General features: G+C 36.6%; 1 protein-coding gene across 2 annotated transcripts; it reads left to right on the top strand.

Annotated features, from left to right (window-relative positions):
• The first annotated feature begins 18,643 nt into the window (after nucleotides 1-18,643).
• Nucleotides 18,644-82,853, top strand: ASZ1 (ankyrin repeat, SAM and basic leucine zipper domain containing 1). Of its 2 annotated transcripts, XM_032753504.2 has the most exons (13): nucleotides 18,644-18,783; nucleotides 19,207-19,306; nucleotides 23,452-23,574; nucleotides 25,551-25,662; nucleotides 60,029-60,140; nucleotides 60,977-61,111; nucleotides 62,735-62,859; nucleotides 63,707-63,782; nucleotides 64,782-64,838; nucleotides 65,799-65,908; nucleotides 77,460-77,565; nucleotides 78,709-78,822; nucleotides 82,413-82,853. In XM_032753504.2, exons 1-13 carry the CDS (start codon nucleotides 18,679-18,681, stop codon nucleotides 82,563-82,565), a joined length of 1,428 nt encoding a protein of 475 aa, XP_032609395.1. In that variant the 5' UTR covers nucleotides 18,644-18,678; the 3' UTR covers nucleotides 82,566-82,853. The 2 variants fall into 2 exon arrangements, with proteins under 2 accessions (XP_032609395.1, XP_058291681.1); XM_058435698.1 differs by lacking the exon at nucleotides 23,452-23,574.
• Nucleotides 82,854-129,047: the final 46,194 nt, after the last annotated feature.

The raw sequence follows: 129,047 nt of genomic DNA, 5'->3' as shown, positions 1-129,047 counted from the left end.
ATTGTTCAATTCCCACCTATGAGTGGGAATTGAACAATGAGAACTCACGGACACAGGAAGGGGAACATCACACTCCGGGGACCATTGTGGGGTGGGGGGAGGGGGAAGGGACACATTAGGAGATATACCTAATGCTAAATGACGAGTTAATGGGTGCAGCAAAACAACATGGCACATGGATACATATTTAACAAACCTGCACACTGTGCACATGTACCCTAAAACCTAAAGTATAATAATAAAATAAAATAAAATGTGTCAGAATTTCTAGTAACCAAGGGAACTAGCTTTCATAAAATATGGTATCTCAGAAAACATTGTTAAGACATTAAGAAGCATTAAATGTTGAATTTTAAAGTTTCAAACCTTTGCCTTGATGAGAAAATTTGTAATGTTAACATTTGTTTCAATTCTTCTGCAGTTTAATTAACATTTATCTTAAAGTAAAGACATCTATACTGGCAGGTATCTAATGAAGTACAAATGGCCTGGCTCTACGTAAATCTAGGTTTAAGTCCCAGAGCTTTTTGACACAAGCTTGATCTCGTATTCCCAATTATCAAATGCAAATAATCACATCTACCTCTCTCTATTTCTCAGAGGATTTAAGAGGAAATCATAAGTATACAATATGTATGAAAATACTTATAATTTTCTGAAAGGATGACTTTACAAATGCGAATTAACCATGTGGTTTATTATTATTGGTATAATTAGAGAGAATAAGAGCAACAGCACACATTTATTTAGTTTTATCATTAGGTAATGTATTGCCTATTATAATAAATGTATCATTCATGAGAATGTAAGGAAGTTATATGGAAGATCACTCACATGAGAAGGCTCAGTGTTAAATCTGTCTGTGGCTTTATTTCTATACTATAGTAGAGTGGCTGAGAAGAGAGTAGATTCTGGAGACAGACCACCTGACTTGATTTCTGGTTCTACATTATTTAGTTGTGTGACCATGGGCAAATTTCTTAACTTCTCACTCTTAGTTCATTTGCAAAATGGTAATAAACAAAAGTACCACTTTGATAGGGTTTTCATAAGAAAGACATGAATTTGTGGCAGTCACTGTTGGCTGCCTAATTCAAAACCCATTCTCAACCTTCTTTTCCTTTCTCCTGTTCCTCTATAAAGGCAGGAAAAAAGTGTCATACCTGATTTCCTAGCCTCCCTTGCAACTAGGGGTGCTAAGTAATAGTGCCAGCAGAGGAGACCTAAGCAGAAATCTGTTGGAGCTTCTAGGAAAGCTTTGGCTTTCCTGATAAAAAGAGACAGATGTACCCAGGTCTATCCTTTCCTTCCTTTTTCTTGTCTTTAACACAAACATGCTTCCTGGACCTGGGAGTGACATCTTGCAACCAAGAGGATGAGGCCAAGAGAGCAATGTAGATGCTATTAGAAACCATTGTGCCACTGAACCAATGCCAGTTTCCAGACTCCTTTTAACATGAAAAGTAATGAACCATAGTTTTTAAGTGACCAATATTAAATACTGTCACTTGTAGCTAAGAGTATTCCTTAACTGAGTTAACATATTTTGTAAAATGCTTGGAATTGTTCTTAGTCATTGTAAATGCTCAATACATTTTAGCTATTAGTATTATTTTCCAATTAATGACATTTTGATATTACAATTGATATTATACTTGAGATTACAATTGAATTTGAATAAGCGATATATATTTGTCTAATTTATGTACTTTCTTATAATTTCAACATAGAGCTATGTTATTCAAAATTCATTGTATTTTATACACATGATAAATGATTCTCTCTTGTAGTGACTAATCTGTCTAAAAGCCCATTTTTTGCTATCTACTTTAATTCAAGAGCCCATTAAATCTGTTGAGTTCTTTTTGGTTTTCATCAATATATTAGAATTTTAAACTGTTCTATAGTGAGGAAAGTTTTGGAAATGATGTTCTAAAATTTCATTAGTTATCTTTTAATCCATTTTTCAAAACTTATAATTTTGCAATGTTTTTAACACTAAAACGTTCACGCATTTATGTGTTATTGTTCTTTCCCAGCAGTCTATTAGGACTACAGTTTACAAAATTATAATGTTTTGTTGGAGTAAAGGTTAGCATAGTCTTAAAACACTCTTCTACCATACCTGTATGCAATGTAGCAGGGTATACATTAAAAATCTAGGCAGAAAAAAAATAAATGAGATAAAAGTAAATAAGTTCCCTAGTTATTCAAACAATAAACAGACATAAAATCAAAGAAAATTATTCCAGGAAAAAAATCATTCAAATTGTGAATCTATATCTCACTCTCTACTTACATTCATTTTAGAGTTTAATTAGCACTCTTTACATTATGAAGTCCAAACTGATACTCTTAATTTCAATATTCGACCTCCTCCCCCACACAGATACTCCCTACTTTTCCACCCACTTTCCCCCAACGAAGTAAATGCAACAATTCACCCAATTGCTCAGGCCTAAAATTTGGATGTCATCCCTGACCCCCTTTCCCTGTCATCCCACTTCCAATCTATCAGTGAATCTTAACTGCTATCTCTACAAAATGTATAAATCCTGAATCTGACATCTAGCCACCTCCATAGATAACTGCCAGAGACCAAGTCTCCTACATCATCCTTTCACAAACATTTTCATCCATGGACTCCATACTAGAATATTTGAAGAAACAAACATGACAAACATTTTCATTTACCACTACTTCCTTGTAGTATATTAGTTAATGCTTCTTAGCCAAAATCCACGTTCATCATTTTCTGATAAATTTTTTCCTCTTTAAGAATTTGCTTTGTTCTCTGACCTAACCATATTCCTTAAAGAAGAAAATAAATCCAGAAAAGAAGTCAGTCCTGTTTTAACAGCTTCCGTGTTCCTACTAGATTTAGAAAACTGCCCTAGACTTGTTGTCTGATATCTTTCTTCCACAACCTTTTCCAACCTTGGCTATATATTAAAATCATCACAGGAACCTTGAGAAATATCAACTCCTGGACTCTACTCTCAAAGATTTTGACATACAGTAACTGGTTTCAACTGGGGCTGGCTAAAATTATCTCCAGGGAATTCTAAGCAGCAGACAAGGTTGAGAACCTAGACTATTATAATAGACTCTTAACTGGTGTTCCTGATTCTACACTTGCTCCCATAAATACAGTCTTTTCTCCTTGTAGCTAGAGTTATCTTTTAAAATGGTAAAATCAGAGCCATGAAACTTTCTATCACAATAACAATAAAACCTCAAAGAGGCCTTCTCTGAAATTCCTATTTTAATTCTGATTTGCTTCCATTATTCTCTATCCCCTTCACCTGGTTAATTATTCTTTATAGAATTTATCATTACCCAGTATTTAATTATATATTTATTAATTTATCTTGCTAGTGGAGGTCAAGGATCTTGCCTTGTCTTCCTCACAACTCTATCCCTGATGCCTAAAAAATATAGTAGCAGCATAGTAACTATTTGTGAAATCAATTAATGCTGTATTAAAAAAGCAGTTGCTAATCTTTCCCCTTGACTATTTTGTGCACATGGTTTCTAATAATTGAAAAAAAATTGATTTACCATTTTTATGCCTCTAAAATTATCTCCAAAACAGACAACTAATCTCACTAGATCTCAGTCAAAATTAAGAATTCAGGATCCCAACAGAACTTTTTCAAACTATTGAAAATAAGAATTGTAAAAATATGATAACATTAACTTTAAAACAAATTCCCCGCAAAATCCGCCGGCATCATTTGTAATATTAAAACAAACTGTATTAGCTAATCATTGCATATTGTCTGAGTGAAAGCTTGAAAGCTAAAAAAAACTCAGGAACTAGGAAGAAGAGGCTAAATCTGAGTAATATTTATTACTGTGATACAGCTGGTTTCTCATCCTCTTTGTTTTACCAGTTTCCTGTCATCAGTGAACCAAGCAGAACACTGAAGTCATTAACCCAGTGTGTAGGTGGCATTCTGACCCACTCCAGGAAATCATCTTGGGGGAATTCCCAAGTCTCTTCAGACAAAACCAGATTACTGATTTCTTATCTGGCCAGGAATAAAGCTTGTGACTTACCTGTAAATGAATCATAGCTCATTCTGAGTCTGATTTACTAATCAGAAGATGAAATCTCCTTTGGAAAGGAATGTTTCCCTCTACAGAGAGTAAAACAAATGGTGGAAACAAGTATTCCCCTAGAGAGAGAGTGCTTCTGTGAGTATTATACTTTCCAAGTAACATCTGAGCACCACTATAGGGCCCAATAGTCTGGTGTTAGTTTAGAATGTTCCACATCTATGACCTTGGGCAGTTTATATGATCTTCCTGTTCCTCAGTTTCCTCATCTATAAAATGGAGATAACGATAGTATTTACCTTAAAAAGCTATAGTGAGAATTATATGAATTAGTGAATACAAAGTGTTTAGAAAAGTATCAAGGCACATGGAAGTGCTATTTAAGTGTTAGTAATCACTAGCCTGGTGCAGTGGCTTATGCCTATAATCCCACCACTTCGGGAGGCTGAGGCAGGAGGTTCATTTTAGGCCAGAAGTTTGAGATCAGCCTGGGCAATGCAACGAGACTCCATCTCAATAAATTTCAAAATTAGCCTGCATAGTGGCATGCATCTGTAGTCCCAGCTACTCAGGAGGCTGAGGTGGGAGGATTGCTTGAACTCAGGAGGTCGAGGCTGCAGTGAACAGCGTTCATGCCACTGCATTCCAGCCTGGGCAGCAGAGTGAGACCCTGTCAAAAAAAAAAACAAAAATTACTAAGAGCATGGACTGCAGAGCCAGCTGTTTCCTGCCCTCCTGGATAGATAACATTGGGCAGATAACATTACCTTTCTGTGCCTATAATTCCTTCTGTAAAATTGAGATAGCATATACCTAAATAGGATTGTGTATTACGTGACTTAATATAAGAAAAGCCCACAAAATGAATTTATTATCATTATTATTGCTGTGATTGTTATGGTCTTAGATTATAATTCAGTGAAAGATTTTTGAAGCATTGATCTCTTCCATGTCTCCTGCTTCTTTGGTTACTATTTCTTAGGCCCCTGAAGTGATCCCTTTCCTTTGGTGGCTTCCTAAAGAAATAGTCAATCCCTAAGAATATATTCTTGGCCCTCTCATCTCATCCTATCCCTTCTCCTTTGATAACATTATTACTTTAATATGTCCATTATTACTTCTTAGGAAGATGACTTCTAAAGCTGGATAGCCCAGGCCTCTCTGGGGAACTTTGGACCTCAACTGGACATAGATGTTCCTTAGCTTTTTAGATGTGTCTCTGCAGAACAAAATTTGCCTGTTTCCTCAAAAACTTTTCCTCCTTCTTGTTCTTGTCTTACCAGCTTTGACTCCTCTCTCCCGCTCATCCTTTATATCCAGTCACCAAATCCTATTTTTTTTCAGCTTAAAATTTTAATTTATTCAGTTCATTCAAGAGTAAGTGTACCCTTGGGGTTAGATTACATCACTGTAACATGGAAATGAGAAATGTTGGCTGGTCTTTTGAACACACAATATATAAACTTGAGAGTAGTTAATTGCTTAGTATTATCCACTATTTGGATTTGGAAACAGAGAAAATAAGTATTCAGCAAGAGGGCAAGGCATGTAAAAAGCCAAAGAGAGACAAAATATATTTTTGAGTTCAATAATGCATGCTAGTCCAGGCTTGTTCCTGGAGGCTTGCTGAATGTTGAATCCTTTCCTTGGTGCCTAGAAATTTTTTTTTTATTTATAACTTTTATTTTAAGTCCAGGGCTACATGTGCAAGATGTGCAGGTTACAGAGGTAAACATGTGCCATAGTGGTTTGCTACACAGATCATCTCATCACCTAGGTATTAAGCTCAGCATCCATTAGCTAGTCTTCCTGATGCTTTCCCTCCTCCCAACCCCCACGCTCTTGACAGGACCCAGTGTTTGTTGTTCCCCACCTTGTGTCCATGTATTCTCATCATTCGGCTCCCACTTATAAGTAAGAATATGCAGTATTTGGTTTCCTGTTTTTGTATTAGTTTGCTGAGGATAATGGCTTCCATCTCCATCCATGTCCCTGAAAAGGACATGATCTCATTCCTTTTTATGACTGCATAATACTCCATGGTATATATGTACCACATTTTCTTTATCCAGTCTATCATTGATGGGCATTTAGGTTGATTCCATGTCTTTGCTATTGTGAACACTGCTGCAATGAACATACACGTGCCCATATCTTTATAACAGAATGATTTATGCTCCTTTGGGTGTATATCCAGTAATGGGATTGCTGGGTCAAATCATATTTCTGCCTCTAGATATTTGAGGATTCACCATAGTGTCTTCCACAATGGTCAAACTAATTTACACTCCCACCAACAGTGTAAAAGCATTTATTTTTCCCCATAACCTCACCAGCATCTGTTGTTTTTGACTTTTTAATAACTGCCATTCTGACTGGCTGAGATGATATCTCATTGTAGTTTTGATTTGCATTTCTCTAATGGTCAGTGATGAGCTTTTTTCCATCTGTTCGTTGGCCACATGTATGTCTTCTTTTCAGAAGTGTCTGTTTATGTCCTTTGGCCCACTTTTTCATGGGAATTTTTTTCTTGTAAATTTAAATTCCTTGTAGATGCTGAATATTAAGACTTTGGTCAGATGGATAGATTGCAAAAATTGTCTCCCATTTTGTAGGCTGTCTGTTCACTCTGAAGACAGTTTCTCTTGCTGTGCAGAAGCTCTTTAGTTTAATTAGATCCCAGTTGTAAATTTTTTATTGTTGCAATTGCTTTTGGTGTCTTCATCATGAAATATTTGCCCATGCCTATGTCCTGAATGGTATTGCCTAGATTTTCTTCTAGGGTTTTTATAATTTTAGGTTTTACATTTAAGTCAATAATCCATCTTCAGTTGATTTTTGTATGTGATGTAAGCAAATGGTCCAGTTTCAATTTTCATATATGGCTGGCCAGTTCTCCCAGCACCATTTACTAAATAGGGAATCCTTTCCCCATTGCTTGTTTTTCTCAGGATTGTCAAAGATTAGATGGTTGTGGGTGTGCTCTCCAGCAAGGGCTCAGAACTAGGCTGAGGCTGAGATGGCTGAAATGGCAGAAGTAAACTTCAGAAGGTAGGTAATAATGAACTTTGCTGAGCTAAAGGAACATGTTTAACCTAATGCAAAGAAGCTATGAATCATGGCAAAACAAAACAGGAGCTGACAGCCAAAATAACCAGTTTACGCAGGAACACAATCAATCTCTTAGAGATGAAAAACATACTACAAGAACTTTACAATGGAATCATAAGTATTAATAGCAGACTAGACCAAGTGGAGGAAAGAATCTCAGAGCTTGAAGACTATCATTCTGAAATAAGACAGGTAGACATGAATAGAGAAAAAAGAATGAAAAGGAATGAACAAAACCTCTGAGAAGTATGGGATTATGTAAAGCGACAGAATCTATGACTGATTGGGGTACCTGAAAGACATGGTGAGAATGGAACCAAGATGGAAATCATACTTCAGAATATCATGCGGGAGAACCTCCCCAACCTAGCAAGACAGGCCAACATTCAAATTCAGTAAATGCAGAGAACCCCAGTAAGATACTCCACGAGAAGATCATCCCCAAGACACAAAATCATCAGATTCTCCAAGGTCGAAATGAAAGAAAAAAAATTAAGGACAGCCAGAGAGAAAGGCCAGGTCACCAACAAAGGGAAGCCCATCAGACTATTAGTAGACCTCTCACAAAAAAACCCTGCAAGCCAGAAGAGATTGGGGGCCAATATTCAGCATTCTTTTTTTTTATTTTTAATTTTGAAAAATGTTTGTGGGTACCTAGTAGGTATATACATTTGTGGGGTACATAAGATGTTTTGATACAGACATGCACTGTGAAATAAGCACAACCTGGAGAATGGGGTAGTCATCCCCTCAAGCATTTATCCTTTGAGTTACAAATAATTCAGTTACATTCTTTAAATTATTTTAAAATATATAATAAAGTTATTGTTGACTGTAGTCATCCTATTGTGCTATCAAATAGTAGGTCTTATTCATTCTATTTTTTTCTACCCATCATACTACTGTATTTACCAACTATAAAAGCTCACCTGATGTGAAGCCCTTTCAGACACCATTCAGCCTTTCTCAACTCAGGTTTCTTTCTTTCTTTTTTTTTTGTACTTTAAGTTTTAGGGTACATGTGCACAATGTGCCGGTTTATTACATATGTATACAAGTGCCATGTTGGTGTGCTGCACCCATTAACTCATCATTTAGCATTAGGTATATCTCCTAATGCTATCCCTCCCCCTGCCCCCACCCCACAACAGTCCCCGGAGTGTGATGTTCCCCTTCCTGTGTCCATGTGTTCTCATTGTTCAATTCCCACCTATGATTGAGAATATGCGGTGTTTGGTATTTTGTCCTTGCGATAGCTTACTGAGAAGGATGATTTCCAGTTTCATCCATGTCCCTACAAAGGACATGAACTCATCATTTTTTGTGGCTGAATAGTATTCCATGGTGTATATGTGCCACATTTTCTTAATCCAGTCTATCGTTGTTGGACATTTGGGTTGCTTCTGAGTCTTTGCTATTGTGAATAGTGCCACAATAAACATACGTGTGCATGTGTCTTTATAGCAGCATGATTTATAGTCCTTTGGGTATATACCCAGTAATGGGATGGCTGAGTCAAATGGTATTTCTAGTTCTAGATCCCTGAGGAATCACCACACTGACTTCCACAATGGTTGAACTAGTTTACAGTCCCACCAACAGTGTAAAAGTGTTCCTATTTCTCCACATCTTCTCCAGCACCTGTTGTTTCCTGACTTTTTAATGATGGCCATTCTAACTGGTGTGAGATGGTATCTCATTGTGGTTTTGATTTGCATTTCTCTGATGGCCAGTGATGATGAGCAGTTTTTCATGTGTTTTTTGGCTGCATAAATGTCTTCTTTTGAGAAGTGTCTGTTCATGTCCTTCGCCCACTTTTTGATGGGGTTGTTTGTTCTTTTCTTGTAAATTTGTTTGAGTTCATTGTAGATTCTGGATATTAGCCCTTTGTCAGATGAGTAGGTTGCAAAAATTTTCTCCCATTTTGTAGGTTGCCTGTTCACTCTGATGGTAGTTTCTTTTGCTGTGCAGAAGCTCTTTAGTTTCATTAGATCCCATTTGTCAATTTTGGCTTTTGTTGCCATTGCTTTTGGTGTTTTAGACATGAAGTCCTTGCCGATGCCTATGTCCTGAATGGTAATGCCTAGGTTTTCTTCTAGGCTTTTTATGGTTTTAGGTCTAACATGTAAGTCTTTAATCCATCTTGAATTAATTTTTGTATAAGGTGTAAGGAAGGGATCCAGTTTCAGCTTTCTACATATGGCTAGCCAGTTTTCCCAGCACCATTTATTAAATAGGGAATCCTTTCCCCATTGCTTGTTTTTGTCAGGTTTGTCAAAGATCAGACAGTCGTAGATATGCGGCATTATTTCTGGGGGCTCTGTTCTGTTCCATTGATCTATGTCTCTGTTTTGGTACGAGTACCATGCTGTTTTGGTTACTGTAGCCTTGTAGTATAGTTTGAAATCAGGTAGCGTGATGCCTCCAGCTTTGTTCTTTTGGCTTAGGATTGACTTGGCGATGAGGGCTCTTTTTTGGTTCCATATGAACTTTAAAGTAGTTTTTTCCAATTCTGTGAAGAAAGTCATTGGTAGCTTGATGGGGATGGCATTGAATCTATAAATTACCTTGGGCAGTATGGCCATTTTCATGATATTGATTCTTCCAACCCATGAGCATGGAATGTTCTTCCATTTGTTTGTATCCTCTCTTATTTCATTGAGCAGTGGTTTGTAGTTCTCCTTGAAGAGGTCCTTCACATCCCTTGTAAGTTGGATTCCTAGGTATTTTATTCTCTTTGAAGCAATTGTGAATGGGAGTTCACTCATGATTTGGGTCTCTGTCTGTTATTGGTGTACAAGAATGCTTGTGATTTTTGTACATTGATTTTGTATCCTGAGACTTTGCTGAAGTTGCTTATCAGCTTAAGGAAATTTTGGGCTGAGACGATGGGGTTTTCTAGATATACAATCATGTCATCTGCAAACAGGGACAATTTGACTTCCTCTTTTCCTAATTGAATACCCTTTATTTCCTTCTCCTGCCTGATTGCCCTGGCCAGAACTTCCAGCACTATGTTGAACAGGAGTGGTGAGAGAGGGCATCCCTGTCTTGTGCCAGTTTTCAAAGGGAATGCTTCCATTTTTTCCCATTCAGTATGATATTGGCTGTGGGTTTGTCATAGATAGCTCTTATTATTTTGAGATACGTCCCATCAATACCTAATTTATTGAGAGTTTTTAGCATGAAGTGTTGTTGAATTTTGTCAAAGGCCTTTTCTGCATCTATTGAGATAATCGTGGTTTTTGTCTTTGGTTCTGTTTATATGCTGGATTACATTTACTGATTTGCATATGTTGAACCAGCCTTGCATCCCAGGGATGAAGCCCACTTGATCATGGTGGATAAGCTTTTTGATGTGTTGCTGGATTCGGTTTGCCAGTATTTTATTGAGGATTTTTGCATCAATGTTCATCAAGGATATTGGTCTAAAATTCTCTTTTTTGGTTGTATCTCTGCCAGGCTTTGGTATCAGGATGATGCTGGCCTCATAAAATGAGTTAGGGAAGATTCCCTCTTTTTCTATTGATTTGAATAGTTTCAGAAGGAATGGTACCAGCTCCTCCTTGTACCTCTGGTAGAATTCAGCTGGGAATCCATGAGGTTCTGGACTCTTTTTGGTTGGTAAGCTATTGATTATTGACACAATTTCAGAGCCTGTTACTGGTCCATTCAGAGATTCAACTTCTTCCTGGTTTAGTCTTGGGAGGGTGTATTTGTCGAGAAATTTATCCATTTCTTCTAGATTTTCTAGTTTATTTGCGTAGAGGTGTTTGTATTATTCTCTGATGGTAGATTGTATTTCTGTGGGATCGGTGGCGATATCCCCTTTTTCATTTTTTGTTGCGTCTATTTGATTCTTCTCTCTTTTCTTCGTTAGTCTTGCTAGCGGTCTATCAATTTTGTTGATCTTCTCAAAAAACCACTACTTGGATTCATTAATTTTTGAAGGGTTTTTTGTGTCTCTATTTCCTTCAGTTCTGCTCTGATTTTAGTTATTTCTGGCCTTCTGTTAGCTTTTGAATGTGTTTGCTCTTGCTTTTCTAGTTCTTTTAATTGTGATGTTAGGGTGTCAATTTTAGATCTTTCCTGCTTTCTCTTGTGGGCATTTAGTGCTATAAATTTCCCTCTACACACTGCTTTGAATGTGTCCCAGAGATTCTGGTATGTTGTGTCTTTTTTCTCATTGGTTTCAAAGAACATCTTTATTTCTGCCTTCATTTCGTTATGTACCCAGTAGTCATTCAGGAGCAGGTTGTTCAGTTTCCATGTAGTTGAGCAGTTTTGAGTGAGTTTCTTAATCCTGAGTTCTAGTTTGATTGCACTGTGGTCTGAGAGACAGTTTGTTATAATTTCTGTTCTTTTACATTTGCTGAGGAGAGCTTTACTTCCAACTATGTGGTCAATTTTAGAACAGGTGTGGTGTGGTGCTGAAAAAAAATGTATATTCTGTTGATTTGGGGTGGAGAGTTCTGTAGATGTCTATTAGGTCCACTTGGTGCAGAGCTGAGTTCAATTCCTGGGTATCCTTGGTAACTTTCTGTCTCATTGATCTGTCTAATGTTGACAGTGGGTTGTTAAAGTCTCCCATTATTATTGTGTGGGAGTCTAAGTCTCTTTGTAGGTCACTCAGGACTTGCTTTATGAATCTGGGTGCTCCTGTATTGGCTGCATATATATTTAGGACAGTTAGCTCTTCTTGTTTAATTGATCCCTTTACCATTATGTAATGGCCTTGTCTCTTTTGATCTTTGTTGGTTTAAAGTCTGTTTTATCAGAGACTAGGATTGCAACCCCTGCCTTTTTCTGTTTTCCATTTACTTGGTAGATCTTCCTCTATCGTTTTATTTTGAGCCTATGTGTGTCTCTGCATGTGAGATAGGTTTCTTGAATACAGCACACTGATGGGTCTTGAATCTTTATCCAATTTGCCAGTCTGTGTCTTTTAATTGGAGCATTTAGTCCATTTACATATAAAGTTAGTACTGTTATGTGTGAATTTGATCCTGTCATTATGATGTTAGCTGGTTATTTTGCTCATTAATTGATGCAGTTTCTTCCTAGCCTCAATGGTCTTTACAATTTGGCATGATTGTGCAGTGGCTGGTACCGGTTGTTCCTTTCCATGTTTAGTGCTTCCTTCAGGAGCTCTTTTAGGGCAGGCCTGGTGGTGACAAAATCTCTCAGCATTTGCTTGTCTGTAAAGTATTTTATTTCTCCTTCACTTACAAAGCTTTGTTTGGCTAGATATGAAATTCTGGGTTGAAAAATTCTTCTCTTTAAGAATGTTGAATATTGGCCCCCATTCTCTTCTGGTTTGTAGAGTTTCTGCCGAGAGATCCGCTGTTAGTCTAATGGGCTTCCCTTTGTGGGTAACCTGACCTTTCTCTCTGGCTGCTCTTAACATTTTTTCCTTCATTTCAACTTTGGTGAATCTGACAATTATGTGTCTTGGAGTTGCTCTTCTCAAGGAGTATCTTTGAGGCATTCTCTGGATTTCCTGAATCTGAATGTTGGCCTGCCTTGCTAGATTGGGGAAGTTCTCCTGGATAACATCTTGCAGAGTGTTTTCCAACTTGGTTCCATTCTCCCCGTCACTTTCAGGTACACCAATCAGACGTAGGTTTGGTCTTTTCACATAGTCCCATATTTCTTGGAGGCTTTGTTCATTTCTTTTTATTCTTTTTTCTCTAGACTTCCCTTCTCACTTCATTTCATTCATTTCATCTTCCATCGCTGATACCCTTTCTTCCAGTTGATCGCATCAGCTACTGAGGCTTCTGCATTCTTCACGTAGTTCTCGAGCCTTGGCTTTCAGCTCCATCAGCTCCTTTAAGCACTTCTCTGTATTGGTTATTCTAGTTATACATTTGTCTAATTCTTTTTCAAAGTTTTTAACTTCTTTGCCTTTGGCTTAAATTTCCTCCTGTAGCTCGGAGTAGTTTGATTGTCTGAAGCCTTCTTCTCTCAACTCGTCAAAGTCATTCTCCGTCCAGCTTTGTTCCGTTGTTGGTGAGGAACTGCGTTCCTTTGGGGGAGGAGAGGCACTCTGCTTTTTAGAGTTTCCAGTTTTTCTGCTCTGTTTTTTCCCCATCTTTGTGGTTTTATCTACTTTTGGTCTTTGATGATGGTGATGTACAGATGGGTTTTTGGTGTGGATGTCCTTTCTGTTTGTTAGTTTTCCTTCTAACAGACACAGGACTCTCAGCTGCAGGTCAGTTGGAGTTTGCTAGAGGTCCACTCCAGACCCTGTTTGCCTGGGTGTCAGCAGCGGTGGCTGCAGAACAGCGGATTTTCATTAACTGCGAATGCTGCTGCCTGATCGTTCCTCTGGAAGTTTTGTCTCAGAGGAGTACCCGGCCGTGTGAGGTGTCAGTCTGCCCCTTCTAGGGGGTGCCTCCCAGTTAGGCTGCTCGGGGTTCAGGGACCCACTTTCGGAGGCAGTCTGCCTGTTCTCAGATCTCCAGCTGCGTGCTGGGAGAACCACTACTCTCTTCAAAGCTGTCATACAGGGACATTTAACTCTGCGGTGGTTACTGCTCTCTTTTTGTTTGCCTGTGCCCTGCCCCCAGAGGTGGAACCTACAGAGGTATGCAGGCCTCCTTGAGCTGTGGTGGGCTCCACCCAGTTTGAGCTTCCCAGCTGCTTTACCTAATCAAGCCTGGGCAATGGTGGGCGCCCCTCCCACAGCCTCACTGCCACCTTGCAGTTTAATCTCAGACTGCTGTGCTAGCAATCAGTGAGACTCCGTGGGCATAGGACCCTCCGAGCCAGATGTGGGATATAATCTCCTGGTGTGCCGTTTTTAAAGCCCATCAGAAAAGCGCAGTATTAGGGTGGGACTGACCCGATTTTCCAGGTGCCGTCTGTCACCTCTTTCTTTGACTAGGAAAGGGAACTCCCTGACCCCTTGCGCTTCCCGAGTGAGGCAATGCCTCACCCTGCTTCGGCTCGCGCATGGTGCGCTGCACCCACTGTCCTGCGCCCACTGTCTGGCACTCCCTAGTGAGATGAACCTGGTATCTCAGATGGAAATGCAGAAATCACCCGTCTTCTGCATCGCTCACGCTGGGAGCTGTATACCAGAACTGTTCCTATTCGGCCATCTTGACTCGACCCCCTCAACACTCTTAAAGAAAAGAATTTCCAAGCCAGAATTTCATAACTGGCCAAACTGAGCTTCGTAAGTGAAGAAGCAATAATATCCTTTTCAGACAAGCAAATGCTGAGGGTATTTGTTACCACCACACTTGCCTCGCAAGAGCTCCTGAAGAAAGCACTAAATAAGGAAAGGCAAAACCATTACCAATCACTACAAAAACACACTAAAGTGCACAGACCAGTGAAACTATGAAGCAACCACAAAAACAAGTCTGCAAAATAACCAGCTGGGATCATGATGACACGATCAAATCTACACATAACAATACTAACTTTAAATGTAAATGGACTAAATGCCCCAATTAAAAGACACAGAATGGCCAGCTGGATAAAGAACCAAGACCCATCAGTATACTGTCTTCAAGAGAAGCATCTCACATGCAAAGACACACACAGGCTCAAAACAAAGTGATGGAGGAAAATTTACCAAGCAAATGGAAAACAGAAAAAAGCAGGGTTTGCAATTCTGGTTTCTGATTAAACAGACTTTAAACCAACAAAGGTCAAAAAAACAAAAAAAAAGGGCATTACATAATCTTAGTGTTCAATTCAACAAGGAGGCTAACTATCCTAAATATATGCGTACCCAATACCGGAACAATCAGATTCATAAAGTAAATTCTTAAAAGCCTTCAAAAAGACTTAAACTTACACACAATAATAGTGGGAGATTTTAACACCCCACTGACAATATTAGATCATCAAGAAAGAAAATTAACAGATATTCAGGGCCTGAACTCAGCTCTGGATCAAGTGAATCTGATAAATATCTACAGAACTCTCCACCCAAATACAACAGAAGATACATTCTTCTCATCACCACATGTCACTTACTCTAAAATTGATCACATAATCAGAAGTAAAACACTCCTCAGAAAATGTGAAAGAACTGAAATCATAACAGTCTCTCAGACCACAGCACAATCAAATTAGAACTCAAGATTTAAAAATTCACTCAAAACAACAGAACTACATAGAAATTGAACAACCTGCTCCTGAATGACTTTGGATAAATAATGAAATTAAGGCAGAAATCAAGAAGTTCTTTGAAACTAATGAGAACAAAGAGACAATGTACCAGAATTTCTGGGATGCACCTAAAGCAGTGTTAAGAGGGAAATTTATTGATTACAATTCACAATAAATTTTGAAAATATCTCCTCCTCTCCATTTTCCCTGCCACTTCTCTAGTTCACAATTACAGTAACCTCCTAATGGGTCATGCTACCTCCTGAAATTACTGTCTGATATCAATATCACACATTACTTAGGACAAAAAGGAATGAAGTACAAATACATGCTACAATTGGGTGTTGAAAACATCATGCTAAGTGATATATATACAGTGTACTGAGTTGAATGGTGTCCCCCAAAATTTCATGTCCACCTGAACCTGTAAATGTAACCTTATTTAGAAATAAGGTCATGGCATATGTAATCACATTAAGAAGAAGTCATACTGGATTACCATGGACCCTAAATCCAGTATGACTAGTACATTCTACCACCAGCAACTACCAGAAGTTGGGAAGAGGCAAGGAAAGATCTTCCCCTAGAGCCTTCAGAGGAATCATGGTCCTGCTGACAACTCGATGTTAGACTTCTAGCCTCCAGAACCGTGAGAGAAAAAATTTGTTGTTATAAGCCTCCCAATTTGTGGTAATTTGTTTTGGTAGTCCTAGGAAACCAATTCAGATGGTATAGACATACCAATTTTGTTTATCCAATCATCAGTTGATGGATATTTGGGTTGTTTCTACTTTTGGTTAATATGAATAATGCTACTATGGATATTCATGTACAAGTACATTATGTATTTGGAATTAATTTTGTAAAAGGCATGAGGCTTAGGTTGAAGTTCATTTTTTACCTAAAGATATTCACCTGCTTCACAACTATTTGTTGAAAAGACTATCCTTCCTCCATTGAATTGATCTTGCACCTTTATCAAAAATTAATTTGTCATACTTTATGTACTTGTGTGGTGCTATGTCTAGGTTTTCTATTCTGTTCTATTGGTCTATATCACAAAATCCTGAAATCAAGGCTACACGAGTCTTGAAATCGAGAGCAATTCTTCCTTCTTTATTCTTCTTTTTCGGAATTGTTTTAACTATTTTACTTCCTTTGCCTTTCCACATACAATTTGGAATAATCTTATCTATATTTACAAAAAAATTTGTTTGGTAAATCCTAAGGTTTTTAGAAACCAATTGTATGTGGGTAACTCCCACATTTATATATCCAAGACCAGGCTTCCTCAAGGTCCACACATGAATATCCAACTAGCCACTTAACAGCTACACTTGGCTGCTTGGTTTTGAATATGTTAATTTTGGGATGCTTATTAAATCTTCACGTTTATCCACTGGTCTTCCCCCATCTCAGTAAATGCAACGACTACTTAGCCAGTTGCTCAAACCAAAAACCTTCTCTACAATAGACCTAGAGTGTCTTTAAATACACACACACATCAGAACATGTCTTTCATTAGCTTAAAAACATTTCACTGTTCAATTGCTTTCAGTAAAATCCAGATTCCTACTTAAGGCCCACAAGGACCTCTCATCACACACGCCTATCCTTATGAAGCTGTAGCCTCAGGCCTTCTTTCTGGTCCAAGCAGGACAAGAACTAAGGTAAGCAAGGTGACCCAGGAGCAAAATTTAAAAAGGCACTCACTGAATTTGCAGGACCCTGACAGTACTTCCTTAAACTTTGCTTCTTAGGGACCTCACTCGCCCCATCCTGGTCCTGAGTCCTAGCTTTTTTCTTGCCTTAGGACCTTGGTACTATTCCTCTCCACTGCCAGGAAAGCTCTATTCTCCCACTCTTATATGGCTTCTTATTTAGGACTCTGCACAGTTCTGACTATCCTATCTAAAATCTACCTCTTACATTGAGAAAGACCTTATTCCAAGCCTATTACTTCATTTAGTCCTCATAACAATTCTATTTGGTGGGTACTATCATCACCTCCATTCTACAGATAAGTTAGCTGGTACCCAGATAGATGCTAAGTAAATTGCCCAAGGGCACACAGCTACAGCTAATGATTCCCCCAGGAAACAAAAAAGTGGTTTGATTCCAGAAACTGAGCACACTTGTTTTCTTTTGAAGCACTTACAATCTGCAATAGTGTTTTTGTTTCCTTGCATATTGTCTATCTCTACTTATTAAAGTGAGCTCCATGAGGCTCCATGGTTTATCTTTGACGTTGTCTCCCCAAACCTAGTTGCACCTGGCTGTACTAAGTAATCCCTAGCATTTATTGAATGAATGCATTTAGAAAGACAGATGTGGCCCCCAAATAGCTAAACTACTTAAAAATACTTACCTCTGAGCCTCTGAAGTAAATAATTTCAAAATCTTTTATCAAAGAATCTGCAAGAAAAAAACCGCAAAAGCTTTCAAATAATAGTGCATGGCTATTATCTTGAGATACATATAATATGCCCTGTTTCTTGGTGGATCTACTTTTCTGTGGTGGCAAAGAAAATCACTGTGTTACCAACATCTAGAAGTTCTGCCATCTAGAACCATGTAGAAAAGTGAGTTCGAGCTTGGGCCACTTCCACCTGGAGTTGTTTGTATTATTTGCTCTCTGGACGTTTAAGTCATTTCTTTCTTTCTGGCTCTTTGGATCCACTGTACCCGGAAATCCACTCCTTTCATATTTTCCTCTTAAGACATCTACACTTCATAGCAGGGAAGTGTTTTGACGGTCTGAAGCTTCTAAATCTAAGGTGAGATCTAAGATCACATGAAATGTAAAGGAAGAATTCTTTGGGGCAGTATTTTCTCCTGGCTCCTTCGACGGCTCCTATTTGTGTGAGGGCTTCTTGAATGTCTGAGTGGTGCTCCTGAGAGAGGTGTTCCGACGAAGAGTCCGTCTCCCAGGGGATACAGATTTAACAGACGTTTGGCACGGGGCAGATGAAAACGATGGCGGGGAAAGTCTAGTCTTACTTTCCCCGTTAAATCCTAGTGTGCTCCTGCCACAAGTAAGGCATTCCTTGCAGAGCAAGAATTTCATCAAGCAAATACTTTAAAGAGGTCGAAAGGTAACTCCCTGAGAGGAACTGGAAGCGCCAGCAGGAGCCTGGCGCACGATCTTCGTCACCAGTGTTAGACACGCCAGCTTTTCAACTCAGGAAGCCTCAAGGTTAGGGACGCGGCAGTGAGGTGAGCAGCGCGCCGCTGTGCGCCTGCGCTGGAGGGCTCCAGACCGGAGCGCTTCCACGTCGCTCCTTCCCGCGCATCCCTACGCACGCCCCACCCCGTGCGCATGCGCCCGGAGAGCTGAAGGGCGCGCGGTGCTCACAGGGAGCTGCCTTGGCTAGCATGGCGGCGGGCGCGCTACGCGGCCTGCCAGTGGCTGGCGGAGGCGAGAGTAGCGAGAGCGAAGATGACGGCTGGGAGATTGGGTATCTCGACCGGACGTCTCAGGTAGCGGAGGAGGCCTTGTCTTGACCACACCTGGTTTCGGCCTCCCGTGGCCCTCCAAGGCGAGGCCCAGCCTGGTGAAACCTCTCACTTCCTCTCATGTATTTATTTCCCTTTTTCTCCAGTGGAAATACGGTCGTTTGTACTTAAGCAAACCCGCACAAATTTCCTCCTGTTCGCCAACTGTGGTTACCACCAAATACGCTACTTTAGGTCATGGTAGCTCCTCAGTTGGGTTTGGATCCATCATTACCTATTCCCTTGAAAGATAATTTTCGACACGAATTCTTTTCAAACTTTGTATCTCGGTCAAAATAAAGCCAAGAAAAAAAAAACCTGCGTACTTAACCAAACATTATTGTTTCCTGATGAGGTGGAAACAAAAATATATATAACAAGAATTTTTTTAAATGTTTACTTTTCTAGAAATTGAAAGGGCTGTTACCCATTGAAGAAAAGAAAGAAAAATTTAAGAAAGCAATGACCATCGGAGATGTTTCATTGGTCCAGGAGCTCCTAGATTCTGGTGAGAGATAAGGGACAGTTTCATCTGAACACAACTGTCTTAAGTTCGCAAGGATTCCTTACTTTTAAAAGGTTTATGTTGCTTTTCTAATGGAAACGCAACATGTTAATATATCAGTTATCCTGCATAATTTCGTTGACTGAGTCCTGTCTGCCTTATTTTCTTCCTCTCTCCTTAAATTTGGAATGCCACCCTGTTTGTCTTCCATCAGTTCTTCCCCTCCTTCAAGCAAGAGGCCTACTCTAATCCTATCCCACTCTGATCATTCTTAATTTTCTCTTCATTTACTCTGCTGTAATGTTATATGTTTCTTTTTTCTTTTTTTTCTTTTTTTTTTTTTTTTTTTGTTTTTTTGTGTCCTTGTTGGACTGGCTTGGGTCGAGTTTGGCGCTCTTGGCTCACTGCAACCTCCACCTCCCGGATTCAAGCGATTCTCCTGCCTCAGCCTCCTGAGTAGCTGGGACTACAAGCACGTGCCACCACACCCGGCTAATTTTTTTTTTTTTTTGTATTTTTAATAGAGGGTTTCACCGTGTTAGGCAGGATGGTCTCGATCCCCTGACCTCGTGATCTGCCTGCCTCGGCCTCCCAAAGTGCTGGGATTACAGGCATGAGCCCCGTGCCCTGCCTGTTGTATGTTTCTTAAGAATTGGTTCTACTACATTTTAGTTCTTTCTCGTTACAGTTTTTTGTTTTGTACTGGTGGAATGAGGCCTGAGCTAACAATCAGAATAAATATATGGGTAATTTCTTCCAGCTTATTGCCCACTCTGGTTTCTTGGAAGAGGCATTTAAACTTTGAGAGCATCAGATTGCATTTTTGGGGGGTTGAAGGAAGGGGATGGAGTGTCTCTCTATAGCCCTGCTGGAGTGCAGTGGCACCATGTTGGCTCACTGCAACCTCCATCTGGGGGCCGGGATTCAAGTGATTCTCCCACCTCAGCCTCCCGAGTAGCCGGGACTAAAAGCACCGGTCACCAAGCCCAGCTAATTTTGGTAATTTTAGTAGACACGGGGGTTTCACCATGTCGGCCAGGCTGGTCTGAAACTACTGACCTCAAGTAATCAACCACCTCGGCCTCCCAAAGTGCTGAGATTACAGGCAAGAGCCACCACCCCCAGCCAGAAAGCATCAGTTTCTTTATGTAAAGCATCATAATTCTGTCCTGGGCTTCATGACTTTTTTTTGTGGATTAAATGAAAAAAAAAAACTTTAAATTACCTTCACGTAGAAATTAAAGTATTGATTATAATGATTGAAATTACTCAAAGGAATAACAAGCATTTACGTTAGGTTGGTGCAAAAGTAATTGTGGTTTTTGCCATTGTAGATACAAAACATTCACACTCAAGGTAGCTAGATGTGATTATATATAGCATAATGTTTTTCTTCTATGCTAGAATCAATGCATAGTTTACTGAAAAGTAAATAATTTTGAAAACAAGACAGATCTGGGTTTGATTACTAACCGTGCCACTTGATGGCTTTGTAACCTTGACTAAGTTACCAAATCTTTCTAAGCTTCAATTTCTGCCCATTTTAAAATGAGGATTATTATATCAAAGGGTTGTTGGCAAGGGGGAGAATTAAAATACACTTTTAAAGGACTTAGAACACATAGGAATTATGTAAACGTTAGCTGTTATTCTTACAAGAAATGAGAAGGATCTGTATGACTTTTTGGACACTGGAACTTGAGTTTGGAATTGAAAAACGAAATTGAATAAACTCTGAATAAGTAGAGGCCCGAATACCTAATATTAATATATGTATAGTGTACATAGCATGGGGTGGAATAGGCAGAGATTTGTTTTAGAAAAGAAAATTTGCCTTAAGAGTAGTGGGACTAGGTACAGTGAATGTGATAGAGGCTTTTGAAGGATTAAGATTTGATATGATTGATGGGCAGGTGTGAGCTTTTCAGTCTCTTGAACAGAGCCTGCTGCTAAGTATTTAGTCAACCATTTGAAATTTGTTTTTAGTTACAAAAATTTTTAAAGTTCATTTTTAAAAGGCAGTAATAGAGATATAGGTAGAAGTAGAAAGATTTCTTTACCATTGTCCTCACTGTCATTCCCCTTACTGCTGATGCCTCACTTTCACAGGTTAACTCCTGTTTTAGGATATTTCCTTCCAGATGTCATTATGTAACTCTTTTTAAAAATATTGTTAATTTTTTGCCTTTCAAAGTCATTATTGTTCTTGAAACATGCTTCTGCACCAATTGAAACTCTAAAAATAAAAGCACATTTTGAGTCAGCCACTTTTAACCATTTGAAGATGTCTCCAGTTTTTGTTATTCTGTGTACTATCATTTTCAATTTTCTTTAAAGTGTGACATATTTTAGACATTCAGGAAAGTAAGGTACCCCCCTCTGGCGATAACTACTTTTCTATAGTTGATGTTTATCATTCTTATGTGTATCTTTATACTTTTACTATATCCCTAAACAATATAGTATCATTTTGAATGTTTTTGAGCTCTATAAATATACTGTGTTCATCCTTTCGAAACTTACCTTATTTTGCACTATGTCTGGAACATAATATGTGCTTAGTAATTTATGTTAAATATTAAGTTAGAATTTTAGTAAGAATTTTTATACTAAAATGCCACATTTGCTTCTTTTTTTTTTTTTTTTTTTTTGAGTTGGAGTCTCACCCTGTCACCCAGGCTGGAGTGCAGTGGCATGATCTCAGCTCACTGCAAGCTCCGCCTCGCGTGTTCACGCCATTCTCCTGCCTTGGCCTCCTGAGTAGCTGAGACTACAGGCACCCCCCACCACGCCTGGCTAATTTTTTTTTTTTTTTTTTGTATTTTTAGTAGAGACAGGGTTTCACTGTGCTAGCCAAGATGGTCTCGATCACCTGACCTCGTGATCCACCCACCTTGGCATCCCAAAGTGCTGGGATTACAGGCGTGAGCCACTGTGCCCGGCCTTTGCTTCTTTTTCGTCGCATCTTTTCCTTTCTATCTTTGCTATCACAGTTTGAGCAGTACTCTCAATAAATTGAGAAAACAGTGATCTTTTCTCTGATCTCATTGATATGCTTTCAATTGAAGCAGTTTAAAGAGGAAGATTTGTTAGAGAAGACAAGTAGGGCTAGCAGTAGATGTCTATACTAAGATGGTTTAATGTTTTCTCCCAGTGATTATTATGTACCTTATATCAATTAAAATTAGACAGTTAGAAATTAGACATATGTAGTCTTTCAGTGACCCAGTGTTTATACAGCCAAAAAAGTGACAGAGTGAGATCTTGTCTAAAAAAAAAAACAAAAAACAAACAAAAAAAACTTACTTTCAATACCTGATATCTCCCTTTTTTTAGCTCACTGCTTGTCATTCGATTGTCCAAGACAGAACGTGATAGTCATTTTTAATTTGTTCTTTTCCATCATACCTCCTCCTCAAAGTAATTTTAAATTCTGATGACCCTGCCTTTGAAATGTCCTTTTGTTTTCCTTCCTTTCTCTCTCCACTGCTCTTGCTCTGATTTTCGTATAAACTTCCTGTATTGTAACTAGTTTCCTTGCCTCCTGTCCCATTCTCAATAGTGGTATCTGTGTTTTCTTTATAATACGTATGTAATGATGTCAATTCCTGGATCACAAAACAGAGTCTGCATTTCTTAAGGGAGTTTTCATAATCTAACCTTAACCTATCTTTTTAGCTTCATGTTTTATCAGTCACCCATGGGTAAGTTTAGTGTTAGGAATAAAGTTAAAGGTTTTTGAGGGATATATGTGGTATTTTCAGCCATAGAGATAACTGATATTGCCCAGGGATAATATTCTAATTTAAAAGACGTTTTACCTCTGTGAAACCTTTCCAGCTCCCCTAGAGAAAAAGAAGGTAGCATGTAAAAACCTGTTATAATATACATACTCAGTTACATATATGATAAAACATCAGTCAGATCAGTCTCTTGGAACATAGTGCCTGTAGTGAAACTGAAGTTAGCAAATTGTGTTAACGTCCCGATATAACTATTTTCTATTTTTTGGAAGCCATTAAAAACTTCCCATGGTGGAATAAAGTACATGATGTACGTCACTTTACACAGTACTTTAAGCATATAAGGTGACTGATTTTTTTCTTTGGTGGTAGTGTGCTTTTAAAAGCTTGTTTTTATATTGACAGGCATTAGTGTAGATTCCACCTTTCAGTATGGATGGACTCCCCTTATGTATGCTGCTAGTGTTGCCAATGCAGAGCTGGTTCGGGTCCTTTTGGACAGAGGTGCTAATGCAAGCTTTGAGAAGGGTAAGATGTTTCAGATAACTTAAATGATTATGCTTACTGTGATTCCTTGGTTTCCAAGTAGCTATTATATAAAGTGAAAAAAAAAACTAAATCAGTCTGAAGTAACGTTTCTGTTCATTATACTATGTAAATAATATACAAAATCAAATTAGGAACCATACATATTCTGAAAAACTCTCTTTCCAAAAACATAAATTCCAGTTATAGTATCTTTATAACTGGTTGTTATTATGTACCTTTAACTTTAAGGTTTTGGTTGTTTTTAAAGGAAAAATTCTTTGAAAGAAACATTAAAAAGTTTATAATTTAGTGGCAAATTACTTGAAAATCAGTCTGTGGAATTTTAAACTAAACTCCAAATTACATCACTTAAAGTTGTTTCAAAGATAGTTCATGAAATCCATCTTTGTCCTTGTTACTAAATAATTTCCATTCAGAAGTGCTTTGAGTGTAAGAAGAACAAGAGTATATGAGCAAATCCAGTTTAATTATTACATTGAATTCCTGATTACTTATTTTTAACATATTTTCAATAGACAATTAAATTTGCTTCATAATTTCAGGTATAGGTTTCATTTTAGAATGTATTTTTACATTTTATACCTACAATTTTATTCTTTTTTCTCATTTATATATTTTACATAAATTTCTGTCTTAGCAACAGTTTCATGTTTAATCTTTTCTGTTAGGTTTTTCTTTTTATTGTATCATTGAAAAATATCACTTGGCCAGGCATGGTGGCTCATGCTTATAATCCTAGCAATAGCACTTTGGGAGTCTAAGGCAGGAGGATCACTTGAGCCCAGGAGTTCAAGATCAGCCTGGACAACATAGTGAGACTTTGTCTCTACTAACAATAAAAAAATATCAGCCAGGGGTGGTGGCACACACTTATAGTCTCAACTACTCAGAAGGCTGAGGCAGGAGGACTGCTTGAACCCAGGAGTTCAAAGTTGCAGTGAGTTATGATCATGCTACTGCACTCCAGCCTGGACAACAGAGTGAGACACTGTCTCAAAAAAAAAAAATTACTCAATGAAAGCTATGCTTAGGAATGAGGTTTTCAAAAGTGTATAAAATATTCTGCTCAAAAAATTAATTAATAATTATTCTTTTTATACTTCTCCCTCCTTGTAATCAGAGGGATAGTTAGAGCTATAAAATATATTTTTCACAGAATGTACACATAAGTTCTTTTATGTGTCCCACAATAGCCCTGTCACATATGAAGGGCAGGTATTAGGTTCTTATCTGTATGTTAGATCTAATGAGCTATTAAGATATCACAAAAGTTACGGTTTCTCAGTGGCAGGACTGGGACTAGAATATGCTCTGTCAGTATTGACCCACTAATGTGAATCATAGCTGTCGTGACTTATTTTGAAGTCTTAATTCAAAATAGGTGTTTTTTGTGTTTAATTTACTCTGATCTTTGCTGGCACCATGAGAGCCAAGAGAAGAAGAGTTTTAGGAAACAGTGAGTTCAGAAAGATCAAGTACAAAAGGACTGAGAGGAAACCAAACCAATGGATGTGGCAGTTACAGCAATTTCAGTGGGGTAGTTTATAAGCCAGATTTCAGGAGTTTTCAAATGGATAAGAAGTGAAATCAGAGAATATAGATCATTGTTTCCCAAACAGGAGTTTAGCAAGGCAAATTTTAATCAACCAAAAACTATTCAAATCCAGACAATGTGGCTATGTCCATGTCCTTAACCACTTTCTGTTCTCTTGAAGTAATGGGAGTAAGAAGGGAAGGAAGTTAAATGAATTATAGATAAACTTTGGAGACTGAAGGGATTCATGTCTAATCTCATCTTTTAATGAAGGAAGACAAAGTTACCTGCTAAGAGTGGGAGATTTGGGAAGAGGTTATAGAGTTTTAGAGTGCAATAATAGAATGTTTTGAGTGGTAAAGACATCAAATAGATGCTCTTGATGTATGGGGGTTTTTCCTCACTTTTCTATTTACTATAGATAAGCAAAGTATTTTGATAACTGCATGTTCTGCTCATGGCTCAGAGGAACCGATCTTGAAGTGTGTAGAACTACTACTTTCAAGAAATGCTGATCCAAATGTTGCTTGTAGGTAAGAGCCTTTATATCTTTCAAAATTCAAGTCAAATTAGAATTTTTCTTTGGTATCAGCCTTTTAAAAATCATGAACAATGTTTACTTGGCCAAATAGTTGATGAATGAAAATAGTTCATAAGGTCATGGTTCCAATTCTATAAGATTATCAGAGGAAGGGGATATCATGAAAGTAGTCTTTCAACTCTACATTTTGAGAGGAATGTCATAAGAATTTAGAATGAGAGGAAAAGGAGGACAATAAACTATAGTATCTTTTCTTGTGAATCATACTACTCTAAAGAATATGACGATTGACCTGTAAGAGTAAAGCCTCTTAATGTTCTCTCTGTATAACATTAAACAACTAAACAATTTTACAAACATACTAAGAAAATATATCCATTTTCTATTTTCCTAATTGTTTCCATTTTCTTAAGACTTAACGAATTAACTAGGTAATAACATGTGTGTAATAGTGCCTAGATGCATAGAAGACAAGCAGTAAATGTATCTTGCATCTTTTGAAATGTCAGTAATAAAAATGAATCAGATTGCTTAAAATTTCTATCACATTGGCTTCCTTTCTGACTCCATCTTCTATTTCGTCTTCCTATTAAATCTCTCTTTGTGTTTCATTTAATCTTTAAAATGAGTAGGAAGTAGCCCATCTAACAAAAGTGTCTAGCACAAATAGAATTATTATTCATAATTCATTAGTTCAGATAATAATGATCTAGTACCTGATATACAGAAATAATTATGCTTGACTCTGGAAGTTTTTTTTCTAAATTGGTTCAGTTTCTATGATACCTGGACAGCAACCTTGGAAGGTACTTTACAGCTTTAGATAATTCCTAAATCTTTGTTGAGATTAAAAAAATAATATTTTGGTCTGGTTGTAGTGGTTCTCAGGCAAGGTCTATTTGGCCTTTCAGGGGATATTTGGCAATGTCTAGAGACATTTTGATTGTTATACCTGAGAGATACTACTGGTACCTAGTGGATAGAAGCCAGGGATGCTGCTGAACATCCCAAAATGCATAGAACAACCCCTCAAAACAAAGAATTACAAATCCCCAAATGTCAGTGGTGCCATGGTTGAGAAACCCTGATCTAGTGTGAGAAGGGCCAAGATGTATTGAGTGGATAATTAATATTCAAACAAAGATAAAAAAGAACTGGCAGAGAAATTACCTGCAAACTTGTATTTTGTTTAAGACAGGGTCTCGTTCTGTCACCCATGCTGGAGTGCAGTGGCACCATCGTGGCTCGCTGTAACTTCTGCCTCCCAGTCTCAGGTGATCCTCCCACCTCAGCCTCCAGAGTAGCTGGGAGTACAGGCACACACTACCACACATGGCTAATTTTTGTATTCTTTGTAGAGACGGGGTTTCACTACGTTGCCCAGGCTGGTCTTGAACTCCAGGGCTCAAGCAATCTGCCTGCCTCCACCTCCCAAAGTGCTGGGATTAAAAATGTAAGCCACCATAACTGGCCTACCTGCAAACTTTTTTTTTTTTTTTTGAGACAGAGTCGTGCTCTGTCGCTCAGGCTGGAGTGCAGTGGCGCGATCTTGGCTCACTGCAACCTCTGCCTTCTGGGTTCAAATGATTCTCCTGCCTTAGCCTCTTGAGTAGCTAGGATTAGAGACACGCGCCACCATGCCTGGCTGATTTTTTTGTATTTTTAGTAGAGATGGGGTTTCACCATGTTGGCCAGACTGATCTCAAACTCCTGACCTCGTGATCCGCCCACCTCGGCCTCCCAACGTGTTGGGATTAGAGGCATGAGCCACCACACCCAGCCTCAAACTTTTAACAGAAACTTTTATCCTGTCATATATGGTACAATCCTTAGTAAAATGTAACTTTTGGATCTGGTTATACCTTGGAATTAGGACATGTGCTTTAGTACTCCTCGCTGAAGTAAACTTCCATGAGTGTTGTATTTTGATGTATACCTTTAGAAGTGGCATGAGATAAAACTTTTGCTTGGTGCTCTTCACTTTCTTTTTTTCCGACTGCCTCTATGAGATTTTGTAGGTAGTGAAGTCTTTACTCTCCTAATCACCTAAAATGTTGTAAACACACAGAAGTCAGTCAAGCCAGTGTCATAGGTTCTAGACTATTCTTTCTCCTCAAGAACTAGAAGATATCCTTTAGGTACATAAGATGTATTGGGAAAAACAGATTCCATTTGAATTAAAATGACACAAGGTTAGCATCTTATGCTAAAAACTATAAGGCAATCACACTATAAGGCAGTTTCAAAACTGAAAATCCTAAATGAGCAGATGAATTTGAAAGAGTACAAGATTTAGATTGGTATGTGATCAACTCTGTAAAATAATTAGAGAATTTATAGAATGGTTGAAGAAAATAAAGCAATATGCATTTAATTAATAGATGTGAGAAATAACCTGAAGAAAACTATTCAGCTGCTTCTTTTTTAATGCCCAAAGCATAAAGCAATAAAATTGAATTGTGTTTTCTTGATAGAGCTGAAAAGAGGGTAAGTTATGGCAAATAGTGCTTTTAGGCTGCAAATTTTATAAGAAGGATAGCATTAGGGGACATGGGGGGATAGCATGCTGTCAATGTGAAAGACAAAACATATCAGGACATATGGGGAGTACAATGAAATTTGAAGAGAATTTTATAGCTAACTCATTAGCAGTGACAAAAATCAAAACCTCTTAGAAGATTGGGAGCTTTAGATTCTTGTAAAAAGTGCCAGAAGATACCAGCAATACATCTGGGAACCCCTCTTCAGATGTCAAGGAGAAAAACAGATATTCAGATGAATTTACTTTCAAGTTGTTGATGTAGCCTCTTTTGTTGAGCAATGCCATTGCTGAGAAAAATTACCTCTCAAGAAAAAGAGCACAAGGAAAGAGTCAGCCATAAAACATAAATGGCTAGATTTTGCGAAAGCTAGATAGATGGTCACATACTTGATAGGTGCAAAGAAAGTTGGCTTGTAACTTTTTTTTTTTTTTAACTAATATGGGATCAGTAGTCTTGTCTCATGAAGTGAAATTAATAGCAAAGTCTTGGAGATCAGCCTCTAAGCTTGAGACTGAAGTCTTAGTTTCCATGTGAACAGTAGCATGAACTCTTCTCCATTCTGTGGAAATACCTCAAAAGACAGGATCTTAGTTTTTAGATAAAATGGGGAAAAATGAGTTACTGATTTGTATTAGGAGCAGGAAGATAATTTCTGGGGGGTTGCAGATCTTAAAATGAAAGTAAGTCACTTGAATTACTTGGTTCTGTTTGCACTACACTGCGAGTAGATAGAAGAATAAAGATTAAGAAGAAACTGTTGAATTTCCTCTACTTAACTAATTAGAAATCTTGCTGAATGGTACTGAGGGAATTCTGTAATAGTTTAAATTTTTTAACTTGTGTATAACTTACATACACATAATTAAAATACTCAGATTTTCAGTGTACAGTTTGATCAGTTTTGATAAATACATACATTTGTGTAACTTACACCACAAGATGGGATATTTCTATCACTGCAGAAAGTTCCATTGTGTCTCTTGCCAGTCCGGTTCCTTCTCCACCAGAAGCAACCATGTGATCCAGATCTTGTTTGTACCACTATAAATTTTTTCTGTTCTAGAATTATACAGTATTTTTGTGATTAACTGAATATAATAAATTTTAAGACTCATCTATGCTCTGTGTATTAGTAGTTTGCTATTTTCTTTATGGCCTGAGAAAAACAGGTGTTCCAGTAAGGCAGAAAATCAATTGGCTTAGAATTTAAAAGAAAAGACAAAAAAGCCACAAAGTTGTTGACAAGATTTCAGTAGGCAGAATTTTAAAGTATTTAGGCTCTGTGCTAAGGCAGCATGAGTGCTGACAATATAGTACGTTTTTCTAAGTCCCTAAACAGAGACAAGCGCCTTGCATCAATGCTTCAGGTAGCAAGCACTGACTATCCACTCCTTTATTTTTTATTTTATTATTTACTTATTTATTTTGAGATGGAGTCTCGCTCTGTCACTCAGGCTGGAGTGCAGTGGCGGATCTCCGCTCACTGCAACCTGCAGCTGCCGGGTTCAAGTGATTCTTGCCTCAGCCTCCCAAGTAGCTAGGCCTACAGGTATGCCACCACTCCTAGCTAATTTTGGTATTTGTAGTAGAGATGGGGTTTCACCATGTTGGCCAGGCTGGTCTCGAACTTCTAACCTTAAGTGATCCACCTGCCTTGGCTTCCCAAAGTGTTAGGACTACAGGCATGAGTCACTGCGCCTGGCCCACTCCTTTATTTTACCTACTGAATTGCTTACTGGGAATCATGTTTGGTGTATGCTATGGTTGTTTCCATTTGTTTTGCTTCAGCAAGCCATTTGTGTATGTGTACTAAATGTTAATATCACTAAATACCTTTTTTTATTGTTTTATATTTCTTTTTTTTCAGTTTTCATTCCTTAATTTCATTTCATTTTTTTCAGTTTTCTTTCAGAGTTCCCCTTTATGTGCCGGGGATACATTCCAAGACCCCCTAGTAGACGCCTGAAAACATTGATACTACCAAACCCTATAAATACTGTGTTTTTTCCTATGCATACATATATGTGATAATTTATAAATTAGGCATAGTAAGAGACTAACAATAACTAATAATAAAATAGAACAATTATAACGATATACTGTAATAAAAATTATGTGAATATGGTTTCTCTCAAAATATCTTATTGTACTGTACTCACCTTTCTTGGTGACCTGAAATGATCTGAAAAGATCTGTCAATCTGATAATTGAGACAGATCCGTCAATGTGATAATTGGGTGTGTAGTATATATAGCGTGGGTATGCTGGGCAAAAGATGATTCATATCTCAAGTGAGACAGTACAAAATCTCATCACACTATTCAAGACAGTGTGCAATTCAAAAGTTATGAATTCTTTATTTAATATTTTTGGTCCTCAGGTTACTGCAGAAAGCAAAACCACAGATAAAGAGATACCATCTCATGCCAGTTAGACTGGCGATCATTAAAAAGTCAGGAAACAACAGATGCTAGAGAGGATGTGGAGAAATAGGAATGCTTTTACACTGTTGGTGGGAGTGTAAATTAGTTCAGTCATTGTGAAAGACAGTGTGGCGATTCCTCGAGGATCTAGAACTAGAAATATCATTTGACCCAGCAATCCCATTACTAGGTATATACTCAAAGGATTATAAATTATTCTGCCTTAAAGACGTGCACACATATGTTTATTGCGGCACTGTTCACAATAGCAAAGACTTGGAACCAACCCAAATGCCCATCAATGACAGACTAGATAAAGAAAATGTGACACATATACACCATGGAATACTATGCAGCCATAAAAAGGGATGAGTTCATGTCCTTGCAGGGACATGGATGAAACTGGAAACCATCATTCTCAGCAAACTAACACAAGAACAGAAAACCAAACACTGCATGTTCTCACTTATGAGTGGGAGTTGAACAGTGAGAACACATGGACACAGGGAGGGGAACATCATACACCAGGGCCTATCAGGAGCTCGGGGGCTGGGAGAGGGATAGCATTAGGAGAAATACTTAATGTAGGTGACGGGTTTATGGGTGCACAAACCACCATGGCACGTGTATACCAATGGAACAAACCTGCATGCTCTACACATGTATCCCAGAACTTAAAGTATAATAAAAATAAATAAATTTTTATCATTTGATGGTGAACATTTCCAAACTTATTAACTAAATAGACCATTAAAGGAGTAATTCTCATCTGCTTTAAAGTTTATATTGCACCCAAATTTTGTTTTAAGTAAACATTTAAATTTGCTAATACTATTTGGATTCCTGGGTGTCAATGATTTTTGCAAAAATTTTGTAGCTTCTTCCAACATTTCTTCTCTTTCATCTTGAAAGTGGCTTCTTGAAAAGGAAAAAACATCCCTTTAATGTGATATTATTAAGGTATCTCCATCATGATACCATGACAAGCATCTTCTAAATGTTGCAGTTCTAGAAAAATCTCTCATCTATCGTTTCTTCAAATATTACATCCTCCTTCTGAGCCTGTGATTATATATCCGTTAGATCTTCTCACTATATCCTCAATATCTTTCATTTTCCATTTTTCAGTCTCATTGTGCCATATTCTGGGTTATAGCTTCTGATCCTCCCTCTAGGTCACTAAATCTCACTTCACCTTCTAATCTGTTGTTAAAATAATGGATTTAGTTCCTCAGTTTTTAAGAAATTTTTAAAAACTTCTAGATTTCCTCACAATTTTGGTCCAAATTATCTAACTTGCAATTACTAGAAATAGAAATCAGCATCTTCTAGATTTTTAAAGTTTATTTATAACCATTTTTGTGTCAGCTCTGTAATTCTTTCCTTCCCATGCAAACTTCTTTTTTAAAATCTTATTTAAAGTAGCTTTGGAAATAGCATTGATTTAATTCATGGACAGCTTTCCATATGATATGTAGATCCACTTTGTTCTTTTATTATTTTTTTCTTTATTTTCTTTTATTTTTTCATTTTCCATCTGTGGGACTTATGGTAAAAACTGACAACTTGAAAGCCGTTTTTAAAATTAAGCCTCTAAGACACAAATTACATCTTAACGCATCTCTTGGATCTTGATACTGACAATATTTAACACAGTGTACAGTATCTGGCAAATATGGAAATTTAATACTGGTTTATTTTGGCTTTAGAATTTGAGGGCTTTATGATTTGTAAATGAAACATTTTTTGAATATTTGCTGTGTAAAAGGCACTGTGTTAATTGCTTGTCTGTGTTAATACATTGTCTAAATAATCTTTACAACTCACTGATAAATGGTATGTTATTTTTCACAGAACAGAAAATTGGTACTCAAGTATTTAAGTGCCTTTGAATGTAACAGAGGTTTGATAAGGGTATTTACAACAGTTTAATCTGAACAGGATCCACCAGTAGAATGTATTTGTATTCCTCATCTTGTATATATTTAGGATGTTTTCACAACAGTTTAAACAGCATGACTTTTTATATTGTTGCAAAACATATGTTTGTGTTAAACTTCGTGTATCTTTGGATTTGGGTTTTTTCTTTTTTCTATCTTGTTCCCTAAATTATAGTTGAATATTTTCACTTAAAAACTCTACAAACTACAAAAGTATGGGAACAGAACAATGTTATCACTTTAATTTAGCTTAATCACCTGTAGGTCTGAAAACAAGGTGGCCTTCAGTCAAATGAATTGAAACTTGGCATAGTAAATCTTCAATTTAACCTTAAATTTGGAGTTGATATTTTTATTGTTAGAATAAGCCTTTAAAAAATATATGCAATTGACATTTTTGTTTTTAGAAATTGTGCGTTTTCCCCCTAGTTTGCTGAAACCCTTTCTTATCTTAAAAAAAAAAAAAAAAAGATTTTTTTTTTTACATTTAGAAGGCAATTTTTCTATCATACATATTTGTTACATTAAGATTGCTCAGTCATAAGATAAGGCTTTTGTAAAGTGATGTGGCATTTTAATTTAAATAGATGCTTTTATTACCATTGATAAGGCAGAACACATTAATTAATGCCCTAGGTTTTGACGTAGTCATTGTGTAATTGTTAACTTGTTGAATGTTATTGCATGTTTTAATAAACAGAAGATACCTTTGGAAAAAATGTTGCCTACTTTCTCAGAACATAAATTTAGTTGTAAATGTCACAGGAGCAGTTTGGTAGATAAAAATGTAATTTTGGCTTACAATAGTAACTTGTTTTCTAGTTGTAAGTAAATGTGTGACATCTTTGCTCTGAAAGCATAGACTGGAATTACAAAAATATTATTTCATAAAGAATTCTTAGAAATATCTTATTTAGAAAACATTACTATAAATTGTCATTTATGTTGTAGTTTTTCTTTGTAGCCTTTTTAAACCTGTAAATAATCAAGACATTTTGTCATAAGATATTAAAATAATATGGAAGTCCATGTAGTAAATCATGAGTCTTTGTTGACTAAAGAAATTCCTTAAATTCTCTGCCCCAGGATAGCTATTTTAAGTAGTTTGGTAAATGTCCCTAATCCTTTTTAAAAATATACATTTTCATACAAATGCACACACACACACACACACACACACACACACACTTCTTTTCACTTGTTTGGGATCTTTCCTTGTCAGTACATAATAAGTTTACCTCTCGTTTTTTAGCTGCTTAATATTCCTTATTATTAATGTACTGTAATTTATTGAACCATTATCATGTTGACAGCATTTAAGTTGTTTATAATTTTTATTCTTATGTTATATGGTGGTTAAGAGTACTGTCTTATGAACCAGACTGCCAAGGTTTGAATCCCAACTTTGTCATTTACTAGCTCTGTAACTGGGCAAGTTATTCATCTTTTCAGTTTCATTCTTATAGTAGGGGATAAAAATACCACTCACATCATAAAGTTGCTTTGTGTTTAGAACAGTGCCTAGCCACAGAGTAAGCATCAGATGTTTGTTTGCCATAACAATGATGATAATATCCTTGGTACGCATTAATTCTGTAGAAGACTTCCAGAAGTAGAATTGCTCAAAAGGTTTGCACATTTAAAATCTTGCAAGTTATATACAAACTGTCCGCCAAAAAGTTTTTTCCACTTTACATTTGTAAACCATGTGAAAGTATCCATTTTGTTTTTGGCATTCTTGCTAACATATTGTTGGGCTTTGTGGTTTGAACAATATCATGGATAAAAGTGAGCATGTTATAGTTTTGTTATTTTTCTGATTTTTAATTAGTTTGAACATCATTTCTTATGTTTTTAGCCTTTTATATATTTTTAATAAATTGCCCCATTATCATTTTAAAATTTATCTCTTATCTACATATAGGAGCTGATTTTACCTTTGTTAGCAGTTTTACCTGTATGCAAACAGTGATAGATATCTTAGGGTTATCTTGCATATTTAAGGCATATGTTAATATTCCTACTCAGATACCTGGAAATCTACTTGGACCTTTTGAAAGCAAAAATAGGATAGAGGTGAAGAAAGCTAGTTGATGAAAAGCTCTTGGCACTAATTTTTCAAAACACATGCACAGAAACCAAGATCACACACAAACACCTTTCAAATTGACTTGACTTTTATCTTATTAGTGTCTGGCACGTGGTAGGAAATTACTATTTCTAAATTGAACTCAATTCTCCATCAAATAGACTACCCTTTGATAAGTCTTATTGATTATAATAATGTTAATACACACTGATTAGTAGTGTATAATAAATTATACACTACAAAAATAAAGTAGGTATAATAAAATTATACCACTACCTCCTTATAAAATTAGTTTGCTTGAGAATTTAGCTTTTTTGTCTTTTCCTATACTTTAAATTCTAAATTTGAAATGACAGCTTAATTGCTTTCATTTAAAAATGTGATTTTTTTTCCTCTTACATCTTTTAGGAATAAAGCTTTCCATACCCTGTCCTGAAGTACTAATAGCGATATCGGGGAACTAGTGTATGAGTTTATAATTTATTGTTTATAAATTGTCTAATTTTAGTGTATTGGTTTTCAACAGTATAATGATGACTAGAAATTCTCAACAAGAGTCCCTCCAAAAAAAACCCTGCTATGCTTGAGTAAAAACCCTGCTATCCTTCTTTGTAATTTTTGACATTGTTTCATCTGCCATTTTATTGTAAAATTGTATTATAATGGCAAAATAGTCATAATTTTCATTGTTAAAATTAAGCAAAAATGTAGTTTGAGTTATGCTAGTAAGAAAAATTGAAAATTACTTATTTGTGAATGATCTTGGACTCAGAATTTATGTCTCAAGTCCTGTTATTATAAGCTTCATGACCTTGCTAACTTTTGAAACTGAACTTTTATTTTTCATTTATGGAATAAGATAAGAAAATTTGTTTCACTGATTTTGCTGGATTCTTGTGACAGTCAGATGCAATATCGTGTAAAATTGTTTTGTAAAAAGTGTCGCATATAAATATAACAAGTTTCTAAAAAAATGGCTGATGCCATTAAAGAATCACACTTTAGTTATGACTGTACTACTAAGCAGATACCAGGAGTACCTATTAATAATTAGGAATAGTATGTTTTCAAGGAAATAGTAAAAAATAAATTATCTACATAAAAAGTTTATGCATAAGGGATATGTTACACAAAATTATGGAAGTATTTATAATAAATGTGTAATCCCAAAAGAATTAATGAAAATTTTGCATGTTCGTAAAACAAGCAGTAGGATGATTAACAAGCAAAGTCATAAATATGGTCCTCATCCATTCCTTAATTGTAAGCTAGTTAAACATACATTTTCTAGGTGAGAGAGAACAATATTTTTCTTTCTTGGAAGCCTTACTTGGATTTGTTTAACTCTTCTTTTTAATCTTTTATGGAGAGGAGGTAGTGAAGTTTCTTCTTTCACATAATAAAAATATGTTTTCATATGAGTGTTTTAGCTTGTATACATAATTTGTTTTCAAATTTTGCTAAATTTTATGCATCCTGGTAGTTTTTCAAATAACTGACAGGGTCCCCCTTAATTTGTATGTTATTCATTTTTATTAAACAGATAACAGTGTCATTAAATCTTGGAGTATCTTATAACTAACATTCCATGTTTGAATGTGTTCTTCCTGAACATATAGTTGAATTCATTTTTCTTTATCCCCTTTTGGCTGGCTAAAATATTTTATTTAAAATAAAGCAAGGGACTTTTCTGACACCTTATTTATATTTCCAGTGACAGACTGTAAAGGAACACTGACTTAAAGCAGATTTCTTTTTTGCTAATATGTTTAACTTTTAACTATTAGAATTCTGAATAATTTTTTAAAATAAATTCTTTCCTTGTTTTACCTGTTCTTATTAGAGCTGTTAGCATATCAAAACTGTGGTTCATACAGTCTTTGAAAAGCCATGTTTTGTCTAATTATTGTAATTTTGCTTTAAATATGTTTTAAATAAAATAATATAATGTGGTTAAAGGACCCTTTGTATCCTCCCCAATCATATTCCCTTTCCTTCTTTCTTTCTTATAGAAGCAACCACAGTCTTGTAATTTGTGTGTATTTTTTCTGCCCAAGTTAAATTACACATATGATCATCCATCTGTGCGTGTATATATAATCATCCATAAACATTATATAATGCCACTTGACCTACTTTTTATTCCACTTTCTTATTGAGATCTAATTTACAAAATGAAATGCACAGATCTTCAGTGTAGAGTTTTTATTGTGACAAATACATATACCCATGTAACCCACATCTCTTTCAAAATATAGAACATTCTTCCTTACCCTAGGAAGCTCCCTTAGGCCCCTTCCAAGATAATCCCCTGAAACCAGAAGACAACCACTCATTTTCTTTTCCTACCCTGCATTAGTGCTGTTTACTACATTATGCAGTATTGTACTTCTTAATGTCTAAATTCTTTTGCTCAGCATGTTTTTGAGAACGTATGTTTTGTGTATCCGTAGTTCATTTCTTTTTATTGCTGAGAAATGTTCTAATGTTTGGATATATTACAGTTTGTTTATTCTCCTACTTTGCTTTTCATTATTAATATCTAGCTGAATTCCACTATGGTGAAGGAACATAATCTATATTATTTCAGATCTTTGAAATTTGTTGAGATGTTCTTTATAACCCAACCTATGGTCAATTTTTGCACTATAAAATAATGTGATTTGGCAATGGTTGGGTGTAATGGTCTACTGTGATATAATAAATATATATTTGGTCTTTGTCCCCTGGTTCCTGGCACAGCTCCTTCATGCCTTGTAATTTATTGAATGACAAGGGTGATCTTTTGAATGATATAGAGCATGTTTGGTTAAAATATTTGGTTTTAACCACTGGTTCCTGACACTAGAACTTCTGAAACCCTTGGAATCTCCCAAATAAGAGTCTTTAGACATCTCATACTAATGAGATGACTGGTTGTGGGGGTGGGAGGCAGAAAGACCAAGACATGATTAAAGGGTAGAAATTTTTAACACTACCCCCTGACCTCCACAGAGAGAGGAGAGAGGCCGGAGATTGAGCTAATTACCAATGGCCAATGATTTAACTATCCCTTCATAAAAAAACCCTAAACTTTAGGATTTGTAGAGAGCTTTTGAGTTAGTGAATATGAGAAAGTACTGGCAGAGTAGCATGGTGAAATCTCACACCATCCCTCTCCTTCCCACCTGGGAGGTAAATTATCTCTTTGTCCAGTGTATCTGGACGAAGACTCTATACACACTACCTGCCCGTTAGTCATCTACATTATCTTCTGACATCCAACCATGGACATTGTCATGGCTTGATAATGCAGGATCACCAGAAGCAGATGATCCTCCTTCTAATGTATTGTGTATACATTACAGAAGGTCAAAGTAGCTTAACACTACATCACGATGCCTGTCATTCATTCACCCTGCTTCATCTCTTCACATAGGCATTTTATCATTACATATCATCACAAGAAGAAAAAGGGTGAATATAGTACAATAAGATATTTTGAGAGAAAGATCACATTTACATAACTTTTATTGAGTATATTATTGCAATTGTTTTATTCTTAGTTCCTGTTATCTCTTACTGCTCCTGATTTGTAAATTAAATTTTTTCATAGGCACATATGTGTAGGAAAAAAACATAGTATTTAAAGGGTTCACTACTATCTGTGGCCTCAGGCATCCACTGGGGGTATTGGAGCGTATCCCCCATGGATAAAGCAGGAGGGACTACTGTCCTGATTTTTTTTTTTTTTTTTACTTCCGTGTTCTATCAGTTACTGAGATTTGCATTTTGGTCAACTTTTCCTTACATCTTTTAAGCCTACCATATCCCTAATGCATTGACCTTTTACTTTTATGAAGTGTACCCGTTTGTATGTAGTAATTCTTACTTCATTATAATATACTTAATCTAATATTGGTGTAGGTATATCAGCTTTCTTGAGCATGTGTATAGTGTTTTTCCATATTTTTGCTTTCAGCCTTTCTATGTGCTTTTATTTAAAGTAAGTAATATATAGTTCTCCTTTTTTAATCCAGATTGATTGACAGTAGTTTTCTTTTCATTGAAGTATTTAGTCTACCTGCCTTTAATGTGCACACTGATCAGTGTTTCATTAGTCAGTGCCCTTTTTTCCCAATTCTGATTATTTTTTGATTAATCAAACATTATTTTTTATTATTCCATTTTCTATCTTGCTATAGTTATTCATTCTTTTATTATTCTTTGAGTGGCTACCCTAGAGATTATAACATACATTCTTTACTTAGTAGAGTCTACTCCAAATTAGTACTTTTAACAATTCCTGGACAATGCAGGAATCTTAGAATATTTTAACCTCAGTTGTGCCCATTCCACCCCTGTATTTGTGCTATTGTTGTCATATGTTTTAAATCTATCTCTTTTTTTTTTTTTTTTTTTGAGATGGAGTTTCGCTCTTTGTTGCCCGGGCTGGAGTGCAGTGGCGCAATCTTGGCTCACCACAACCTCCGCCTCCCGGGTTCAAGAGATTCTCCTACCTCAACCTCCCAAGTTGCTGGGATTATAGGCATGCACCACCACACCTGGCTAATTGTGTATTTTTAGTAGAGACGGGGTTTCACCATGTTGGTCAGGCTGGTCTTGAACTGCCAGGCTTAGGTGATCTGCCCGCCTTGGCCTCCCAAAGTGCTGGGATTATAGAAATCTATCTCTATTTAAACCTCACAATTTATTATTAGCATTTTAGTATTGCTATCAATTATGTTATTATTACCAACTTTTATTTGGATTTACCCACATACTCATCCTTTATGGCTCTCTTCATTCCATCCTCTATTTTTATATTTTAAACAGGGATTTAATCAGGGATCAATTTCCTTCTGAAAACCTTTTTTAAATACATCTGCTGGTGACTGTGTTTTTGTTTCAAGGCATTTTTATTTTGAATGTATTTTTATTTTGCTTTTCATTTTTGAAAGTTATTTTCACTGGGTATAGAATTCTAGGTTAGCGTTACTTTCTTTTGGTACTTTAAAGCTATCATTTTGTTGTCTCTTATTTTTACTGAAAGCTTGTATGCCCGACAGCATTAACTCAAGCATACTCTTATAATGAACCTATGGTCTAAGGAGAGTATGTGTTTGGAGTTCTGAGCTAAAGAATCTGGGAGTAACCGACCTAGAGATTCACTTCTTATCTAAGAAGGGCATCTGAACCTCTGGCCCATTCCTTGGAATACAGGCCATACAGGGGATTGAGACCCTTTGTTTTGGGTTAAATGGAGGTTGCTAGGTGGAGATTGATATGTAAAAATGCTATGTAACTTGTACACTTTTTAGAAATAGTTGCAGTTTTCCTAATCAGCCCATTGCTCCAGGACCACCTTATGTATGTCTTTAATAAACCCTATGGCTCGTTCACTGGCTTGGGGTTTTCTCTTCAGCCTTTCAAACATGGTGCTATCCCTATTTGAGTCAGTAGAGGTCCCACACAACAATTGGCAATCCAGCCAGGAAGTTGGAAAGAATCCTGTGAGCACCAAGACGATGCGATCAGGGAAAAGGAAATCCACAAGGGAAACGCTGGGATGGCCATCCACATCTATGTAGGGCCCAATGACTGCTATCCTTGATGGATGAGGCCCACTGCATGAGTATGGGGATGCCCTCATAACACCAAAAGGTTTGGAAGAGCTGGTGCAAGGGGTAGATCCAACTAAGTGAAAGTCACATGCCCAAGCTATGACAGCCATAGTTCATTGGCAGCTCCTGTGTGTTGAGGAGCCACGGCACTGCACTGCACAGGCAAGGGTGCATCAGTTACAAGACGAGCTGTGATTAGAAAGAAATGCTTAGTTAGCTCAGACTAAAATGTTGGAGACCTAACTGTTCTGCCTATGCAAACAGAATGACAGAATGGACACTCTGGCTTGCCACATAACTCATTTGAAGAGTCATCAACTGTCAGGCCGACAAGTTAGGGCTGTCATGAATAAATCATCCTGGAACGCTAAGTCCTGGGACCCCATGGAGAGCTCTAGTGGGAAGGAGGAAGAGGACTGGGATGAGTCCATAGAGGTTCCCATACTGTCTGCATGTACATTGGCCACCACCAAGGTGAAAGTGGACCCCACAAAAGGAAGCCCCTCAAGACTTGCCCTGCCTGAAAGAGGGCAGCACACCACAATGTGGGATTATACCACCGTGGAACTGGGAAATAGGTTCAAACAGAAGGGGAGAGAGTCAATCATAGGGTGGTTTCTCTGTCCATGGGATGTAGGGGAAGAGAATACTATACTCTCTAGATTTGAGATGAATAAAATGGCATCCATCACAAAGCACCTTGTCCTGAGGCAGCATTTCTATGGCACCAATAATGGGGATGAGACCATCCCCCTCCTTAGCTGAGTGGTTGTGGGCTTCAAGGGGCCCTGGCCAAATGAGGGAGACATCTCCACATCTCCTTTGCAATGGCAGACTATGAACAAGTTGCATGACGTCCTCTGGGAGTTGGGGCTGAAACATGCTATTAATATTTATGCTAAAAATCATCACGATCCCAACAGTGAATTGGTTACTGCCAGAATAAAAGAGATAATTCTGCAATTGACAGACCTAAGTAGTGATATAGGATGCCGGTTTCCGTCTTAAGCACCCTAATATGGCAGCCAGTATCCTGGGCAGCCCAAGTGGCCACTGACTTAAGGGAAACAGAAAAACTGCATAAGTAAGAGGTATGCAGTGCTGGATGAAAGACAAAGGAGCCAAAAAAAAAAAAAAAAGGAAACAGTCAAGGGGCTTGTCAGAGTGATTTGCCGATAGATGTAGGCAACCTGTTAATGGCAGGAATACCTACTGAAAAAAAAAAAAAAAAGACAAAAAGCCTAATACTGTTTTGGTTAGACTGTAATAAAATCTCAAGCCGGAACAGCACTTCACTAAGGAGCCTCAGGCTCAGCCCACCAGCCCTCCCACAGAGAGATGGCAGGCACTAACCCCTTTAGCCTAAGATAAAGGCCAAGGCCTCAGAATCCCAATAAAAACAATGATGGCCAGGGACCAGAGGCCTCACGTAAAACTATATATAGGTCACCTAAAAATAAACGGACTGTGCTTGCTCTAGTGCAGTGGTCCCTCACCTTTTTTGGCACCAGGGACCAGTTTTGTGGAAGACAGTTTTTCCTAAGGGGTGGGGGGATGTTTCGGGATGAAACTGTTCCACCTCAGATCGTCAGGCGTTAGATTCTCATCAGGAGCATGCAATGTAGATCTCTTGCATGCGCAGTTTACAATAGGGTTCGTACTCCTATGAGAATCTAATGCCACCACTGATCTGACAGGAGGTGGAGCTCAGATGGTAATGCTCGCTCACCTGCCACTCACCTCCTGCTCTGCGGCTCAGTTGCTAACAGGCCACAGACCAGTGCCAGTCTGCTGCCCGGGGGTTGGGGACCCCTGCTATAGTGGATACTGGAGCCAAATGCACTCATGTATGGTAACGCCTATCAGTTCCAAGGGCCTGTAACAGCAATAGATAGTAAAGGGCGATGGGGAATGAGGTATAAAAGTTGAACTAGTATTACAAGTTGGAAGACTGTCACGATGACCTTATTTAGTATATATAGCTCCTATCCCAAAATACATCTTGGGAATGGGTATCTTGTCAGGCTTGACCCTCCAGACTGCCAAAAAATTCCAACTGAGAGTTAGGATGACAAAACATAATCACGGTAACACAAAATGGACACCAATACAGTTGCCCAGCCCCATAGCAAATAGTAGTGCTGAAGCAAGCAATACCACTTGTGAGTGGGGAGTGGGGGCATGATAAAATCACACGAACTATTAAGGAGTTAGCCCAGGTGGGCATTATAAGGCCAGTAGTGCACAGCCCACAAAACAACCCTGTATGGCCTGTGCAAAAACCTGACAGGACTTGGAAAATAACACTACATTACCAGAAATTAAAATATCACTTCCTTTCTGATGAAAATAGGACAGGTGCTTGGCATGTAACGTTTTCTTATTAATTTAACCAAGCCTTCTTCAGCATCCCCATTGCCCCAAAGACAAGACCAATTTACATTCACCTAGAAAGGAGAACAATGGGCCTTTACCATCTTGCCCCAAGGATATTTACATAGCCCCACTATCTGTGAGGGTCTAATGACCACAGACATCAATTGTCAATCGATGGACTACCCTGGAGAGGGTACGTTTTCTATTAAATTGATGATATCATGCTAACTAAGTCTTTTTCTACCTTACAAACTGCAGCCCCACCTTTGGGTTAGTAATGGAGGTTGCTAGTCCCTACCTTGCCGTCTCGCTTGGCAAATGGAGTATGGGCAGCACAGACAGTTAAGGGTCCAGGCTTATCAAATATTCAGTGTCATCTGGTTGGGTAAGACTAAAGTCAAGTCGTTCTTTCTGCCATTATAGATAAGGTGTAGGACTACCCGCATCCTACCACACCAAAGCAGTTGCAGACCTTCTTAAGCTTTATAGGGTATTAGTCCTTTTATTCCCCATTTGGCCCAACTTCTCAGGCCCTATACCACTTAGTCAAGATGGGGGCTCACTGGAACTGGTCCACAGAGAAAGATGAGGCCTTTAAACAAACTAAAGTCATAATGAAACAAATAAAATTCTGGAAACTCTAGTACAGGGACAACCTTGTGAATTGGACATAGCCAGTTACCCTGAGGGGTGTGCCATCGGGGTTCTAGTCCCAACTATGGAAGGGGGTTGAAGCTAAATATATCATCATGGAGCAACAACTCAATGCTAAATATCATCTCTTACAACATGACAACATGACAAAGGGGCTCCCAGTGCTGGTATGCACTCAGTATCCCATAGCAGTTTGGTTAAAGGATACCTTCCGGAAACCAAAGTCTGGGAATTCCCGGAGACAGATGTGGCCAAATAGCATACATACTTGCAACATTAGGCTCCAAACAAAGGGAGCACATCAATAGTTCCTTAAGTGCAGAGTTCCATTTGGTGCTCAGCCCTGTCACCTGTTTGACAACTGAAGGACAGTCTTTGATTGAGGTCACTGAGCCTGGTTTAATCAACTCTCAAGTGCTTAGAAAAACCTTCAGTACAGTATGATTTCTATTGCGTTCGTTATTCTCTTTTGTTATAGTTTGTATTGCTGCCACAGCATTTGGCTGCACATACTGCTCTTCCACATACCTGGCCCCCAAAAATCACACACAAAAAAAACATGATAAAAATATGAGGGCCATTCAAGAATATGCTGAGATGGAGTGTATGGCAGATGCACTTTACAGCAGTAACTCCAGCAAACACTAAGAATGGCCATATGGTCTAAGTAGAATGTGTGTTTGTGTTCGAGCTTCCAAGCTAAGGAATCCGGGAGTGGCCAACCCGAAGATTCACTCCTTATCTATGAAGGACATCTGAACCCCTGGCCCATTTCTTGGAATGCAGGCTGTACAGGGGATTAGAGACCCTTTGTTTGGGGTTAAGTGGAGGTTGCTAGGTGAAGGTTGCTAGGTGGAAATTACAAAGTAAAAATGCTATGTAACATAAATGCTTTTTACAAATGGTAGCAATTTTCCTGTCCAGCCTGTCACTCATGGACTGCCCTGTAAGTTCTCAGTAAACTCTATGTCTCATTTGTTGATTCTGGGTCTCTCCTTCAACCCCTTAAACACAGTGCCATCCCTATTGGAGCCAGTAGGGGTCCAGCACAACAAAAGTCAGCTGTTACTCTTACTGTTGATTCTTTGAAGGTATTAGATTTTATCCTCTGCTTGTTTTTAATATTTTCTGTTGGTCTTTTTTTTTTAAAAAAAAAAAACAGCTTTGCTATGATATCCCTACGTATAGTGGGGTTTTGTTTTTGTCCCACAGGAATTCTTAAATCTGTTGTTTGATGTATTTCATTAGTTTGGGAAATTTTTCAGGCAGTATGTCTTAAGATACTGCTTTTTCTTCATTCTCTCTCCTCTCCAATTGAGATTTAAACCATTGCATCTATATCCCATTTGTTTCTTAACACTCTTTTCTTCCCTTCTCTTCTCCATATTCACACTGGGTATTTTCTTTTGGTCTATCTTCTGTAGCTAATCTACTATTAAACCCATCTGTTAGCTTTTTGATTTCATTAATCTTGTTTCTTAGTTATACAACTTACGATGCCTGGTAACTTTTGGTTGAATGCTGGATATTATATAAAACTTTGGTACAGGTCTGTTTGCTTCCAGAAAATATTTAATTTTCTTCTGATTGATAGTTGGAATAAGGGCAGATCACCTCAATTAAATCAGGGATTAAGATAGTTCAAGGCTGGATTTCAGGATCAGTTATTTCCCATATTTTCCACAGTCTCAATTCAAACTTGGGGTGTTTATCTGAGCCACTCTCCCTTTGAGGATCATGAATGACAATTTTTATTTCCTCTGCTCTTTGTGGGAATGCTCAAAGCCCTCTTAGCATCTAGTTTTAGCTTGGTGGTTGTAGTCTTCTTCAGCCCCTGAAAATACTTTGAAGGCAGAAGTCCAAGAGAAGATCACTTCTCTGCAGGGTCACCTCTCTGTTACTCCCCCTTTTCCAGATTCTTGATTCTTGAAGTTCTCAGTGCTTTAGTAGACCTGAACTCCAGTTTTTGTGTTGGAGTTCCCCATCACCATAAGAAGGTCTAAAGGTACTGCTTTCTGCTAATGCTACCCATTAGCATTTGCCAATGCTAATTGGCAAGTGTCTAAAGGGAAAAAGTGGAAGAGGATATAAAACTCAATTCACCAAATGCTGCTTTTCTCTCCAGAAGCCTGGCTTCTCCCGTTCTGGCAGCCTTAGTTTTTCTACTGTGTCTCCAGGCATATTTGTATTTTATCAGCTTTTACAGTCTTTTTCAGTGGGAGGTTTGAGCTAACAAAACTCTTCTGATAGCTGGAAATGGATATGTAATTCCTAGCATTTTATCATTGTCAAAATTTCCTTTATCATAGTTGTTTCATTAATCTCTCAAGTATAGACTGTTTTAAGCAGATTAAAAAGATCAGATAACACCGAACTATATGCAAAAATATGACATGAAGACCAACCATTTTACCCTTAGTACAGAGAAGTGACAAATACATCACTGTGAAAATATATTATTTTTCTGTCAGATTGAGTTTTGCTTTCTGCTTTTCTTTGAATGCCCTCTAGTGGAAATTTTATTGAAATGAAATAGCCAGAAATTGAGACTAACAAAAGGGTTCTGTATCATCCAGAAATAAAGTTTAATTATGGTTACATAATGTACGTAAACTTTATTCTTTTTAACCAACTCTTATTTTTTTAAGTTTTATTAAAATACAGTTACATATTGTAAAGCTTAAAGTGTAGAATTCGATGGTTGAAATATATTTACGGCATTCTGAAACCATCACCATTATCTAATTTTGGAACAATTTTATCATTCCCAAAAGAAACTTAATATGCATTGGCTGTCATTGATTCCCACCCAAACCTCCCAACCCCCACCCCTTAGCAACCACTAATCTAGTTTATAACTCTATAGATTCGCCTGTTCTGGACACTTTACATGTAGCCAACTCTTGACTATAAAAAATTTTGAGGAAGCCTGGTAGATGAAGAAAAAAAATCACTTAATGTCATTGGTTTTTAAAATTGGTTTCTGTTACACAATTAATACATGCTAAACGTTAAGAGTTAGGAGATGAAAGATCCAGTCCTTGCCTCAAGAATTTGACAGTACAGAAGAGATTCCAAGGCTATAGGCATTTACAATATAGGAAGATTAGAGGTAGTAGAAAGTGTCTCTAGGAACAAAAACTGGGAAAACTTAACTGAGATGCAGATGACAAGTGAAACCTTCCGAGAGGTTCGTTCCTCAAACTTAGTTGTTTTTTATTGTTTGGTTTTTGGGGGTTTTGTTTTGTTTTGTATTTTTTTAGCATTTAGTTTCAGCTTCGTTCAGTTTTGAGACACAGTCTTGCTCTGCGCCCAGGGTGGAGTGCAATGGTGTGATCCTGGCTCACTGCAGCCTCGACCTCCTGGGCTCAGGCCATCCTCCTGCCTCAGCCTCCTAAGGAGGTTGGACTACAGGTGCATACCACCATGCCTGGCTAATTTTTTAAATTTTTTGTAAAGACAGAGTCTCACTATGTTGCCCAGTCTGGTCTCAAACTCCTGGGCTCAAATGATCCTCCTGCCTTGACCTCCCAAAATGCTGATATTACAGGTTTGAGCCACTGCGCCCAGCCTCAAACTTTGTTTTGAAGGATAAGTAGGAGTTAGCCAACTGAAGATCGTAAAAATGAATATTCAGTTTAGAGGTAGGTGCATGTGTAAGTGGAGAAGGATGAAAGAGCCTGTTTCATTTAGGCAGTTGTAAATAGTGTATCTAGAAATATTTTAACCAGCTCATGAGATATTAAAGTAGAAAGTGGGTCAGAATTGACCCACTTTGGCAGAGGCTAGATAATAACGTGTAATCCTACTGAGAGATATGAATTTTATCATGAAAGCTATTGAATAAGAAGAATGAACATACTAAGGTTATTCTGACAGCAGATTGAGGATAAATTGGAATCAAGAAATCCAGTTAAAAGATTATTGCAAGAGCAACTAAACAGTGTTTCATCAGCACTATACCTGCCAGTATGTATAGAGATACTTCTGTCTTTATAGTGGCTGTACAATATTCCACTGTATGGATGTGATACCTTAATCCAGTATTTCATTGAAGAACACTTGGATTGTTTCCATGTTTTTAGTTTCACAAAAAAATACTACAGTGAACATCTTTGGCAATTTGAATAGATTTTTTGATAGAACACATTCCTAAAGTGGAGTTGCTGAGACAAAGGTAGATGTGTATTTAGAATTGTGATAGTGTTATGGGAAGGTAGGCCTTGAGCGTGAGACGTCCAGGTTCTTGGCATGTTGAACAGAGTTGAGTAAAATGCACAAAGTAAGAAAGGTACGACAAAACAGCGAAAGTAGGGATATATTGAAGCGAGATAACACTCCATAGGATGGGAGTGTTTTAAGCAGATTAAAAAAGATCAGATAATACTGAACTGCATATAAAAATATGACATGAAGACCAACCATTTTACCTTTAGTACAGAGAAACGACAATACATCATTTGTGGTTCAGGGGCCCTGCTCACAAGGTTTTCTGGGGTTTAAGTACCCTTTTTGAGGTCTCTATTGGCTACCCACTATGTGAATGAAGGATTTGGCCTGTGGCCGATTAATAGCTGAGATGAGTTCGCCTGTAGCCAACCAGAGGCCAGAGTGGACTGGTGTCCTGTGCAGATAAAGGGATAGCCCACGCTTGGCCCACGGCCAATCCGTGGCACTTTCCCTTTCCATCTGAGACTTAGTGGAATGGAGAGGCTTATAGAGGGAGTAGCCTCTGATCCTTTGTTACTAGGCTGTGGAGAGATGGGGATTTTTCTTTTGATCCAGCTTTAGGAAGTTAGCATGAATTGGCCTTATGTTCTCTGCCTTCAGACCCAAGTGTTTTCCTCCAGCTTCAGGAAATTAGCACGAATTGGCCTTAAATTCCCTGCCTTCAGACCCTATTCTCCTGCCTCAATAGGTGATACCAAATCATCTTCTGAAAAAATTGAAAACCTTTACACTATCTCCAACAGTACTTGAGAGGACATACATAGTGACAGCACTAGATATTTTTTGTGTTCTCAGCTTTACAGTTTGATTTGCAAGTAATGACGCCTCGTTTTAGTTTGCATGCTTTTTAATAATACTCAATTGATTAGTCTTGCACATTTTTGTAAGTTGTTGTTTGTATTTCTTTGTCTACTAATTGCCTGTGTACTTTGTAGTTTTGCTGTTTGGTGGTTCACATGTTTCTTACTGATTAAGAAGAATCTTTTGTATATTGGATCTTTTACTTTGGTTTTTTATTGCGTTTGGTTTGGTTTGGTTTGGTTTGGTTCGGTTCGGTTCGGTTTGGTTTGGTTCGGTTCGGTTCGGTTTGGTTTGGTTCTGTTCGGTTCGGTTCTGTTCGGTTCGGTTTGGTTTGGTTTGTTTGGAGACAGAGTCTCACTATGTTGCCCAGGCTGGTTTTGAACTCCTGGGCTCAAGAGATCCTCCTGCCTCAGCATCCCAAGAAGTTGGACTATAGGTGTGTGCCACCATGTCTGGTAGGTATTTTTTAATTCTTTTAGGTCTTTTAATTATTTTATTAAATTAAATAATTTTGTTTTTAATTTAATTATTTTAATACATGTAGATGCTATTTCTAGTTTGGCTTTTGTTTATGCTTTAAAATTTTTTATGTTTTGATTTTGAATGCATTTTTGGAGAAAAAATGTCAGAAAGATAACTTCCAAAAAAAGTGTTAGGCTCAGAGATTTTAATAGGTTACTTATTTTAAACTTCCAAGGAATAGATTACATTAATACTATCAAAACCTAAGGGGAAAAAAAGCCTTTCATTTCTTGTTTATCAAGCAAACATAACACTGATTCTGAAATCCAATTTAAAAAAGATCCACTTAAAGAAATCTTATAAATCAATCTTAGTTATGAACATGGATACACAAATGTGTAAGTGGTTAACACTTAATGAAGTATTAGCAAATTTAATGTTATCAGCAAAGTAAATGAATAATACACTGTGATCAAATTGATTCATGTCAACTAAACAAAAATGGTTCAATATTAGGGAAACGATTACATAAATAGGTCAGAAGATTTTAAAGGTGGTTATCATTATAATAGATGCCAGAAAGATATTTTATAAAAGTTAAAAATCTCTGATTTTTATAACCTTAGTAAATTTTGATTAGATGAGTAGCTCCTTAATTTCACAAACATATATCTGAAGAGTAAACAAATTACATGTTTAATGGAGAAGCATTAGCAGCATTTGCATTAATGTCAGCAACAAGGCAAGGATGCTTGTTATAAGCACTTTTAGTTTTACCATTGTTTTGGGAACTGTAAGGCAATTCAGTTATGCAAGAAAAATACAAGATGTAGTTAATAATAAAAATACCTATTAATGACTGAGAATTTACTTTGTGCATGGTACTGTTCTTTGTTACTGAATATTATCTCATCACAGATTGTGATACTGACACAAATAGGTGTCACAAATATAGAAACTATTTTATGCTCATATAAAGTTGTAGAAACTGAGACAGTGAGAGTTTAAGAAACTTGTCTAAGCCAGTAAATGTTGAAGGCTAGATTTGACCTAGGCATTCTGACTCCACAGCTTAACATTCTAAATCAGAGGTTGGCAGACCTCTTAAGTTTCACTGGAACACAGCTGTGCTCATTTGTTTATGTATTGTCTATGGCTATGTTCATGATACAACAGCAGAGTTGAGTGGTTGTGACAAATCCCTGTATGCATCACAAAGCCCAAAATATTTACTGTCTTGCCCTTTACAGAAAAAATGTGCTGACTGCTGATGTAAACCATTGAACTATGCCTCTAATTAAACTATTACATCTTCTTTATTAGGAAAAGGAGAACAAAATCATAATTTTTAAATTATATTAATATATGCTTGGTAAACCGAAAATAGTCAACTCAGAAATAACAATCATAAAGTGTAGTAGTTTTTAGAAAACTAATGTGCAAACTTCATTTGGTTTCCAACTCACAAGAAACGAAAAGCTTGAGATTACAATTTGATTTAAAAATGTGAAAGACCTAAATGAAGAAAAATGTAAAACTACACCAAGTAAAATAAAAGAAGATTGAATAGACACGTCATGTTGGCTGGATGTTGGTTGTCATCTTGACTAGGATAAATCAGTATTTAAAAAGACATTTTTAAAAATCTAAATATATAGAATTAAACATCGTATTCAGAGTGCCAGATTGTTTTAACTTGATGAAATTATTCTAAAAATTCTGGAAGAAAAACATGACCAAAAAAAGAATTTTTGGAAAAATAGGCTTATGAATTCAAGCTCTTAAACTGAGAATATGCTAAAGTCTTGCCCTTCCACAGAAAGCTTTAGATATAAAGGTATTAAAATATTTTGATAAAGTTATTTTTGAAACAAAAAAGTTATATCTGGAATGGAAAAAGAGTAACTCGCCAAAGAAAGAAACAGATGAGAAACTCTAGCAATACCTAAAATCTGCATTACTGATAGACAAGGTTATCTTGTGTTCTGTGTTTGGGGGCCTTTGCCATAGACCAGAAGGTAGGTGCACAACCAAAAATCACCAAAGTCTGAGGAATTTAGGTGTCATGAAACAGGGACAACAAATTCAACAAAAGAGTGACTTAAACTAGAGAAAGTGGGAAAAATAGAGGAATCTAAAAAGGCCTTTATTCCTGAACAATAAAAGAGGGATTTCACAAAATAACAATATAAATGAAAAAACAAGCACAGTGAATTATGAAAAAAGGAACTATTGAATATTAAAACTAAGTATTTGTGTAGAAGAGGTAGAAGAGTAGATGGGACTCATCTGAAGAGCTGAGTAGTGGACTAGAAGATAGAGGTGAGGAAATCTCCAAGAATACAACACAAAGGGCTAAAGAAATGGAAAGTATAAAGGAAAGGTAGAGACATGGAGAACCTTTCCAGAAGTCCTAACATCTGTCAAATAATAATTCTAAAGGAGAAAATTGAAGATAGACTATATTTGAAGCAATAAAGACCAAGAGTGTTTCCCAACTGAAGACAAATTGATAGGATTGAAAGAATCACTGAATAAAAGATTTATATACAAATAGATAAATATATATATTTTTAATTAAAATATGTAGACACATCACAATAAACTTCAGAACATTAAGAATGAAGGCAAAAATTCTAAAAGTTAACTACAGAAGAGATTATTTACGTATCAAGAAAATTCCTATCAAGAAATGACCATCTTGGCCAGGCTTGGCTCACCACTGTAATCCCAGTACTTTGGGAGGCCAAGGTAGGAGGACTGCTTGAGCGCAGGAGTTTGAGACCAACCTGGGCAACAGAAATTTTAAAAATTAGCCAGGCATGGTGGTGCACACCTGTAGTCCTAGCTACTCAGGAGGCTGAGGTGGAAGGATGGCTTGAGCCCAGGAGGTCAAGGCTGCAATGAGCTATGATGATGCCATTGCACTGTAGCCCAAGTGACAGAGCAAGACCCTGTCTCCTAAAAAGGGGGGGGGCCAGGGTGGGGGAGAGTATTTATGATAAATTTGTATTAAATTTCCATCATATAATAAGTTTGGTGTTCTAGTAGCTGAAGAGAGAATGAAGCAACATAAAAGTAAACATCTCTTTTCTCATGAAACTATGTATAGTTATTTATTAACTTTTCTCTTTGTTGAATAGTAAGGATAAGCGTGTTGGAGAGGAGAGGACTTAAAAGTAAGTACTGTACTTGAAGAAAATAATGAAATTAAAAGCTTTCAGATCGAGTGGGTGGGAGTGAAACTAAGGGAACGTGATCAATTTAACAAGGTGATTCCATGTCCAAGGAGACATGGAAACATGTATTTATTATGGACGCATGATAAACAGAAAGTGCAAAAATGTCAGAAATAAGTCCAGCCATATTAATAACTAAGAAAAGTAATATAATCGGTTAAATTCACTTATTAAAGTAATAGTAACTCTCATGTTGGCTAAAAGCAAAATCCAGTGAAGTCACACCTAAAAATAAAACATTACATTAGAGTGGAAAATAAATAAAATGATTTTTTAAATGCCATTTATTCAGCAAATATTTATACCTGGTAAATATCAAGACAAAAAAAATACCCCTAGGGTAGTAAATAAAATGCAAGGCAAACATTACTTAAGGGACCAAAGAGAAAATGATATTGATAGAAGCAACAATTTAACAAGATACTTTTAATATATATGGCTTTTAAATACACAGAACAAAAACCAGTAGAACTAAAAAAAGGAATGGAAAATCCATAATCATATTTGAAGACTTTAGTATATCTCTTAGAAAAACAGATTAGACAAAAAATAAAGATATAGAATAATACAATCAACAAGAGTATCTAGTTGCTATTTACCTAGAATTCTGACTTTAACATAATTTACATGCATGGATTATTTTCAACAGAAGTTATGTTGTAGACCACAAAGAAAGTCTTTTAAGAATTTTTTTTTTTTTTTTTATGATACCCGGCTAGGCACAGTTGTTTATGCTTGTAATTCCAGCACTTTGGGAGACTGAGCTGCGCGGATCACCTGAGGTCAGGAGTTTGAGACCAACCTGGCCAGCGTGGTGAAATCCATCTCTACTAAAAATACAAAAAAATTAGCCAGGCGTGGTGGCATGCACCTGTAGTTCCAGCTACTCAGAAGGCTGAGGCAGGAGAATTGCTTGAACCTGGGAGGCAGAGGTTGCAGTAAGCAGAGATTGTGCCACTGCACTCCAGCCTGGGCGACAGGGTGAGACTCCATCTCAAAAAAAAAATAAATAAAGATATATCTTAATAATTTCTGGTAATTTCTGGATTAATTAAAATAGAACTGGTAAAAGTGACAATACAAGGCCTTTATATCAGAACTTGTGTGATTCAAACAAAGCACAGAGGAAAATAATTTTAAATTCATTTATTGGCAAATTAAAATATTGTATGAACAGTATGGTATTATTAATGTTTAAAAATGCCTTTGCTTATTGTATTATTCTATACCTAGAAAACCCTAAAGATTTCCCCCAGAAGACTCCATAGACCTCTGTTAAATGACTTTAGTAGAGTCTCGGGATACTAAATCAATGCACAAAAATCAGAAGCATTTCTCTATACCAATAATGTTCAAGCTAAGAACCAAATCAAGAATGCAATTCCATTTACAAGAACTGCAAAAAATAAAATAATTAAAATACCTAGGAATACATCTAGGTAAAAAGAAGGTAAAAGCTCTCTACAGGAGAACTGAAAAGCACTGCTGAAAGAAATTATAAATGACAAACAAATGAAAAAGAATTCCGTGATCACAGGTTGGAAGACTGCATGCAGTATCACTAAAATATCTGTACTGCCCAAAGCAATCTACAGATTCAGTGTGATTCCTGTCAAATGACCAATGTCATTTTTCACAGAATTAGGAAAAACTATTCTAAAAGTCATATGAGGCCAGGCACAGTGGCTCACGCCTGTAACCCCAGCACTTTGGGAGGCAGAGGGCAGACAGATCACCTGACGGCAGGAGTTCGAGACCAGCCTGACCAACATGGTGAAACTCTGTCTCTACTAAAAATACAAAAATTTGCTGGGCCTGGTGGTGCACGCCTGTACTCCCAGCTACTCGGGAGGCTGAGGCAGGAAAATCACTTCAACCCAGGAGGCGGACGTTGCATTGACCCGAGATCATGCCACTGCACTCCAGCCTGGCAACAGAGTGAGACTCTGTCTCAAAAAATAAGAAAAAAAAATATGAAACCAAAAAAGAACCTGAATAGCCAAAGCAATTCTAAGCAAAAAGAACAAAGGCATCACATTACTTGACTTTAAGCTATACTAAAAGGCTGCAGTAATCAAAACAGTATTGTACAGGTACAGACATAGACATGTAGACCAATGGAACAGAATAGAGAACCCACACCAACAACCAACTGATCTTCAACAAAGTCAACAAAAATAAACAATGGGGAAAGGATACCCTATTCAGTAAATGGCACTGGGAAAACTGTATACCCATATGGAGAAGAATGAAACTGGATCCCTACCTCTTACCATATGCAGAAATCAATTCAAGATGGATTAAAGACTTAAATGCAAGACTTCAAACTACAAAAATCCTAGAAGAAAAACTAGAAAATGCTCTTCTGGACCTTAGCCTATGCAAATAACTTATGACTAAGTTCTCAAAAGCAAATGCAACAAAAACAAAATTTGACAAGTGGAGCCTAATTAAACTAAAGAGCTTCTTCACAGCAAAAGAAACTATCAGCAGAATGGGAGAAAATATTTGCAAACTATGCATCCAACGAAGGACTAAATGAATATCCAGGCTCTATAAGGAACTTAAATCCATAAGAAAAATAACCTCATTAAAAAGTAGGCAAAGGACATAAACAGTCACTTCTCAAAAAAAAAAAAAAAAGACATACAAGCAGTCAAGAAACATGAAAAAGTACTCAACATCACTACTCATCAGAGATGCAAATCAAAACCACAATGAGATACCATCTCACACCCGTCAGAATGGCTATTATTAAAAAGTCAGGCCGGGCACAGTGGCTCACACCTGTAATCCCAGCACTTTGGGAGGCCAAGGCAGGTGGATTCCAAAGTTAGGAGGTCAAGACCAGCCTGGCCAAGATGGTGAAACCCAGTGTCTACTAAAAATACAAAAATTATCCAGGTGCAGTGGCAGGCGCCTGTAATCCCAGCTACTTGGGAGGCTGAGGCAGGAGAATCGCTTGAACCCAGGAGGCAGAGGTTGCAGTGAGCCAAGATTGCGCCACTGCACTCCAGCCTAGGTGACAGAGTGAGGCTTCTTCTCAAAAAAATAAATTAATTAAAAGTCAAAAAATAACATGTTGGTGAGAGATAAGGGAAACATGTACACTGCTGGCAGAATGTAAATTAGTTAAACCACTGTGGAAAACAGTTTGGAGATTTCTCAAAGAACTAAAACTAGAATTACCAGTTGACCCAGCCATCCCATTACTGAGAATATTATACCCAAAGGAAAATAAACCATTCTACCAAAAAGACACTGCACTCATTATGTTTATCACAGCACTATTCACAACAGCAGCTGAGCATGGTGGCTCATGCCTATAATCCCAGCCCTTTGGGAGGCCTAGCTGGGAGGCTCGCTAGAGGCCAAGAGTTCGAGACCAGCCTGGACAACATACAGAGGCTCCATCTCTACAAAAATAAAAAATTTAGCCAGATGTGGTGACACATGCCTGTGGTCTCAGATACCTGGAAGGCTAAGGTGGAAGAATTGCTTGGGCTTGGGAGGTTGAGGCTGTGGTGAGCCATGATTGTACCACTGCACTACAGCCTGTGTGACAGTACAACCCTGTCTCAAAAAAAAAAAAAAAAACCCACTCTTACAAAGATATAGAACCAGCCTATGTGCCCATCAACTCAAGAGTGGATAAAGAAAATATGCCACATATAGACCATGGAATACTATACAGCCATAAAAAAGAAACCATGTCCTTTGCAGCAGCACACATGCAGCTGGAGGCCATTATCCTAAATGAATTAATGTAGAAATAGAAAACTAAAGAAAAAAGGAAACCAAATACCACATGTTCTCACTTATCAGTCGGAGCTACCCATTGGGTACACATGCATATAAAGATGAAAACAATAGGTAACTTGCTCAAGTCCAGCTGCTGGCTGCCCATAAACCAAGAATAGGAGAAATGAGATGTGGTGAAAGGAAAGTAAGTTTATTTATCAAATGCTAGCAATTGGAGGATGGCCAGGCTCATGCCTTCAAAAGACCATTCCAACTTTTTGGGCTAAATAAAGGGGTTTAAGATGGAAAAGATGTGGGAAATATGCAGGAGTGTTGCCCAAGGGTGTAGGTCTACATGACTTGTTTCAATGGTTATCTTGAGAAATTGTCTGTCCCAAAGGTCTGGTTTGCTTCATCCTGACTTTGGCCTGGTAGTGGTAGGCTAACTGTTCATAACTACCCCTAAGTGGGAGCTGTATCTCTCTGCCTGGTTTGTTTCAAAATTGGCCCCTGGATTACCTGAGCAAGCACATAATTAGATAAGCAAGCACTGTTCATTGAAGTGCCTGGTGGGAAAAGTAGAAACAAAGCATTTCAAAATATGTTTCAAAGCTGAAAACAAGAAAGGAAAAAAAGTTTTAAAATGCATTTTGAGGCTGGGATGCTCAGTTAAAAATAGACACTAGGGAATCCAAAAGGGAGGAGGCAAGGAGGGGTCAAGGGTTGAAAAGCTACCTATTAGGTACTATGTTCACTACTTGGGTGGTGGGATTAATAGAAGACCAAACCTCATCCTCAGCAACACACAATATACCCATTAACCAACCTTAACGTGTACCTCCTGAATCTTAAAAAAAAAAAAAAAAAAAAAAAGACTTCTGGATCCAAATTGTTACTTAGACAACTGTAAGTCAGATATATTCAAGTACATCACCATCACCGTGTGTTTATGTATGCATATATGCAAATATTGGGTGCATTTCTAATAAACAGCAATAGATTTCCTGGCTTTTGTATTTTTACTATAAGTTGTATTGTTTTATTTTCATTTCATGTTGTTCATTGCTGGTATGAAGAAATACAATTAATTTTTTAAATATTTCTCTTGAATGCGATAACCTTGCCAAATTCATTAGTTCTAGTACTTTTTTTGTGGAGTCCATCAGGTTTTCTATATACATCATGCTGTCTGTGAATAAAGACAATTTTGCTTTTTTTCCCATCTGGAGGCCTACCATTTTTCTTTTTTTCCTTGTCTTATTCCACTGGCTAGAACTTCCAAAACAATGTTAGGTAGAAATGTGAGAGCAGACATCCTTGTCTTGTTTCTGATGTTGGGGGAAAGTACTCTTTCACCATTAAATATGATGTTAACTGTAAATTTTCCATAGATGCTTTTGTCAGGTTGAGGAAGTTCTCATCTATTCCTACGTTGCTGAGTGTTTTTGTTAGAAATAAATGTTGGATTTTGTAAAATACTCATTCTGCATTTGTTGAGGGTTTTTTTCATTTTTAGTTTGTTAATATGGTACATTATATTGATTGATGTTTCAAATATCAAACCAGCCTTGCATTCCTAGGATAATTGCCTGTAGTCATGATGTATTAACCTTTTTATGTGTTTTTGGATTCTGTTAAAATTTGTTAAAAACATTTTTATTTTCAGTGAAGATTATTGGTTTATAGTTTTCTTTCCTTATAATGGCACCCTCTGGTTTTGGTATAAGAGTAATTTGTGCTTCATAGAATGAGTTGGGAAGCATCTTCTCCTCTTCAGTTTACTGGTTGAGTTTGTTTAGAATTGATGTTGTTTTCATTAACTGTTTTGTAGAATTCACCAGTGAAGCCATCTGGCCGGCTGTTTTCTTTGTGGAAAATTTAATTTAATTTATAATTACTAATTAAGTTTTTAAAAAATAAGTCTAGGGCTATTCAGGTTATTTCTTTTTGAGTGAGCTGTGGTAGTTTGTGTATTTTGAGAAATGTATCCATTTCATCTAATTTATTGGCATAAATTTGTTCATAATACTTCCTCATACTTCTAAAATCTGGATAATCTGTACTGATGTTACTTCTCTTGTTACTGATACTAGTAGCTTGTTTCTTCTCTCTTTTTTGCTTAATCAGTCTAGCTAGAGGTTTGAAAATTTTATTGATCTTCTCATAATAAGGATCTGTATAAGAATAAGGAGTTAGCAATATGAAAGTCCTGGGACAGGGAAGAGCACTTGCACAGTTCCTGCAAAGGGGAGATCTTGGCATTTTCAAAGACAATAAACTGTAAGTGGCCAAGAATGGAAGCATGGAGGAGAGCAGTTATGAGACTATGGCAGTAATATAAGTCAGAGAAAGACGATGTTGTCTTAGACGACTGCAGTGGCTAATGAGGTGATGAGAAGTGATCAGAAGCAGATTATGAAGGTAGGGCTAATAGGAGCTGCCAGTGACTTGTACTTGGAATGACAGAGAAGAGTCATGAATTATGCCTAGTCTTAAGCCTGAGTAATGTGGTTAATGGTGGCTGTATGAAATAGGGAAGACTGAGAGGAGCCGATTTGGGTTATTATGGGGGTAAGTGCAGTGGAGATGAGACATCAACAGTTCGGATTTAGATGTAATGAAGAATTTGAATTCGGATGGTTAGTTAATTCAAATAATTTGTTGTTGCCACGTGTGTGTGTATGTAGGGGTTTTTTGTGGCTTTGTTGTTGTTGTTGTTGAGACAGGGTCTCACTCTGGTTGCCTAGGCTGGAGTGCAGTGGCACGATTTCGACTCACTGAAGCCTTGACCCCCCCAGGCTCAGGTGATTCTCCCACATCTGAAGTAGCTGGGATTACAGTTGTGCACAACCACACCCAGCTAATTTTTTTTTTGTTGTTGTTTTTTTTTTTTTTTTTTTTTTTTTTTTTTGTATTTTAAGTAGAGGTAGAGGCAGGGCTTTCCTCTGTTGCCCAGGCTGGTCTCGAACTCCTGGATTCAAGCAATCCACCTGCCTCAGTCCCCCAAGTGGTAAGATTACAGGCCTGAGCCACCACACCTGGCCAGTTGTATATATTTTTTTATGTTTGCTTAAGTTATCCAGGAAATTCAATCTTTACTTCATAAAGATTGTCTATCTAATGAAGCCACTACATAAGAGATATTCAAGGTAGAGGAGGCAATGTTTTACAACTGCCTTAGCATATAATTTCACATAAAACATTCAAATTATAATATACCATGAAATAGAAGAAACAGATATATATGAATTGTGCTAATAAGGACATAGGTGTGAAGTGATCAGATTTCAGGGTATACCTTATGCTAACAAACCTTACAGAGAAATAGTCTATTTGTAGGTTGTATATGTAATGTGAATAACCAATAAAAACTTTTCTTGGTAAGATCAAAACATGGAACTCTGAAATTATTTATTTTTCTTTTCCAAAGTTCTTTGTGTATAAATCAGATCTTGAGGACAACTCAGGAAAATTGGGCTCAGAGTCTCATACCTCCTTTAAAGCAGACCATGATGTTATTATGTTCAGCCCAAGTAGAGCTGATAAAATCTGGTGTCCTTGGAACAGGCCCAGAAGCTGACTAACTTCCAGGAGTAGAAGGATTGAATCTCTAATTTTGGGAAATGGTAAACTACAGACAAATCACTATCCTCTCCCAGAAAGTACTCTTAGGAGAATATTAAGCTGGTTAATCTATTGGACTTACCTCTTTTCTGATTATATATAGTAAGTCTCCCAGTCAGAATAAAATTCTTTCAGTCTCAGACCAAAGTAGAATCATAATAGAATACATTAAGGAATAAAGTTTTTAAATTTACGTTTTTGTTTCAGCAATCCTCTAAATAAAATGTAATAAGCATTTAGTATTAGCAAATCCTTTGAGGGCAGGGACCTTATTTGTGTCATTCATTACTATATTCCTAGCATAAGCATAGTGTGGGTACTCTGATAATTTTCTAGATGAATATGTATATTAGTGAAACTTCATAGTAGAAAGCATGGCTTATTTCATGTATTTTTTAATACATTTCTTCACTAGAGGGTGCTGTGTAAGCATTCAGCACTTTAAAAGTGTCATCTCTTTCACTTGTACTTATTTGCAGGAAGATTGAATTTTTAAATCACCTGATTTCGCAAAAGCTTTCATTCTTTTTGTTTTCAAAGCAGTACTGGTGGTATTGTGTATGGTTAAATTCATGAAAATGAGAGATTAACAGCAGCATTAACACAAATGTTTCCTTTCTTCCTCCTCCTTAGGCGACTTATGACCCCAATCATGTATGCTGCTCGAGATGGTCACACCCAGGTTGTTGCTCTCCTTGTTGCTCATGGAGCAGAAGTTAATACCCAGGATGAGAATGGTTACACTGTGAGAAACATTTTTACAATGTTTCTTTTTGTTTCTGTTATTATCAGTAATCTACGAAAAAAGAATTTTAAGAAGTTATAATTACAAAAGGCCTGGAATATAATTGCTCTCTGGTGAAAAAAAGCAACAGTTGAAATAGAAGGGCATGGTGGCTCACACCTGTAATCCCTGCACTTTGGGAGGCCAAGGCAGGCGGATCACTTAAGGTTAGGAATTTGAGACCAGCCTGGCCAACATGGTGAAACCCCGTCTCTACTAAAAACTACAAAAAATTAGCCGGGCATAGTGGCACGTGCCTTTAATCCCAGCTACTCAGGAGGCTGAGGCAAGAGAATCGCTTGAACCCGAGAGGCAGAGGTTGCAGTGAGCCAGGATTGCACCACTGCACTTCAGCCTGGGCAACAAGAGCGAAACTCCGTCTCAAAAAAAAAAAGAAAAGAAATAGAAATGAGGAATTAACTGACTCTCGTAGTCCTTACTCTTGATTAAAAAAAAAAAAAATTGTAACACACAGCAAAATCTGGGCTCTAAAATATACATAAGAATTCTTTTTGTAGAAAACCCTTCAGTGATTGGCAAATAAATAATTTTATTCCATAACATCAGTTAATTGTATAAAACACTGGTTTTAAAAAATCAATGAGCTTTGCAGTCAGCTTTGCAATTACAGCTTTGGAAATATATTTACATTATATTGTAAAATGAAGAGATTGCATCATTCCATTAATTAACTGTTCTCTTTTTTATTGTGTCATAAATACTGTTGAAAACTTTTCCTGTCTGTCTCATATACACTCCTTCTCTTTAAACAATCTTCTTTTTCCCCCTACTTACAGGCTTTAACGTGGGCAGCACGTCAGGGTCATAAAAATATAGTTTTGAAGTTGCTTGAACTTGGAGCTAATAAAACGCTACAAACCAAAGACGGAAAGATGCCAAGTGAGATTGCAAAAAGAAACAAACATCATGAGGTATCCTTCTGTACCTATTAAACTTATTTTTTGTGGCATATCACATTATCATCTGTAGAATGTTTGTATTATTTTGTTAGAATTAAAAATGTAATTATAGTGTATCTGGCAATTATTAAATGTTTAAATATGTATCTTTCCTCCAGCCAGGTAATGAGAACTTTATTTTGCTAGAGTATTCATCTTCTACAAAACAAGAGGCACTTATAATATAGTAATTTAAAAGCTCTATGAAAGAGTAATAAAATCTTATTCTGGGCCCAGGAATAAAATTGTAATATACTATTTAAACATTTTAAACTGGTCCCAAATTTTAAAAGTAATTTAGTGAAAGCTAGTAAAATGCCAGTTTGAACATGTAACTCAAACATTCTTTTGTAAGTTTAATTAATGTATTAAACAATTAAAAATTAAATTCTTTAAGCAACATTTACTCTTATATGTGTGACGGGGCTTACGATAAAGTGATAATATACCTGGATGTATAATCTGTCATTCAGATGTTAAACTCAATAATAAATACTTGCCATACATTAAATTACTTTACCAATATAAACTTTTGGTCTGAAGATTAAAGCTTTAGCCACAAGTCTGTAACTTCTAAGCAAGGATCAAGTATAGTACAATTATAAAACTAAGTTGTTTAGTTCAAGAGTTTGTAACACTGAGTTCCTGAATTTGAAAGCATGTAAAATTCCAAAGATTCTGTCATGTAATCTTCAAACCATGCCACTTTTACTGCATATAAAGTAACTTCCTCTAACCTTTTAAGCACCCTGATAAACATGGCTATCATTTTCCAAATATTATTCTAATATTTTCAGAATTTTTACAGGGTAAACAGTAATCACTACAGCCTTGTAGAACTTCAAAAAGGAATCTACCATTTTTCTTCTAAACTTTGAAAATTTAAAAACTTAAAATTATGTTATTACATTGTTAAATGTAGAGTAGATGACACCAAACTTGACATAAGAAGTTTATGAACATCAAAGGTTATTTTGAATCATAAATCATTTATTGAAATGAGATTTGATCTTGTATTTTGGCTGATTACGCGATATAACCTTGACTTCCTAAGAGGTTAGATTTTAAAACTCAGGAATTTCACCATATCTTTTTAAGGTGTTCAGTTAGGATTTGTATACATTTAGTCATGCTCATTACTCTCTTCCCACTTAGCAATGTTTTTAAAGTACTATCTTAATATTTAATCTGAGTCATTTATCCAAATGGAATTTTTAGTTTTGCTATATATCTTACCAAAAATATTAATTACTGTCTTCCTTTAATTATTACTATTTTGAATTAGATGTACTTTTTTCTTTTCTGATTATTATAGGTCAAGGAAGCACTTACTTGATATCCCAATTATCCTGATTTGTTTATTATACATTGTATATGTGTATCAAAATATCGCATGTACCCCCCCAAAATACATACAACTGTGATATATCATTTTTTTTAAAGTTGTTGTCAGGGTAGTAAATTGGGAAACATCTGTCCCACTTAGTTGCTAAAATTTCCTTTCTGGATATGAGATAATCATATGTTCGGTTTCTTTTAAGTGTAAGTTACAGTATGCAATGTTAATTATATTTGAATGATGTTAACTTTTTTCAGATCTTCAACTTACTTTCTTTTACTTTAAATCCATTGGAAGGAAAACTTCAACAGCTAACTAAAGAAGACACTATTTGTAAAATATTGACAACAGATTCTGATAGAGAAAAAGATCACATTTTTAGGTAATATAGCATGTTTTAGTTCAACAGAATACCTATAAGTAAAATTTGTGTATATTTTATTGTAGTAAATGTGGTGAATTATTTAAAATATATGATATTTTAAATGTTTACAAGCATTTTTAAATGTCTGGGTTTTTAGTGTTCTCCAGAATTTTAGAAAATTTTTATTCGTTTTTATGTACTAACACTAATGCTAATAACTTTAAATGTAAACTTTAAGTAAGAGATCAACAATAAAATCTATTTTTAAAAGGTTCTGGAATTATATTAGTGTTCAAACAGTATAACACCTTGTTTTCTAATTATTTTTAGTACAGTTCTAATTTTATAAGCTAAAATTAAAGATACACTTTTCCCCCCAGAACACCGCTGTTCAGTACACGGCCAAAAATAATTCTCTCCTTACCCCATTTAAAGTTACTACATTTTACTTATTGCAATTAAAGAGGTGTGTGGTTTTTTTTCGTTTTTTGTTTTTTGTGGGTGTTTTTGCCTCAAACACCTGGGCTCAAGCAGTTCTCCCGCCACAGCCTCCCAAGTAGCTGGGACTACATGTAGGTGTATGCTACTGTACCAGGCTGAGGAGATTTTTATGTGCAGAAATTTTGCAAGGAGTACATACTGGCATATATTTTCATTTTGGGGAAAGATGAGTTATACTCCTCATATATCTTCAATCACAAAACCTTACTTATCCCTTTGATATAGCATAGGTCTGGTGTGCAGATTGAAAATATATTCTACATAAATTCATTATTATTCGTATTCTCTTGCAATATAAATATATATTTATCATTTGTGCATTTATACTGTGCTCTGAAATTGACATTGCTATAAATGTATACAGTTCATATACAGCATTTGGAGATCTGGAGGTATTTTTACATGGTCTTGGACTTGAACATATGACAGATTTACTAAAGGTAAGATCTTATATAACCTACAGTGAGTTATGCATATATGTTAATTTGTTGGTTATATAACATTAGATATTAATTCATAAACATGTCTATGAATAACTGCCAATTTACTTTTCACCATAATTTGTAGTACATCCCGATTTTAAATTTCTGAAAAACATTTCAAAAATGTATTATTCTAGAAATTTACATAAATTAGAATCTGAGATTAAACAGTTTTTACCCACTGTCTAACCTTCATATACACCTGAGCCCTTGGTTTGTTTCTGTAGTTGCTCATCTTCTTGAGTAGAATATTGGAGGAGCATGATTTTAAACCAAACACACCTGGTATCAGATTCTTGCTCTAATGTTTAATCACTGAAATGTGTGACTTAAATATCTCAATTTTCTTCATAAGGATAATAATACCTAGTGTAGGGTTGTCATGAAGGTTAAATCAGATCATATGCCAAGCACTGTCTGGGTGTTTTAAGCATACATTATAGGGTTTGAGTCCATGCCAGTTGTTATCAGCTAGGCAGGGATTCTGAAGCAGTAAAGCACTATTTAAGATAGACTCCTCTTGGGAGTGTGCACATTCTGTTAAAATATTTCAGAGTTGTGCTTCATTGTATAATCTTGAAATGTCTCCCTATTTGGAGAAATCTTGAGTAAAACTACATGATGGTTTAATGTGATACAGTCAGAAATTTAAAATATTCATAAAACATAATTTCTGCTAAATTTTATAGAACTGCTTTTCTTGTAAGCAAATATGAATGGTAATCATTTGAATCTGGAAAACTAGCTATATTTATACTTTTTAGGTGAATATAGTTATTATGATACTCATTACTGTCTACTCAATAGCATAATTCTATATCTATATATCCTGTCCCCTCTAGAAAATTGGAATTTGCTTGAGAGTGAAGCAAGTAACTAACTTAGGAACGTTTGCCTACTTCTCCTTCTACTATTTTAATTATATGGAAAGATGGCCTTTTTTTTCCTTTTATACAGGAAAGGGATATAACGTTAAGACACCTTTTGACCATGAGGGAAAATGAATTTACAAAGGTTAGTATCAATTTCAAAAATTCCGATATATTGTTTGATGTTTTTAAAATTGTGCATCCTTTTCTTCTCTCTTTTTAAAATGCTAGGGCTACAGACAAAAGATTGATCTTTTACTGTGTCCTTGATTAGATATGATTATGGATAACCATATCTAAAATCTTGTGTTAGTGTTAAGTTACTTTAAGAACATGTAATGACTTACAGTTTGGGTGTTTTTTTTTTTTCAGATTGTCATGACATCTCAGCTAAAAGTGATCCTTCAGTTTCAAATGTGAAATAGATTTGTAAAATGGGGCACTTACAAATAAGAGATGGTTTTTTTATGTATATGGGTATTAACACATGTCTCCCAAGCCTTTTGTTTGGTTCTCAGAACTGAGACCTTTTATTTTGCAGTCTAGTATTATCTAATAACATATAGCTGCAGGATGTATTAGAGACACTTTGATAAATAGGATATGTAAAAAGCAATGATCTGACTGCATGACCACATTGGAAACTTGACATTTTTAATATCACTAAAAATCAGTAAGCATACTACAAAACTAAATTCAGTATAGAAAATTTAGTTTAACACTAAAGGTAGAATACAAACAAAGATAGGGCTTAATTCTCATTTATCACTGATAATATTTTAAATAAAAATTTGAAGGAAATTTTGTTTTACTGTGTTTTTTTGAAATATTACATATTAAGTTCTAGTAATTCGTTTTGGGAGTCCATCATAGTTATGTATTGCAAAAAAAAATTGACTATAATTATTATATATCTCAATATTCTAATGCTGTAACTAACATCAATCACAGTTATAAGAAAAACATATATTTTTTAGAAATGTGTTATTTTTCCAATAGATGCCTATTTTTTCAAGATGTGAATTCATCAAGAAAATAGCGATTTTGAGTTTTAAATTACTCAAGTATAACTAACTTACTGTACCTTAAAATTGTTTCTGCTTAGAATGGAATTACCAGTAAAGACCAGCAGAAAATTCTGGCTGCTCTTAAAGAACTACAGGTAGAAGAGATGCAATTTGGAGAGCTATCTGAAGAGACAAAGTTGGAAATCAGGTAAAATTAACTTATTTGTTTACATTATTAATAGTGTTAAGAACCAATTGTTCTTTTTAGTTTAATTTTCATAATGTCTGAGTCATTTTACTTGATACCATCATTTTCCAAGGGTAATAGATTTTGGAAGATACTATGTTCTGAAATTAGATGTGTTTTGTAAAGTCAATTTTTATAAAGTCATTTACCAAGAAGCAAACAATATGTCTTCTTGTTAACTCACATAGAAATATTTTTGTTTTATTTTTTCATTGCGTCTTGCTAAATTGAACCTTACAAACAATCCCATGCTTTTTATAGTATACCTTTAAAAATCATTTTAGAGGTTAAATTGAAAATTCAAAGTAGTAATATTTTCACTTAGGGCAATAAGAAAACATGTCTCATGTAGCTCAGTTCTATTTTCAGCTTTACTGTATGAGAAATTATGTTACCAATATGTAAACTTCATTTCCAATATTATGAACTTGTCAAGCAATGGTTAATAATCCCAAATCTATTTTGAAAATAATATTTGATTTTATTAATATATTATAGAGCAATAAATGATTTTTTTTAATTTTTTGAAATATAGATTCTTGGGACATTTCAAAGAGAGACACAGGGAAGTCCTATGCATTTTTCACCTAGTTTTGCCCAGTATTAATATCTTTTGTAACTGTAGGACAATATCAAAACCAGAAAATTTACATTGGTACGACCCATAAGGCTTACTCATATTTCATGTGTTATGCACTTATTTGTGTGTGTATATATATATAATTTTATCACATTTATAGCTTCATGTAACTACTTCCGTGTTCAATGTACTTAACACAGGGCTCTCTCATAATAACCCTTTATAGCCACATCTAACCTTCTCCCCATCCCAACTCCTAGCAGCCAATAATTTGTTCTCCATCTTTTTAATGATGTTATTTCATGAATATTATATAAATAGAATCATACAGTATATATCCTTTTGAGATTAACTTTTTTCAATCATCCTAATTTTCTTGAGGTTCATCAAAGTTGTTGCATGTATCAGTACAATAGTTAATTCCTTTTTATTGCTGAGTAGTATTCCATGGTATGTATATACCACAGTTTGTTTAACCATTTATCCATTGAAGAACATTTGAGTAGATTTTAGTTTTTAGCTATTCCAAATAAAACTGCTATGAACATTCATCTACAAGATTCTGTTAGAAAATACATTTTCTTTCTCTGGGATAAATGCCAAAGAGGATAATTGTTAGGTTGTACGGTGGTTGCATATTTAGTATATTTTAAAACTGCCCAACTGTTTTCCAGAATGGCAGTACTACTTTACATTTCTAGCAAGTGTATGAGTGATCCAGTTTGCTCTCCATCCTCACAAGCATTTGGTGTTAGCATGATTTTTTTTAGCCATTTCTGATGGGTATACAGTAATAGCTTGTTGTGTTTTTATTTGCACTTACTAATAGCTAATGATGTCAAACAGCCTTTTATATCTTATTTGCCGTATGTGTACTTTTTGTGGTGAAATTCTAACAGTATCTTTTGCCCATTTTATGTTGGATTAATTGTTTTTTAATGTTGAGTTTTGGGAGTTATCTACATTCAAATATTTTGTTGGATATGTGATTTGTAAATATTTTTCCCAACTCTGTAATTTTTCTTTTCATCCTCTTAATGGTGTCTTTCACAGAGCAAAAACTTTTATTTTGATGAGGTCTAAGTTACCAAATTTTCCCTTTACAGAACAGTACTTTTGGCATATTTTTAGTATCAAGTTAAAGAACAGTTTAAGAAATTAGGTCTCAAAGATTTTCTCCTATGCTTTTTTCCTGGAAGTTTTATAGTTTTACAGTTAAGTCCATGATACATTTTGAGTTCATTTTTGTAAAGTTATGAGGTTTAGGCTGAGGTTCATTTTTTTTTTCACCTGGGGATGGCTAATTCCTCCAGCACTGTTTATTGAAAATGGTGTTCCTCCCCCATTGAATTGCTTTTGATTGTATGTCAAAAATTAATTGGGCATATTTGTGTGGGTATAATCTGGGTTCTCTATTCTGGGTTCTTTATGTGTCTATCCCTCTGAAAGTACCACGTCTTGATTACTGTAACTATATGGTAAGCCTTAATATCAGAAAGAGTGATTCCTCTCATTTTGTTCTTTTTCAAAATCATCTTGGCTATGCTAGAGCCTTTTTCTTTCCATATACATTTTAGATAAAGCTTTTCTATGTCTACAAAAAACCTTTATGAGATTGTGGTGGTAATTCCATGAATCCTATTGATTAATTTAGGTATAATTGACATTTAGCTATGTTAATTCTACTAATTCATAAACACAGATATCTCTAAAAGTTTTAGGTTTTCTTTTTTTAAAATATATTTTTTGAGACCGGGTCTCACCCTGTCACCCAGGTTGGAGAACAATGGCACAATGAGGGCTCACTGCAACCTCAAATTCCTGGGCTCAGGTGATCCTCCCACCTGAGCTTCCTGAGTAGGGGAGACCACTGGCATGCACCACCATGCCTGGCTAATTTTTAAAATTTTTTGTAGAAACAGAGTCTCCACTTTGTTGCCACAGTTGGTCTCAAACTCCTAGGTTCAAGTGATCCTCCCACCTTGGCTCCCTAAGTACTGGGATTACAAACCCGAGCCACCATTTCTGACCTTCTTTGTTTTCTTTCATCAGCATTTTGTCATTTTCATCATACAGATCTCATGCATATTTCATTAGATTTATATGTATTTCATTTTCTTTGGCACAATTGCCAATGGTATTTCTCTTTTTATTTGTTTCCATGTGCAATTGATTTTTGTGTCTCGACTGTACATTTCCACCTTACTGAACTCAGTTATTAGTTCTAGGAGGCTTTTTGTAGATTGTTTGAGATTTCCTATTTAGATAATCATGTAGTCTGCAAAAAGAGGTTAATTTTTTCCTTTCACATTTGTATACCTTTTTTCTTCCCTCATGGCAGTGGGTAAGACTTCCAGTATTATGTTGGATAAGAGTTGTAGATAGTGGACATTCTTGCCTTCTTCCCAATCTCAGAAGAAAACCATGCACTTTTTTACTATTAATTAACTGTGATGTTAGCTATAGGTTTTTTGTAGATTCTCTTTATGAGATTGGGGAAGTTATGCGCTATTCATTTTTCTAAAAGTTTTTATCATGAATGGTTGTGGAATTTTTTCAAATGCTTTTTCTATCCCAACTGATAGGACCATATGACTTTTTTCTTTAGCCTGTTGATATGGTTACTTTGTTAGATTTTTAACTATTGAACCAACCTTGCATACCTGGATTCATCCCATATGGTTGTGGGTTATTATTCTTTTTATGCATTGTTGGATTTGATTTGCCAGTATTTTGCTAAGAATTTTTGTATCTAAGCTCATGATAAATATTGCTCTGTAAGTTTCTGTTTTGTATTTTGTCTGGTTTTGGTATCAGGACAATACTGGCCTCACAAAATGAATTGAAATGTATTCCCTCTCCTTTTATTTTCTGTAAGAGATTGTGTAGAATTGACATTAACTTTTCTTTAAACATTCTGTAGATTTCTCCAGTGAAACCATCTGAACCTGGATATTTTGTGGGGGAAGCTTTTAAATTACAATTTGATTTATTTAATGGTCATAGGATTATTCAAGTTATATCTGTTTTACTTTAGCTGAGTTTTGGTAATGTGTGGTTTTTCAAGGACTTAGTTCATTTTTTCTAATTTATCAAGCCAAAAGTTGCCCCTAGTATTTCCAGCTACTCTTTGGATGGCTGTGGGATCTGTTATAATACCCCTTTTCATTCTTTATATTGGTGATTTCTGTCTTTTCTCTTTTTATCTCTGTTAGTCTTGCTAGAGGTTTATGCATTTTTTTTCAAAGAACCTGCTCTTATTGTTTCAGTAACTTTTCTCTATTGTTTTTGCTTTTAGTGTCATTGATTTCTGCTGTTATTCTTACTATTTTCTTCCTTCTGCTCACTTTGAATTTATTTTGCTCTTTTTCTAGATTCTTGAGGCAGAAATCTAGATCATTTTTGAGACTTTTTTTCTTATGTAAACATTTAGTCTTTTACATTTCCCTCTCAGCACTGCTTTAGTTGCATTCCACAAATTGTGATACATTGTGTGATCATTTTCATTCACTTCTATGTATATTTTTATTTTCTTTGAGACTTCCTCTTTGACCCATGGATTATCTAAACAACCCATGGTGTATGGTGTTTAATGTCCACATGTTTGGAGATTTTTCTGTTATCAATTTCCAGTTTGATTCTGTTATGGTCAGAGAATATACACTGGGTGATTTCAAGGGTTCGGTAGCTACATGTGACTGGTGGCTAGATGGAGATACAGAGAATTAAGATTTTAAAGGCTTTGGCATGTTGAAGCAAATCCCCCCAAAATTAATAGAGTTAACTTTAATAAGGATAAATGGAAAGTCTAAGATTAACTGTATTACTATAGGATGGGACTTAATATACATGAAGAATCATTAAGAGTTTTTAAGCTTATTATTAATTTAGTTTAGGTTAACAGTGTCACATGACTAGTTATGGAAAGCTTGCACTGTTAGGCTACATTAATAGATATATAATGTCTGGAATAAATAAGATAACAGTTTTATTGTATATAATACCTACTTCTAGAGATTTTTGCTTATGGAAAGAATTTAACCATAGCATAGAATACAAACCCTGTAAGGCCTCTTCCACCTTTTTGATTATATGATTGTCTTTTCAGTAATTTTCACCTAGATTTTATAATCCGAAATAACCTATAATAATTGTTTTCATTCCACCAACTAGATAATTTTGAAATTATGTCACTTAGCAACACCACCTTATAACCAGCCTATGAAATTCTTTTTTCTTTTACAATGGTTTTCTCTCCCCAACTTTGAGGATTTGTGCACCAAATGTTTTTCCCCACTTTCTACCTCTCATTGCACTTGGTCCGGTTAATTACATTTTACCCAGTCTCTTGCTTATGTAAGCTTCTTTTAACTCAATTTTTCTGTTCTTTTATTGCTTAGGAAACTCTCTTCCTTTCTTCTTTTAGTTTCATATGAGTCCGAAAGTAACCATTATCACAGGGGCTAAGAATAGGAATAATACCTGTACAGAGGACAAATCAAATTTTTTGCCTCTAGAGCTTTTAAAAGTACATACAAGTTCCCTGTAAGAAATCTTCACAAATATTTTTCTATTTCCTCAATTTCCTCTAATCTTACTTTTAATACCAGCTTAGTATTATTTTCTAAGTTTTCTTTTTTTAGTTGATTTAAGAGTATCACGATCATTTTATTTTTCTACTAATACAAATACTGTTTTTTATTTCAATGTATTCCAGTTTGATTTTTTCCCTAAAATAATTTTACAAATGAGGATTATATATCTAACATAAAAGTACCTTACATGTTAGTAGAGACTTGGTTTCTACATATATGCTTTTAAAACGTATTATGGTTCGTAACCATGATTTATGCTAGTGGTTCCCTTACCTGGCTAAGTTATCAGAATGACCTAAGGAGCTTGGTGTATATATTAACCATGTTATCCATTGCCTGGGACATGACTGTGTAGACAAATTTTATTGAATATGTGGATAAATGAGTTAATGAATTATATCCTATACTTGCAAATGCAATGGTATTATCACTAGTAGACTAAAACTAATATTGTAATTATGATAAACATTAATTAAACATACAAACAATAGATTTCCACATTATTTTGGAGTTCAGAGAAGTATTCCAGGAAATAATATAGATGATCCTAATTTCTTAAAAACTTTATTACACAGCTTAAATTATAAACATTCCCCATATTAAAATTCCCTATTCCCATTTGTCCATTCTTCTTCCTTAATATATCTCCATATTACAGCAAGATCTATATTTAAAATAATGCCTCATCATTGTTTCAGAATAACATAATAGCTCTTAAATATTTAAATGCATTGTGAAAGATTTCAATTGAGAGGACTTAAAAATCAGCACACCTTCTTAAATATCATTGTTCATTTTCTTGCTTTTTTTCATTATTGTTTCTATGAAGGAATATTCTAAGTTCTAAATGACTGACTTGCAAATTAAATGTTTTTATATAACTTATTTGTATGATGGCAGGGTTGCCTATATGAATTTACTTTATGGGATTTAATAAATGTAAAGAATGTGCAGAATCCTGAATGGTTCACTTATTAAAAGCTACTGAATTTTTTAAAAAAAATAAAACTGGCAGACATATATTCCAGGAATTTGACCTTGTTATTAAATCACAGACTTTGTTTACACGCTGTTATGGAAAAGATTTTACTTGCCATTTGTTCAAAGTCATTCTTTAAAGAAGAAATTAGTCATTAAGTCATAAGAAAACTAACAGCAGGAAAAGTTGAACTGATTGATTATAATCTCCTGGTAATGTGACTTCAACAATTTACTGATTTAAGATAGTTTTCTTCTATGTGTCAAAATCTTCTAAAATAATCTGTTACAACAATGCATACACACACTGCATTTACTTTTTCCTGCCTTAGTATGTTTGCAGAATTAAAGTATGCAATTTAAAGCCAATGCAGTGGGGTGTGCCTGTAGTCCCTTCTACTTGAGAGGCTGAGACAGGAGTATAACTTGAACCCAGGAGTTCAAGGCCAGCCTCGGCAACATAGCAAGACTCTCTTAAAAAAATAAAGAGTGCAATTTAAAATGTTAATATCCATTCTGTTGCTAATTTTAGATATTTTGAACAGAAATAATAAATTTTCATTCACATTTGAAATTTTTAAGTGTTCCTGTTTAGACTCTTTGAGCTAACTGACATCCACTTGAAGGTGTCAGAAGCATCTCAAAACTATGTCCATCAAGGAAACTGCTCCATCCCAAAAAAATCTATATAGTTGTTAAGATGTTATGTAAAAGTGTATTGTTCACCCCTGTTATTTATAGACATTCTAAAATTGGAAACCCTAAATACTGAACATCAGGAAAATGGTTAAATTCCATTGCATCAATATAATTATTGTTTTATCATTAAAATTATTTTGAAACTTAATGTCATGGGAAAATACTCATGATAATTATAAAAGGCACAATATAAAAGGTCATGTGAAGCACAATGTCAGTTATATATATCCATAGGAAAAACACTGGAAGAAAATGTGTATTTTAAGAAAATATTCTGAGAGAAAATAGTACCAGTCAATTGTCTGTGAGTAGTAAGATTGTTGATGATTTTAATTTTTTTCAGATATTCTACAGTGAGCACATAATACCTTTGCTTATAATACCTTTATTTAAAGTGTAAATTGTATCTTAGTACTTGACTTCAAATTTTTTAAATGGCCTGTTGTTTTAGTTCGCTTATACTATGTTATGCTGTAGTAACAAATAATTTCTAAATGTCAGTCACTTATAACAACAGACTTAATTTCCTGATCATCTATATCATGGGTCAGCAACGGTGATCTTGTCATTCTGAGAGTAGGCTGGAGGAACAGTCTCAACCTGGGACATACTGCTCTCATGGGAAAGGGAAGAGAGAGACGGCAGGATCATTCAGTGGCTCTTGAAGCTTCTGTTCAAAAGTTACACAGTAACTTCCAATCATATTTTATTTGCTAAAGCAAGTCATGTGGTCAGGCCTCATGTCACTGGGGCATGAATTATAGTCCCCTGACAGGGATCGGGGGACTGGTACTAGTTAGCTCAGTAGAAAAGACATGAGAATTTGATCAAATAATGCAGTCTACTGTACCTATGTCATATCTGCTTATTTTGAATTTTTTAAATAAGCACAAAGTTATCAGGCCTGCCATATAAAGTTGTGTAGGTTGTATACTGTACAGCTGTGATGGAGAGGCACCATTCACATAGTGTAAATGACACACTGTAGAGTTTTGTTTTGTACAACTTGTCCATCCATATTCAGTGTCTCTGAAAATTATATGTCACAAGAAAGGTATATATTTTCCTTTCATTCATTAAGACTAATTTTGCTAGTAATAAAATTTGCTTATTTTGAACTCAGTCTTACTATCTTAAGAGCTGATAAATTTATATTCTGCATATATATTTGTGAATCACCTGTCTAAAATTACATACCTGCTATCAGTTGATACTTCAAATGATAATTCTCAATGGATCTTAATTTCCTTGAGGTCATAAATTAAATATATATGTCATTAGTGAATTACTCATTCAGTAGTTATTCTTTTTCTTGATAAATAAAATTTGAATATTTAAAGAACACTGAAATCTAAGTTACAAGTGTACTTATATAAATAGTACATGGAAACAAAATACAAGTAATCACTGCTGTTGCTTTGGCAGAAATGTGTCATATACCCTAAGTTCTGTGTTTTCTAGAGTAAAGATCAGAAAGAAAATAGAATAAAGAAGAATTACATCTTTTTTGAAAATGGTTCTATGAATACTTATTGCTAAATAGAACAAGAGTTTTCCTACATTTTTTAATTTTAGGTTTGCTTGTTGAAAGCAACCATCAGGTACTTTTTATTCTAAGTCACTTGATTATATGTATTATGTATATAAAGTTTATATTTTATAAAACTGTTAAAGTGAAATCGTTCATTTTTTTCAGCCTAATAGCTAAGAGAATAGACTTCTCTTAAATGAAAATACTATATACATCCCAGTAATGTATCTTAGAAGTTTGCTATTATTTTCACTGGAGGCTGACATTGCTTGCTTTTCATAACCTTTCCTTCTAGAAATAGTGTAAGAAACTTTGTATAGTATGTAGTCAAAACTTCTACAAATAAGAATTTCTGTACGGGCTTAGAAGTATCCTTTGGGGGCTAGGATGGTGGCTCACGCCTATAATCTTAGCACTTTGGGAGGATGAGGCAGGCGGATCACGAGGTCAGGAGATCCAGACCATCCTGGCTGACACGGAGAAACCCCATCTCTACTAAAAATACAAAAATTAGCTGGGCGTGGTGGTGCACACCTGTAATCCCAACTACTCAGGTGGCTGAGGCACGAGAATCACTTGAACCCAGGAGCAGAGGTTACAGTGAGCCTCGCACCACTGCACTCCAGCCTGAGCAACAGAGCAAGACTCTGTCTCTCACACACACACACACACATACACACACACACACACACACACACACACACACACACACAAAATTACCTTTGGTCCAATAATAGTAGTTTTTATTGTATTTTTATTTCAGTAGATACAGTTAAAGGACTCCCCAGAAAGGTCATCTAATACACTTGTCAACTCTTGATATTAATGATCTACTTAATTTTTGTCATTCTGCTAGGATGTGGCATCTTATGGTTATTGTATTCCCATATTTCTTATCCATTCAAATTTTGTTTCTTTCTTTTTCTCTGAATTCTCTGTTCAAATAGCCTTGACCAACTTTTCTGTTGGGTTAAGTTTCTTGGTTGTTTCTACTGTAAATTGGCTTCTGCCACTGAAGCTAATCTAGTCACCAGTGTTTTCTCATTGCCAAAATCAGTATACTTAATGTGCTTAATCTTTTCTCCTTTGAATCCATCCCCTTCATTGCCATTCATAACAACTCTTAACTACTGATTTTCTTCTACTTCTCAGGCTACATTTCCTTTAGTGGCTTTTCTGTTCCACCCCTATCAACACTCCCTTCTTCATGATATGTCCTATGGTCTTCTTCATGATCATAGTTTTGATTTCTGTTGGAGACATCTCTAATACTACTGTGTTTGTGCTACCTTCACAACTGAAGGAAAGACTGAATCTTGGTTAGAGGTTAGTGAAAATAAAGATGTATATTTTTCCCATTGAGGTTCACCAACTCTGAATTGTATCTATCTTCATGAGTCTTTAGAGCCCAGAATAAATACCCTTGCAAGACCCCCATTTTCTACCACTTACTGGTTGTTGCCACTCGCATGTCTCCTCACCATTGCAGTCATCATAATTATGTTTGCTTGAACACCAGCTATGTACTAGGCACAATCCTAGGTACTTTATGTACATTGTCTTCTTGAGTCCTACTGTTTCCATTCTAGAGATATGGAAACATTTGGCTTAAGATTATTCTTGGCTGGGCACGGTGGCTCACGCCTGTAATCCCAGCACTTTGGGAGGCCGAGGCAGGCGGATCACGAGGTCAGGAGATCCAGACCATCCTGGCTGACACGGAGAAACCCCATCTCTACTAAAAATATAAAAAATTAGCTGGGCGTGGTGGCGGGTGCCTGTAGTCCCAGCTACTGGGGAGGCTGAGGCAGGAGAATGGCGTGAACCTGGGAGGCGGAGCTTGCAGTGAGCCGAGATTGCACCACTGCACTCCAGCCTGGGTGACAGAGCAAGACTCCATCTCCAAAAAAAAAAAAAAAAAACAAAAAGATTATTCTTGCCCAAAATTCTAAAGCTAATAAGTGTGGAAGCTGAATCCAAACTCACATTGACTCTTGACTCAAGAGCCTGTGTTCTTAATTATTATGCCATAATGTTTTCTTTTATCCCACTGTTTTCCCCACCATGCACCACCAAATTCAATTCCTTGCTTGGCCGCACTGCCTTCCATAGAAACCAAAAAAAACTGAGAATCATCGTAGATTCTTCCATTACGTACAATCCATCACCAAGTTTTTCAGTTTATTCTCCTAAAGGTTTCTCAAGCCATTGCTCTACCTCCTTCCCACAGTAAGACTGCCACTGCCAGATCCTTAGTTTAAGTTTTCCTTCATCATCTCTTGGATGCATTTCTCTGTTAGTTGCCTAATTATTCTGCTTCTATTTTTGTGTTCCTTTTATCCACACCACTCTCCAAATAAACATTCTCATTTAAAAGTCTAAAAGTCTAATATTCAAATTTCCTGTTAAAAATCTCTTAGTAACTCTACATCATCAGAAAGGTAAAATTCAATTCCTTATGCTGACACAAAAGTTCTTTTAATAAATGGTTATATCCAGCCTTTTCTCTTACTACTTTTCAATAATTTGTGTTTTAATTACACCTTAATGACCTTTACCCCTGTACTCTTGCACCTGCTATTCTCTTTATCCAGAATCTCTTCCTTACCTACTTGGCAAACTTTTTCTTCAACCACAGTCTCAATTCAAGTATTATCTCTGTAAAGCATTTCTAATTCCCTACTCCCTCCTTCTCATGTGATATTAAATTCATTCCCCCTGAATTTTAGATGTCTCCACTATAAAATAGTATTAACAACATCTATCCTATAGGGCTTGTTAGGAAAAATCAAAAGAAATAACAAATGTAAAATAACTAGTGCAGTGTCTTCACATAGTAGCTACTCAAATATTGGTTATTTTATCTTCCTCCTTCATGTGTTCCTGTGAATAATAAAGCTGTAATTGTGTATCTGCATCTTATCCTGAACTTTAAGATCCTCAGGATTGGAGGTTTGTTTTTCTTTTATAATCAGTGCCTGTTTCAGTACCTAATCTGTATTAGCTATTCCATGAATTCTTTTGGAAGAATCTAATTTTATGACTAGGTTTTCAGTAACTAGCTTAGTAGAATGAAATAAATTGCTCTTATTAGTAATTCCTGCTTGTTTGTTTCTTTCCTTTCTTTAGTGGTGATGAGTTCCTCAACTTTCTTCTCAAATTAAATAAACAGTGTGGCCATTTAATAACAGCTGTACAGAATGTTATTACTGAGTTACCTGTAAATTCTCAAAAGGTATTCTACAAAAGTTATTAAGTGAAGAAAAGTATGAACACTGAAGAACATTCCAGATAAGTTCATAATAATTCAATAAATAGTACGGATTTGCTGAAATTATATCGTTTGTTCTGCAAAATCACATAAGATCTAAATAAGTCAATTTGTTTAATATTACTCCTTTACATACTAATTTTAAAACTTTGTATTCTTGCCCTCAAGAAAAGAAAACAAGTCAGACCAAAAATTAAACTGATCCATGTATTGAATTTACCATGTGTTCTTGTTTAAAATATAGTGACAGGAGACCCAAGTGAAAATGGAAACAAAACAGTGTGTTATTTAAAAAGCGTATCAGTAAAATATTTTTTAATAAATTTAGAATAGGAAGAGTGTAAGTGGCCGGGCATGGTGGCTCATATCTGTCATCCCAACACTTTGGGAGGCCCAGGTGGGAGAATTGCCTGAGGCCAGGAGTTTGAGACCAGCCTAAGCAACATGGTGAGACCCTGTCTCTACAAAGAATTTTTAAAAATTAGCTGCGCATGATAGCATGTGCCTCTAGTCCTAGCTGAAAATTAGCTGGGCATGATGGCATGCACCTGTGGTCCTAGCTATTCAGGAGGCTGAGGCAAGAGGATCACTTGAGCCCAAGAGGTTGAGGCAGCAGTGAGCCATGATTGCACCACTGCACTCCAGCCTGGGCAGTGGAACAAGACACTTTCTCAAAAAAAAGAAAGAAAAAGTGTAAGTGGCCTGCAAAAGCAGCTTATTTCATGTGATTAGGTTTTAGCTGTTTGTCTTAGTGAAAATTTTTTAATGCACTTGTTTTCCAGTGATTTTTATATAACATCAATTAATATGAGAATCATCATTTTTAAAACCTTCATGAACTGATTTGTTCATCATAAATGTTATTACTAATATTAATCTCCATATAGAAAGTTATATATACATATATTCAGGAAATGCATTTGGCAAGCCCATTTGATTATAGTTTTATAAAATTACTTATTTTTGGTGTCAGTATTTATCCTAAACAAAAAAATGCCTTTCAATTATATAATCTAATGTTTAAGAATGTTGTATAATCTTTGTGGATATGAAGTTGTAGAAAGTTATTTCCATTATTTAATGTTGAACTTTTGAAAATATTAACAGATAACACTGGAATGGGCTTCTCCCCAGAATTTTACTTCAGTTTGTGAAGAATTAGTTAATAATGTTGAAGATTTGAGTGAAGAGGTCTGCAAACTAAAAGACCTAATTCAAAAGGTATGTATTTAACATTAAAAGGAGGGGAAAAATGAAGGGAAATGATTTACAGCAAAAGGTGTTAGACAATGAAGCAATTCTGGTAAGAGCAACAAATGGAACACTTAGACAAGTGGGAAAAAGGACAGTTTCCAAAGGAAGAAATATACATAGGAAACAGACTTTGTTGGCCATTAAAGAAATGCATACTAAAAGAAGAATATGTCATTTTTATCTTTTCAATTAGCAGGGAAAAAATGTATCACTACCAATTTCTAGTTAGAGTTCACCAAACTGATATTCTTATGTGAGAACACAAGCCCTTTCAAAAACAGTTTGACAGGATGTGCCAAGTACTATTAAAAATTTGTATCTTTTGATAGTATTTTATCCCAAATTATATGTACTATAAGTATTCTATACTAGAATAATAACTTAATAAATTATGCTATACCAATTGTTATAATAATAGGCAGTTGAAAAAATAATGAAAATTCAATATCAGCTAAAGATATGAAATTATATTTGTACGTTATTACTTACATGTAAATTTACAGATAAAATAAATGAAGTATTTATTGGTTCTGTTAAAGAGACACGATTGTGGATGAAATACCCCTGTAATTGTTCAGACTCTCTGTAATATTTTTATAATTTAACTGTTTTCTAAAGAGTATGGACTTCTTTGGTTCTGGTTTTTTACAATATATAAAAAATATATATCTGTATTTAAGGACAGATGATTTTTCTACTTTAAAAAAATTGGCTATAACAAAATCTAAGCTGTTGGAATGGGAACCTTTGTTGGAGATGGATAATAAAGAAAAACACTTCCAGTCGACCAAAGAGCTCACTTCTGAGCTCTTTATCTGTTTAATAAATAAATTTGATGTCTATAAAGCTTCTGTGAAATATCTGATTTGAAGGTTAGATTATACATTATTTATATAGCCTCAACCCATAAATTCATTGAACATTTTCATTAATATTTTATCAAAAAAATTCTTTTCTTCAAAATAGATTTTATACATGTTCCAAGTATTAATAAATTGTCATTCTAGCTATTAATGTGTTAAAAGGAGTCTTTTTTTTTTCTTTTTTGATACTGAGTCTCATTCCATTGCCCAGGCTGGAGTGCAGTGGTGCGATCTTGGCTGACTGCAACCTCTGCCTTCCAGATTCAAGCAGTTCTCCTGCCTCAGCCTCCTGAGTAGCTGGGACTACAGGCATGCACCACCACACACAGCTAATTTTTGTATTTTTAGTAGAGATGAGGTTTCACCATTTTGGCCAGGCTGGTCTCAAACTCCTGATGTCAAGTGATCCGCCTGCCTCGGCCTCCGAGTGTGCTGAGATTACAGGTGTGCGCCATTGCGCCCGGCCCAAAAGGAGTCTTTTAAAGTGAGAAGAAAGTTGGGAAGCAAATTCTATTATACAAAATAATAGCTGGGAAAGGGCATTTTAAATGGGGAAATGAGCACTATGTTTCAGAATTCTTGTAGAAAATAATTTATTTCCAAAGAAAAAAGGCATCTTAGAAATTGTATTGTCTCTGACATTTATTCATTCAACAAACATAAGACTGCCTGCTATATGTCAGGCACCTGTGCTACACAAGCTACATCCTGAACTTGCTGACGACCCAAAAATTATATCTCATCTAGAAGAATCAAAGGAAAGGAACTGATTCTACTTAAACATGCTATTTTTCATGGGTATCCCAGGGAAGTTTAGAAGCATATGTATAAAGATACTTCTTGCAACACATCAGCCTTTAATGTTTAGTGTAGGAAATTTCCTAAAACATATTTGCTTCAGGGTTATTTACTAATTTGGTTTCTCCAAGATGAACTAAAAACATGGGGGTGAGGGGTAAGGGTGTGTGTATAGAATTAAAATGAAATTAGAAAACCATATTTTTGTTAAATGAGTGAAATTAAGAAACTTTGCTATAGAAACTGACTGACTCTAAAGTATACACAATTCAACCAGGTACCATAATATTTATTTTAATAATGCATACCTGTTAAGAGAATTTTCATTGTTCTTTAGCTAAATAGAAGACCTTTTTCCTGTGACCCTTCTCTATTTAGAATTTATGCATTTCTATATAAGAACTACCCTTGAAAACATGTATTAGTTTATAATAATGGCAAATACAGTTCTTTGGGCAAGAAAGTCTTAATTTTGGAGCAAGCTAGTGGGTTGGTTTTTCCAGATTAGTCTTGTACAAGTAGTAATCATCATAATGAGATTTGATTTAGGGAATTATGAAGGCTTCCAGATTTGGAAATACACCATCATGCCTGTTAAGCTTGTATTATTTCAGAGTTTACCAATAATAATTGAAGGGATTTTTTTTTTTAAGAAACATGAGTTATCACAGATAAGTGTATGGAGGTAACAAAGAGAGAGGGTGGGAGAGGTCAAGACTAGACTTTAACACCACATCACTCTCTTTCAAGCCAACACACTGACAGGCTCCTGTCAGAAAGGGTCATTCTAAGTAATTGGTTAATAAAAGGAATGACTGTCTCAGGATTCAGTAAATGGAGCATCAGTGTCAAAAAGGAATCTGTTGCTGAATGAAGCCATTTGGAAGTTAGACCAAGAATATGGTATTAATGAGATTGGCATTGGAGTCTGGTTTTCTGCTATAAATTTAAAATTAATTTTGCAAGCTTTTTAATTAAATATTTACACTGTAGAATTTGGAATTCATTATTCCTGCTGATGTTGAAAGTATTTATGTCATCACTCCAGCACAGGATGTTTCTAGTAAATATCACTCTATAAATGTGCCTGATTCTTTTTATCTTTCAAGGATCTTTGGTTTCTGCTTATTTTCTCTCCTGCCCCACCCCCAAAAGCCATCCCTCTCCTCTCAGCCCTCCCTCTTTAAGCGTTTTCTCTCTCTCTCACTTCCCCCTTCTCTCTCTCTCTCTCTCTCTCTGTCTCTCACAGAAACACACAAACACAGATACACACAGACTGAGCACACACACACACACAGTAGGTAGAGGAGAAGGGAGCTTCTTAAGCAAGAAATTTGTATCTGTGGGAATTTATAAACTGACTGGGTACTATACTTTCATTGCTGAGAATTACTAAAAGAACCACTTAAGTTTTTGTTGACATTTGTTACTGCAAGTATATTTAAATAAATTATTAAGTTTCTACCAGTAGCATCTGATCTTCTCGTTTTTGCTAAATTTCATGTTTTAGGTTTGCTATAATAATGATTCACTTTTTTGTAAGATGTTAATATTTAATGCACAAGCAAATCAATATCAATTGTCATTCCTTATAAGTAAAACAGAAACTTTAAAGTTACTTTGTCTCATGACATAAAAACACCGTTTTAAAATGTGGTCATCTATGAAACTATGTATTTTTAATGTAAAACTAATAATTTACAGTAATGGGATGCTAATGAAAGACTGTCTTTCAGACATATATGTTTACTTTAAATCTTCCATGGGAATCTTGAGTTGCCTACGTCTAAATCAAGTGAATTGAATTAACATGGATATTATGATATTTTTTTAAATCAAAATGTTTTATTAATGTATTGTACAGTAACTCTTTTCTTTTTCCATACTAAATATTAGTTGCAAAATGAACGGGAAAATGATCCAACTCATATACAATTAAGGGAAGAAGTAGCTACATGGAATAGTAGAATTTTGAAGAGGACAGCTATTACAGTATGCGGATTCGGTTTTCTTCTTTTCATCTGCAAGCTAACTTTCCAGAGAAAATAATCCAAATATTTGTTTTAAGTTATATATACACATCTCATTGAACCATCCAAAAATCATTGCTTTTAACTATTTGCGGCACAATATAACTTTACATTCTTTGCCAATATTCCATAGGAAAAATTTTGACAATGTGGAGATTTTTTTTTAAAAAGTGGTTTGTTACTTTGACTTATAAATACAATTTGTTATGTTTATATTATTTGTGATTAGGCAGTAAAGTATAAGTAATTTTTTGGCTTGATCGTATGTAAATCACATTCAAAATTAAAGTTAGAACTAATACCTTGACATTTTTTAAAGTGTGTTCATTTGTCATAGTGAATCGTACAGAATTTATAAAGTGTTCATAAATTGAGCTTTCTTTTATTTCTTTTTTCCCCCTCCATTATTAAATAATAAGGATTTTTATTGGATTTTTTTGTTATGTTACATTATGAGGAAATTGTTAATTTTGAAAGTATCTGAGAGAATACAAAGGATAAAGGTAAAATGTTAAAGTTTTGAATGTGGATTAAATCCTTAGGAAAAGTATTTTAAATACAAATTAAAACAGCAAAAAATTAGAGACTAGTGTTGAAAGTACAAAATACATTGGAATTTTTTATGTAAAACACTTTGGGGAACATACATACTATATAACATTCTTAGGAATGTTATAAAAGTGAATGGCATTTGACATATCATTTAGCATATCTAAAGTAAGATTTATTTTTTGAAATCAAACATGATATTCAGATTTTTAAAGTGAAGTTAATAAAAAGGCAGGCCCAATTTAGCAGAGAATATAGTATTTAAATCTTGCCTGACTTAGTGCCATACTTAAACAGATGCAGTTGATCTACAGTTGTTTGAGAAGTACACAAAGCAAAGATAAAGAATTGTGGAAAGGAAGAACATTATAAGGATCTATAATTAGTAGCAGTTTCTGCTCTTGCTTATACCAAAACCACAAGATTTCAATCATTCTTTTCTTGAGAATTGGCCATATTTTAACCTAACTGCTAAATAGCAAGGCATATTTTTTTGCTGATATTTCCTCATTTAAATGAGTCTTAGAAGTTCTAAAGGTACTTCTTTTAACACATACGGTGTTTCACTCCCAGCCAGCACAGTGCTTGGGTAAACAGAAAACATTTAATAAATCTTAGTTTTAGTTTCCTTTTTTAAAAAATAAAAAAACACTCTCAGGAAATGACATACTATCAGATTATCTATTTATGATGGTCTTTTTCACCTCAGTTCATCTTTTTTTTTTTTTTGAGACGGAGTCTCGCTCTGTCGCCCAGGCTGGAGTGCAGTGGCACCATCTCGGCTCACTGCAAGCTCCGCCTCCCAGGTTCACGCCATTCTCCTGCCTCAGCCTCTCCGAGTAGCTGGAACTACAGGCGCCCGCCACCACGCCCGGCTAATTTTTTTTTTTTGTATTTTTAGTAGAGACGGGGTTTCACCGTGGTCTCGATCTTCTGACCTCGTGATCCGCCTGCCTCGGCCTCCCAAAGTGCTGGGATTACAAGCGTGAGCCACCGTGCCCGGCCCACCTCAGTTCATCTTAAAGATAATGATATTTCTTCTATTGGCTGGGTAGGTCACTATTTTTTTTCTTCTGACAAAACCAAACCATCTCGCAAATATTAGGACAAACTGTGAAGATGTGAATTTATAAAATATTTGCTTTCCAAAAGGATTTGTCACAGAAGTCCATAAAATGGTGATTTTTTATTTCCATGATAAATACAGTGTGATTTTTAGATTACAGATTGAGAATAAGTACAGAAGCATTGTTGTGATTAGTGAAGTTATTTCTATGGGTAAAGTATCAATAGAATTATTATTTTTCATGTAATTTAAAATTGGTTATTTCATCTAGAGCGTAAGTCTCTTCCTACTCTGATTATTTCACCTGATTACAGTGCTTTTTGCGGGAAAGGAGGCATTTATTGCTTCCGGAATATCCATTCTTTTGTAACACGTAACTCAGTATAAATCATTTTTCTTCTCTTCTTCAAACAAGAAGAGGATTTAAAGTAAGTCTCCCTTAGAGACTTCCCTGAACCACAGATACAAATGTTGTCAACTGAGTTTTAATTCTATGCACTTGAAAGTAGTAAACCTTTTTTAAAATTAGTTGGTGTTTAATTTTAACTTAATCTGAATTAGAAAATGCTCCTACATCTTTAGAACCAACTCTGGAACACAAATAATCTATTTTAAGGATGTAAGTATCTTTCAAAGAGAAGCATGCTTACTTGTTCCATCTTGCCACTATCCTTAAGTGATGTGTTTAGTGCTCTTTGTCACTCTTACTACATTTCTCTGGTACACTTATTACATTTCTCTGATACACTTATTACATTTCTCTGATACATTCAGTAACCTTTTTACCAGATAACTATTTTGCGCTGCTCTTTCCTCAAACTTCTGAGACCTCCACATCTCATTCTTAAAATAATGGCCATGCTTCTTATTTCCCTGGGAAATAGAATCATTTTTTTAAAAAGAACTTGCATACTGGGTTTCCTCTAGTTAAGAGGTCAGCAAACATTTTTTTGTAAAGGTCCAGATAGTAAATATTTTAGACTTTGCAAGACATGTGGTCTCTGTCAAAATTTCTTAACTCTGCTGTTATAGCACAAAAGCAGCTATATACAGTACATAAATGAATGAATGTGGCTTTGGTACAATAGAACTTTATTTACAAAAACAGGTGTTGCCTGGATTTGGCCCACCAACCTAAAGTTTACAGACCTCAGTCTAATGTCACAGAGTTACAAATGTGAGGCTCTTTTAATCCTGATAATCTAGGTAGAGATTTATTAATTTTGTTAATATTTTCAAATAATCAGCTTTTGGGTTTATTGGTCAACTACATTTTAAAATTTTTATTTCATTTCCACCTTTATTATTTCCTATCTTAATTGAGTTCTTTTTTTTTTTTACTCAATTATTTTAAACACACTTGAAATATTTTTTGCTTTCTGATGAGTTAATGGGTGCAGCACACAAACATGGCACATGTATACATATGTAACAAACCTGCACGTTGTGCACATGTACCCTAAAACTTAAAGTATAGTAATAATAAAATTAAAATAAAGTAAAAAAGAATTAAAAGCCCTGTATTCTGCGTACTGTAGTTTCACAGTTCATTTTAAAATACATTATTTTTCTCTATTGGGTTATTACAGTATTTATATATTGACATTTATTTCATAAATTATTTTTTCCAAGTGGCTTTTGAAAAAAAAAACTGCATTGTGACTTCAAACTTACATTTCTGCAACTTTTTCTTTTGAAAAAAAGAAGTGTTGTTCAAAAATAAACTGATTATACTGTAAAGAACTATTATGGTTTCTTAGGCTCAGGACAGAGATGGACAGATTACCATTTGAATGCCTAATATATGGCAAACGCTTCATAAGTGTTACATTTAATTCATAGGCCAGGGCCATGAGGTATATATTCCTATTTTACAGAAAATTAGTTTCAGAGACAGTTGAAGTAAATTGTTGAAATTCACACTGCTAATAAGAAAGCTGGGATTTTAATCCAGTCAGTTTAACTTCAAGTCCCATGCTCTTTCCAGCACTCATCCATTCATCCACTCACATATTTACTGAGCACTTATGTGTCAGGCATTTTTCTAGATGTTGGGAAATCGATTATCCCTGCCCTCATGGAACTTACCTTCTAATGGAAATAAGCCAACAGATAAAGCATAAGATATTAGATGTGGTAAGTGCTATGAAGACAAGACAAAAGGAAATAGAAAGTTCAGGGTAGAAGTAGTACTTTGAGTGGTCAGAGAAGATGTCTCAAACTTCAGAACTTTTGAGAACATAAAGGATTAGAGAGTAAGCCATACAGATATCTGGGGGAAAACTATTCCAGAACAAAAACCATGAGGTACAAATATCACTATAGCAATAAAATGTGCTGTTTTTTTTTTTATTTTTATGTATTTATTTATTTTTGAGATGGAGTCTCGCTGTGTCACCCAGGCTGGAGTGCAGTGGCGTGATCTTGGCTCACTGAAACCTCCGCCTCCCGAGTTCAGCAATTCTCCTGCCTCAGCCTCCCAAGTAGCTGGGATTGCAGGTGCCCGCCACCACACCTGGCTATTTTTTTTTCATATTTTTAGTAGAGACAGGGTTTCACCATATTGACCAGGCTGGTCTTGAACTCCTGACCTTGTGATCCGCCCACCTCGGCCTCCCAAAGTGCTGGGATTACACGCATGAGCCACTGCACCCGGCCTGTACTGTTATTTTTAAATGGACTAGAGGCACCAGTGTGGATGCTGTGAGACTAGTTAGGAAGCTGCTGCAATATTCCAGGTGCAAGAGGATGGTAGCTTGAATTAACATTGGAAAGTGAAAGCAGTTGAATTCAAGACACATTTTTAAGATAGAACCAATAGGATTTACTTAACAGGTTGAATGTGAGTTCTAAGTGAAAAGCAATAGTCAAAGATAACTTCAAGTTTTTTGGCTTGAGCAACCAGAAGAATGGAGTTGCCATTTACCGAAATAAGGAAGTCTCTGAGAAGACAAAAACAATTAGGAGAGATGAGAAGGGAGTAATTTATAATAATCAGAGTATTTTAGTCAGAAATTCAGAGGAGAGAGACACAGGCAGAAGATAAAAATTTGGGTGTTGTCACCTTAGAGATAAGAAGACCTGACTGGATCCCTAAGGGAATAATGTAGACAAAGAAGAAGAGTAAATCCTAGGATACCAAAATTCCAAGGAAGGGAGACAGGAAAAATCAGGAAAGGAAATTAAAGAGTGGCCAGTGAGGCTAGGCAAGAGCACGGGTCAGCATCCTTCAACCCATGGGCCAAATTTGGCCCAGAGGATGGTCAACAGCATTAGTCAGTAGGGAAATGTAAATTAAAACCACCATGAAATATACCATTACACACTCATCAAAAAGACTAAAATTTAAAAAGAATGACACCAAGTGGTAGTAGGGATAAAGTACTTGAAACTCATACATTACTAGTTTAAACCACAGAGTGGAAAAACCATTTTGGAAAACCATTTGGCAGTATGTATTAAAACTAAACATGTTTTCTTGATGACCCAGCAGTTCTTCTGAATATATGCCCTAGAGAAATCAGTTCACACTTCCCCAGAAAGACATGTACAGCAATGTTCACAGTAGGTTTATTAATAGCCCAAAACTGCAACAGATAAATAACACAATAGTTGGACAATGGAATACTGCATAGTAATAAAAAAGAACAAACTATGACTACACACAAAAACATGGGCAAATCGGACAGATACAATACTGAGCAAAAGAAGCCAAACACAAAATTTCATACATATTATGAATTTATACATAAGTTCAAAATAGGGAAACGTTATTTATGGCAAAACTTATAGAAGTGATGGTAGTAGTTAGGTCTGAGAAGTAGGTATTGACTGGGAAAGAAGGATACTGGAAATATTTTTTCTTGATCTGTCCAGGAGTTGCTTGAGTATATACATAAAAATTCAATGATACGTACAATTTCAAGCCCCAAAATTCCAAGATTTCAAGAGGTAAAAAATTGGCATATTAACAAAAGTAGATTATGAAAAAACCAACTATAAAATGCCTACTCTACAACCTAAGTTTGAAAACAAGTTTAATTGTAGATATTATTGAAAAAAACTGCTAAATTTAAAGAGAAATTAAGAGAGTTTTATAATCTGGTATTAGTAAGGATAGTTTTCATGTAAGATAGTAAATTTGGACTTAGAAGACCATTAATATGAGCAAGTTTATCACATTTTTGATAAACAGCAAACAAGGTTATAAAGTGTAAGAATAAAGAATACTTTATAAAGATTTGCAAATTAAAATATTTAAAAATAGTAAATGCAATCATGCATCACTTAAAGATGGGGATACATTCTGAGAATGCATCATTAGGCAATTCTGTCATTGTGCAAACATCATAGAGTGTATTTAAACAAACCTAGAGGTATAGCCTGCTACACATCTAGGCTTTATGGTGCTCCTAGACTACCCTGTACAGCATGTTACTGTACTGAATATTTTGGGCAAGTAAGACAATGATATTTGTATCAAAACATATCTAAACATACAAAAGGTACAGTAAAAATACAATATAAAAGATAAAAATGGGGGGTGGAGCCAAGATGGCCGAATAGGAACAGCTCCTGTCTACAGCTCCCAGCCTGAGCAACGCAGAAGACGGGTGATTTCTGCATTTCCATCTGAAGTACTGGGTTCATCTCACTAGGGAGTGCCAAATGATGGGTGCAGGACAGTCGGTTTAGCGCACCCTGCGTAAGCCCAGCCAAAGCAGGGCGAGGCATTGTCTCACTCGGGAAGCGCAAGGGGTCAGGGAGTTCCCTTTCCTAGTCAAAGAAAGGGGTGACAGACGGCACCTGGAAAATTGGATCACTCCCACCCTAATACTGCACTTTTCCAACAGGCTTGGAAAACGGCACACCAGGAGACTGTGTCCCGCACCTGGCTCGGATGGTCCTATGCCCAGGGAGTCTCACTGATTGCTAGCACAGCAGTCTGAGATCAAACTGCAAGGCGGCAGCGAGGCTGGGGGAGGGGCGCCCACTATTGCCCAGGCTTGCTTAGGTAAACAAAGCAGCCAGGAAGCTCGAACTGGGTGGAGACCACCACAGCTCAAAGAGGCCTGCCTGCCTCTGTAGGCTCCACCTCTGGGGGCAGGGCACAGACAAACAAAAAGTCAGCAGTAACCTCTGCAGACTTCAATGTCCCTCTCTGACAGCTTTGAAGAGAGCAGTGGTTCTCCCAGCACCCAGCTGGAGATCTGAGAATGGGCAGACTGCCTCCTAAAGTGGGTCCCTGACCCCCAAGCAGCCTAATTGGGAGGCACCCCCTAGTAGGGGCAGACTGACACCTCACACTGCCGGGTACTCCTCTGAGACAAAACTTCCAGAGGAACGATCAGACAGCTGAATTTGCGGTTCACGAAAATCTGCTGTTCTGCAGCCACCGCTGCTGACACCCAGGCAAACAGGGTCTGGAGTGGACCTCTAGCAAACTCCAACAGACCTGCAGCTGAGGGTCCTGTCTGTTAGAAGGAAAACTAACAAACAGAAAGGACACCCACACCAAAAACCCATCTGTACATCACCATCATCAAAGATCAAAAGTAGAAAAAACTACAAAGATGGGGAGAAAACAGAGCAGAAAAACTGGAAACTCTAAAAAGCAGAGCACCCCTCCTCCTCCAAAGGAACGCAGTTCCTCACCAGCAACGGAACAAAGCTGGACAGAGAATGACTTTGACGAGTTGAGAGAAGGAGGCTTCAGACATTCAAACTACTCCGAGCTACAGGAGGAAATTCAAACCAATGGCAAAGAAGTTAAAAACTTTGAAAAAAAATTGGACAAATGTATAACTAAAATGACCAATGCAGAGAAGTGCTTAAAGGAGCTGATGGAGCTGAAAGCCAAGTTTCGAGAACTACGTGAAGAATACAGAAGCCTCAGTAGCCGATGCGATCAACTGGAAGAAAGGGTATCAGCGATGGAAGATGAAATGAATGAAATGAAGCGAGAAGGGAAGTTTAGAGAAAAAAGAATAAAAAGAAATGAACAAAGCCTCCAAGAAATATGGGACTATGTGAAAAGACCAAACCTACATCTGATTGGTGTACCTGAAAGTGACGGGGAGAATGGAACCAAGTTGGAAAACACTCTGCAAGATATTATCCAGGAGAACTTCCCCAATCTAGCAAGGCAAGCCAACATTCAGATTCAGGATATACAGAGAATGCCAGAAAGATACTCCTCGAGAAGAGCAACCCCAAGACACATAATTGTCACATTCACCAAAGTTGAAATGAAGGAAAAAATGTTAAGGGCGGCCAGAGACAAAGGTCGGGTTACCCACAAAGGGAAGCCCATCAGACTAACAGCTGGTCTCTCGGAAGAAACTCTACAAGCCAGAAGAGGGTGGGGGCCAATATTCAAAATTCATAAAGAAAAGAATTTTCAACCCAGAATTTCATATCCAGCCAAACTAAGCTTCATAAGTGGAGGAGAAATAAAATACTTTACAGACAAGCAAATGCTGAGAGATTTTGTTACCACCAGGCCTGCCCTAAAAGAGCTCCTGAAGGAAGCACTAAACATAGAAAGGAACAACCGGTACCAGCCACTGCAAAAACATGCCAAATTGTAAAGGCCATCGAGGCTAGGAAGAAACTGCATCAACTAACGAGCAAAATAACCAGCTAACATCATAATGACAGGATCAAATTCACACATAACAATATTAACTTTAAATGTAAATGGGCTAAATGCTCCAATTAAAAGACACAGACTGGCAAATTGGATAAGGAGTCAAGACCCATCAGTGTGCTCTATTCAGGAAACCCATCTCATGTGCAGAGACACACATAGACTCAAAATACAGGGATGGAGGAAGATCTACCAAGCAAATGGAAAACAAAAAAAGACAGGGGTTGCAATCCTAGTCTCTGATAAAATAGACTTTAAACCAACAATGATCAAAAGAGACAAAGAAGGCCATTACATAATGGTAAAGGGATCAATTCAACAAGAAGAGCTAACTATCCTAAATATATATGCACCCAATACAGGAGCACCCAGATTCATAAAGCAAGTCCTGAGTGACCTACAAAGAGACTTAGACTCCCACACAATAATAATGGGAGATTTTAACACCCCACTGTCAACATTAGACAGATCAATGAGACAGAAAGTTAACAAGGATACCCAGGAATTGAACTCAGCTCTGCACCAAGTGGACCTAATAGACATCTACAGAACTCTCCACCCCAAATCAACAGAATATATATTTTTTTCAGCACCACAGCACACCTATTCCAAAATTGACCACATAGTTGGAAGTAAAGCTCTCCTCAGCAAATGTAAAAGAACAGAAATTATAACAAACTGTCTCTCAGACCACAGTGCAATCAAACTAGAACTCAGGATTAAGAAACTCACTCAAAACCACTCAACTACATGGAAACTGAACAACCTGCTCCTGAATGACTACTGGGTACATAATGAAATGAAGGCAGAAATAAAGATGTTCTTTGAAATCAATGAGAAAAAAGACACAACATACCAGAATCTCTGGGACACATTCAAAGCAGTGTGTAGAGGGAACTTTGTAGCACTAAATGCCCACAAGAGAAAGCAGGAAAGATCCAAAATTGACAGCCTAACATCACAATTAAAAGAACTAGAAAAGCAAGAGCAAACACATTCGAAAGCTAGCAGAAGGCAAGAAATAACTAAAATCAGAGCAGAACTGAAGGAAATAGAGACACAAAAAACCCTTCAAAAAATTAATGAATCCAGGAGCTGGTTTTTTGAAAAGATCAACAAAATTGACAGACCACTAGCAAGACTAATGAAGAAAAGAGAGAAGAATCAAATCGATGCAATAAAAAATGATAAAGGGGATATCACCACCAATTCCACAGAAATACAATCTACCATCAGAGAATACTACAAACACCTCTAAGCAAATAAACTAGAAAATCTAGAAGAAGTGGATAAATTTCTCGACAAATACACCCTCCCAAGACTAAACCAGGAAGAAGTTGAATCTCTGAATAGACCAGTAACAGGCTCTGAAATTGTGGCAATAATCAATAGCTTACCAACCAAAAAGAGTCCAGGACCTGATGGATTCACAGCCGAATTCTACAAGAGGTACAAGAAGGAGCTGGTAGCATTCCTTCTGAAACTATTGCAATCGATAGAAAAAGAGGGAATCCTCCCTAACACATTTTATGAGGCCAGCATTATCCTGATACCAAAGCCTGGCAGAGACACAATCATAAAAGAGAATTTCAGATCAATATCCTTGATGAACATTGATGCAAAAATCCTCAATAAAATACTGGCAAACCGAATCCAGCAGCACATCAAAAAGCTTATCCACCATGATCAAGTGAGCTTCATCCCTGGGATGCAAGGCTGGTTCAACATACGCAAATCAATAAATGTAATCCAGCATATAAACAGAACCAAAGACAAAAACCACATGATGATCTCAATAGATGCAGAAAAGGCCTTTGACAAAATTTAACAACTCTTCATGCTAAAAACTCTCAATAAATTAGGTATTGATGGGACGTATCTCAAAATAATAAGAGCTATCTATGACAAACCCACAGCCAATATCATACTGAATGGGCAAAAACTGGAAGCATTCCCTTTGAAAACTGGCACAAGACAGGGATGCCCTCTCTCACCACTCCTATTCAACATAGTGTTGGAAGTTCTGGCCAGGGCAATCAGGCAGGAGAAGGAAATAAAGGGTATTCAATTAGGAAAAGAGGAAGTCAAATTGTCTCTGTTTGCAGATGACATGATTTTATATCTAGAAAACCCCATTGTCTCAGCCCAAAATTTCCTTAAGCTGATAAGCAACTTCAGCAAAGTCTCAGGATACAAAATCAATGTACAAAAATCACAAGCATTCTTGTACACCAATAACAGACAAACAGAGAGCCAAGTCATGAGTGAACTCCCATTCACAATTGCTTCAAAGAGAATAAAATACCTAGGAATCCAACTTACAAGGGATGTGAAGGACCTCTTCAAGGAGAACTACAAACCACTGCTCAATGAAATAAAAGAAGATACAAACAAATGGAAGAACTTTCTATGCTCATGGGTAGGAAGAATCAATATCGTGAAAATGGCCATACTGCCCAAGGTAATTTATAGATTCAATGCCATCCCCATCAAGCTACCAATGACTTTCTTCACAGAATTGGAAAAAAACTACTTTAAAGTTCATATGGAACCAAAAAAGAGCCCGCATCACCAAGTTAATCCTAAGCCAAAAGAACAAAGCTGGAGGCATCATGCTACCTGATTGCAAACTATACCAGAAGGCTACAGTAACCAAAACAGCATGGTACTGGTACCACAACAGAGACGTAGATCAATGGAACAGAACAGAGCCCTCAGAAATAATGCTGCATATCTACAATTATCTGATCTTTGACAAACCTGACAGAAACAAGCAATGGGATAAGGATTCCCTATTTAATAAATGGTGCTGAGAAAACTGGCTAGCCATATGTAGAAAGCTGAAACTGGATCCCTTCATTACACCTTATACAAAAATTAATTCAAGATGGATTAAAGACTTACATGTTAGACCTAAAACCATAAAAACCCTAGAAGAAAACCTAGGCAATACCATTCAGGACATAGGCATCGGCAAGGACTTCATGTCTAAAACACCAAAAGCAATGGCAACAAAAGCCAAAATTGACAAATGGGATCTAATTAAACTAAAGAGCTTCTGCACAGCAAAAGAAACTACCATCAGAGTAAACAGGCAACCTACAAAATGGGAGAAAATTTTTGCAACCTACTCATCTGACAAAGGGCTAATATCCAGAATCTACAATGAACTCAAACAAATTTACAAGAAAAGAACAAACAACCCCATCAAAAAGTGGGCGAAGGACATGAACAGACACTTCTCAAAAGAAGACATTTATGCAGCCAAAAAACACATGAAAAACTGCTCATCATCACTGGCCATCAGAGAAATGCAAATCAAAACCACAATGAGATACCATCTCACACCAGTTAGAATGGCCATCATTAAAAAGTCAGGCAACAACAGGTGCTGGAGAGGATGTGGAGAAATAGGAACACTTTTACACTGTTGGTGGGACTGTAAACTAGTTCAACCATTGTGGAAGTCAGTGTGGTGATTCCTCAGGGATCTAGAACTAGAAATACCATTTGACCCAGCCATCCCATTACTGGGTATATACCCAAAGGACTATAAATCATGCTGCTATAAAGACATATGCGCACGTATGTTCATTGCAGCACTATTCACAATAGCAAAGAGTTGGAACCAACCCAAATGTCCAACAACAATAGACTGGATTAAGAAAATGTGGCACATTATACATCATGGAATACTATGAAACCATAAAAAATGATGAGTTCATAGCCTTTGTAGGGACATGGATGAAACTGGAAAACATCATTCTCAGTAAACTATCGCAAGGACAAAAAACCAAACACTGCATGTTCTCACTCATAGGTGGGAATTGAACAATGAGAACACAGGGACACAGGAAGGGGAACATCACACTCTGGAGACTGTTGTGGGGTGTGGGGAGCGGCGAGGGACAGCATTAGGAGATATACCTAATGCTAAATGACGAATTAATGGGTGCAGCACACCAACATGGCACATGGATACATATGTAACAAACCGGCACATTGTGCACATGTACCCTAAAACTTAAAGTATAATAATAATTTAAAAAGAAAGATAAAAATGGTACACCTGTATAGGGTACTTACCATGAATGAAGCTTGCAGGACTGGAAGTTGCTCTGGGTGAGTCAGTGAGTAAGTGGCTAGTAAATATGAAAGCCTAAGACATTGCTGTATACTACTGTAGACATTATAAACACTGTTCACTTAGGCTACACTAAATTTATTTTTAAATACTTTTCTTCAATAATAAATAAACCTTAGCTTACTGTAACATTTTCACTTTATAAACTTAATTTTTTAAAACAGGTTCTTTTGTAAAACATTTAACTTAAAACACAACACATATTGTACAATTGTACAAAAGTATTTTCTTTATATTCTTATTCTATGAGCTCTTCTCTATGTTTAAAAGTATGCATTTGTTTTTTTAATTTTTAAACTTCTTTGTTAAAACCTAAGACACAAACATACACACATTAGCCTAGGCCTACACAAAGTCAGGACCATCAATATCACTGTCTTCTACCTCCACATTCTGTCCCACTGGAAGGTCTTCAAGGGTAATTACATGCATGCAGCTGTCATCTGTAATAACAGTGCCTTCTGAAATAATTCCTGAAGGATCTGCCTGAGCTATTTTACAGTTATTTTTTAATAAGTAAAAGGAGTACACTTAAATAATGATTTAAAGTTTAGTAAATACATAAACCATTAACATAGTTTATTATTATCAAGTATTATGTCCTGTACATAATGTATGTGCTAGACTTTTATATGACTGGCAGCATAGTAGGTTTGTTTACACCATCACCACCACAAACACGTGAGTAATGCATTGCACTAGAGTGTTACAATGGCCATGATTCCACTAGGCGGTAAGAATTTTTCAGTTCCATTATAATGTTATGGGACCACCATCAGATATTCCTGCATCATTGACTGAAACATCACATTTCATAGTGCAGTGTGCCCTGTGACTACACTATAAAACTGTACACTTGGCTGGGCGGTGGCTCATGCCTGTAATCCCAGCACTTTGGGATGCCAAGGCAGACGGATCACTTGAGGTCAGGAGTTTGAGACCAACCTGGGCAGCATGGTGAAACTGTGTCTACTAAAAATACAAAAATTAGCCAGGCATGGTGGTGCACACCTGTAATCCTAGCTACTCAGGAGGCTGAGGCAGGAGAATCACTTGAATTTAGGAGGCAGAGGTTGCAGTGAGGTGAGATTGTGCCACTGCACTCCAGCCTGGGCAACAGAGTGAGACCCTGTCTTAAAAAAAAAAATGTACACTTGATCTTGTATTTGTTCACATTTGATGTTTTGTTTTAAAAGCTTTCTTGAGATAATTCATTCATTGAAAGCATACAATTCAATGGATGCTGATCTATTACAGTTTTCTATCCATAACCAAAATCAATTTTAGAACATTTTCAGTACCCCAAAAAGAAACCCCTTACTCCTTATCCATCATCCCTAACCCCAGCCAGCCCTAGGAAACCACTAATATACTTTCTGTTTATGGATTTGTCATTTCTGGCCATTTCATATAAATGGAATCATACAATATGTGGTCCTTTGTGACTGACTTTTTTCACTGAGTATAATGTTTTCAAACTTCATCCCTGTTTTAGTATGTATCAGTACTTCATTAATTTTTATGCTGAGTATTTCATTGTATGCATATATTACATTTATCCATTCATCAATTGATGAACATTTGGGTTGTTTTCCATTTTGCCCTGTGAACATGTTTTCATTTCTCTTAGATATATACCTAGGAGTAGAATTGTGGGCTCATATGATGACTCTATAAGACCATTTGAGAAACTGCAGACCTTTTCCAAAGTAGCTGCACCATTTTACATTTTTTACCCACTGTGTGTGAAGGTTCTAATTTTTCCACATCCTTGCCATTTATCTGTCTTTTTTATTATTTCCATCCTAGTGGATGTGAAGTGTTCTCTCACTGTGGTTTTGATTTGCATTTTTCTGGTGGCTAATGAACATTTTTTCCTGTGCATATTGGCCAGTTGTATATCTTCTTTGGAGAAATGTCGATTCAAGTCCTATGCCCATTTTTTAGTTGCATTGTCTTATTTAGTTATAAGTGTTCTTTATTCTGGATACTAGACCCTGATATGATTTGCAAATATTTTCTCCCATTCTGTAGGCCTTCCTTTCACTTTCTTCATAATGTCTTTTGATGAGAAATTATTTTCATTGGAAGATGTCTAATTGGTTTTCTCCTGTTGTTTGAGCTTCTTATGTCATATGTTAGAATCCATTGCCAGATCTAAGACCACAAGATTTATATGTGTTGTCTTCTAAGATTTTTATAGTTTTAACTCTTATATTTAGATCACTGATCCATTTAGAGTTAATTTTTAAATACGGTATGAAGAAGAGGTTCAACTTCATTCTTTGGCAGGTAGATATTCAGTTGTCCCAGCATCATTTGTTGCAGAGACTGTACTTTTCCCCATTGAATTATCTTGGCACCCTTCACTGAAGATTAGTTGACATTACATAAATGTGGGATTTTGATAGAGAGTGCATTGAATTTGTAGATCAATTTGGGGAGCATTGCCATCTTAATATTAAATCATCTGATCCGTGAACATGGATGTCTGTCCATTTATTGAGATCTTTAATTTCTTTCAGCAATGTTTTATAGTTTCCAGGGTATAAATTTTGCTCTTCTTATGTCAAATGTATTCCTAAGCATGTTTTTCTTATGCTATTGTTTTCTTAAGTTCATGTTCAGTTTGCTCATTGCTACTATATAGAAATACAATTAATTATTGTATATTTGTCTTGATTCCTGCAGCCCTGTTGAACTTATTATTTCTAATTATTTTTTGGCAGACTTATTAGGATTTTCTGTATGCAAAATCACATTCTCTGCAAATAGACATAATTTTACTTCTTCTTTTACAATCTCCATGCCTTTCATTACATTTTCTTGCGTAATTGCCCTGGCTAGACCCTGCAGTACAATGTTAAATAGATAGAAGTAACAAAAGCAAACATCCTTGTCTTATACCTGATCTTAGGGGGAAAGGATTCAGTCTTTCACCATCAAGTATTATGTGAGCTGTGGGTTTTTCATAAATGCTTTTTATAAGGTTGAGGAAATCCCTCTCTGTTGCTAATTTGTCGAGTGCTTTTATCATAAATGCATGTTGAATTTTGCCAAATGTTTTTACATCTATTCCCATAATCATGCAGTTTTGTCTTTTAGTCCATCGATTTGGTGTTACCAGTCTTGCATTCTTGGGAGAAACCCCTCTTGGCCATGGTGTTTAATTATTTCTAAATATTGCTGGATTTGATTTTCTGGTATTTTGTTGAGGATTTTTCCATCTATATTCACAAGTAATACTAATCTGTAGTTTTCTTATAATGTCTTTATCTGGTTTTATCAGGATAATAACTAATAGAATGAGTTAAAAAAATGTTCCCTCTTGTTTTTTGGAAGAGTTCATGAAGAAATTGGTATTCATTCTTCTTTAAACATTTGATACTATTTACCAGTAAGGCCATCTAGGCCTGCGTTTTTCTGTGTGGGAAGTTTTTTGTTACTAATTCAATTTCTTATGTCTATTTCAGCATTTCATTTCTTCTTGAGTCAATTTCAGAAGTTTGCATCTTTCTGGGAGTTTTTCTGTTTCATCTACATTATCTAACTTGTTGGCATAAGGTTCATAGTATTTCCTTGTAATTTTTTCTGTAAGGTTGATAGTAACATCTTTCATTTCTGATTTTAATATTTTGAGTCTTTTCTCTTCCTTTGTTTAGGTCAGTCTAGCTAACAGTTTTTCTATTTTGTTGATCTTTTTAAAGAACAACATTTGGCTATGGAGACTTCCTTTATTCTTATTATTCATTTATTTAATTACTGCTTTAATCCTTATTATATATTCTTTTTTCCATTGTCTCAAGATAAAAAGTTAAGTTGTTGACTTGGGACATTTGATCTTTTTCAACATTTATGTTTAACACTATAAATCTCCTTGTAAGCACTGCTTTAGAAGCATCCTGTAAGTATTTGTATATTATGTGTTCATTTCTATTCATCTTAACTTATTTTCTAATTTTTCCAGTGATTTCTTCCTTGACCCATTGGTTCTTTTTTTTTCTTTTTCTTTTTTTTTTTGGAGATGGAGTCTTGCTCTGTCACTAGGCTGCAGTGCAGTGGCACGATCTCAGCTCACTGCAATTTCCGACTCCCAGGTTCAAGCGATTCTTCTGCCTCAGCCTCCCAAGTAGCTGGGATTACAGGCATGCTCCACCATGCCCAGCTAATTTTTGTATTTTTAGTAGAGACGAGGTTTCACCATGTTGGCCAGGATGGTCTCGATCTCCTGACCTTCTGATCCACCTGCCTTGGCCTCCCAAAGTGCTGGGATTACAGGTGTGGACCACCGTGCCTGGTACTTTTAAGAGTATGTTAACTTCCACATATTTGTTAATTTCCCAAACTTCCTTATAGCTATTAATTTCGAGTTTTACTTTATTGTGATCAGAAAACGTGTTTTGTCTGATTGCCATCCTTTTAAATTTATTGAAACTTGTTTTATGACCTAGCATACGTATGGTCTATCTTGTAGAATAGTCCATGTGTGCTTGAGAAGAATGTGTGTTCTGCTATTGTTGGATGACATATTCTGTAAATGTCTGTTAGGTCCAGTTTGTATATAGTTGTATATAGTGTTGTTCAAGTCTTCTATTTCCAGATAGAAGTTGATCTTCCGCCTAGTTGTTCTGTTCATTATTGAAAGTGGGGTACTGAAGTTTTCAACTATTATTGTTCAGTTAACTATTCCTTCCTTCATTTCTGTCATCATTTGTCTCACGTTATTTTGGGACTCTGTTGTTATTTTTATATATAATTGCTATGTCTTCTGGATGGATTGACCCTTTTATCATTATAAAAAGATCCTCTTTATTAGAAGTGACTTTTTTTTGTCTTAAAGTCTATTTTGTCTGATAGTATAGACACTATTGATTTCTTATGGTTGCTATTTGCATCATGGTGTATCTTTTATCATCCTTTTTCTTTCAACCTGTTTATATCTTTGAATTTCTGGTGTGTCTTCTATAAAGAACATATTAGTAGATATTGAGGGTTTTTTTTAATCCAGTCTGACAATCTGCTTGTTAATTGAATTTTTTAATCTACTCACATTTAATGTTATTATCAGCATAGTTGGATTCACATGCCATTATACTTTTTGTTTTCTATATGTTTCTTATATTTTCTGTTTCTTTATTTCTCTTTTACAGCTTTCTTTTACATTAAGTGAATATTTTCCAATGTAACATTTTAGTTCCTCTGGTGATTTTTTAGAACTATATTTCAAGTTATTTTCTTGGAAGTTGCTTTAGGACTTACCATATACCTCTTATAACAATCTACTTTAGATTTATACTAACTTAATTTGAGTGAGATATAGAAATGTTACTCTTGTATAGCTCTCTTCCGTCCTTCATCTTCTTGAATTATTATAATGTCTATTACAATTATATAAGTTACTGACCCAATATTATAGTATTGTAATTATTACTTTACATAATTTCACGTTACTAAAGAAGTTGAGAACAGAAATATGAGCAAATTTGTATTTAGAATTTGTTATATTTACACTCATATTTGCCATTTCTGGTTCTCTTCTTTTGTTCCTGTGGGTTCAAGTTACCATCTGTTGTTATTTTCTTACTCTAATACAACCCTGCTCCCTCTGACTTCTGCTGTTCTCTTATTTTCAAATATAATACACTTCTATCCATCATAGGCTCAACAATGCAATTGTATACACATTGATATATACAATAGCTTTTCAAACCATTAAGAGAAGAAAGAAATAAGCAGTTATGCTATCTTTTATAATTACATAGATACCTTTACCATTTTGTATTTTTTGTGTGGATTTGTTACAGTAGTTATATAGACATTAGCGAGACAAGAGAAGGCTCTTCTCCCTGACCCACTAGGAAAGTCAGGTGATGGTTTGACAATTACCACACTGCCTCTCTGAAAACAGTAATTCTAATTTGGCAGCTGGCACCAGGGCTCCAGGGAGAGACAATCTCCTGATGATCTACAGCTGTTAACATTAAAGTGTTAATTGAATGCAGACACCAAGGAAAAGCAACTTTCTGGGCATGCATATTAAAAGACAAAATGGTGAAGTATGACCTTTGGGGGCACTACACCAGAAATAGGAGGAAGGCCTCAGATGGGCATGCATATAATTTCCTGAACACACTGTACATGCTCACTTCCTAGAGGTAAGGGGGTGGGGGGGGGGCACTGCACATGTGGGCAGCCTATACTAAGGGCAGAATCACAGGAAAAGGGTGCAAGATGGCAGCCTATAAAGTCCTAGGATCATGGTTAGGCACTGCACTTGTTCTCCAAGACACCCACTTGGATCTCTCCCAAGTGTTCTTCGTTTCTTTCCTGTTCTAAAGCCTTTTTAATAAAATTCCACTCCTGCTCTGAAACTTGCCTCAGTCCCTTTTCCCGCTTTATGCTCCTCAATCGAATTCTTTCTTCCAAGGAGGCAAGACTTGAAGTTACCGTGGACACATATGGATATGCTGCTGGTAACTCAGATACCTGCCACAAGTAACAGATTTAGAGAACTATCTGGGTTTACTTTCTCTTAAAAACTTTGTTTAATATTTCTGATAAGGTAGGTCTGCTAACAATGAATTCTTCCAGTTTTTGTTTATCTGGAAATGACTTTATTTTGTTTTTGTTGTTGAAAGAAAGTTTTGCTAGATATAGGATTCTTGATGACAGGTCTTTAGAGTTTTCTTTTCAGCACTTTAAATATGCCATCTCACTGCTTTTTAGCCCCCACATGGACCTGTGCATGTATCCTAGCTGGAGTTCACAGAGCTTTTTGGATGTGTAGATTAATGTTTTTCATCAAATGTGGGAACTTTGCAGCCATTATTTTTTTTAATTTTTTTTCTCTTTCTTTTTCTTTCTCCTCACCTTCTGGTCATTCCATTATACCAATGTTGGTATACCCAAAAGTGTCCCAGGTTTCTCTGAGACTCTTTTTATTTCTCGTCATTCTATTTTCACTCTCCTTTTCAGATTATATTATCTTTTCATTTATCTTCGAGTTCACTGATTCTTTTTTCTGCCAGTTCAAACTGACTGTTGAGCCATTGTAATGAATTTTTACATTTCATTTATTGTACTTTTTTCAATTCCAGAATTCCCTTTTGGGTTTTTTTTATGATTTCTTTTTATTGATATTCTCTATGATAAGACATTTTCTTCATACCTTTCTTTACTTCCTTAACCATGGTTTCTTTCAGTTCTTTGAACATATTTATAATGGCTTCATTGAAGTCTTTGTTAAATATGACATTTAGCCCCTCTCACAGTTAGTTTCTGTTGCCTACTCTTTTTCTTATCTGTGGATCAGTCTTTCCTATTTCTTCGCATGTCTCATAATTTTTGTTGAAAACTGGATATTTTAGGTTATATATTCTAGCAATTCTAGATACTGATTATTCTTTCCCTCCCCACAAGGAGTTGTTTGCTTGTTTCTTTGTTTAGTGATTTGGCTGGACTATATTAGTGAAGTCTACTTACCCCAAATTGTGAAGTCCTTGATGTTTCTTCTCAGAGAGGGCAGTCTTGGGCATATATAGTGACCCTGGGATGACAGTGGTTTTTAGCAGGGCTCTTTTAAACTGCTTGTTTCTCTAATCTTCCTTCTAGGCTGTGTGGCTCACTGCGTGTTACACCCAGCCCTTAGGCTCCACTAATTACTGGGCAATTGCTCTATTGTTTTTGACATAGTTTAGGGAATAAATTACTCTGTATTCTGATAGAATCAAAACTGGACAGAAGTAGTTTTTAAGGCCAGCCTCTGAGGTGTATTCTGACCCCAAGAGGACCCTTCTTAGTTGTCTCTTTCCCTGGGGTTCTCTATGGTAAACTAGCTGGCCTAGAATTTAACTTGTTTCTAATTAAGAGGAGCTATTGTTTTCCAGAGTGTCCTTAGGCTTGAATTTCCACACATTCTGTTTTACATAAAGTCAGTTCCTTTGGAGAAAGCTTTTGAGCCACTTTTTTCTTAGGGACTGCTTCTTATCATGGGCGGAATCTCTGAGCCACTATTCCAGGTGCTGGGTGGAGCAGTAGCCTCTGGTCTTCTTGGTTTGCTTCTCACAGCATGGAACCTCTGCCTTTCAGCAAGCAGGGTGAAGGAATTCAGGGTCTTAATATCCTGGGCCTTAGTATTCTCAGCCTTCCTTGTCTGGGGGAAGAGTCCCCATCCTATGGGGCTCAGTGAAAGGAGAGATCCCTCAACCTCTCAGCCATACTCACCAGAATGTGGTCACTTCACATTTGAGTCAAAGGGGATAAGAAATGCTGGTAGGCTGCCGCTTCAGGTGAGATATGGTAGCACTTGTTTGAGAGCTGAGGAGGAGAGGGAGCTCATCTTCTGGACCATATCCATCCAGAGTGGAGCTTCTGCTAAGCTGTTTTGGCTTGGGGCTGGGGATATGGTGACAGTGGATCATGGCTTCAAGTGCTACAGTCTCATTGTTTGTGCTGAGTTTTAGTAGATTTTCTTGAATAAATGTTTCTGCATTTGCTCTGTGTCCTTGGGACTTTTTCTAAAGACTTTAAATGGTTGCATTTTTATAGTTTTCTCCAGCTTTGCTTGTTTCTCTGGGGAGCGCATTTATGACATTCATCATACTACCATCCTGGCAGTAAAACTCTTTAATCAGTATTTCTGGGGTATCTGCTTTGTTCTTAGTATAGAGCTTACCCCAGAATGCTGTGCACGATTCTTTTTTAAAAGCCAGAAACACCAGCTATGTATCTTTTCTATAAGCTTTAAGTTAACATTATAGGATGCTGAAAATTTAGGTTAGTACTCTAGGATGCTGAAAATTTTAAGAGCACCTAAAGTCTGTTTGAAGCAAAAGGAAAAGACCACCTAGGTTTGACAAGATTACATTAGGGCTAGATAAATGATACATAAAGCAAGGCTACACTGTTAACTTTGAAGGCTTTCCTGTGGAAGGTATTTCCAGTAATACCTAATTTAGATGAATTATATTTATTAAATATAGGAAACAAGATTTAAATGTCTAAAAGGGTATCAGTCCAAAATGAATCCAGGAGATAGCAGGGAAAAATGGCAGGTAGGAGGCAGGGCTAAATTGCAGCTTCCTCTCGGATGGACATAGCAGCATGTGGAGACACACACATGAACTTTTGCTCCAAGAACTACCACAGGAACATACCAAGAAAGCCAAGAGAATCCACAGACCCTCTTAAGGAAGCAGCTTGCTGCTGCAGGCTCTGTGAAATGTCCAAAAAAACTGTGAGTGCCCGAAGTGTGAGAAGGGGATGTCTTCCCCAGAACACACGTCCTTACTGGGGAGCTTGAAGGTCCAGATCACAGGAGAAGGATTTGACCTTACGTGGAGCTGAGACTAATTTAGGGAACCGAGCGAAATAAGGGGTAGAGGAAGCAGCAGGAAGAGCCCTGTGGGCACTCTCAGTTCCCAGGGAAGTCATTCCTGACTGTCTCACAGGGGTCCTTGGGGAGGACTCCCAGTGGCACTGGGGAAAGACCACAGGGAGAAGGAAACTTCCAGCTGAACTTTGTAACAATTTTGACAAAACGCAAAGTTTCCTGGACAGAATCTGGGGGAGGGGGTGCATGGGGAGTGCAGATATGAGCACAGAAACCGCAGCAGGTGGAGAGGTGTGAAATCTGAAAGTCCCGCTTGCTTTTTCAGCAGGGAGGCTTGTAGCTTGGGGCAAGTTCTCAGCCCTGCTCACTGACTGCCTGGAAATAAACTTGGTGCTGTTGGAGGGGCACAGTGGGAGTGAGACTGGCCTTTCAGGCTGCATGGGAGCTGGGTAAGGCCTGTCACTACCGGCTTTCCCCCACTTCCCTGGCAATTTATATGATGCAGCAGAGGCAGCCATAATCGCCCTGGGAATGTAACTACATCAGCCTGAGAAACACACCCCCATCCCTTACAGCCGCCACAGCAAGCCCCACCCAAAGAGTCTGAGCTCAGACACACCTAACCCTTATGGTCTCCTAATGGTCTTTCTCTACCTGTCCTGCTAGCCGAAGACAAAGGGCATAATCTCTTGGGAGTTCTATGGCTCGGCCCACCACCTGAGAAACCCAAATACTTATCCAGGTCACCCTAGGGCGAGCTTATATCCTCCTTATACTACGGCAGCTGATGCTGTCTTGAAAGCACCACCTCCTGGCTGGAGGCCAACCAACACAAAACCAGGGCACTAAACAAAACTACAATCACGGACCCACACAGAGTCCATGTCACTCCCCTGCTACATCCACCGGAGCAGGTGTTGTATTCACTGCTGAAAGACCTGAAGACAGATCACGTCACAGGACTCTTTGCAGACACTCCTCGGTACAAGCCTGGAGCCCAGTAGCTCCACTGGGTGGCTAGACCCAGAGGAGAAATAACAATCACTGCAGTTCAGCTCTCAGGTAGCCCCATATCCAGGGGAAGAGGGAGAGTGCCACATCAAGGGAGCACCCCGTAGGACAAAAGAATCTGAACAATAGCCCTTGAGCCCCGGATCTTCCCTCTGACATTGTCTACCCAAATGAAAAGGAACCAGAAAAACAATTCTTTAACATCCCCAAAAGATCACACTAGCTCAACAGCAATGGATCCAAACCAAGAATAAATCTCTGAATTGCCAGAAAAACAATTCAGAAGGTCAATTATTAAGCTATTCAAGGAGACACTAGAGAAAAGTGAGTACTAACTTAAATCAAAAAATTAATACAGGATATGGACAGAAAAAATCTCCAGAGAAACAGATAACATCATAAAAAACAATCACAACTTCTGGAAATGAAGGACACACTCAGAGAAATGCAAAACACACTGGAAAATCTCAGTAATTAGAATCAAACAAGTAGAAGAAAGAACTTCAGAGCTCAAAGACAAGGATTTTGAATTAACCCAATCTGACAAAAACAAAGACAAAAAATGGACAAAGGCCTCCAAGAAGTTGGGATTATGTTAAACAACCAAACCTAAGAATAACTGGTATTCCTGAGGAAGAAGAGAAATCTAATAGTTTGGAAAACATATTTGAAGGAATAATCGAGGAAAATTTCCCTGGCCTTGCAGAGATCTAGACATCTAAATACAATAAGTTCAAAAACACCCAGGAAATTCATCACAAAAAGATCATCAGCTAGGCACATAGTCATCAGGTTATCAAAAGTCAAACGAAGGAAATAATCTTAAGAGCTGTGAGGCAAAAGCATCAGGTAACCTAGAAAGGAAAACCTATCAGATTAACGTAGATTTCTCAGCAGAAACCCTACAAGCTAAAGGAATTGGGATACTGTCTTTAGCCTCCTTAAACAAAACAATTATCAGCCAAGAATTTTGCATACAGGGAAATTAAGCTTCATAAATAAAGGAAAGATAGTTTTTTTTTTTTCAGATGAACATATGCTGAGAGAATTCACCACTACCAAGCCAGCACTACAAGAACTGCTAAAAGGAGCTCTAAATCATGAAACCAATCCTCATACTGCACCAAAATAGAACCTCCTTAAAGCATAAATCTCACAGGACCTATAAAACAATAACACAATGAAAACAAAAACAAGGTACTGAGGCAACAACTAGTATGATGAATAGAATAGTACTTCACTTCTCAAAACTAACATTGAATGTAAATGGCCCAAATGCTCCACTTAAAAGATACAGAATGGTAGAATGCATAAGAATTCACCAACCAAGTATCTGCTATCTTCAAGAGGCTCACCTAACACACGAAGACTCACATAAACTTAAGGTAAAGGGGTGGAAAAAGACATTCCACGCAATTGACACCAAAAACAAGCAGGAGTAGCCATTCTTAGACAAAACAGGCCTTAAAGCAACAATAGTTTAAAAAGACAATGAGGGACATTATATAATAATAAATGGACTAGTCCAACAGGAAAATATCACATCCTAAATATATATGCACCCAACACTGGAGCTCCCAAATTTATAAAACAATTACTACCAGATCTAAGAAATTAGATAGACAGCAATACAATAATAGTGGGAGAATTCAATACTCCACTGACAGCACTAGACAGGTCATCAAGACAGAAAGTCAACACAGAAACAATGGACTTAAACTATGCCCTAGAATAAATGGACTTCACAGATATTTACAGAACATTCTAACCAACAACTGCAGAATATACATTCTATTCATCAACAAACAAACCCAAATCCAGCAAAAGAAAAGAAATATCCAAGATCAGAGCAGAACTAAATGAAGTTGAAACAGACAAAAAAATGCAAAAGATAAATGAAACAAAAACTAGTTCTTTGAAAAGATAAATAAAATTGATAGGCCATTCGTGAGATTAACCAAGAAAAAAGAGAGAAGATCCAAATAAGCTCAATTAGAAATGAAATAGGAGATATTACAACCAGTATCACAGAAATACAAAATATCATTCAAGGCTAAACTGAACACCTTCCAGGATAAATAACTGGAAATATACAACCCTCCTAGATTAAACCAGGAAGAAATAAAAACTCTGAACAGACCAATAACAAGCAGCAAGATTGAAATGGTAATTACAAAATTGCCAACAAAAAAAAAGTCCAGGACCACATGGATTCACAGCTGAATTCTATTAGAAATTCAAAGACACTTCTCATCCAATGAGGTACCAATCCTATTGACACTATTTGAAAAGATAGAGAAAGAGGGAATCCTCCCTAAATCATTCTACGAAGCCAGTATCAACCTAATACCAAAACCAGGAAAGGACATAACAAAAAAAGAAAACTACAGACCAATATCCCTGATGAAGATAGATGTAAAAATGCTTAACAAAATACTAGCTATGGAATCCAACAGCATATCCAAAAGATAATCCACCATGTTCAAGTGGATTTCATACCAGGGATGCAGGGATGGTTTAACATACACAAGTCAGTAAATGTGATACACCACATAAAGAGAATTAAAAAAGAAAACCTTAATAGATGCAGAAAAGGCATTTGACAAAATCCAGCATCTTTTCATGATTAAAACCTTCAGTAAAATCAACATAGAAGGGACATGCCTTCAGGTAATAAAAGCCATCTATGACAAAACCACAGCCAACATTATAATGAATGGGGAAAAGTTGAAAGCTTTCCCCCTGAGAACTGGAACAAGACAAGGATACTCACTTTCACCACTTCTATTCAACCAAGTACTGAAAGTCCTAGCCAGAGCAATCAGACAACGGAAAGAAATAAAGGGCATCCAAATTGGTAAAGAGGAAGTCAGACTGTTACTGTTTGCCAATGATATGACTGTATATCTAGAAAATCCTAAAGGCTCATCAAAAAATCTCCTAGAACTGATAAATGAGTTCAGTAAAGTTTTGGGATACAAAATGAATGTACGGAAATCAGTAGCACTGCTATACACCAGCAGTGACCAAGCTGAGAATCAAATAAAAAACTCAACCCTTTTTACTGGAAAAAAAATAAAATACTTATGAATATACCTAACCAAGGAGGTAAAAAGACCTCTGCAAGGAATACTACAGAATACTGCTGAAAGAAATCATAGATGACACAAACAAATGGAAACATATTCCATGCTCATGTGAAAATGAGCGTACTGCCAAAAGCAACCAAAAATTCAGAGCAATTCCCATCAAAATACCACCATCATTCTTACAGAACTAGAAAAAACAATCCAAAAATGCATATGGAACCAAAAAAGAGCCCACATAGTCAAAGCAAGACTAAGCAAAAAGAACAAATCTGGAGGCATCACTTAACTTTATACTATAAGGCTATAGTTACCAAAATAGCATGGTACTGGTATAAAAATAGTCACACAGACCAGTGGAACAGAATAGAGAACCCAGAAATAAAGCCAAATACTTACAGCCAACTGATCTTCGACAAAGCAAACAAAACCATAAAGTGTGGAAAGGACACCCTATTCAACAAATGGTGCTGGGATAATTGGCAAGCCACATGTGAAAGAATAAAACTGGATCCTCATCTCTCATCTTATACAAGAATTAAGTCAAAATGGATGAAAAACTTAAATCTAATACCTGAAACCACAAAAATTTTGGAAGATAACATCAGAAAAACCCTTCTAGACATTGGCATAGGCAAAGGCTTCATGACCAAGAACCCAAAGGCAAATGCAACAAAAACAAAGATAAATAGATGGGACTTAATTAAACTAAAAAGCTTCTGCACAGCAGAATAAATAACCAGCAGAGTAAACAGACAACCCATAGAGTTAAAGAAAATCTTTGCAAACTATGCATCTGACAAAGGACTAATATACAGAATCTATAAGGAACTCACAAATTAGCAAGAGAAAAACAATCACATCAAAAAGTGGGCTACGGATATGAATAGACAATTCTCAAGAGAAGATGTACAAATGGCCAACAAACATGAAAAAATGCTCAATATCACTAATGATTAAGGAAATGCAAATCAAAACCACATGCAATACCATCTTACTCCTGCAAGAATGGCCATAATCAAAAAATAAAAAAAATAGATGCTGACGTGGATGTGGTGAAAAGTGAACACTTTTACACTGCTGGTGGGAATGTAAACTAGTACAACCACTATGGAAAACAGTGTGGAGATTCTTTAAAGAACTAAAAGTAGATCTACCATTTGATCCAGCAATCCCACTACTGGGTGTCTACCCAGAGAAAAAGAAGTCATATGAAAAAGATACTTGCACATGCATGTTTATAGCAGTGTGAAAATCTGCAATTTCAAAATCATGGAACCAGCCCAAATGCCCATCAATCAACAAATGGATAAAGGAAATGTGGTATAGATATACCATGGAATACTACTCAGCCATAAAAAGGAATGAAATAATGGCCTTCGCAGCAACCTGGATGGAACTGGAGACCATTGTTCTAAGTGAAGTAACTCAGGAATGGAAAACCAAACATCATATATTCTCACTCATAAGTGGTAGCTAAGCTATGAGGACACAAAGGTGGACTTTGGGGACTCAGGGAAAAGAGTGGGAGGGGGATGAGGAATAAAAGACTATACATTGGGTACAGTGTACACTGCTCAAGTGATGGGTGCACCAAAGTCTCAGAAATCACCACTAAAGAACTCATCCATGTAACCAAATACCACCTGTTCCCAAAAAACCTACTGAAATAAAAAATTAAAATTAAAAAAATACTAAGAAAGTAGAATGAGAAAAAAAATGAATCCAGCCACAATTTCAAGGAACGGAATCAAAACTGAGGTTTTTTTTTTTTTTTTATGGGAAGTTTTGTGCCAACCTTTTTTTGATCTTAACACTATGATGATAGTTAATCTTTCAGAACACAGATAGCCATGATGATTTCTGTTTTGCACTCCAAGTCACTCTGTCACTGATTAATAAATAATCGTTTTTATCTCTGTGGGGGTGGAATTTTGGTGGATATTTTCTTTTCGGCATACCCACTAGTGAGTAATAAATTTATTTTAAGTGCCAATAAAAATGTTATACTGCACTTATGTGACACCATTCATTAGTTATTAGAAAAACTAATTTTAAACCATTTGAGCAATGCTATATTATATTTCTTTACCTGTGAATTCAGATTATCTTCTCAATATTTTATATTAAATTAACAAGTTTTTAATACTGTATAACATTTTTGGAGGGAGAGTAAATGAAGACATTTTCAAGAATGGCACTATCTCTGAACTTATTTCAGTAGACAGTATTTTTCACCTTCTTCTCAACAGATATTTTATCACTGTTTCCATGAATTTGCTTCCTTTCTGGTATCTTTCTAACACTTTAATCTTCTTTATTATTTTTCTTTTGTGAGTTCCATGTCTGCTGTTGTATGCTGTCCCTTCTCAACCCCTAATTTCTCTCTTATCTCTAAATTTAGAGATAGAACAGAGGTATCCTAGATTCTAGCCCTGTTGTTTTTAGCTGTGCATTCTCTGGGTCTTGGTTTCCTCATCTGTAAAATAGATGATCAGCCTGACTAAATTAATCAGAATAATGCCATCCTCAGAAATGGATCTGATTTGGAATTCTTAAAATTAGAACAAAGCCATTAGGAGCTTTATGTACATGAATCAATGCTTAGACAAAACTGAACCCCTCATAAGTGATTTTCCTGTTGAGCTCACATTTAGAGATTCCTATTATGAGAGTTATTCTTAATATTTGGCTGTTGCCAGCAATAATAGTTTTGGGAAGCTGACTTATAAAGACATTTTAATTCATTAAACAATCACTGAGTGTTTAGTATGTGCAAGCACTATAACCATATATTACATTTTTTATATGAGATCAGAGATCAGAAAGTTTAAATACTTAGGCCAGGCACGTAGCTTATACCTATAATCCAATGTTTGGGAGGCAAAGGCAGGAGGATCCCTTGAGGCAAGGCATTAGAGACCAGCCTGGGCAACAACATAATCAAGACCCCATCTCTTTAAAAAAAAAAAATTAAAAACGTTAGCCAGACATGGTGGTGCATGCCTGTAGTCCCAGCTATTCGGGAGGCTGAGCTGGGAGGACTACTTTAGTCCAGGAGTTCAAGGCTGCAGTGTGCTATGATTGCACCACTGCCCTCCATCCTGGGGAACAGAGTAAGACCCAATCTCTAAAAAAAAAAAAATTTTTTTTAATATTTTTGCTATTAAGAGAAATGGTAGGATTAGCATCATTTAAAGATGTAAACTTTTGTAAAAAGAAAAACACACTTTGTTTCATTGGAGACAGTGGTCAAATTTTTTTTTGTTTTTGTTTTTTAACAATTTTTTTTACAGTTGAGAGTGTAGTGATAGATTCACTTACTTTTCCCTATAGGAGTAGGGGTAAACCTCAACCTATAACCTTCCTACCAAACACTCCTACAAAGTAAACAGCTACAAATGAAAAACTGGCAAAGTTCCCTATGTGTGAAATATTTTAGAAGAGAGTTAAGCCAGATTTAAACCAACTTCTCATCATGGATTCAAGATTCATTCAATTAAAACAATTTTTGGTGTTGCATAGGGAGTTCATAACCCCAATACAGAGTATGAAAACACCTAGAATTTTCAGTGGTAATACTACAATTAACTATTAAGTTAGGCTGGGTGTGGTAGCTCACGCCTGTAATCCCAGCACTTTGGGAGGCCAAGGAGGGCGGATCAAGAGGTCAGGAGATCGAGACCATCCTGGCTAACACGGTGAAACCCCGTCTCTACTAAGAATACAAAAAAATTAGCCGGGCGTGGTGGCGGACGCCTATAGTCCCAGCTACTCGGGAGGCTGAGGCAGGAGAATGGTGTGAACCCGGGAGGCGGAGCTTGCAGTGAGCCGACATCGCGCCACTGCACTCCAGCCTGGGCGACAGAGCAAGATTCTGTCTCAAAAAAAAAAATAAATAAATAAATAAACTATTAAGTTAGCTGTGTTATTATAATTAACTGTTACGTTGGTGGTAATATTATAATTAACTGTCATATTAGTGGTAATATTACAATTAACATACATGGTTAGCTCTGGTGTACCAAGATCGAACTTAAAATATGGAAACAAAAGGTTAGTTATTATACAAAGTCCTCACATCATTTTCTAAATAAAATGGGAATACCAGCATAGGATGAAAGAAAAATAGTAGATTTATTTTCTTAATAAAGTTTTGTTTACTGAAGTGGATGTGTGATGTGGCTCCCAAATCTCCATTTAAGAATAAGTGACTTATCTCCAGGGGCTGGAGTGCAGTTAGCAGACAGCCCTAAGCCCTCAGCTTTCTTTGAGAGTTTCCTCTGACAAAGATAGCTGAGTTCCCTATAGCATTTCCTATTCCCAGAAATGACTGATCAACTTAGGGATAGAAAGGCCCCAATTTCAGGGGCCCTCATCCCAACTCAAGACAACTCTGAAAGACAATCCCACTTTAGAACTCCCAGTGGGGATGGCTGAGGCCTTCACTGAGAGGGCATCACACCCCATATTCTCCCTCTGCCTAATCCTATTTCCTTGCCTTTCCTTGCACAAGTATTGCTTTCCAGAGCACTTCCTAATGTGTCCCATATACTAATCTCCACCAGGATTTTCTTCTCAGGGAACCCAACTCCGTCACCAACCAGAAGTGCCCTTGAATAGTTCATGAAGAAAATGATTATTATTAATAATCATTTTCTATGACACCTAGTTTCCTAATCCAAAACATAAATATCATCCTGAGCTAGAGTTTTTGTTCAAGTGTTAAATGCGATGTCACAGAAGCTGTTGTAGAGTTTTATAGTTAATGTAGACTTGGAGCCAGACAGATCCAAGTACCAATTTCGGCTCTACCACTTACTAGCTATGCAGCTTTCAGAAAACTACCTAAGCCCTTTATGTATCTACCATGTCATCTATAAAATAACAATAATTATACTAAAAATAACACTTTTAATTGGACATTTACTATATGCCAGTCATTTAGCTAATGTAATCAAACGTATATTTTAATAAGCTTATTTAGGCTGGGTGCGGTGGCTCACGCCTGTAATCCCAGCACTTTGGGAGGCTGAGGTGGGCGGATCACCTGAGGTTGGGAGTTCGAGACCAGCCTGACCAACATGGAGAAACCCCATCTCTACTAAAAATACAAAATTAGCCGGGCGTGGTGGTGCATGCCTGTAATCCCAGCTACTCAGGAGGTTGAGGCAGGAGAATCACTTGAACCCAGAAGGCGGAGGTTGCAGTGAGCCAAGATCGTGCCATTGCACTCCAGCCTGGGCAATGAGAGCGAAACTCCATCTCAATAATAATAATAATAATAATAATAATAATAATAATCTTATTAAATAAAATAAATAAGGTTGCTATAAGGATTAAGTGAACTAAGCCATATAAATGATTTTCTACAATACCTGCTACATGGTATAAACTGAATAAATGGTAGTCAGTGTAATTTCTACTGTTATTATTCATAATAAAGCATATGTTATAGTGCCTTGCACCAAAAGTGATACTCTGTGTGAGAAAAGGAGTCAGATTTTTCAAATTGCCATATTTTTGTTTGAAAGAAATATTTTCTATAATATAGTGACATAATTAAAAATACTTAAATTATCTAAACTGGCACAGACATATTCAGAATCCACAAGATAATAGTCAAACAGAGAATAAATTATCAGAAGACTCCCTCTATTTCTCTTCTTCCTCTTCAACAAACTGTACCTACTCAAATGCAAAGATGTGCACTCAGTTGCAGGTTAGAAGCAGAAACCACTGTATATAAAGCCAAACTTATTAAACCCTCTTGTGATAATGGAGAGAACTAGAGATTACATTCTTATTGTTCCATAGATGAAGATTGGTGGCGGTGTGGAAATGTACGTGACTCAATCTTGTTCAGATTGTCTACTTGGTACTTATCCTAACACCTACCTACACTTTCACCCCCCCAAGTCACACAAAGGACCTCATCTTCCTGAGACATTTTACATACCATCATGGGCACCAGAGGTTATGCACTTGAGATATACATATTTTCTCAGCTTCTTCTTGATTTGAATTCACCTGATTTTAAAAGTATTTACTTACTTCAAGTCTATTTGAAAACTAATACTAAAGACATGGAAAAGCCCAGGTTAATAGAATTGCTAAATAAACTGAAATGTTCCATTTTAAGCATTGGGGCTGTTACTAAATACCTCAAAGCCATAAGATGGAGCCATACACTAAGAACAGTGAGACAGAAAGAACCCTCCTTGTATATATCCTAGAGCAGCTGCACCAGCTCTGGATAGTCTACCTCTGGACTTCATTTAGCATGAGAAGAGTAAACCCCTATATGATTAGGCAACTGTGGCTAAGTTTTCTGTCAGTGGTGCTAAAGACACTCCCAACTAATATGGGTTTATACTAATGTTGCTTCATTCTGTTCTTTACTTTTTCCATCAACATGTTTTCAGATTCATTCATGTAAAAAGTGAAGATGTAATTAATTCCATGTAACTGCTCTACAGTAAGCCATCACATGTTTATCCCAAATTTTACCTCTCTATTCCCTCACTGATAAAATTTTGAGTTATTTTTTCACTTATTCTTCTCAACAGTATTGTACTATGCATACGTACATGTGTCCTTATGCATAACAAAATATCTTTAACTATATTTAGCAATGGAATAGCTGGTTGTAGGGCACAAGTATTTTCAATTCGTTACCTACTGATGTTGCCAGTTATCTTCTGTTTGCCCCTTCAGAGTCTTCGTTTCTCCATCCTACCCCGCCCTGGGAGGCTGACTCTATGAACTATATCAATGGGCCCTTCAGCTCCTGGTTGGGTTTATCCAATGAGGAACCCCAGCAGAATATCTGAGGGAGAGTGCAGTCTAGGTATTTATTCACCAGCTCCCTCCTACAAGATTTCTTGTGCTGTGTCCCTCAACCAAAGAGCACTGCTCCTCTCAAAGCAATCTCTACAGGATTTTCCCTTTCTAGGTTCCATGAACCTTTACTCCTTCTCCTTGTCCCTTTGGGTCTGGAGGTGGTAACAGTTCCTCTGCTCACATCTTCATAGTCTCTTTGTAAATCAAACCTCCTTGAATTATCCTCCATCTGTTTCCAGGGGAGAGCTTGACTGCATCACCGCTATATTCCTCTTCAAGGAGGCTATATTAATTTACAGACTTACTAGCAGTGCACAAGAGTGTTCACTACCCCCACACCTGCCAACACATAATATTAACTGACTTAAATTTTCTTCTATCTGATGGATTCAACATAGTTGATTTTTTTGCTTCATTTTGTACTTTTCTGATTACAAGTGAGATTGAGCATCTCTCTATATGACCTTTTTCCCCTAGAAATTGCTTTTTACTATCATTTGCCTATTTTTCTACTGGATTGTCTTTTTCTTGTTGACTTTCAGTACTTTAAATATTTGAAATACTTATCAGTATCTGTTACATATGTTGAAATATCTCTTATCTACTGCTTACCTTTTGCCATTTGTGTTTTTTGTTACTCAAACCTTTAAAATATCTACCTATATTTTCTCCTGTATTAAAGTTTTACTTTTCATATTTTGGTCCTTAATATATCTGAAAATTATTTTTGTGCACAGTATGAAAGTCATCTAATAGCATTTCTTTCCTTATTGTGAGCCAATTTTCACAGCACCATTATTGAATAATCCATCATTTCCCCTTGATTTGAAGTGGTGCCTATTTCCTACACCTAATTTCTAATGTACTTGTGGATCTGTTTCTGAATTTTACATTCTATTCCATTCATCTATTTGCTGCCAATATATTAAGAGTTTATGAAGAGATTGGGTCTCATTGTGTTGCCCAGGCTGGCCTTGAACTTCTGGGCTCAAGCAAGCCACCCACCTCAACCTCCGGAGTAGCTGAGACTCCAGGTGCATACTACCATGACTAGTTTATTCTAATAGTCTTGTTCTTTAATACTTTTAGGTTTTCCATGTACATGTTCACATCATCTGCAAATAATAAAAATTTTCCTTTTGCATTTCTTGTAATTCATATTTCTTTATTATCATAATGTTTTAGAATCTCAGTACCATAGTTCATAATAGTGGTGATAATGGATGTTCATGTTTTGTAACTTTGAAGATACTTATAATATTTCATTATTAAATATGATACATTTGCTGTAAGTCTGCTACTTTCCTTTCAATTATTAAAAAAGTTTTTGGCTGGGCACGGTGGCTCACGCCTGTAATCCCAGCACTTTGGGAGGCCAAGGCAGTTGGATCACCTGAGGTCAGGAGTTCGAGACCAGCCATGGCCTACATGGTGAAACCCCGCCTCTACTAAAAAATACAAAAATTAGCTAGGCCGAGGGGCGGGCGCCTGTAATCCCAGCTACTCGGGAGGCTGAGACAGGAAAATCGTGGAACCCAACAGGCAGAGATTGCAGTAAGCCAAGAACATGCCACTGCACTCCAGCCTGGGCGACAAGAGCGAAACTTCACTCAAAAAAAAAAAAAAACTATTCTCCTATATTGCTGTTGTGTAAAAAGTTTTTCTTAAAAAAAAATACAATTCATGTCAACTGTTGAATTTTATCAAACATTTTTTCTGCATATTTTGGAATAATCATATTTTTCCCTTTCAAAAGTATTTATGTATTAAATGACATTGAAAGATTTTCAATTTTTTTCCCTGCAGACACTATGGCGTTTTATTGGCAGATTTTTTAAACTGTTGAAGTATTCTTTAATTCCTTGACCCTGATTTATATACACATATGGTTTTATCATATTTTATTTCTTATAGTTGCAGCTAGATTCATAAATATTTTTTTCTTATATTGTCTTTATTTGGTTTTGTTTAAATGAGTTCAGGGTCTCTAATTTACAAATCTTACTGAATCTGTAATTCTCCTTTTTTCTTAACAGTGTATGTGCCTTTGTCATTGTTTCTGTATTCGTCTTGTAAGAGACATGTCTATTAATCTTTTCAAAGACTAGCATTTGTTTTTATAGAACCTTTCTAATGAATCTGTGCTTCCTATTTCATTACTTTATGTTCTTTTTCACTTTCTTCCTTCTGCTTTCCTGAGTTTATTCCATTGTTCTTTTTCTAACTTACTGTGCACAACTCATTAGTTTACATTGTTCGTCTTTTCTAATGTAAACATTTAAAGCTAGAATTTTTATCTAAATATCACTTTAGCTATATCTCATAAATTATGCCACAGTCTTCCGAATATTTTGCATTCAAAATATTTTATAATTCCTATTATGAATTCTGTTTTGATCAATTAATTTTTAAGAAACATTAAAAAATTTCTAAATACACTTTTTAAATAGTTATCTTGTAACTAATTCCTAGCTTAACTGAGTTTTGGCCTGAAAATGGGGTTTATAAAAGAGCAATTCTTTGGTTTTTTGCTGAGAATAGTTTTGTAGCTTTGTATATTATTAATTTTTTATAGGTGTATTATGTCCATTTTAAAAGATTTTATATTTTCTAATTGTAGAGTACAAGTTTTATATATAAAGCATACAAAACTTTTTGTATAGTTCAAAACTTCTTAGAGCCTTACTAATTTTTTTCTCTTCTTGCTCTATCAATATGTAGACTATAAAAATGGTTACAAAATCTTTTCCCACCTGAATCTATACCCTTGAAATGAGATAGCAGGTGCATCAAAAAAAATGGAAACTCTTCTTCCACCCTTTGCATCCAGGTTGGTCATGTGACCTTTTTCAGCCAGTGGGACATTAGCAAATGTGATGCAAGCAAAGGCTTGCAAAGTGCTTGTGCATTAACATTTGTTTCCTTGCTACTTTTCTGATCTTCCATCCCATGAACAAGGTCCATTAACTTAATAGATAATCGGATAAATATGGGCCAGATATCTATCACTCCAGTAAACTCATAGACATGTGAGCAACGCCATCAAACATACATGGCCCTAGTGAAGATCAACAGACGAATTACCCAGATGAACCCAGTTTAAATTTCTGACCCACAATATAATGAGCTAACAAGTGATTGCTGTTTTAAGCATCTAAAGTTTGGGGTGGTGTATTACTTACCAAACGCAAACTGATACAGTCAATTACTGAGAAAGATGAGTTAAAATTCTCACTAAGGTAATGGATTTGTCTGTTTAACCTAATATTTCTGTTCATTTTTGGTATGAATATTTGAGACTGTATTGTTAGGTGAAATTAAAATTATTGTTGTCTTCCAGGTGAATTGTATCTGTATCATGATATCATCAACCTTTTTATCTCTACTAATGTTTTTGCCTTAATATCTAATTTGTCTGATTCTAAGATAGTTATACTTTCATCCTTTATGTGTCCTTAAGTTCTAATATCTCTTTGAATAACATATAACTTGGTTTAAAGGGAAACCAATCTTCCAATCCCTGTCTTTGAATAGAGATGGAAAGTTCAACTCATTTACATTTATTTTGATTATTGGTATATTTGCGTTTATCTCTACCATCCCTTCTGCCCTCCTTTTAAGCTCTTCTCCTTTCCTACTTTCTTTCCACTGAATGTATGGAGTTTGTTTTTTTATTCCTCCTCCATTTTTTTGTTAGATTATACATTTACATCCTTTTAAAATTCTTTTTAGTGATGATCCTTAAAATTTTAACATAATACCAGATGGAAAGTCTAAAGGGAAGTAGTAGCTCTAACTTTTTCCCTTAAAATTAGAAATGGGAAAACTTTAATCATTCTCCTTTCTTCCTCATTAAATTGCTTGGCACTTTTGCTGAAAATGAAGTTGGTCCTGTATATGGGTCTATTTTTGCACTCTTATTAGGTTTCATTTGCCTATTTGACTATTCTGGTGCCATATCACCTTCCCCTAATTATTACAGTTTATAGTAAGTAAGCTTGATATCTCATAATGTTAATCTCCCAAGTTGTTTTTCTCCAAAACTGTGATGACTGTTCTATGCCTATTGCATTTTCATAAAGATTTTAGGATCAGCACCTGAGGAGCCTTAGCTGCATTTGTAATTGATTTAGATGACAAGGTCCTGGACTTCAAGCCAATGCCATATTGGAATAAGACTTTAGGGGACTTGGGAGAGAGAGTGGGTTTATTTTGCCCATGGAAGGAATGTGAATTGTTGTGTCCAAAGGGAAGACTGTAGAAGACTGTTTTCCAGAGATGGCAACAATAACATTTTCTATTGCTACATGTTCTCCTTTAGTGTTACTTTGTTACTCTCCTATCAAGAAGCAGAGTTTACTTCTCAATCTCTTGCATCTGGGCAGGTCCTGCAATGGCTTTGATGAGATCCAGGTGTAGTTCTTAACTAGTTTGGCAACTTTTACCTCCTTCATCCTGGAGTCCTATGCCAGCACGTAAGAAGTCCAGGCCATCAAGAGGATGACAGCTGCAAGATATACGAGTTAAAAAGCCTCATGGGACCTCCAGCCCAGTCAATCTTTCAGATGAATCCAGTCCCGGCTGCAACCCCTGAAATGATATCAAGGATCCCAAGCATGGACCACCAAGCTAAGTATGGTCAACGCACAGAACTATGAAATACAGTAATAAATTGATGTTTTGAAGTGCTAAGTTTTGGAGTGGTTTGTTATACAGCAATAGAAAACTGGAATAGTTATATATTTTGTTAGTTTTTAGTGGTTACCCAGGAGATTACAATATGTATTCTTGACTTATTAGAATCTATATTAAATATAGTTTTACAATAATGCATTTTTATTCAGTTTAAATATTTTCTAACACCCCTTGAGACATCTTTTATGATCCAAAGATTATTAGAAGTATATTGCTTAGTTTCCAAGCAATTGGTTGATGGTGTTGTTGAGTTTTTCTGTAGCTTCCTGATTTTTCTATTTGTTCTATCAATTACTGAGTGAGGAATGTTGACATCTCTAACTGTAATTGTGCATTTGTCTGTTTTTTTCTCTCAGTTCTGTGAAATTTTTGCTTCGTATGTTTTGAAGGTCTGTTGTTTGGTCTATACACATTCAGGGACAGTATGTCTTCTTGGTGAATTGACCATTTTATCATTATGTTTATGTTTCCTCATTATCCTAGGTAACTTATTTTGCTTAGATATCTGCTTTAATATTGATATATCAACTTTGCCTTCTTTTTAATTAGTGTGTGTGTCATTTATCTTTTTGTGTACTTCTCCTTTTTACCTACCTGTATAATTGTATTTGAAGTGAATGTCTTGTAGACAGCATATACTTGTGTTTTTATCCATTCAGAAAATCTCTGTATTAAAATTGTTGTGTTTGCATTTTGGTTGAGTATATAATTAGAGGGGACTTGTTAAACAATATGAATGCATGTGGTCAGAGTTTGTAGATTCTGGCAGTTTTCCAAAGTGGTTTTACCACTTTTACTTCAACTAGCAAGGAGTGAGAGTTTCATTTGTTCCATATCTTAACTGTTGGCATTGTCAGATTGATTGATAAAATTTTAGTTATTCTGGTTGGTAGGTGGTAATATCTCATTTTAAACTCAGCTATCACTCTTTTATTTACCTCCTCTCTTCATAGATTGTGGTTTAGTATTAATGATGTCTCATGGTTCTAACTGCATTATTGCCCATTTTCCTGTTTATACCACTTCTATTTTTTAAGTCTCATTTCTATTACCAAATACCACCTACTATTGTTGTTCCTGAATTTTATGTTTATTATAATAAATACATCAATTTTGAAAAAAATTGTGTTTGGACCATGCATGTTTTATATAATTATGGGTATGTTTGGATTTAAGTGTATCATTTAATTATTTGTTTTCTGTGTGTTATCTTGGTTTTTCAATCCTGTTTCCTCTTTTCTGCCTCTTAAAGAACTGGAGAGGACTAGAAGAGTCTGTAACTTTCATTCAATATTTACCATTTCTCTTTCCTTCATATTTTACAGGTTTCCTTTTTATATCATTTCTTTTTTGTCTGAAGAAATTCCTTTAGCAAGCCTTTTAGAACAGGTCTACTGACAATGAATTGTCTTTGTTTTCCTTCATCTGAGAATGTCTTTATTTCACTTTCACTAAGGATATTTTCTTTGTTATTATAGAATTCTGGGCTGATGGTTCTTTTTATCAGTGCTTTAAAAAAATGTTCCACTTTCTTCTGCTTTCATAATTTGTGATGAGAAATCTAAAGTCATTTAAATCATCATTCCCCTTTGTTCTCCATAAGTAGTGCATCATTTGTATTTGTCTGTTTACAAGACTTTGTCTTTGCCTTTAGTTTTCAGCAATTTTATTTTTATGTATCTCAGCATTAATTTATTTGGAGGTATCCTCTTTGGATTTGCTGAGCTTTTTGAATCTCTAGGTCTATACCTTTGGCCAAATTTATTAAGTATTTAACCATTTCTGCAAATATTTTTTGCTGCAGTGGACTGTTTCCCCTCTCTTTCTTGGATTCCAGTGACACAGTGTGGCAACTTGGAGTATTATTCCAGAGATTTCCCGAGGATCTCTTCATTTCTTTTCAATATTTTTTTCCTCTGCTGTTAAGATTAGATAACTTCCACTGATCTATTTTCAAGTTCGTTCACACCTTACTCTGTCATCTCCATTTTATTATCACCCCTATCCACTGAGATAGATTTTTCAGTAAATAAATTTTTCAGTTCTAAAATTTCCTTGTATTTCCTCTTTAAATTTTTTGTTTATTTACTGAGACTTTATATTATCCATTTGTTTCAAGAGTATTCACCCTTACTTCTTGAAGAATTTTTATAATAACTGATTTTAAGTCTTTGATAATTTCAACATCTTTGTCATCTAGGCAGTAGTGTCTCCTGATTGTCTTTTTCTATTTGAGTTGCAATTTTCCTAGTTTGTTGTATACCAAGTAATTTTTCTTGTATCCTGGACATCCAGAATAGAATGTTAAGAGACTCTGCATCTTGTTTAAATCCCATCTATGTGGAATGTTGATATTCTTGTTTCAACATATGATTGATCAACCTAATTGGGTTCAGGCCACAAATTCCAACCAGCCTTGTGTGGGTTCTAGTTCTGATGTTAGTTCAGTTTTCAAAGGCTTTGTAATGCTATTCATGCCTGTCTCATGTGTAAAATCCATTGTCTTGTCTTGGACCTGGATTGTGGTCTATCCCATAGTTCCATTCTCAAAGTTTTTGATACGATCATTAGGGGCAAATCCACATGTACATAACTTAGAGGGTAAGCACAGTACTTCACATACAACTTTATATGATGGCTTTCCCAAGATTCTCATTCCCCCTGACTACCTAAGTACTTTCTGATTTTCAAGGATTCCTCTTTTTGGTCCTCTGGCCAGAAACTTCGGCTTTAGTTGTCTCACTCTGCCATACATTTCCTGTATGTACTACACCCATGTCTAGGACCACATGGCAGAAGGAAAGAGGGGAAAAAAAAACTATGGAATTTCATCTCATCTTTTTGGGAACACAGTTCCTCTGGAGAGAAAGTTCCCCATCTCTCAGAGTTTTAAGCACCTATGGGCTCTCACTGCTGCTGTTGTCACTGCTGCCAACATTGACATAGGTTTGCCTAGGGGTGTGGAATGTGAAAGAATTAAAAGGGGGGAGCCCAGGGAACTTCTCCCACACACTATGAGTATGTTAGAAATCTCTTTCACACTACTTGAATCCAGATACCTTTCCTGTATGCCTCTTTGTCCATGCCAGCTCCCACTTCACGGTTTTGCTGCCTTGTGTCCAGGCTTCAGGATAGCAGAAGAAAAGCAAAATGGGAAACTCACCACCATTCAGTAGTACTTAAAATGAGCCCAGATGGAATTATGGAATTGCAAAAAGGGATATGAATATTGAGAAAGGTAAATTAATAGAAAAATATAAAATAGTATTGATAATTAAAACAATGATTATGATATCTTTTAAAAGTTTAAAATATGTAGAAGAAAATATATGACATCACTAACACAAAAACCAGCAGGGGACTCTGATTCCATAATTCCATCTGGGATCATTGTCCTTCAGCTTAAATAACTGGCTTAATATTTATCATCAACTCTGCTAATAAGGGATTTTCCTATCTTTTATTTGAAAGCATCTTTATCTTGTCTTAATTTTTTAAGAATCTTTGCAATGACTATAGAATTCCAAGTTGAGAGTATCCTTCTCCACTCCACCTCTTTTCTAAAGATGCCATTCTACCATCTTCTGATTTCCATAGTTTCTGTTGAAAAGTCAGCCATATCTTGTGATTTCTCTCCTCAAATTAATGTTTTTCCCCATCTGGCAGCTTTTAATATTTTCTTTTTGCCTTTGTCAGAAATGTATGTGTGATGTGCCTGAACATAGTTTTCTCTGTATTTAACCTGCTACAAGTTTGTAGGGTTTTTTTGAATACGTAGTTTGATTTCTTCCATCAGTTTTGGAAAATTCTCAATTGGTAGTTATTCAAATATTTCTTTAGTCCCATTCTCTCTTCTTCATCTAGATCTCCAATTGCAGTTAGGTTAGACCTTTTCACTCTATCATATTTATCTTTTTCTTTTATATATTTTCTATCCTTTTAATACTCTCTGTGCATTAATCTGGATATTTCATATTGACCTCTCTTCTGGCTTACTAATCCACTGTTCTGCTGATTATAGATGGATCCTCAACCCATCTATCTAATTCTTACTTGCAGTCACTGCTTCTGTTCTCCTCTCTCTAGTCCTGGATTTCTAGTTAAGTCTTCTGCCTGGATTCCAACTCTCTCTTAAAATTGTCTGTTTTTTTAAAAAAAAATTTTTTTTAATTATTTTGGAGTCCCTCTCAGATAAGTCAGAACTCTAAATTACCTGTGGGTCCATTTCTATTTTCTGTTGCTTTTTTTTCCTAGGTTTTGTTTTGTTTGGGGTTTTAAAAAATAATTTTTAATTTGCTGAAAACTTGTGGAGATCCTGAATGATATTATGTTTCTTTAAGGAGGGTGGAGTTGGCCGGGTGTGGTGGCTCACACCTGTAATCCCACCACTTTGGCAGGCCAAGGTGGGCAGATCACCTGAGGTCAGGAGTTGAAGACCAGCCTGGCCAACATGGCGAAACCACGTCTCTACTGAAAAATAAAAATATTAGCCAGGCATGGTGGTGGACACCTGTCATCCCAAGCTGCTCAGGAGGCTGAGGCAGGGAGAATTGCTTGAACCAGGGAGGCGGAGGTTGCAGTGAGCTGAGATCATGCCACTGCACTCCAGCCTGGGCAACAGAGCGAGACTCTAACAAAAAAAAAAGGGAGGGGGGTGGAGTTTTCTTTTGGATAGCAAAAAAGTACCACTGGGAAATCTTGATCCTTTCTAGGGATGGCTTTAGACTTTATTCAGGCTGCTCTGTTTTCATTTTGCTCTTATTCATGCAATGTGGCTCTTATTCCTAAGATTAAGTGAAGAAGAAGCAAGAGAAGAGTTCCACTTCATTTTCAGAAGGTATTTTCACTGATTATAGATTTCTATGTGGACTTTTTTTTTTCTTTTAGCATGCTGTAGATGTCATTCCATTGTCTTCTGACTTCCATTGTTGCTGATAAGAAGCCAGATGTAATTAATATTCTTGTTCTCCTATATTTAGTGTATCTTTTTCCTTTGACTGCTTTAGAGATTTTTCATCTATGGCTTTAAATAGTTTGATGTGTGCCAGTGTGATATGCTGAGCATTTATTCTTTTGAGGATTTTCCACCTTTCTTAGATTGGTAAATTTATGTTTTCCATCATCTGGGCCAAATTTGGGGCATTATTTCCAAAATATTTTTTTGCCCCATTTTCTTTCTGCTTTCTTTCTGGAATTCCATTTCAGGAAGCACAAATTTTGCAGATTAGATAACTGTACTAATGGGTTTCAAATTTTCATTTCTTTCTTTTGGCTTCCATTTTTCTGCTGAGATTCTCTATTTGTTCATTGTCCACTTGTTCATTCTATTTTCCTTTAAATACCTGAACATATTTATAATAGTTACTTTAAAAATTTCTTTCCTACCAATTCCTCCTATATCTGGGCCATCTCAGGATCAGTTTCTATTGACTGCTTTCTCTTAAGTATAGGTCACTTTTGTGTGTTTTTCACTTGTCCATATTTGTTTGTTGGGTTTGTTGGTTGATTTGTTTAGAAACAGAGTCTTGCTATGTTTCTCTGTGCTGGTTTTGAACTCCTGGACTCAAGCGATCCTCCTTTGTCAGCTTCCCAAGTGGCTGGGACTCTAGACATGTACCATCGTGTCCAGCCTATTAAATTTTTTATTGTTAATTATCCACTGTAGGGAGTCTGTATCATGTTTTTTTTTAATGGGTATTGTTTCATTCTTATAAATTTCCCTGGTCCTGTCTGATTTCTTATTATTCTTTGTTATAGTATGTGCTATGGAGAAACAACATTTTGATTTTTGCTCTAAGACATGCTTTTTAGCCTGACTATTGCTTTTAAGGTAAGGCCTTTTCAGCATCTCAGTTGAATCCCTGAAGTGCTCAGTGAGGTCGCTCTGCCCTGCTGTGATGGAACTCCAATGTCTCTCAACGATGCACTACATGCAGCATGTAATCTCTGTTAGGCCTTGCAGAGTTTTGTCATGTCATATTCAGCTTAACTGTTGGCCAAGGACTGTGGTGAGTCTCCACGTAGACTTGTGGGGGAGTCCCTGTTCCATAGCTACCTATCTTCAGAAATTTCAGCTGCTTCAACAGCCCAAAACTCCAGTCTCTTCCTCCTTAACTGAAACTACTGCCTTGCCTGTGTTCTACCTTCCTACATTCTAGAAAAATGTTTTTCTCTTCAGCAGAAAAACCTGGACAATTGTAGGATAGTTGTGGAGCAAACCTAATGTGTTTCCCTTCTCTCAAGGACCACAGCCATGTGGGTCCTACTGTCCAATACCTGAAAAGGAGAGCTACTCAGATACTTGTTACTCTCTCATGGCTGGAAGCAAAAGACTTTGGTGCACATTAATTTAAAGGCACACTGAGATTTCAACGATTGATACTGTAACTTATCCTTTGGTTAGTGAGTGGCTATCTTAGGAGTCATTGCCTAAGGAGGAAGCCAGTTCAGACTGGAAGACAAATGACTATTTGGTTGAGAAGTAACTCTCCATTTTTAAAGGGTGGAGATGGTTCAGTTGTAAATGAGTTCTCTTACACTGACTGCCCTGGGAGATTAGACAAACAATGGATCTAACTAAGAAAATAGACTGACTCATTTGGCTACAGTGCTATACTGAAGTTACAAGCAAACTAACATTAAGCTCCAGAAAGAGAATTGGGTTCTGTATACTGTAAATGAATTTTACAGTCAATTCTGAGATTTCTCATTGAAGAAATCAAAAATCAGATGTTTAAATTAATAAATCTAAAGACACTCTGACCCTTTCTTTCCTTACCTCATCATCTGCTATAGCTAGGCTGAAGTCATGCAATTTACTTCATTATTTATTAACTCTTCTTTAGGATGGTGGTTTTGATTGTAAAAGAAGTAAGGTTTGCTGTAACCTTCTTTCCTCCTAATTTTCTTGAGCATTTCCTAACTACGTCTACTAATGAACACCTTATCTTCAAAGTGAAGGAGTCCATCCAGAGAATAGGTACAGACAAGGAGGGAGTAAAGGCCTTCTTGGCAGGAAAATAAGTTATGCTGGGGCTAAGTAATGGTTCATAAGTGAAAGGGGTGGAGAATGGGAGGGAAATGGAATCACAGATCTGGAAGAGACAAGTCATTGAGTCCAGACGGCCTCTAGACAGGTCAGGAAGGGGTGTTTGGGTGGACCCCTTTTTCACATCTGGATTTAGCTTCACTCGAACATTTTCAGCCTTTTGCCTTTCACCAAAACCAATTTCTTCTCTGCGAGACATGTGGCACTCCTCCTCCTCCTGCCCCAGGATGAAGTTCTCTGGCGTGGATTTAATTAGCTTTTGGGGATGGTCCATTCCTTTTCCAGGAGGTCTGTTTCAGGTTTAGGTCATTCCATTGGCCTCACCATCAACTGAAGGGCAGGTCTCCTGGCCACTCACTAATTCCCTGGGCAGAGAGCAAGGGCCTGTAAGCTGATGGTCACATTCCATGTACTTCTAACATCCCTTAGCTGTGAGGACACGATGTGCTGAGATGGGTGGAACTTGAGTTGGAGTTTTTTAGGTGGTTTCACATCGTAATCTCCATGAGAGAATCATACAACTGCCTACCTTTCCCAACATGCACATCCACACTCCTACTTTATTCAGGTAGAAGTTAAATTTTGGCAATGTTTATGGTTCCTCGGAGCCAACCACCTTTTCTTTCCCAAGTGTCTGGATTTACTTCAGGAAAATGCCAGACAAAGAAGGGTGGAGGTAAGCTTTAGTTTATTCCCCTGCTTCACGGGAGAAGGAGGTTTGTGAGCATAAGCATGGAAGTACATGAGAGACGTGTTGCTCTTTGGTGCCTATCATACCTTCCCCATGGCCGGCGTGCACACACGGCGAGCAGAAACGCTCCCCCGCCTCGCTGCCTGCCGCCCCACGCGCCCTCCCTGCACCTCCCGCCCGACCGACACAGACCAAGCAGAACTTCCCTGGGTCGCGGCCCAGCGATACGGAGCGGCCCTGGCGAGGAGCCCTGCTCTTCCCGAGTCGTGGGTGGCGCGGTGCTTGTTTCCCTCCCCTCCCTTTCCGGACCCAAACGGGGATGTATCTGGGTCAGCTTGGGAGGGGCTGGACCTGCCAGGGACCAGCGTGGGGGAAGGGGGTGGCGATGACAGCATCTTTCAGGTTTTTGGCGTCTCTGAGCTTCGCCTCGTCCAGCCTCTCACCGCGCTCGCTGCCGGCGAGAGCTGACGCTCTGGCCAGCCCAGGCCCGAGGGTGGGCTGGAGAGAGGGAGAGCCCGTCCTTCCGATCTGGGCGGCACCCCCTCCCCCACGCCCTGCGAACAATTCGCCTCCCACACATACACACAGGCGCACACTCTATTCCCCAGAGCACGCTCCTCGGGCGGGCAGTGAGTCCCTCCGCCCCAGGAAAAGAGCAATGGAACAGTTCACGGCCGCCACGAGTTCCTGGTCTTCCTTCCTTTCCGGTGATAAACGGCGCGGCTACAAGCCAGCTACTGCTCAAAATGCTCCACCCGCGGGCCCGAGCCCCTCTCTCTTGGCTGGGCGGGGGCCCAGGTCCAGGACCGAGGGTCCCTTAACCTCCACAAGGCGCCCAGGCTGAGCGCCCGGGCGGCAGGAGGTGCAAGGGCGCACACCCCCGGCGAACGCCTGGCTGCCTCGGTTCCGCTCTATGTGATCTTTTGCGCTCCGCAGCTCGGGAGAGGAGCTGGGTGTGCGTAAAAACTGCATCTTTCCTGGGTGCTTTGGCAGATACTGCTGGGTTAGGTCCCCAGGGTCACGGACCCTCCAAGTTCCCCTCCCTATGGGCTCTGTATTTAAGCCCTGCACCAAGGAATCAAAGCCAACAGGTCATTTCGCAGAGGCCTGGCCCCTCCCTAACCTTGCCCTGCATAGACGCGGCAGCTCCAAATTTACAAGCGCTAGCTCTTCATCCCAGCGTCAGGGAGAGAAGCGAAGCAATGAGTTGAGAATCATCTCTGGATTCTTGTATCCCATGCATAGTAATCTTCTTATCCCCCGGCCCCCTTCCTCGTTTCCCCACACTGCACGCTCAGGGACTTGTTTGCCAACGGATGGCCTCCGCAATCCGGAACGCGCGCTCCTAGAGCCCACGGACGCTTTTTGGCCTGGAGCTTCCCTAAAGG

Source organism: Hylobates moloch, unplaced genomic scaffold (assembly GCF_009828535.3).
Source record: "Hylobates moloch isolate HMO894 unplaced genomic scaffold, HMol_V3 SCAFFOLD_1, whole genome shotgun sequence".
Taxonomy (NCBI): Eukaryota; Metazoa; Chordata; class Mammalia; order Primates; family Hylobatidae; genus Hylobates; species Hylobates moloch.
This window is presented reverse-complemented; position numbering and strand designations above follow the sequence as displayed.

Coding starts and splice junctions, on each gene's coding strand:
- ASZ1 (XM_032753504.2), top strand. CDS start 18,679: ATGGCGGCGGGCGCGCTACGCGGCCTGCCAGTGGCTGGCGGAGGCGAG. Junction 60,141..60,976: donor AGGATGAGAATGGTTACACT/GTGAGAAACATT, acceptor CCCTACTTACAG/GCTTTAACGTGGGCAGCACG. Junction 63,783..64,781: donor ATATGACAGATTTACTAAAG/GTAAGATCTTAT, acceptor CCTTTTATACAG/GAAAGGGATATAACGTTAAG.